The sequence below is a fragment of the Tinamus guttatus genome, unplaced genomic scaffold, assembly GCF_059628265.1.
Source record: "Tinamus guttatus ecotype Peru unplaced genomic scaffold, ASM5962826v1 Tinamus_guttatus_pri_ptg000226l, whole genome shotgun sequence".
Lineage (NCBI taxonomy): Eukaryota > Metazoa > Chordata > Aves > Tinamiformes > Tinamidae > Tinamus > Tinamus guttatus.
The window spans coordinates 3,254,791-3,395,021 of NW_028288760.1; the positions used below are offsets into that span (position 1 = coordinate 3,254,791).

Consider the following 140,231-nt stretch of genomic DNA (forward strand, 5'->3'; position numbering starts at 1 on the left):
GTGTCCCCTCGTAAGGGACCTTCCCCACTTTGGCCTGTCCTGACTACATAACCCATTGCACGTGCTATAAAACCAGGTTCAGCATGAGCATTAGCTGAGGGATTTTTGGTTTGCTTCTATTTTTTCCCCCCCATTTTGGTGCATATTTGTGGTGGTTCCTGCCTTAGCCAAGCAGAATCGAGGCCCAGACACTGCGCCCCGGACAGGCCCCCCAGACACCGCGGTCTTCAGGCCCATTATCAAAAATAAAATAGTATTTTTTTTTCTTTTTTTTTTATACATTAGTAGCATTGCTGAGTCTAAAGCATTAGAAAAATTAGACATTTGTTCTCAGATACCATTGACCACAGGTAAATATCTACAGTATTCAGCTTTTAAACATCCCGTTAAAATGTCGGCTATAAATTTACACCATAGAAATAACATGTGCAAAATGGGTACCATTTATACACGTAATTTTTTTTTAAATACATGTATTTATATATTAAACAGCAAACAAAAAAAAAGAAAAAAAAAAGCATTGTCAAAATACAATAGGAAGAAGGCTTTTTTCAGTATTATACATAGCTGTGTGTTTCCTCTGTTGGTTTGAGGGGCTCCTCTTACACCCCCGGTGCACTTGTTGCTTGGGCACTTGGTGCCTTTGGATTTGCTCGCCCGGACACAGCCCCTTGGCTCAGCTACAGGCCAGGCAGCACTTGGATTTGGATCTCTTTTTGGCCCCACAACTCTGCTCTGCTGCCCCTGAGGAGCAGCAAAACAATAAAAAGCAAAATCTGAAATACGGCCTTGATTCATTAAAGCTTTTCACCCTGGAGAGGCAATTTGGAAACCAGCTCTGAGCAGCTCCAGCCTTGGCAAGGCCGGACCTGTCCCGGAGCCGCTTTGTGTCCGTGTCCAGCCTGTCAGGACCTTTCCAGCCCCCATCGGGGCCGGGATTTTGGCACGAGAGTCACAAACGGGAGCAAAGAAAAGCAGCATCTGCAGTACCCAAAGAGATGAGCCCAGCTGCTCCGCCTGCAGGGAGGGAAAGGAGGAGGAAGGAAAGGGAAAAGAGAGATGAAAAAGGGAAAAGAGGGAAGGGGGAAAAGGGAAAAAGAGGGAAAGGAGAAAGAGGGAGAACAGAGAAGGAACAAAAAAAAAAGCAGGGGGGGGAAGGAAAAGGAAAAAGAGTTAAAAAAAAAAAAAAAAAAAAGGAAAAGGATATGGAAAAGGGAATACAACCCCAAACTCTGTCCCATTCCTTAGCCAGCCCATTGTGGCTGCTTGTGTATTTTCTCCTTGCCCAATGGCCTGTAGCAGAGACCTCAGGAATGGCCCGGGATCGCGCAGGGAGCCGGCATTCCTGCTGGCATTCCCGTCGGCATCGCTGTGTCCGGGATGTCCGGGGCCACCGCGCACCATCCCACTGCCTGGGGCCTCCAGGCGGCCGGGAAGGCCAGCTTAGTAATGGCTTAAAGCTGCGATTTTTAAAGAGTTTTTTGTAAACAAGTTTATTGGGGGCTGGCGAGGGGCTGGCCAGGCGGCAGCGCCCGGGCCGGGAGCCGGGTCGGACACCTTGTGCTTTACAGGCTTCTCTTAAAAAAAAAAAAAAAAAAAAAAATCACATTTAAGTTTTTATATATGAATGTAAAAGGATATAAAGTTAATCAGTCGGTTATTCACTTGGCAGTCAAATAAACCGCTTACACATCAACGTCTCGGAGTGTGCAAAAATAGATGAAAAATACATCTGCTGTTTCCACTGCAGAAACTCCCAGTGGGACCAACAACAGCGGAACCGGGATCCATGGTGGCGTCAGGACCCACTGCAGCCCGGGGACCCATGGTGCCACCAAGACCCATGGTGCCACCAAGACCCATGGTGCCACCGGGACCCACTGCATCCCTGGAACCCACGGTGCCACCAAGACCCACGGTGGCACCGGGACCCATTGCATTCCCAGGACCCGCTCCCGGGCACATCCCGAGGTGGCAGCTCTCCCGCTCCCACGATCCGGCCTCGTCTCCCGGTGCCGGCGCCGCGGGCGCGCTCAGAGCTGCGTCTCGTCGCGGGTGTCGGGGCTGCGGGGGCCGCGGCGGGCGCCGCTCTTGCCCTCGTTGGCCACGTGCGCCAGCGGGTCGGAGCGGATCAGGTACCTGCGGGGCAGAGCGGGCTGAGCGCGGGGCCGGCCGGGCGGCCCGCGGCGGCGCCCCCCGCGCCCGCGGCACCTACACGATGTCGTTGAGCTCCAGGCGCGTGTCGGGCGGCGGGTTGATGAGCACGTAGGACAGCGTGTTCTGGTGGTCGTTCATCTCGTCTGCAAGAGCGGGGCAGGCGCTGCACCGCGGGCCCCGGCGCCCCCCGCCCGCCCGCCCGCGCACCGGGAGCCGCTCACCTGGCTCGGCCGCGGGACGGGGACACGTTAATCCTGGGGAAACGCAGGGCACGGGCAGCCCCCCCACCCCGGAGCCGCATCCCCTCCGTGCGCGACTCCGTTTTAGCATCATCCTGCAGCCGCGTCGGGAGCCGGGGCTGCTTCCCCGCGGAAAAGCTCCCTGATGATGGATGCGGAGCCGCTGGGGCACCCAGAGGTGCTGGGGACCCCCCAAGGGGCGACTTGTCCCCGCGCTGCTGGTGGCACCCGCGCACAGCCCAGCCCAGCGAGCAGCTTGCGCCCCCACGGCCCAAACAAGATCATGTGGGGATGGATGCGGGGAGGTGCCGCGGGGATGGCGGGACGTGGGGACACGAGGATGACGGGGGGGTGGCGAAATGGCGCGGGGAGCGGGTGGCTGCAAGGCTGGACACGGGGCACCGCGCCGGCCTCCCCCCCGGTGCCAGCGAGCGCCCACGGGCACCCACAGAGCGGCGGCAGCTCCGGGATTTTCCTCCCCAGCTCCCTGGCTGCCGCCTCCGGAGCTCTGCAGGGTGCAGGGGGGGATGTGGGGCTGGGGTCCATTGGGGTGCAGGTGGGTGCATGGGGGTGCGGAACGCATGCTGCGCAGGGATGTGTGTGCACCTCGGTGCTGCACGTGGCTCTGGGGGGTGCAGAGGGGTCCCGGCCCCGGGGCTGGCCCTGCTCCTCCGCACCTGCCCCCGGAGCCGCTCCGGCCTCACCCCGGAGCCTTGTGAGGAGCCGGGGGGCCGGGTGGGCGCCCGCGCAGCTCCCTGCGCTCCCCCGGGCCCGGCCGCGGCTCCCGGGCACTCGCAGCGCCCCAGGCCCAGCCCTGCAGCCTGCGCGAGGGGCGCAGGGTTGGGGGGACATCGACCCCGGCCCCGCTGCGAGCGCCGCGGCTGCCCCCGCACGCTGCCCCACGGGGCAGAGCTGCGGCCGCGCGGCCCTGCCGGGACACCCGGCCCCGCTCACTCAGCCAAAACGCCCTTTGGGGAGGGGGCAGCACCAGGGCAGCCCCTGCCCCAGGGCCGCAAGGGCTCGCGGTGGCTGCAGCCATTCCCTGCCGGAGCCTCGGCCAGGGGAATCCCGGTTCTGCCCCTGCAGCGGGTCCAGCGCTGCCCGCCACAGGGCACGGCCACAGCAGCACACGGGGACCTGCCGCCACCCGGCTGCTCCTGCAGCGCCACCAAGGCCACCACCAAGGCCACCTGCGCCCCTGCTGCAAGCCCCGGGGCTGGTGTCACCAGCCCGCGGGGGCTCCCGAAGCGCCACCAGGACCTGGGCACCTCCATGGCGGCACCAACCAAAGCCCTGTCCTCTCCTGCCACCAGCGTCCCCAAGAGCCTGCGGAGCTGCGGGCAGGGGGAAGTGCCGAGGACGGCGGGGAGAGGCGACCACCAGCTCGCCCTGCATCCCGCATCCCGCATCCCGCCTGCCAGAGCCTTTCCTCGCCCCACATCCCGCTTGTGGAGCCTTTGCTCGCCCCACATCCTGCCCGTGGAGCCTTTGCTCGCCCCACATCCTGCCGTGCCGGACCCTTTCCTCACCCCACATCCTGCCCGTGGAGCCTTTCCTCGCCCCACATCCCGCCTGTGGAGCCTTTGCTCGCCCCACATCCCGCTGTGCCGGACCCTTTCCTCGCCCCACATCCTGCCCGTGGAGCCCTGGCCCTCCCGGCTGCCCCTCGCGGGCACCTCGGCCCTTCCTGCGCTGCTCTTGGTGCCTCTCGCGGCGGCGCCGCAGGGGGGGAGCGGGGAGCAGGGAGCGGAGCTGCCATGATCTTGTTGGGCGCTGCGCGCCCGGAGGCCCGCGGGACTCCCCGGGGAAGGGAATTACCTTGCAAATATCCCAGGTTTACCCGATTCATCACATCACTGGCTGTTAAATTTGCTACATCCTCTACAGAACATACAGGGAGAGGCACAGACATAAACAGAGAGAGAGAGAGAGGTCAGCAAGCGGCGGGGAGGGCAGCGAGCGGCTGCTGCGGCACGGCCGGCGGGCGCTGCTCCGGCGGGGAGCCCGTGCGCGGCCCGGAGCGGCCCCGGCACCGCGTCCCCGGCCGGCCGGGGACAGGGCCCCTCCTGCCCCTGCGCAGCCTCAGCTTCACTGGCAAAATTCAACGCCATCCCGGACAATTTTGGAGGGGAAGCAGCGCCCAGGTGCCCCGGCGGGGCGATTCTGCAGGGGGGTTTTGCCAAGTGACGCCGAGGACGCGGAGGTGGCGGCGCTGGAGGTGGCCGGAGCAGGAGCACGGGGCTGGCGACGCGGCGAGGACGGGGCCCGCACGGGCCCCCATGGCGGGTCTCAGCCGTGCGAGTTAAACGCGGCTGCCGGGACACGGTCCTGAAGCCAGGACACATGGCGGGGACCGGGTCTCCCAAATTTGGGAAGGTCCCCAGGGCAGGGGGGAAGCCCCTGGTTGTCCCGCAGCTCCACGTCCCCCTGCGCCGCTGGCAGCGCCGTCCTTCGCCCCCCGCCGCGTGTCGGGGCCCGCGTCCCCGGCGGGACCCCGCTCCCCGCAGCGATGCCAAGCGCGGGGCGTCCCCGCGGGGCCGGGGCGGCGCGGGCGAGCGGGCAGCGAACAGGCAGCGGCACAGGACGGCTCACACGAGAGAAGGACAGCAAGAAATAGAGAAACACGAACCAAGGAAGCTGCGGGCGAGAGACGTTGTCGGGACGGAGGGCAGCGACAGACTCCAGCAGCGACAGGGGACAAACCAAGCGCGGGGGGACGCGGCTGCGCGGCGGGGGCCGCCGCGCGCAGCGCCAGCCCGGTTTTGCACAGAATGAAGCAAACCACAGCCCTGGGGCTACGAAAACCTTCCCCCCTATGGAATTTGCTGGTGGATTAAAACCTCTAGGAGAAGGGAGGGGGGTGGCACCAGCTCCCACCAGTTCCTCTCCCCCTGCGGCATGGGAGTCTGGGGTAGATGAGGAGCGCGGGCGACCGCGCGGGGCCACCGCGATGCTCCCCGTCCCTCCGAGCGCTGCCGGTGCCACCGCTGAGCATCGCTGGCCATGGGGACCAAGGGGTGTCCAGCCGGCAGCTCCGGGAACAGCAACAGCAGCGGGAATGCGCCGGGGAACGAGGCCCCGCTTGGGAGCGCCAGCTCCGACATCCGCCCCGTTACCTGCTCCAGGGACGCAGCAGCCGCGAGCGCGACGCGCGTGGCACTCACCGTACCCCGTGGTGGGCAAGCCCAGGTGCTTCATGCGGTTTTTGACGAGCTCGGAGAGCTCCTGGCGCTCGGAGCGCCGGTAGAGGCTCAGGCGCTGCTGGCTGATCCACTCGGCCGTCTTGCTCGCGTGCTTGTTGCCCTTGCGGCTCAGGCGCCGGGCCCACTGCATGCTCTTGCGCCGCAGCAGCGGGTGCTCCGACTGGTCGCTGGAGCACGAGTTGCGGTGGTGGCCCGTCTTGATGCCCCAGTGCTCCTTCACGTCCTTGGTGTCCTCGCAGTCCTCCACGTTGATGGAGATCTGTGACTACAAGCCCAGCGGGTCATGGGTGGCCACCGCGCTCAGGGGGCTCCCGATGGACCCCATGGTGCTGCAGGCACCTTCCCCTCCTTGGGGATGGCCATTCCCTGCTCCATGCATGCACGCTCGCATAGCGCGGCGGCTCTGCGCTGCCAAAACTCCCTGGGCAGCCAATTTGGGACAAAAATATCCAATGCAAGACAACGTGGAGGCAGGCGACATCCATTCCAATAAATTGGGCCTGCGGTGGCGTAAGGACGGGCATTGGCATTGCCTCCCCCCATGCCATGGCATGGCAGAAACGCAAAGGAAACCCCCCCAACGCGCGCAAAGGCCGATGCAAACGCTACTCACCTGCGCCCTGATGTCATGAGGCTGCAATGGGGGGAAATAATAAAAAATGAAATAACGGTGTCACCGCAGGTTCGCAAAACCAGCCCTGCAACACCGTGCTGCTGCCGAGCCACTCACCTCGGAGGTGGCGAACATGTGCGACTCCGTCCTGTAAATCCCAATGGGAATCTCAGCGCTGGATGAGCAGAGCTTCTGGAAGAGGCGGCCGTACGTCCGGATCCACAGGTCGTCCTCGGTGATTTTCATCTGAGCAAAATAAGGACAGAAGTCGCACGGTTCTCCCTGTGCTCTTGGGCAGCAGTGGGGTGCGGAAAGCTGCTTCCACGCTTCCCCCAAACCCAGTGATTCCAGAGCCCAAAACAAGCTGGAGAAGAGCAGGGGCAAATCCTTGTCCAGCCATTGGAGAGGCCGTGAGGGCTCCTGGTGGCCCTGGGATCCTCACATGCAACACAGGGGATGATGGAGCGGCCTCTTCTGCCCAATTTTCCTCCTGCCCGGAGGCTCCAGGCAGGACGAGGGGACCCCGAGGCACAGGTTTCAACACGCGGGAACTTGGCACCCACCGCACAGAGGTAGCCCGAGCCCGGCGTGGTGTCGAGGCCCAGCAGCAGCCTGGTGATGGTGATCATGTAGTCCTTCACGAACGACTGGCGGGAGACATGGGCACAGAAAGGATGTGTCCAGTCAAGCCCTGGACGTGCTCTTAGCCATGGAAACAGCCCCGACACGTGGGGGACCTTCCCGCGTCTCCGTGTCCCGCGGAGAGCCCCTCGCTGCCGCCCCGGCCGTGGGCTCACCTGGTAGAGCAGCGTGTCCAACATGCTGATGCTGAAGACCCTGCCGGCGGCGAAGGGCAGCCGGAACATGAAGGCCAGGTTGGAGCCGTTCTCGCGCTCTTTCTGGAAGGGGCACAGAGCAGCAGTGGAAGCCCCCGCGCCGCTCACGTCCCTCCACCGTGTCAGCAAAACCACCCGGTGCACGGAGCGTCCCTGCTCTTGAGGCACTCGCTGCAATGCTCCCAAAATGGCCCAAAGCCCGGACACGGAATAAGCACAGAAGCAATGGAAGGATGCAGACAGCCCAAGGATCAGTTGGCCACACATTTGTTTGCTGCAGGTTGTGTGGGACAGAACACCTTAACTATGGCAGCTACAACATGCGGGAGAGCACAACACCACAAAGAGATCTGAATTAGTATTAACTCTCCAAACTTTCACACAAAGAAAGACTTTCTCTTACCTTCTCTAGCTTGGAAAGGGCTAAGGAGTAACTGTCCTTTGCTCGGAACTGCATGAACCTCATGTTGGAGGGGTGGGTCAGCTCCGTGATGATGCTGAGGCTGGGGAAGAGCCTGCAATGGGAGAGCGCCTTGTTTCTGTTCTGCTCAGAAATAGAAAGCCTCCAGCATCTAAAGCTTTAAGCATAGCCTGAGGAAGGCCAAAACCATCTGTGTGACTATCGGAGGGCTGGGAATGGGATTGCTGTTCCGTAGTGTAAGCCCAAATGCAGACAGGATGCACTTGCCATCCTCAGCACCTCCCACCTTCGCCCTTGCTTGTGCTGCTGCCAGGAAAGACAAGTGCCTGTGACATAATGACAGAGCCAGTGCCACAGTCACCTCGCACCTGAACATGGTCTGGACGTTGACAATCGTCTTTGCGTCCGCCATGTAGTCCTCTTCGGCGCTCATGGTGCTCTCCTTGTCCACGACCACCAGGTTGTCCGCATAGATGATCCCGCACTGCAGCAAGCTGTCCAGGCTGGTGGGTTCCCAAGGGAAGAGCAGAGTCACCCTCTCGGAAGAGCCCACGGGAGCAGGATGCAGAGACTGGGCTTGGGGACCCTGCTCAGGAACCCTCCAGGGAGAAAGCTTAGAACTAGCCTGGCCTATCCTCACCCCCAGCACCTGCCCTGCTCCCTCTCCCAGAGCCCGTTGGTCAACCCAAGCGCTCAACCCAACCCAAGGTGCCACAAGCTCTACACGGCAGCCAATGCTGGGGCGCCTCCTGGTTCAGGATGGCTCCCGTCTTCCCTGCTGCTACAGGCAGGCAGATGTGGAGCTTGGGACACCCACTGCACCATAAGGAACTGCAGAAACACCTACTTATCAATCGTGCCTTCCATGTAGTAAACCATCGGGAAACAGCAGATTGCCTCCAGGAAGTGGTGCTCTGGCCTGGAAGAAGGATGACAAAAAGCAGGGCAGTTCAGTAAACCCAAGAGAGGCAAAGTCATCCATGCACAGCATTCCCAGGCCCATGGGAGGAAGGGCTCCGTACTCCAGGCACAACCCCGGGGCCGCAGTGTCACCCCTCAAAGCCCAGGGGAATTAAGCCCAGGGCTTGGTGCAATGGGAAACCTCCAAGGGGAAGTACTTGCTTGTTGTCCAGAAGCAATACGATGGGGTTTAGCTCTTTTCGGGACCGATAGTACGCACGAAGCGGGACGATGAAGTTATACAGCCCATTCCCAGCAGTCTCTGCTGAAACTATAATCAGTTTGTTCTTAAACCCATAGGCCTTGGCATCTTCAAAGCTGTTGTGTTTGCAGCCCTGTGCGGAGAAACGGGAGTGCGAAGTTCAGCACCCAGCTCACAGCTGCCCGCTCTGACCCTAAACCCCAGCAATTCGGGACAAGGAGTCGCCCCATTCCAGGAGGAGCTGCCCTGCTCCAGCCCTGCTGCTTCACACCTTGTCCAGCCGCAGGCAGCAGAATGGAGCTTTCTCGGGTAAAAGGTGGCACAGGGTTGGCGAGCTGCCGATGTACGGGGAGTTTGGCGGGTAGCCTTTGACATACCTGCAACAGAGGGAAAACCCGACGGTAGAACGTCATGGGGAGCGTTTTCCATGTGTACAGAAATCAGAGGCTTGAGAAGCAGCAGCAGGAGCATAACAGCCCACCCCAGGTGATTGCTTTTCCCTGCTGTCCCATAGCAGTTGGGAATTCTCCAAAATACACACATATTTGTGATTGCAGGGGGCCCTGGAATAGCCTCCCTTGTGTTTCTCTACCCGTGGTGCCAGGCTCAGCCTCACCAAGGCCCAACGTGGGCAGTGGCGGCAGCTCTGCCCGGCCACGGCGACCGAGGGCAACTCACTCCACCACGGCCGAGCCCTCCTCGTCCGACTGCGTCATCTCGTCCTCCGACTGGTCGCTGAGCAGGTCGCAGGGCAGCAGCGAGGAGGTGTCGGCCAGCTCGAGCACGGGGGCGATGCTGGGCCGCCGCGTGCCCGCGCCGTTCTCGGCCGGCAGCGCCAGCTTGCTGCTGTTGATGGGGCGACACTCGGTGTTCTGCAGGTCCATGGCTACTGTACCTGGGACGGGGAAGGGAGCAGAGCGAGGGGCTCGATGAGGCGGCGAACGGCACCAGCAAACGCACAGGCGCAGCTGGAAACCGCAGCTGAGAGCCTCAGCTGGGGCTTCATCAAATATCCATTTTTAGGTGCTCACAAAAGCTGGGAATGTCACAGCAAGCTACACGCAGGAGCTGGGAACATTCCCCCCCTTGCACCAGCCACTGCCTGACCACAACAGACCCACTGGAGCCCACACAGTTTCTCCCTCTCAATGCACATTTGAGCAAGGTCCCTCCGCGCGCGAGCCTCACAACGAGAACCTTGACTAATGCCATTGAGCAGAGCACTCTGCATCTCATCGTGCCTTAATCTATGCAAATCCATGCTCCTGAGTACAAATGCATAAATGATTTGCCAGCAATACAGGCTGCTAGTGCAGCACAGCCTCTCCAGACGCCCCCAAATTTGGTCTCCCCAGGTACAAGCTGGAAGTAATGACTCATGATATTTCTCATCCGACAAAAGGCACCGCTTGCTGCAGCGCAAACGATGCTATTCATCACGGTGTGAATCAGGACCGTGATTTAGGAGGTGGCCAGCAGCATTTATTCTCCAGACGAGGCTTGGGGGATTTATGCAGATGAACACTATTAATGAAAATGGTCCTCGCGAGCTTTAATAAGGGCGTTTGGGCTTGCTGAGAGCATCCGAACTGCAAGCAGCAGAGATGCCCACGGCAGCTTTCCTCCCCGCAGCCAGAGCTGGTGCTGCTGACTCGTGCATCATCCCTTCGCAGCGCTCACCCATGCTGGCGATGATGCTGTGCACGGGCAGGCGCGAGGGGCCGTCGTAGACACCCCTGCCCGCAAAGCCCTTCTTCTTCTGCTTCTCCTCCTGCTTGAAGATGAAGGCCGAGTTCTCCTCCTTGGTGATGTTGATGTAGAAGCAGGTGTCAGACGCAGCCATGATGTGGCGCGGCCCCGGGTTCAGCAGGATGCTCTTGTTCTCCTCCCGCCGGATGCCAATCAAGCAGACCCCGTACCTGGGACACGAACAGGACGTGGGTGTTCAGAGAAAGCCCAGCCAGGACCCGGCTCTCCAAGGCAAAGCCAGAGAGGGGCAAACATGCTCTGATCCCCTCGCAAAGACCCTGTAGCCCCCAGGTCTTTCCCAAAGCTCCCTAGCTCTTGGATGAGAACGCTCAGCCCCTGCCACCACCCCGCCGTGACATGGACACGCAAGCGCTCACTTCTTGTGCGCGTGGAAGGCAGCGTAGGTGAAGCTCTTGCCCTCGTACTCCATGAAGAACTTGCTGTCGCCCATGCGGATGTGGTAGACCTCATTGCCCGAGCAGCGCCCGTACATCCTCTGCCACTGCTCTGGGGACTCCTGGCCCTCCCTGCAGGCAACACAGGGACATCACACTGTGTCCCCAGCTGTCCCTGGCACCAGGGACACTGTGCAGGAGGAGAAGATGGGGCTGGGGCCAGGATTCCCCCACCCTGGACCTTGCTGTCTGTGCTGCTCCTGGATGGAGACCCAGCCCACAGCAGTGCTAATAAGCGGCGTTTCAGACCAGCAGCGATAAGATTACAGCAATGTGTTTCAATAAGCTGTCAGTGTTTGCAGGCTAAGGATGATCTCATTTTAATTTCTGATTTTTAAGTGCCTTTTTATTTAATGAAAGCTCCCGCGGGGGGAGCCTCAGAAGCGGAGCCGAGAGCAGATGTTTGCAAACAGCTCCGCACGTGGGGCACAGGCTCTCCTAGCAGGGATAGCTCAGCACTCCGCTATTCCACATAACCCAAAATCCACCACATTGCACCCAGGACCCAAGGGCTGTGCCCCAGGCCCAGCTTTCCCGTGAGCTGTGCGTGGACCAGCCCAAAAGCAGGGGTCCGTTGGGGACCGCAGGGCACTCACTGTCCTCGCGAGGTGTGCACCAGCAGCGTGATGAGGGTGGAGGTGGCGGGGCACACACAGTTGAGGGCCAGCATGGCGTATTTGCACTCCTCCTCGCACACGACGTGATCTGGAAGGCAGTGGGCAGGACAAGGGGGAGCAACGTGTGGGGAACACCACACACCGGGTCAATGTAGAGAGGGGAAAGGAGGCCCAAGGACTGGAAATGTACTCAGTGAACGTGGTCCCATGCAGGTCCCCAGCACAGCCAATGCAGTGCCACCAGGATGCCACCCCACGGGGCTCTGCTCAACAGCCAATGAGTCTCTTTAAGGAGAGACCAGAGCCCCAAAAGGCCGTGGCAGCGGGTCTGGCTGGAGGCCGGTGCATGGAGCTGCTCTTTACCTCTCTGACCTGCCTTGGATCCCACCAGCAGCTCAAGCAACGCTGCTAATTTCTGCAATCTTCTCCCAAGGCGCCCGCTGAAAGGGGCTGAAGGGCCTGAAGTACCTCCCCTATGGCCCAAAGACACCGAGGACAAGCAGGAAAGAGAGTCCTGGACACACGAACAGCCCCGTCCCCATCCCGTCTGCCATCACCTGACCCCTGACCATGGCACCCACCAGCAAACTTGACGTGAAACTTGTTCTCAGGCTTCAGGATCTGCACATAGAGGGGGCAGTTTGGAGCAAAATCTTTCACAGCCCAAGCTCTCAAGATGGTCTGATGGTCCTAAGGAAAGAGAACAGTGAGAACTGCAACTCTCCAGGAGTGAGATTGGCTCTAAAGCATTGCTGATGTCGTGGAGACCCAAGCAAGGGCTTGTGAAATGCCCACATCCCTCTGGCAGCAGGGGACAGAACAGCCTCACTCACTGCCCAACCCTGGCCTTGGAAATGGGAATCTCTGCCCGCAGGTACCCCAGTGCTCCCTTACCGCTGCCGTGCGGTCCACCTCGTTCCGGCTGCTCAGGATGAAGCAGGCTTCTCCGTTGTCCATCCTGCAAACACAGCAGCCATGCCAGGAAGCACGCGGAGCCTCAGCCCCAGGCAGGGACTGCATGGGGGGCTCCCATTCCCTCCTCCTGCTGCTCCATGCACAATTAAAATTCTGCTTTCCCAACCAGCCTTGAGCAAGCAGAGCCCAGGCAAAGCACAGGGATCCGGGAGCAGCTTCTGAGACAGAGGAGAAAGACCCAGAAAGCCACAAGAAGCTGCCTGTGGCAGCAGGCAGGACAGGAGGACCCAGGGGACAGGGCAGCCTTATGGAATGAGGAATACATGTTCCAGACACCCAAATTTCAGGCCCAAACAGAGCTGGGAAAGGGCTGTGTCCCAAAGGCCAGGATCCCCTTCACACCAGGGAGAATATGTGGGGAATCAGATAGAAAAGGGATCCTGAACAGTCACTTATGACAGGGACATGGCAGGGGACCCGGTTTTGGCAGCATCCCGCGGGCGCCAGACCCCATCCCGGCAGGATCCCAGCACAGCGCCCCGCTCACTTGGCTCGCATGAGATCCTGGTCTTTCAGCGCCGAGCCCTGCAGGTAAATCACCCGCTGCGACCACAGGGGAATCTGGAGGACTCTCCGCACCTGGATATCCATCTCCGTTGGACACAGTATCACCACGTAGTAGTCCTGGGAGAGGGAGGTCGCGTCGGCTCGCAGAGCCCGGCACGCCAGCTCACACACGGCGTTTTGCTGCCTGAGCAAGCAAGTCCTCCAGGGCTTTTGGTGTTGGCTTTTGGTGCCATCATACACCATCTGCACCTGCTCTTGGCTCTCACCATCCCCATTTGCACAACGAGCCCTGTGCAGGCGCATCTGGCTCTGGAGGTACGAGCACGCTGCGCATGCACTAAGCAGAAACACTCGCAATTAGAGAAATTAACAGCATTATATAGATTGAATGTAATCAAGGTTGAGCAACATTAATAAAGCGTATGCTGATTTTGGAATGAAATGCAAATCTGAAATGCATCAGTGATGCTCTTCTCCTGGAGAGCATGAAAGGGAGAGGCACTTGCAGGGAGATCCCACGTTACGTGAGGATATTCCGGGCAGAGCTGGGTAAATCCCAGCGAGACTCAGCAATTACACCTGCTGTTTCTATGCTAGATACCGTGTTAAGGGAAATCCTTGCACTTAAGAGGCCTGCCTAGGCTCTCACGCGCTGGTGGCGGCCAGGCCCTACCTGCAGGCGCGGGTGGGCGTAGAACTCGTTGAGGAAGTCCATGAGCAGGTCGATCTTGAGCGAGCTGACACACAGCACCACGTGCTTCTCCGTCTGCGCGCGGTGGCGGCTGTAGTTGCCCCCCGACTTCTGCCGCTCCATCCACAGGTAGACCAGCTCCTCAAACTGCAAGTAAAGCAGAGAGATGATGGCCCCAGAGGCGAGCAGCACCTGGTGACATCCCACAGAGCTCTGTCTTTCAGCCAGATGACTTTCCAACACGGTCATCCCACCCCAACAACCCACCACCACCATTCCTGCTCCACCTGGCCACTGGTTGCTCTTGCAGGGGAGTGTGAACAAGATACAGAGCCTGATCAAACCACACGTGAACTGCTTTTGGCTTGTTCTTTTGAAGGATAGCAAGAAATAGGTTTTTGCTATCAAGTCCCATCAGAAGCCTTTCCCAAAGAGGCCTCCTCAGTCCTTCAACCAATGACCAGGTGGAAAGGAAACGTTCAGGGCTGCAGCCATGGTCAGGACTGCAAGGCTTTCTTTTTTAACAAATGCCCTACATTGACCACCAGAGCTTAACTGCACTGCGACAATTTTTTAACACACTGAAAACTACATCCCCTTAGTGCATGTCTCCCCTGCATTTCACCAACACCGGTGCTAAACTCAGTGTCGGGCAGCTGGAGAGCTCCCCTGACCGAAGCCACGTGTGTCACTGTGTCTCAGGCCAGTTCTGCACCCTCGGTCTCACCTGAAGCGGCAGCACAACCAGCGCGACGCAGATCATTATAACGACCAGGAGCTGGGAAGGCCAAATCTTCGGTGTCACATCGCCATAGCCCACAGTGGAGAAGGTGACAATGCAGAAATAGAAGGACTTGAAAAGGGAGAGCTTCTCTCCTGCTCTTTCTAAGTGCTGGATGCCACAAGTGCTGGAGGAGGAGAGCACATGTCACCCCCTGAGCAGCCCTCCTGGAAGCTCCCAGCCCTTGGGATGTGCAGCGTGCACTGCTGAAGTCAACAGGGGATTCTAGAAGGTGACTTGCACCTTCCTTGGAACAAAGTTGTCTGCAACATGTGCTCAGCATCAGCAGTGGATTTACATCACCAGCAAAAACTGATTCAAATGACAGCACTTGTAGATTAGAGTTAAACTCAACTGGTAACCAAGATCCTACCAGAGAATCTAGATCCTGGCTCCTTCACAATAAAGCCATGTCACAAACGGAAAACTACTTTAAAAAAAAAAAAGTAATAAAATGAAAGGACAGAAACAACCATCCCAATCAGCTTCTGGAGGGACTCAACCTGCAGAAAGGGCCCTCATGTCTAAGCCTGAGGCTCTGCAGCAAGCGGGAGGCAGGTGATGCCTCCAGCCCTGCCTGCTCCCTTCTCAGACAGGGCCTCTCCGATCAGGCACCGGGGCACCCGGCAGACTGGCACTTCCAGAGGCATCTGCTGAGCAGATACATCACGCAGGCAGCCTTGGAGCTGAATCTGGACCTGTCGCAGAGGATGAGAAAACAAGCGACAGCCCCACTGCGTAGAAGGCGCAAGGGACACAGGGTGCTGATGAGCTCAGACATCACATTAGCCTTTAACAAGGGAAAATCGTCCATATTGTCAGAGACCTGGGGCCTGAGAGCGCCGTTTCCCGTCCTTTCGGCTGCTTCTTTGGTTCCCTGTGCTCCAAGCCCAGAACATGAAGCTGAAGGAGAACTCAGGCAGCCTGGCTAGGAGCTGAGCACCCATTGCAGACAAGGCCGCCTTTCCAACCCCTATCCTTGTTGTTTGCAAGGGCCCAGTTAATTAGCAGGGACCCAGTGGCCAATTACACAAATGAATTTAGCAACCATGGTAACTTCTTCCCAAGAGCAGCAAGCTCAGAGCCAGGAGTGTGACGGGATGCAGCCATCGCAGCTGGACCAGTACCCAAACCTGCGTCCCCTTCAGAAATTACTGGCTTTGTCCTTGACTCTATGGCAATTACTGCCCCAAGACTCCTACTTTTATATAAGCTGTCTCCCACAGACAGCTCCTTCATCCTGACATGCTCCAATTTAGAAGTTTCTGCTAAAAATCATGTAATTAGACATGGCAATTAGCTCCTAAAATAGGAATTGATCTTCTTTGTGTCAAATGTTCTGGGAAACAAAGCAAGGTAAGGAGAAGCTCTGCGTCAGTGTCTGCGGTGCAGGAGTCAGACCTGCGGAGCTGGAGGCTGTTCCTGGTCACACAGCTCTGGCCTAGTCAAAGCCGAGTTAGAGGCTTGGATAGGCTGGAGCCTGGGTACAGTAGCCTCAGTAGGAGCTCTCCTGGTTTCAAAGCTCTCTCTTAGTCCAGTGGAACAGGGATTGGTTCCATTAGCGAAGGGGAGACATCAAAGACCTGCAAGTACACTCTGATCAACAGCCCTGAAGCTTTTCTTAAGGCATACAAACCACCAGGCTGAAGGCTCGGGCTAGAAAATAGTGCTCAGAGCCACAGGAAGAATCTCCTCTAGCTTCTCAAATCATCTGTGCATTTGGGGTCATCTCCCCAGGCTGGTGCAGGAGCTGCCCCTGGAGCTCCCACCAGCCTGGAGCCACCAGGTCCCTCTGATCACTGCTCCCTGTTCCACAACACGGAGTCCTGGAATGAACGCGTTGGGAAGACGATTCAGTGACACAAAGAGCAGCACTTACCCCGTGAAAACAAGACACAGCAGAGTGCAGATGAGAATGAGCACTTGGTTGAACATCGCAGACTGGGTCCTTTGTATGGCTCGGTGCAGGTCGTTCTGTGAGGAAGGAAGAGAAGTCTCACCAAGTTGCACCAGCTATGGGTAAAGCCCATGGTAAAGCATTCCCCGTAGGCGCGTTGGCTCCAGCCGTCCAGCTCAGAGGGACACAGGCCAGAATTTGGCTCTTTAAGGAGATGTTGGACTGACTGTATAAGGAGTAGCACCAGTTCATGCCAGCCCACGTGCAGGATGCTGCAGAGAGCTGCGATAGCTCAAGAGGTGAACGTGGGAATGGGGAAGGTATCTCTGGCCTCGTTGTGTTATCACAACCCAGAAAGCACCAGACTGGTCCCTACACAGAGCCCGTGGAGTCCTGAAGGTGGCAGAGCTGCGGCACCAAGGCAGGCACTGGTAGAGATTGCTGCAGTTTCATCACTATTGCAAAAAAAAGCGGGGGTGCAGCGGATGGGATATGTTTGGCTACTCACTATCATGTTCTCCAGGGCATACTTGGCAAGCCAGCAGTTCAGGAAAACGGGAATGAATAAATTCCGTAAAGGAGGCCAGAATATCTACAAAAGTAAGAGTCACTCTCAGGTTGACTTGAAAAATTCAGGATAAAGCAGTGTTCTTTACCAAAAATAAAGATATAAACAGTCAGTTCCAGCCCTGTCAGCAAGAGGTTCATTTCCAGCAAAATCCCTGCTCTCTGCAGAGGTCATCCCTGAAAACCAGCATCGCTCCTGCGACTGCAGTGGAGCAGCTGAAAATGGAAGACGTTTTTTGGGCTTATGTTCCAGAGAAAGTCATTATGTTGAAAAACACTGAAGCAACAATTCCTTGCCAGCTTTAAATACTTGGCTAGGCATTCTCTTTTCTTTATTTCACCATTAAAACGGCAGTACTTACTAAACTTATAACTGTTTTAAAACACCAACAGAAAATACTCACAGTGATAATAAAGGGCACTGTGTTGATCATTTCAAGGATGAAAGAAATGCGAAAAATCTGTTCCCAGATGTTCCCCTGGAATTAAATAAAAAGTGTTAATTGAATAAGCTTAAAATACACAGGACAGCTGAAAAGCTCCCACTGAGAGCAGCCAGGGAGACGCTGTCGTTGGCCTGGGGGAAGGCAGAGGTGACAGTGGTGACAGAGCGTGGGAATGGGAGGATTTCCCAAAACACCTCATTTCTGCCATGGAGAAGTCATGTTGAAGGTGGCTGTTCCTGGTGAAAGCAGGGGACAAAGCTGCTTCTTGCAAGAGCAAGAGATGCCATTCCTTAACGCAAAACCCCAATCCCTGCAAAAGGCAACTGATGCCCTCGAGAGCCCTGGGTAAGCGAATGAGACAACAGGTCGACCCAGGACTCAGTGCTGAGTTTGCATTCAGGCCTTGAACCTTTAGAAATTCAGAGCACTTCAACTAAGGGCCCATTTCTGGCCACTCTAAAACCCAGGGGGCCTTTGCAAAAGGTAGACCTGGTCTGAATTTCAAGCAAAGTGGAGAGAAGTGCTAGCTCAGCTCGGCTGAAGAGTCAAACGGTAACTCACTGGGATTAGAAAGCAAAGCAGGTCGTGGCTATATGTGTGACACCTCTAAGGCTGACATTCCCCAGGGTACCCGTCCCTCCGGAGTGCAGGATGCTTCCTGCAGCTGGAATGCAACGGCACGGATGCGACCCGCTCCCAACAGGGCCCTCACCTTGTAGCTGAGATAGATGAGCAGCATGGTCTCCAGGAAGCTGATGAGAGCGATGCTGACCTGCAGGAGAGACGGGCAAATGCTGCTTAGGGTCCAGTCGATGTCTCATCAGCCCTGCCAACGCCTTCCCCCTGCTTGCTGTTCTAAACAAAAAACCTGGCTCCTTTTCTACTCATCAAAAAAACTGTTTTTCCCCATCTGCTCTGGGACAAAACAAGCCCAGCGACATGCTGAGAGCAGAGCGCCAAGTTCCTGTGATATAAATACAGCACAGCTTCTGCCGGGCTTCTGCATGACACTGTCCTAGGCCAGGGCACTCACCTGAACAGCCCACAGGGGTGTTTTTCTATCCACCCAGAAGATGTGAGACCTGCAAAGAAGAGTCACGATGGCTGCTAGGGCTGTTAGACCACGCAGGAACCGCAAGGCTCCGGCCTCCGTGTGGAGAACCGGCTTCCCCAGGGACGCAGCCGCTTCCCGGCCGGAGCGCGGCCGCCACTCACCAGTTGATCTGGGTGGACTGGTTGAAGAGCGTGAGGTTCTGCTTGTCGCATTCCCAGCTGCGGCGGAGACACAAGGAGCAGTGAGGCAGGCGGAGGGGCCAAGGGGCCGCCCGAGGCCGCGCTCCCCCTGCCAACCCTCGCCCGGGCTCTCCAGCAACTCTGGGCCGCGCTGGGTCCTTCCCATGGAGAACTGCAAAATGCTAATGCCCATGGAGCGCCCCAGCTCATGCGGGGATAAAAAAAAATGCATGTGTGGGATAAAAAAGACAAGGGTATGGTAAAAATAGGCTCATACGCAGCCCCGGAGCAGAGTGATGCATGCGGCATCTGTCACCTCGGGGACCTAGATGGCAAAACGCGTTTCCATCCCTGGCGCTCGGAGGGGGTTTAGCCCGGGTGGCAGCAGCGCTGGGAGAGGCTGGCACGGGAAGCCGGGGCGCGGGGCCACGCGGCACCTACCAGCCCTCGCCCTCCTCGGGGTTGTCGAGCAGCACGCGCACGATGTAGAGCAGGCAGGTGAGCAGCTTCAGGGAGAAGTTGAAGAGCCGGATCCTCAGGCCTGCGGGAGGGAGAGCAGGGGCTGGCGGTGCCGCGTCCCCGCGGGCCGAGCCGCAGAGCCCCTTGCAGCTCGCGCGGGCTCCCGCTGCACTGCCCGCCGGCCCTGGGTTTGCAGCACCTCCTGCCTTGGAGAGGGCTCCGTTCTGCTCCGTTTCACCCCAAACCTTCCCTGGCTGCCAGGAGCTTCCTCACAGCAACCACAAAGCCATGCAGAGTGGCTCGGGGCAGGACATGGAGTGAATAAAAGCAGCTGCTTTCCCAGCTCTCCCTCTGAGCCGGGGCCTTGGGTTATTACTCAAGTTGCAAGTGAGAAAACCACTGCATTTTCATTAAAGCCTTTCCCGCGGGCAGGCGGGTGCGCTGAGCCCCGGCTTCTTACCAAGAAAAGAAAACAGGGATTTATAACGGAAAAAGTGGGTTCTTCCCAGAGAAAGAAAACAAATGCCAGCCCTATGCCATGGGGCTGATCCATCCCGGAGCCGGGCACTGGGCTTCCCCGTCCGCCTCCCCGCGGAGGAGCCGCACTTACTGGAGCGCTGGTTTTTGATGAAGAAGAGCTTGAGGCGCTCCTTGAAGGTGTTCTCGTTCACGTAGAACTCCACCTGCACCCTGCGGGCAGAGGCGAGCGTGAGCCCCGGCCACGGCCCCGCGCTCCGGAGGAGCAGCCCAGCGCCCCGGAGGAAAATTCCCCGTGTTGCTAAGAAACCGCAATTTGGCCACTGCGGGAAAACCCGGCTCTGCCAACCAGCCCGGAACTGTCACGCTCCGAGCCACCCATGCAGCCGGGAAGTAAAGGCAGGATGGAGAGGATGCTGCGAACCCGCGGGAAGGAGGCAGGAAAATTGCAAATTCGCAGCGCGCAGAGGCCCCGTGGCCTCCTCTGCTCCATCAGCCTCCCCACGGATCCCGCTCCTGCTTCCCCTGGGCTTCTCCTCCTGCCCCAGGCCTGGCTCAGCCCTGCAGACACGAGACCTTGCGGATCGCAGAGCCATTTTATAGCCCTTCCAGGCTCTGGAATTTTATAACCCCCCAGCCAGGGGTTACAAGCTGCGCTCACACACGCTAGGTGCAAACCGAGGGATGGTTTTCTAGTGCCTGCTTCGTGCTCTGAGCAGGATCCAGCCTCAGCATCACTAAGCCTGGAGTCAAGTGCCATGAGTTTGCAATTTCTCCCATTTCGCTGTGTTCAATATCAGAACCTGACATTAATGTCAGGAAATCTCTGCTGATCCTAACTGCCCACAAAATCACTGAGTTCTCGTTACCTGGGCCAAGGCAAACAACTCAGATGATTGACACGTGCTAAATGTACAGCCCCGTTTTCTCCACCAGTGCAACTCACTGGCACACGCAGTGCCAGCTCCTGTCACACATGTCCCTTGGCGTGCACGACACCGAGCCGGGATGGGTCACAGGAGGCTGCAACAGCTCTAACACAAGGGGCACCAGCAAATACTTGCTGAGCAGGAGTGCCGAGCACTTCCCGGGAAAGGCTTTGGCGAGGGGCGCTCCCTGTGTTTGGGAATCCAGGGGCGGTCCACGCCAAGGAGAGGGCAGTGACGCCGGTTTTCCCAATGCCCCGCGAGCCCCGCGCGCTCCGGCTGCTCCGCCGGCGCTGCCGCTGAAACCGGACACCGAGCGGCCACCGCCGCGCATGGACTCGCAGGGCTGAAAAACACTTTGGTGCTTTTGAAAGCAAACACACAATGACACTGTGAACCCCCGGGACCCCAGAGCACCCAGCCCTCCACTGCAGGGGCCGTCAGGGCCGGTTGGCACTTTACCAAGCCTGAGAAATTTTGTTTTCTCCGCTCAGTTACTTGTTGTGCTTTGTTAATCCAAGATTAGAGGCAGTTTACTCGGAGATGAGGAGCTTCTGCACCCCAAAAAGATGTGGTAATTAGTGCTGCAAAGTGCCAAATGAGCACGGCTCCGGTAAAATGAGACAGCAAGGAAACCAGGTGGCTGAACCGCTCGAGAACTGCGTCTGCTCCGGAGAGCCAGGATTGAACATGTTATAAATGCACTACCCAAAAAAGCTCAAACTCGCCCCAAAGCGCGGGGTTTGGACTGGTGGCAGAAGGCGACAACGCTGCCATTACAGCAAAGCACCGGCCCAAAGTGCTTCTTTGCCCCAGACTTACATGAGCAACGCGGAAGAGGCACAGCCGGGAATCCGAGAGGCGCCCGAGGCTCCTGGCCAGGGCGGCCGTGACGCCGGCCACCAAACCCTGCCAGCAGCTCCCGAAGGGCTCCCGCCTCCCCGGCGGGATTCGCCCTCTCCTCGGGGCCGAGCGCCTTCACTGCAAGAAGCACGCCAGGAAATAGGCATATATATATATACATATATATATATATATATATATATATATATATATATATATATGAAGCATTTTTCTGCATCCAAAAATCCCTGTTCTTGCACTACATCTGGACAAGTAAAGGTATTCTCAGCCAGGGAAACATCTCAAGAAACATTCCCTATCGTTATCAGATGCAAACGAGGCTTTTCAGAGATTTCTGAAATAAATAAATAAATGAAAGAACAGAAATCGCTGTGATCTGGTGGCTTCCAGCACCTCTGCAAGGCAGCGCCGGCTCGGAGGAGCCCCTGGCTTGGCCGCACACTCCAGCTCAGCCTTAAGCCCAGCTCTGCTTTGCTCCCTGCATTGCAGGAGGGGTCGGGTGGAGGAAAAAAAACGCAGCCTGGGGCTCTCTTTCATTATTTTTTTTTGGTGGAAATCAGGTTCCGAGCTGCCATTCCTGGAAATGCTCTGCCCGAGGGCCAGACCGGCATGAACTGTAGAGCCTCCACGGCAGCCTGTTTCTCCCCTCCTGCTTGCGCCGTGAGAGGAATGATGCCCCAAAAACCCAAGCACAAACATTGCAGTGAATCTGGGGCAAAACCAGGCAGGTTGGAAGCTCCCAGGCAGACGGTGCTGGGCAAAACTGCTCCCGGGAGTCTGGGCAGGACGATAGCTCAAGCACTGCATGCACTTCAGCAAAGACTAATCAAATTAGCAACGTTTAGTAAAGGCCAATTAAAAACTCTATAGCACCAAGAAGGAAACCTGCTGCTGCTGCCCTGGAGGTGCAGGCACTTTGCAACCCCAACAAGCCCTTAGCCCCCGTGTGGGACCCCCGGTGCCAGCCCTGCTCTGCTCGCTGCCCAGCAGCTCTCCATAATAGCAATAACAATAATAATGATAATATATTAATAAAATCAGAAAGGGAAGAAGCAGTAACAGACTGTGCTCTGTTTGTCTGCTCTGTTTTGCAACACCGGAGACTTGACGCTCTGCTCCTGTAATTGCTTCTGCTGATGAACCTGGATTGTTTAATTAGAGCTGCAGCCGGGGCTCGTAGCCAATGGGCAAGCACCGACACGGGGCGAAGGGTATCGCTCCTGACGTCCCGGCTCTCCTACGAGCTGCTCCGTCTGCCGCCCCGGGATGAGCGGGACGGCCCGCGAGGCGCCGCGCGGCACCGCGCGCTCCGCGGCCGGGAGCTCATGCACGGCACTTACTGCGAGAAGGAGGAATCCGCGCTGAAATCCTCGGCATGAGGCCTACAGGGCAAGAGCATCGCAAGGAGTGAGACAGGGAGCGAGCACGGGGGCCGCAGCGGAGCCTGGGAGCAGCAGCAGCCGGTGCCCGCGACGTCCCGGCGCTGCCGCTCTGCTCTCCTAAGAGCTCTGCTCTGCGGGTAAAAACACTTTTCCTTACGTCTTTTCTTTTCTTTTTAGTACGAGCCTTGCACGTTACATGTTTGTGCCTTTCCAAATCGGTTCCACACCTGCCGTGGAGAAATCGGGTTTGGCAGGTGCAGGTTGGCGTGTCTGCAAGATTGCTGACCCCCTTCGAAGAAATGCTTTCCATGCACGGAAGGAGATGGAAGGACTCGGGAGAACAGAGAGACAGAAAGGAGCAAACACAGGGTGGTGATGGGGGAAGCGAGTGCTGGGATGTCCCGACCTCCGTGCACCAAGGCCCTTCCCCACTTTCTCATTTTCTTTATCTTTGTGCTCCAGGAGACCCTAGTGTGCTGCTTCAAACACAAGGCAAGCAAGAAACCCCAAATTCAATTAAAATGCCCCCAGGGCCCCCACTCCACCTAGATGAGACATTCCCATGTGATCCTGCTCCCTCCAGCTCCCCTGGCTCTGCTGCTTGTTCCACATGTGCATCTCGGGTTTGACAGCTCCACAATAATAAAGCATCCTTCATTCGCCAAGCGACACGGACCCACTTCCCGAAGATGGATGGAAATACAAGAAGATGAGCATGTCCAGCAGAAGCAAAGTCATTAGAGGAAAGACAGAAGAGAAGCTCGACTGGAGCCGGCCGAGCAGGCGCGGGCTCTGCTCCGCGCTGCCGTTAGCCCTGGGCAAAGCACGCGGTGGTACCACAACAACCTCAAGATGCTCTTGGCTTCCACAGCCAAGCGAGCTCCTCCTGCAGGAGCCCTGGAGAAGAACTGAGGAACGCTGTGCTGAGGACCGAATTCACACAGGGCATCTAACGGCCAAGGAAGTGTGGAAAAAAAAATACATCTTCAAAGAAAACTAAAAAAGAAAGACGCTCCCATTCGCATCTCTTGATGGCTTTGCAACCATCCGCAAGAGTTTGTGAAAGTTTCACCTTGGAAACTCGGCTCGCACGAGCGGCTGGTGCTGCTCCTCGGGGCACGGCGGCACTTCCAGGCCCGGCCGGGGGCTCCTCTCCCTCTCCGAAGGGCCGAGCCCTCGCTCCAACCCCCGGCATTTCTCCCGCAGGATTGCTGGATTTCTGAGCAGGCTCCAGCACGTTGCTCGCGGTAACGCGACTGAAGCAAAGTCCCTTTTTTATTTTTTTTTCCTGCCAAAAATACCCGGAATCGACAGACAAGGGAGGTGGGTCTGTGCAGAAGGGGTGGGAAGGATCTAACGCTGCCTCCAGCGGCCTAATGGGAGGCTGTGGGGTGAGATGGAGCCAGCCCTTCTGTGCACGAAGGGCAGGAGGCTGCAGCACGGGAGATTTTGGGGTGCTCCGAGGGGCTGATTCACCCCATGAGCGGCCGGGCACCAAAAGGGGCACCCAAAGGGGCTGAGGAAGCCCCATCCTTGGGGGCTGCCAGGACTCAGCCTGACAGGTCTTCAACAACCTGATCCAGCCTTACATTTAGCCCAGCTTTGAGAAGGAGGCAGGACTGCAGATCTTCAGAGGTCCCTGCCAACCTAAACAAGTTTCATTTCAGTTTTTTTTTTTTAATGCGTGGTTTTATAGGGTTTCCCAGCATTTCCCCGCGCTGCAGCCTACGTGCACAACGCCTCCTGCTCCCACAGCTCCCCGAGGGCCTAACCCGAGTTAGGAAAACGGATCATCCTGCTGAGACCAAAGGTCCACATAGCTCCGTATCCACCGGAGACCAGGGCACGGGCTGGCAGAATGAGCCAAAGCCGGGACCAGAGCGCGACGTTTCCCCACGAAGCCCTCGCAGCTTCCAGCAACCCCCAGCTCAGCACAGCTAAAGTTTATGACATGTCCTGCAGCTTCTGGTATTCCCTGGAATACCAAACAGGGAGCAAGGGGAGGAACCAGGCACACGTGAACATCCCCAGCACCCATGGGCAGATGCGGTTCCAGCAGGGAAGGGATCCGCAGTGCTGCAGCCTTCGGCCCTCCCATGTTTTAGGGCAACTCTTCAAAAACAGATTCTTTCAAGATTGCTTACAATCCCCAAAGAGTATCTATTTGCCCTGATACGGCCAGTGGCCAGAACTTCTCCTATTTTCCAGCAGAGCTGCATAAACAGGACACTATTATCTTGTAAAAATGTTTTCTTTAAACCCACACGTCCGGAAGTAGAGAGGCATCAGTGCGCAGAATGAGATCCAAGCCCAGATACTTATATTTACATGTCTTTAAACCTGCAGCAGCCTCCTCTTCAGCCCTCAACCTGCCACCCTGCAGCACTGGGAGCCACCAGCGGTGCTGGAGCCACCACACGGGATGCCTGGGGCAGCCGGAGCCACTTGCTTTGCGGTCGGGTTGCACGGCGTGCGGATCCTTTCCAGGCAAATCCTGGCCCTCGTCTCCCTTTTTGACCTAGAACTCCTAAAAGCTTTGAGATGCCGTAACAACTAGGAGACGGAGCAAGAGGGAAATAAAGCAGGCGAGAATAGACTTGACTGGCTCCATCAAGAAGGGAACATCTCGCGAGCAAACATCTTTTCCTTCCACTATTCCCTCGCCTTTTCACTCCAAACTCCCAGGATCTGCTGCTGTTGCTTGGCTCGGCCCTGCCACTTGCACGAGGCTTTGGAGGAGCCTGGGCATCCGAACACGCCGATCATTCCCGCAGAAGTGATCCCACAGAAGCCGTCACTGCTTGCCAGGGCAGGGAAGGAGAAGGGCACAAGTTCCAGTTCTATTTGCCAGCTCGGTTACCAAGAAGCCGCGTGCCGAGGAGGCAGAAAGCCAAGCAGAGGAACTGGGGCAGCACCGTGAGCGGCAACGCGCAGCCCTTCACTCGGAGGCAGGGAAAGGTGACAAAAAACCTCGCCCTGAACTTCTCACCAGCAGCGTGCAAGTCACTGCCCCTTCTTGTCAACGGGAGTGCGGCAAAACCCTTGGCATTCCCGTGAAACCCAGGGAATTGGGAGTCAGAAAGCCCTGGGGTGCTCTGTGCAATTGGCCTCCTGGCAAGGATCCACTGGAGCTGTGTGATGTTTGGAGCTGCTCCCAGCCCGAATCCAGCACAATCTTCCCGCATCCCTCGGCAGGCGCTTGGCTGCCTGCGCTCCTCTCCACTCGCAGCCTGGGCTCAGCAACGGTGACTTCGGGCTGTCCCCAGGTGTATCCAGCCCCAGCACATCTGGGTCCGAGTGTCCCGGCACCGCTGTGAGCAGCGAACCAACAGGGTGTGGGAAGTGGGAAAATCAGGCAATTCCAGGGCTTTGTGAGACCACACACGCTCCACAGCGGTGCGTGACGCTGCCGTCGGCTCCGGAAAACGCGGCGTGCCCGGCACGGTGCCAGCGAGGTGCCCACGGCAGCCCGGCTCCTCCAGCACCCATCCACCCCTTGGCTATCCCAACAGCTCGGCTATCCCCTCGGCTATCCCACGGGCCTGTCCCTATGATGATACCAAACCTGGCACAGCTCCTTCCAAGCCAGGCGGGTAAAAGTCCCTGCAAACAGAAGCTTCCCTGCTGTGCTAACCTGCCTGGGAGGCTGAACTAGAAACAGCACCAAATCGCATTGGGGAAGACATATGGCACAGGCTCAGGTGAGGCAGATTTTGCAGAGAAATGGATGGGCTGAAGGGAAAAGGGTGGGTTAAAAAAACAAAAAGAGAACAGAAAATAAAATGAACAGAACGAAAACTGAATTACTGACATATGCATCTTTATCATAACAAGGGAACCTGTCTTATTCTGAAATAGTGTAATGAAAGTGCAGTGCAAAGCATTTTTATCCCTCTGAAAATCAGCTCGTTTCTCTCTGCACACAGGAGCCGTATGCTTGCAGAGAGAGGCTGCAGCATTTTGCATGCTAGCTGTCTTTTTATTTCCAGTTGTAAATAAATTATTCCATAAATGGGGTATCGAGCATCTCTGCTTCTCATCACAAACATGGTGCTTGTGTATGGTGCACATGGGGATGTTAGTAGGGGAAATAAGCCCAGTTTTACACTGCAGTGCCATGGAGCAGACCTGCCGTCTTAGGGCAGCCACTCAGCTATGCTTTGGGAATATAAGAAACAAGGAATCCTTATAAAAAATTCAAAGGAACTGGCTCACGCCTGCTCCCGCTGCCTATTTCATAATGCAACTTTGCAGCCAAGGCAGCCCCTGGACCCTAGAGAGAGGGTCCGACCCGCTGCCGCTCCAGCCGGGTGGGCACAAATCCTTCCCTTCTCTTAGATATAACCCCCACACGGTGTCCCCGCCGCCCTACCTCTGTCCGACGTCGCTCCCGAGGGATCCCATCCTGCGGGCCGGCAGCAAGGGGCTCACCCCGTGGCCATCGTCCGGCGCGGCCGGCGGCACCGTCTTGCCGCGCGCGCCGCTCTCCGAGGGCGAATTGCGGAGCTTGGCTCTGGCCATGGGGCGCGCGCCGGCTGCGAGCGCTCGGCGGCCGCCGGGCTCATCGCCGTCCTCGCGCGGAGCCGCGGCGCGTACCACCCCCCGCGCGGGCGGCCTCCCCGCGCGCCGCGCCGCGGTGGAACGATCCTGCCCGCCACGGTTATTTTGGTAGCGCTGGGAGTCAAGGCGAACTCGCCGGCCTTGCTGCTGCAGCGCTTTTGGTGCAAAGCGAAGGCGCTCGCAGCGCGGAACGCTCCAAAACGGCCCCGATCGGAGCCGCTGCCCAGGCTGCCTCCCTTGCAGAGCCCGTCATGCTGCGCTCATCGCCGGGCAGGGGCTGCAGGGTTATTTTTTCCCCATTCCTGCTCCTCAGCAGCACTGTGAGGGGGAGGAAGCTATTTTCTCCCATTGCTCTGCATGCAGCCAGGGAAGAGGCTGCGAGCGCCGGGCTGGCAGCCACCAAGACGCCGATCAAGGTCCCTTTGGCACTGCCCGCCCCGGCAGCCCCGCGGAGGGGAACCCGCTGCGGTGGCCCCCGAGCCGTCACCGTCCCTGACGGGTGTCACTCACCCACCCCAGGGGTGTCAGCCCTTACTCTCCAGGACACACGATGCGGTCCCCGCAAAGGTTCCTGTCCCCCAACGTCCCAGCCCTCGCTTCTCGGGTGGGAACAAGGGCTGCAGCTCCCTGGCTACCCTTGGGGGTGATTCCTGGGATGCCAAATGGAGAAGGGAATTCATAGCAGCCAGGCAGGGATACACGGAGCTTCACGAGTCACCCGTGCTCATGTGGGACACAGCGATGGGGGTCCTGCTGGCCACCCTCTTGCATAGGATGCCACCAGGCTGCAGCTGCTCCTGCTCATGTTTGATGGCAGCTCTTGGCAAATAGCATCTGGTTGCTCACCACGACCTTGCAGAGCGTGGCTGCCCTTCACGACCCACGTATAGTCCAAGCAGACCCCACTGGGCCACCCCACGTGGCCAGCGGGGTCATGGAGCCTCACCACAAAGGACAGCAGTGTCCCAGCACGTGCCATCACCGCACGCTGTCACCAGGTGCCAATGCGATGCACCGTGACCATGTGCCACCATCACACGCTGTCACCACCATGCACCATGGCCACATGCCAACACCACACATCACCACCGTGTGCCAATGCCATGGAATTTACCTGGGAAGAGACAGGAAAATCCTTCCCATCTCCTGCTCCAGCAGCGACACGTCAAGCACAATCTCTGCCTGCTCAAGTCCCTGCCCAACGGGGCCTCACCCCACGACACAAGCAGCCCAGGGCTGAGCTGGGAAGAGGAGACAAGTCTCCGTTTTCTGTTAAACGAGAACATATTTCTCTCCTCAGAGTTTTATCTCTTACTAGGATCTCACCGTAGGACATATTTTATTTCAACATTTTGAAATATAAAATGCACAAAAAACCCACAGCTCATTTACTAACGTGCCAGCTTTTAGCACCCATTTAATTTCTCCTTTTGACTCGACATGATTCATCAAACCCAGTCAGTGCCGTCGCTCCCTAAGAGCCTTTCCCTTCTGCTCCAGGGCCGGGCTGGAATCACCTCCTCTTCCTCTCCCTTCACTCCCGGAGGCTCCTGGCTCCAGATCCAGCTACTGATTCCTGACGAATCCACCCGGATTCCCCGTGTTACCCACCCTAGTGCACCCAGGTCTCTCTCTTAGGGGACTATCTGGGGCTCATGCTTTGCTCTGAGCTCCTAATTCAAGACGAACGTTAATTGCAGGATTGAGTGTTGACTTGGAAGGGCTTATGCTCAAATTACCACCTCAGCATTAATGCCTCCAAGCAGCAGCAGGGAGCAAAAGCGGTTTTATGGAACGGCATAGTGATTTTTAATAAAATAATGGTAGCTCTGCTGACATAAATTTATACTTCTATTGTAGGAGGTGGCAAAAGCACCTCAAGGAACCCCTTGAGAAGCTCCACAGGAAGACGCCTCTTCTCTTAGATACTTAAACACAAGGCAAGACACAACCCAGAATAGCCCAGAGGAAGCCCAAGGCTGCCATGGGGCCACTGCAGCAAGTGGCCATCTCCAGTGTGATGGAGAAAAGGAGCTGCTGACGCCAGGGAAAAACCTCCTCGGGGCAAAATAATGCAAAAACACCACTACTCTGGGATGGAAAGTGGGGATAAAGGACCCCAAGGAGCACACTGGGAAGACACGGCATCTTACCGGAGACTCCAGGAGCAAAGGAGGAGACCTTCAAGGGATGGCAAAGAGTGTGTGTGGGGGAAATAAATAAATAGACAAAACACTAATTCTGTTGCATCAAAGTCCAAAAGCGAATCCCTGGGAGCACTCGCACCACCCAGGCACCCGACACCTCTTGATCCTCACCGTTGTGCCCAGTGCTGATTCCTCACCACAGCGGTCGCGTTACGCTGAGGCATTGCTGCGCTGTGGGTAACAACATTTCTGAAAATGTGATGGAAAAAGAAACAGATCTTTCATTATTTCTAATGGAATCCACGGCAACTGCACCATTAAATATTTTCCTTTTATCTAGGTACCTTTCAATCCCCGCTGCCAAAACTCCTTTTATGCACTTATTCATAATTAATAAAGTGTGATTGAGCCTGTTATAACCAGCTAATGAAACAGGAAGGCTTTTTTTTATTATCATTTTTTACATTTTTCTGACAAATAAACCTGGTACACTGAGATATGACCCAAAAGTGTTAGCCTGCAAAGACTCGCTCCAGTAAAAGCAGACACAGCATCTTTAAAAACCTTTGGAAGTGTCTGTGAAAAGCACACACACACTGTACAGGTACCACAAGCAGCCTCAGAAGAGCTTGCTTGGAGCAGGAGCACACACTTTGCAGGAAAACTTATGAGTTTCCCTGTGACTTTGCCATCACTGCAGCCTCCTCGGTGGGCACACGGCTTGTTAGGCACCCAAAACACTACAAATTCCACACCAATATCAACCAACATCAATGGTTTAGTGAAGTGGGCCGCCCCGGGCAGTAATGCAGACCCAGGACTCCCACCTGCAGGGCCCTTTTCCCTTGTGGCAGATGGACCTGCTGTATCTGTGACCAACCCTGTGTCACAGGCGGGTGCAGAGTGACAGGCGTGGATGCAACGTAGCAGCAGAGAACACCGGTCCCTCGGTTCCTTCAGAACCGCGGAGGCAGCGGAGCTGCACTGGAGATGCTGGGAAGCCTCTCGGCACAGCGAGGATGGGTTATTAATAAAAATGCTTAGCGTGCGCTGCCGGAATCGATCCCAAGCACAAAGCAGCCGCTTACGGCTCGCGGGGCTCCGGGCAGCGCCTGCCCCAGAGAGCCCAACCCGCAGCCCCTGCGACAACCAAAACACGGCGCTTTGCAAGTTAAAACGCTCGCGAGCTCGTGCTTGTGTCCTCAAGCACGCGCAGGGCTTGTGCCAGCTCATCCCGACCCTCTCCTCTCCTGGGGGACTTCATTCCGCAGCTACAAGGAGGAGATCGCTGCGGATATTGGGAAGATGCTGCAGGACTCCCGCATCCTTTGAGTGAACCCCTGTGTTGGCATCACCATTCCTGCAGCCAGCAAGGAGCTGTGAGCACTGGGTGGCACCGGGAAGAGCCATTTTGGGGACCTCAGTTGCTGCACTCATGGCCTGTGGAGGATTATTATGGATTATTATTCTCCATCATCTGCATTGCCAGCACCCAGAGGGGTCCCTGCCAAAATAGAGCCTCTGCACACGTAGAAGGGGAGAACTCAGCCCTTTCCCTGCAGGCTGAGCAGGGTCACGATGCCCAAAAGCTGGAGAGGAGGCCAGAGGAGGAAAGGGGAAAGAGAACCTTAGTGACTAGGCAGAAGTTTGTTAAAGTTTACGGCCTCATTTCATCACAGTGAGGGGCTGGGGAGAGAAGGGAGCCTTTGAAGAGCGGGATGGAATAATTATGTAAAGAAACCAAACACTCATAGAGCTGCAAGCGAGACGTGAGCTGGGGAACAGCGCACGCGGCAGAGGAAGAGCCTTTGATTTCCCCACTATTCCCCGAGCTCTCCGCATTAATACGTCCATGGGAACCCCTCCAAATGCGAACGTTACAGTCAGGGCACGGGAGAGCATCTCCTGTCCAAAACCAGGGCTTTGCGGCCGCCCGTTCGCTCTCGTCCGGATCAGGGGGTTAGCAAGCACTTGATGCCATGGCCCAGGGGATCCAATCGTGACATCAAATCAGGGCATAATTCTAGGAATGCAGCACGTTCTGCCTTGCACCAGCCCCGGGAGGCAGCCCGTAGGCATCATCCGTGCACGCGGCGAGCGAGCGGAGCGGCTCCGCTCCTGCCCGCGGTGGCTCCGGCGGGAAGGGGTTACGTAACGGAGCTGCGCGCTGCGCCGAATCCCAGAACTGTCATCGCTGCCTTTGCAAGCCCCATTTTACCCTCAAAGTGCGGCGAAGGCGCGAGCTGCAAAACCAGCCCGTTAACTTGGGCTGAGACGTAGCGCCTTTCCGAAAAAGAAACGGAGCAGATGCCAAGCGGATGCTCCATGAATATCCCCACCAGCCGTGGTACCGCAGGCACCCGTCTCCTTCCCTTCAGCACGTTGTATGTCCTTGCAGCTAAAGCACCGAGACCTGGAGTTTTCAGTGACCTGCGATCCCCTCCAGCTGGAGCAGGTTAAAGAAGCTGGAGGGCAAAAGGGAACATACCTGGAGAGCTGTCACAGTGGCTCAAGTCAGCGAGGAAATTAAAAGCCCTTGGGCTTTTAGCTAAATATATTCCTGCAAGGGAAGCACGAGTGCAAAGCTGCCACAGTCTGAAGTGGGCAGGGAAGTCCCTGTTCTTGGGAAAACACCTCTATAGAGGAATTCTACGTGCAGCACAGTGATGAAATCCAGAGGATTATCCTCAAAAGACCCAGCCTGGAGACGCAAGCCTCTTCCAGGTCCCATTGACTTCTATGGAAGGGATTCTATTGCATTTGAGTCATCTCTGCAAAATGATGTTTGCAACCAGCTGCAGACTGGCCAAGCTGCCCCAGTTTCCTGGCGTGTCTCTGGGAACGCCTGGACGAGGCCCACGGGCTCCGGCACCGCTCGGCAGCCACCCCAGCAGCCATTAACTACCATTAGCCGCCTCTCGGCTGCACCGATCTTTGCCCTGTGGATGTTTATTTCTCCGAGCACTCGTGCAGCCCTTTTCCTCCGCAGATCCAGAGCCCTTGGCAAACAGCCCTTAGCAACCCACGCGACACCCCCGTGGAGGGTGGAGGGATGGGGACGCAGGCAGGACGAGCCTCAACATCGCCCCGAGCACTAAATTTACTCCTGGATGCAAGAAAACCACCTCTAGGGGGAAATGCAAAGATATTAGGGAAGAAAAAAATGGCTTCAGTCGGGATCATGGAGGCGGTTGCATTGGTGGCCGGTGCTCCTATGGCAGCACGAGGAAGTGATTTTGCAAAGACTTTGCTCCTGACAATGTCAAAATAGTCTTTAAAAAAATGCAAAACAATATTTAATATTTTCTAACTGTCTCTAAAAGTTTCTGTTTAGAACATAATTTCTACATGTAAAAAATCTTTTCCTTAAAACACCTTTTACGATTAATTTTCAAAGAGAAGAATTAGGCCTGGGGAGTTTCCATCCGCTCTGCTGCATCACACGGTAATAAAATCTCCTTCCCTACCTGGAGCCGATGCCTCATTCTCAGTGCCCTTTGCAATATATTTTGCATTTCTCTCCCCATTCGTTTTACATTACATTATATAAGACACAGGGATTGTCAGGTCCCTGTAAACAGTGTTTTCAAACCTCCCTTGGTTTTACAGCTCATCAGTCCTGCTGAAAGGTCCATGCCTGAACGGCACATTGGGCACAGGATGCCCCTTCCCAAGGCCAATCCAGCAGCAGGGGCTGCTTCCCGGGAGCTGCACCGGCTGCCTTGGCACATTTGAAGGAAAAAGCACATTTAAAAGAAAAAGTCTTGGCCTGCTCTCATGTTACATATTGATGCACACAAAAATAAAAAGTAATAGGCCCAAGTATCTTAAATTGCGTTTCCTTAAAGACTCTGCTGTAAACAGCTCTTTCATACCACCCTCTCCCTTTGGATTTGTTCTAGCCCCAGAGAAACCTCAAGGAAGGAAAATTGTTTAAAAACAGACAATTACAGATTAAACCCAGATCTTGCAGCCTTGCTGCCTGGGAAGGAGCTCGCTCTAAGTTGTGAGCAACTCCCTGGGCATTAATGTTGTTTAATGGGATCGAGGTTAAATTACACCCGGGTGGTGCTAATCCATGGCACAGCCCACGCGGTCGCGTTCCTGGCAGAGGGATCGGGGCAGAGAGGCTCTGGAAAGTGCAATAACTGCAACGCACAGGCAAAGCCATGGGCACGTGGTGCCCCCGCAGCGCCGGGAAGGGGAAGGGAGCTCCCGCAAACCTGCCTTTCATCCCACTCTTCCATGGTTTACAAGCTGGGCAGACCTACGCGTGGCACCGTGCCACTTGCTGCCATGCAGCTACATGACAAATAATGTTTGCCCCTCAAATATGGTGCTGGAACGGCTTCCTCCGGCAGAGCTGGAGACCAGTTTCCCTTGGAAAAGGAACGTCCATCACAGCCAGGAGCAGAAGCTCCATCACAGGGTTCAGCTCGGGTGTCGAGCGGTGCTCATGGCACCCAGTGGAGCTGGTGGCTCCCAGCGCTCGCCAGTGCCCGGCTGCCCATCTGCCCGGCCCATCTGTCACCGCAGGCCCGGGCAGGGGGTGACGTGGTGTGTGTCACCACCCCGGTTCAGCAGGCAGGTCCCAGTGGCAGCCAGCTGGCTCCATCCCAGCGACCATGGTGGCCAAGGGCTGGGAAGAGCACAGGAAGGAGAGCAGGCCCCTTCCTCCTCCTCCTCCACGTCCTTGAGGCAGCCAAGAGGGAGACGGGGAGCTCCACATGTCCTGGCACCCGCTTGCGAGAAGAGCGCGCCCAAAACAGACCCAACGTGGCCATGAGCAGCTCTCTGCGAAGGCTCCTGGAGGAGCATCCTGAGAAACTTGAGGGAATTTCTGGCTGTGTTTTTCTCATGGAGGTGTTAGCCACATCATGAAATAAAAATGAAAAACCCGATGCTTCACTTGTTTTGTTTTTTTTTCCTTCAGCTCACATCATCAGGAGGGCCTCGTCCGTTGGACATGTGCAGTGAGCTTTGCGCACGCTTGTCAAGTTGGGGAGAGCAGAGCCCTGGAAGGCAGCGCTGAGGCCTCCCAAGCCGCAGAGTGCCGCATCCATCACGGAAACACACTCACAAGCAAAGATCTTAGCAGGAATGAAGCACCTCCCACTAGAGACCTTAGAAGAGCCAACAAGAAATTGTTTTTCCTTTCAATATCAGCACAACAGCGGGTGGCAATAAACCCCTCCATCAGCCCTGGGCATCGCCAAGTGCAGATACTGAGGGGGACGCATTCAAACAAAGCGACATCACCGAGGTTTAAAAGTGCAGTGGAGAAGGAGGAAAAGGAGCAACCGCTGAATGTCAACCCCGAAAGAGTCCTCATGGCAGCCCGTCTCTGTCGTGTCGCACCTTCAGGGCCGCACGAAGCCCTTGGGCAGAGCTCCTCAGCTCGCGACAACACCCGTCCCCGAGGTGGCAACGCGGCAGATCGGCCAAGTCTGGAAGGAGACTGAATTCTCCCTCCCCACGGGAACCCGCCGCGTTGACACCAAAAGCTGACAGCAGCCTGGCAGCGTGGACGGGCGCGAGGAGGAGGAGCGGCGCCACGGCAAGATGAAGGTCGCCGCTCCCGCTCGCAGGAGGGTGGGCGGGCATCCATCGGGAGCGGATGTCACCGTGCCATCGAAGAGCGGGATCTGCTGGGGGTGACTGGAAAGACCAAGCTAAATCCAGGCGAAGTGGGAACCGAGGTGCCAGAGAAGGCCCCGCTCACAGCGCGTGGGTGTGATCGCATCGCGCTCTAAGTGAGCGCAACTCCTTCAAAATCCAACCTAAAGAGCAATGACTAAAGAGCTCCACTGAAAAAACATCTATCCGGAGACCAGCTCTAAGTTCTTGCTGGGAAATACGACCGCCACCTAACACACATTTCTCTTTCCTTGAGCAAGCCATCTGACTGTGCATTAGAAACAGCAAATTAAGCAATACATTAGTGTGAGTTGCAGTTATTTCAATTAACATCGCTTACAATAACCAATTACTACCCATTTCATTAGATTAGAAGTTTTTCAAGCAACACACCCCTGTAGAGCTATTACCCAAGATAAAAAAACATGTGTGCTTCACACTCGGACACATGGGTATTGGGCATGTGAGGGGGTTTTTAAGACATCTGCAGCTCTCCCTGTTCACAATCACACATCAGCTGTGGCCAGAGCACGATCCCACCAGCAGCGTTCATGCTCCCACGGCCTCTGGCTTCAAGCATCCCATGGGTGGAAACCCCTTCCTTTTGGCAAAGACCTGCCTTCCTCCTCTGCATTTGCCTGGTTGATTTTGGTGCCAGGGTAACGCATTTCTCAGCCGTGTTGCTCCTGCCTGCAGGATGCCAGGGCTCACACTCCAAGCCTGTTCCCTGCCCGCTCCCAGGAATGCCACTGCCTTCAGCATGGGGAGCTCTTCTCTGGGCTGCTCCCCTGGAGAAGGACTCGCCCCAACCATGGCCATGCACTGAGAGCTGGCGAGGAATCATAGAATCACAGAATGCTGAAGGTTGGAAGGGACCTCTAGAGATCATCTAGTCCAACCCCCTGCACACGCAGGGTCACCCAGAGCACGGGGCACAGGACTGTGTCCAAGCAGGTTTGGAAGATCTCAGAGAAGGAGACTCCACAACCTCTCTGGGCAGCCTGTTCCAGGGCTCTGGCACCCTCACTGGTAAGAAATTTTTCCTTAAGTTCATGTGGAACTTTTGATGCTTCAGTTTCCGGCCGTTTCCTCTAGTTCTGTCGGTGGCCACCAGTGAAAAGAGGCCGCCCCATCCTCCTCACGGCCTCCCTTGAGGTACTTCTAGACACTCAGGTCCCCTCTCAGCCTTCTCTTCTCCAGCTGAACAGGCCCAGCTCCCTCAGCCTCTCCTCATAGGGCAGATGTTCCAGGCCCCTGATCATCCTTGTGGCCCTGCGCTGGAGACCCCGATACCTCCATCTCTTCCCTCCTGTGTGCGGGAGGGCGCTCGGCATCCGCCAGCAGTGCACACAGCGGTGGCCAAAAGCCAGAACGTGGGTGCAAGAGCAACGAGCCCTGGAGAGAACAACGAGATCGGGGTTTATCACAGGCGTGGGGACATCAGCGCTCGGAGCCGTGTCTGTGCTGGCCTCAAGAGGGCTCTACCGCAGCACCGGGAAAGAGCAGCCACAAAAATCACCGGGGATAAGGAAAGAACAGACACAATCAGCGGCCAAGCGAACGGCCCGGGAGGAGACACGGGACCGGAGCATCCCACTCCGAACGGGCACCAAGCGGACACGGAGCTGCCCGCAGAAGGATGCCCTGGGCCCCAGCAGGCACCGGCGCTGCCCTCCAGCTCTCCCTATAGCTCCAGCTCTCCCTATAGCTCCTACCGCAGCCCACGGCAGCAAAGCGGCGGCGTGCAGGGGTGCAAAGGCTTTGCTGCCCAGGCACAGATGAGCAAGGGGTTGCAGGAACCCAGCTACACCCACACGTCTGCACAGCTGTAAAACACACACAGAAACCGCGATGAAGACTCCGATCTGCAGAGAGTGCAACGGAACGAGTTTCCGTCGCCCACTTTCAGGGAGAAAAACCTCTCCATTCCACGGAGAGGACAAAGAAAACATAGAAAAACACATGTGCAAATACACAAGCTTGCCAATACCCCTGCTGCAGAGAGCCTCATCAAATTGCAGAAATTTCAGTCAGAGCACCGGTATCCAACACCTTGGAACGAAGCACAGAGCGATTGCTTTGGAAAACCTCATTATCCTCAAGCATCTGTCTTGTCTGCGGGCTCCACTTTAAAGCTTCCCTTTGTAAAGCACTACTGTTATGGCTGGGCAGCAAACAGCATGGCCACAGATCGTCACTTAGAGAAAGATTATAATAATAATAATAATAATAATAATAAAAACAGATGCCCATACCTTGGATGATGGAGACATAATCACTGACCATTGCAAGGCCAAGGATGCAAGGCTGACTTGAAGTCCCTTGATTCCTCCAGAAAGTCACGGAGGGCCCTTGGGGAGCACTGCTGCCCTCTACAACAAATGGTCTGACATAATCTCTAGCACAGAAAATAGCTCTTTAAAATGCCTGCAAACTAACGTAAGTCTTGCAGAGCATTGCTTCACCCAGCGTTACAGGCTTTCTGCTTGAAGGGACAAGTGTTCAGGCATTAAAAGATGGGGATGGTCAAACCGGACAGCTGGGAATTTGCTCAAATGACAGCTCCCAGGAACAGAGGAACTAAGGTAACAACGGCACATGAAATTCAGCATTAACATTTTATATGAAGTATAATGCAGCAATGCACTGTTTATCTGAACTCTAGGACAGACAAGAAAGAAATAAGATTTTAAAGCCTGCTACTGCAGTCGTTCAGCAAATGAGCACAACACGAGCAGAAGACGCCGCCAGCCGCAGCGGCTCCGGAGCTGGCGCAGAGCAGCGTTTCCAGGCCTCCTGCACACTGCATCCAGCACGGGGCTGAGGCACCCGCTAACATACTCGTACAGTGCCTTTAAGGCCCATTAACTGAGCTGTCGGTCAGGAGGAATATGGTTTTTTTCCTTGCAAATTAATACCCATATCTTTGCTACAGATCCAACCTGGTGCCAACAGAGCAGAGGAAAATGCAGCATGGCAAGGAAATCTGCGCTAGCTGCAGGGGTTCAGCAGGCAACGTGTTCGCTTTGCTCTCAATAACCAGAGCTGAAAACAAGAGATAATGAAGAATTATTCTCCTTCTCATTAGTTGAACATCCCAGAAACAGAGATGTGTCTGAATCAAATTTCAGTCTTGCCTCTCTCCTAATGCACGCGCTGCCCAGTCTCGACCGCAGGACGAAGCCTCTGAAACACAAGACCTCACAAGAGGACATAGGTGGCCATTTATTAGTCAATTTGTTGTGGATCTGGTGGTGACCACGGACATGGTGACAGCAGAGCTCCGGGACTGCCTTCGGGCAGGTTTCGCACCTCCGAGCAGGGGCTGCGCATCCCATTCCCACACACACCAGCAGCAACACAGCGCATTGCACGGGGAGGGAAGGAGTCGGCATCGCCGTCGAGACTGCAATAAATTACCTCCCGGGGGAGCACGGAGGCAAGCGCGACCGTACGAAGTGATAGAAACAGAGCAGGAAAATCTAACGCGTTCCCACGACGGTGGCTGCGGAGGCGTCTCGCAGGCTGTCACTGCTGCCACCGTGACAGCTAAGCCCTCGGCCTGGCCCTCGAGCATTGCTGAGGCCAATGGCAAAACTGCCGTTAATTTCTGCAGGCACCAGACTTGGCAGGGATGACAAGAAACTTCATCATCTTCTCACCGGATCTGTGGGCATAGTCGTATGATTACACATACTGGCCTGGCAAAAAAAGCACCAGGTCCTCTGTGGATCTACGGGGAGGTTTTACATGCAACGAAGCCTCTCCATTATTGGAGACACAGACAGACACTCTCAGGTAATTAGAAACTCTAGATTTCCCCTTTCAAGCCTATCCTCCCAATAAATTGAATAGAAACCAAACTAAAAGTCAACAAACCTAGAAAATACACGAGAGAGATGGAAATCTGAGGCCACAGTCTTAGGTTGTGTTAAATAACTGAAAATCAATGTTCTTCTTTTCATCACAGCACAGCTGTATATACTATACCACTCCAGGGATGGTTCCTCTCATTCCACCAGAGCTTGTGCACTTTCCTTTATTGCTAGCAAGGGCCAGTTACTGACAGTAAAAGCAATACTCCTCAAAAGAAAAATGACATTTTATTTATAAAATAGTAGACATAATTACAAGAGAAGTGCACTTCTCTTTCTCTATTACTTTCATAACTCTACTAATATTCTTGCTGATGTCCAGGGGATCCTGCTTTAAGAGGGAGACTCAAAGGGAAATCAACAGGTACTGGGAAAATATCAAAAACAAAACAAAAGGAAACGAAAGAGCATTTCAATTAAAAGACCAAGATAAGTAATCATCACTAGGGCTTTTCAGAAGAAAACAAAAAGTAAAGAGGTTTTCTGCCCTCACATGGGACCCGGAGCCGGGATGAGGAAGCTAGTGGCAAGTGTTAGTGGAAAATGGCTAGTGTCAGTGGACAGGACCATGACTCCTGAGCACAAACCCCTTGGCTGTGCTTCCACCACAGGGTGATGGCCAGGACTGCCAGCAAGGTCTGTTTTCCTCCGTGGGAAGCTCATCCGGAGCGGGCTCTTGCTGGCGTACCATCACACTCGGGATTTTCTGACGAAAGGATGACTCGGGGAAACAGGCTAACTCAATTAAGAAATGTTTTAATTTTGCTTTGCCAGGTGGCAAATGCAGAGGAGGAGCAATTAAATTTGAGTGGTCACCCAGGCACTAAGTTTTCCTTTTGCATCTTGCTGTCCCCACCAGTGCTCTCAGTCCCTGGTCCACAGCAAGGTTCAGGCAGCACGAGTGGGACTGAGCACCCCTTGCAGGATGCTGCACATGCAATAGCTGAGACCTGCAGGAGGGACGGAGTCTTTGACAACAATAAATACCATTATCCTACTTTTGCAGTCAGGGAATCAATCTGCAGGGGAGGAAGAGTCCTTGCCAGAGGAAGGCTGTGGCAGACAGGGGCACCAGAGCTGGAGCTCCTGAATCCTGGAACGAAACCCCCACGAGTGCAGACAGTCCAGCCTGGACTCCTATTACAGGCCAGAAACTAAAACATTGCCCATTACATCAGCACCGCAGAAATGAATGTCTTTTATTTCTGGATACAAAACAGAACTTTTAAATTAGCATCTGCATTTTGCAAATAAAATGAGTGCAATGACCCAGTAAATCAAATGGTGCTGGAGCAGGTGCACAACTGAGGACATTTCCAAGGAACCTGGGAGAAGGACACAGACCTGTGCTCAGGCCCATTAACGCAATGATGCATCCAAAGAGGAAGTTACTTTGGGCATGAAAACTGCAAGGATAGGATCCCAGAAACCTGTTATTTCAGCAATACAGTTTTTTCCTGCTCTATATAATCCAACCTGTGATTTAGAGCCACCACCTAGCGACAAGTTTAAAAGGCAGAGCCCAGACGTCAGGAAAGTCATACAACAACTTCCAAAATCTATCCTCCCTGGAAGGATAAACTTAAAAGAATTGGCCCTGTTTGTCAAATCCTCTATTTTCTTGGTTATGCAACATCTGAAGAATCTCTGATCTGAAACAGGAGATCTTAAAAATTTTATAGCAATGTTGCTGAACCCTTCTGCAGCTATTCCAAACATCCTCACCCATCAAAATGATTCTTTGCTGATAATTAGTCTCAGAAAGATGCACTTAATCAAAGTGACATCCATTACTTCTTGCTACTGTAAATAGGACTGTGGCTTTTGATGCTGATTTTCTGGAAAGTATTCAGACTATTTAAATCAGGCAACAAATAAGCTCGTTAATGGGGTAGCTCTGAGATAAAGTTTAATTTTATTTATGGGCTGCCTTTTTTTTTTTTTTTTTAATACACTTTTTCCAACTCGGTTGTCAGCACTGCCCAAGAAAAGAGAATGCAGGAGATCAAAAACTGCCTTAGTCAGGACAGCAAGGATCAAAGGAATGACACAGCTTGTGGAATAAAACAATATTTATCAATTCAGCAGATGTGCTTTCTCAGATGCCTTTAATCAGCAAATACCAATAGCACTTCAGAACAGAAGCCTTCCTTGCAAATCCCAAACTCGTGCCACCAACGAGCCGCTGCGTTGGGCTCCCTTCACCTTCCATGGGCCCCTTGGCCTCGCTCCCGCACCCATGCGCTTCCCACGCTGCCGAGCGGAGGATTCCCATGATGGGACGAGTCGTGTGCCGCGTATGTGAAAGGGGGACACACAAAACCAACACTCATTCCCCTGGTTCTCCACCTCCTTGTTGTTCTTGGCTCAACATTATAAACTCTTACTGCTCTATTCCAGTGGGTCTGGATACTTTCATGGGAACAAAATGTCAGAGAGATAAGAAGCGCAATACTGCCAAAACAGAGAAAGCCACAACTCTCTTATTTCAGTATCCTAACACCAACAGACCCTCCAAAAGGAGGAGAGGAACTTCTAAACCAGACAAGACTTTTAACAGACAACTGAGGCAAATTCCAGCTTCCCAAAGGAGCCCAAAGAGAAATCTGCCCAAAGTAGAGATCACCTCCCCGGCTCTGCTGGTCAGATTGAAGCCCTGACACAGTCATCTGTATCCTCTGGATATTTAGAACTGGATGACAGTCCCACTGCAATAATCTAAATAACCTGCCTTTCAAAAATGTCAAGATAGACTCTTAGACACAGATAAGCACAGTCTTGTAGATGCCTCATGGCAGTGAGTTCCAAAGATGAATCAGAAGATCCTGGAACGAGCACTTCCCCTGGGTGACACGAGATCTGCTTGTCACTAGGCTCTTGCTCTGCTGCACCCACCTCTTTACCCTCTCCTTTCTCTACTAACAGGTCTTTTCCTATCTACTTCCTCTCTGATTTATTGCTATTTCCTACACGTATTTAAAATATTACTTTAATTCTCAAGTCAACCAGACTGTTTGCCAAAGAATAAGCCTTCCGTGGTTAGATTACCTCTCCTTACCTCTCTCAAGGACCATAAGTAAATGAGCTGCAGTGCTTTCCACCTGCCGTGATGGATCCTTGCGGTTCCCTCGCGTACCTGGACGCTTCCCTCCTCCTGCCACTCCGCAGCTCTAATTATTCACTGGTTGCAGCAAGCTCTGGCCTCCTCGGGCTCCAGCATTACCTCATTCCCTTGCCTCAGCCGTGCTGTGTCTCTCAGCATCCACCACACTGAGGATGGGTTAATAAATTTCCAGCAGAAGTGGTTCTAATGCCCCAGAAGTGAATTGTGGATTCCCATAACGCCTCTAATCCTTTCAGTCTTCTGCTGACCCCAGAAACCTCATCGCTTTCAGCAACACACTAACATGCTGGGGGAGTTTTTCAAAAGCTGATGTTAATGTTTTTAGCATTGCTTCTAGAAAGAAATGAGATACTTGGTTCTCTTGTTGTTTTCTTGCAGTGTTACATCCCTAAGTCAAGGAGCTCTGCTGGATCACCCACTGTTCCCCATACTGTTCAGGTAGGGAAATTTTCATGAGCAGTAAGAGACCACATTGCTGTCAGTGCTGAAATAAAGTGCTTCGAAGCAGAGCTCTGAGATGCTTAGTATTTATAAACGCAGCAAAGTCAAAAAGTCTTTTCCTTTTTCTTCTGCTAGACTAAATCAGCTACTTAATTGGTTCAGAGCAGACTAATAATCTACTAGTCGTGATTGCTCTGGAGAGTCTGCTTCAGCTATAAGGTCCCAGTATCGTTAATGCCTTGTACTGCAGCTGATGCCTAAAAGTAACATTTCCAAAGGCCTAGAGCAGTGATTCACCTCAATTCCCAGTTAGATCAACCAGACTACATGTGAATGAGACATGCGCTCATAGATTTGCATCCCCAAACACACTGAAATTTTCAGTATTTTCTAAATGAAAAGTAATACATATACATATAAATGTATGTATGCATATGTGTATGTGTATATATATATATATATATATATGTATATATAGAAACAGTGAAACAAAGCCATCTTGAGAAGCAAAGCTAATGGATTTGCCCCAGCCTAATCCAGAGTGTCTCCACACTAAAAATAAAGAGAGGTTCTGAGTAAGGACCACTCAAAGCCAGATGAAAATGGAGACTAACAGTTAATACCGGCAGTATCCTGAATAAACACAACCTGCAATCTCTGTCTTCAGCACTGCAGATCCTTCCCAAATATTTAAAGATGAAAAATTATCATAACTGTGACCTTCATACTTATCCAAAAGAATCCAGATCACAACCATTCTGAAATTCAGTTGTTTTTTTTTTTTTTTAAACAGAAGAAATTTCCAATATGACTCCCACCTAGTGCCATAAATCTATGCTAATTTTTAAGTATCTGTTCAGGAAATAAAAACATTGAAATCTTGAAGATCGGAGGTTTTGTTTTTGTTTTTTGGGGGGAGAAAGACCAATTCCTGTGCAGCATTAACAAACAGATTTGTTTATTTAGAACACTGGTAAATCCTACATTCTTGAACACGTATTCACATTTTGTGGGTCTGACATTTAAGGACATAGAAAATAATCCTGCCTTTTATACCTTTTAACATGAATGCATGAAAGCTTTTATACAGGTGTACCAGACACACAGCACCTATCCGAAAGATAACTCAGCAGAAGCTGAAGATTTATTTCAACAGGAGCTACAGCTCTCTGCTACTGATTACAATATGCAGTTAATTGGTGTGAAAAGCTGACAATCTTGTTGATACCCCCCTGCACTTTAGCTCCTTGGTTTTTATGATACGAACAGAGTTGAAAGGATGGCTGTTCCTGATCCTCTTTATTTAACTGCTTCCCCTCAAGCAGTTCTCTTGCCACGCATGACATTTCTCCTTTGGCTTTAGCTCAGTCAACCTGCTAGCAAATCCCTGCCTGCCAGAGAGCAATGGCACTTGGCACTCAGTCCACAAAGGCCATTTCCCTAGACAGCCCAAGAAATAGAGCTGTGCTGCATCCACAGCGGCTGTTGGGAATCTCTTTGCTCCCAGCAGGATCCAGTGCTGCAAAGGGAGCCTTGGCGTTAGGACTCAGCCAACCTGTCCTGTTAAATAAACGTGCACTCAACCCAAACTCTGCACATGGTTTAAGTTGCACCAGCCGCTCATCGTCTGTGCCCCAGGCACCTTCCAGTGCTCCGTATTCCTCCTCCTCATGCCTTGCGGGACCCCCGGACGGGGCAGCCCGCCCGGCACAGCCGCACACGTCGGCGCCCGCGTGGCGCGGAGCCCCGCAGGCCGGCGGCCTCGGCAGCCCACGCGTTCCCGGCGCTGGCTCGCCCACGCGCTCGCGCGCATCCGCACGCAGCCTGGCGCCTTCTGCCCGCAGCACGGGGGGGACCCGGCCGTCCCGGAGCCCGCCGGCCCCGGTGTCCCCGCGGCAAAGCCGGCCCGGCCGCGCCAGCACCGCGGAGAGCTCCGCGCCGCGCGGCCGCAGCACCGCGGAGAGCGCCGCGCCCGCGCGGGGATCAGCGCCGCGTCCCCCAGGTAGGTGCCCGTGTCCGTGTCCCTGTCCCTGTCCCTGTCCCCGTCCCCGCTGCGTGTGGCCGTGCCCGGTGTCCCAGCGCGCGTCCCCACGCGCGGTGCGCGCCTCCCCGGGTCCGCGTCCCGCAGCGCGTGTCCCCGTCCGCCCCGCGGCTCCCCCGTACCTGTCGTCGCTCTGGAAGGACTGGTCCCCCAGCAGCAGGTCGCGGAAGCGGTAGCGAGGCGGCAGCGGCAGCACCTCGGACTCCAGCTCCGTCATCTTCAGGGCGGCGATGTCCAGGATGACCCCGCTCTTGCAGCTCCCGCCGCCGTCCCCGCCGCCGCCGCCGCCGGGCGACGAGAGCCTGCGGGAGAGAAGGGGGCAGCGGCAATTGCGGGGGGTGCCCTGCCGTGCCCTGCCCGCCCCCGCCGCGGCGCCTCCCCCGGGGCCGGCCCCGCCGCCCGCAGCGCCCGAGCCGCGCAGCCCCCCGGCCGCAATTACATTGCGGGGCAGGCGGCCGTGCCCCCCCGGCAGAGCGCTCCCCCCGGGGGCATGGGTGGCACCGGGGCGGCCTCACGCGTGGGGCGGCCGGGGGGGCCCCGGCGAGCCGCCCGCCGCCCGCCGGCGCCCGGCACAGGACATTTGCTGCTCAGCAGGCAGACAAAGAGCGCAAGAGGAGCCAATGAGCGATGCCAGGCGCCGGGAGGAAATCAAAATCGCTTGCAATGAAGATCTAGAGCCGACAACAAAACCGGGATCCACCCCCAGCCTCCCGCCGCAAGGAAAAGTATGGATGGGAGGGAGATGAGGAGACGGCACGGTAACACGGCTGGAAGCGTAAGCACAACCTCCTCGCCAGGCAGCTGGCCCTTAAATCATCCCGACAGCACCAGTATTAAATGAGAGACCGCGAACACTGATGAGTCAGTCATCTGCCCAGCTGCCAAGTGGCATGGCCACAGGATACATCATGGTCATTCCTCAGCATGCCGACAGCTCTCTGAGCACAGGGAGCCTCACGAACGCCTGGGAGTGACCCAAGGCGCAGGGAGGGCTCCCTGCCATCACCTGCATAGAGCTTTCTGAGCACACCACCCTGCCACACAGAAAAGAGATGAAACCTGAATGGCTCTCAAGCCATTATTCGAGATGGTTAAGATCTTGCCTTTTCTCTCCTTTTTTTTCAAACCATAACTGAAAGTTCCCTTTACAAGACAATAAGGCCCTCGGGGACACGCAACCTGCATACAGACGCACGAAGCAAGATCGCCCGCCCTGACCCATTAGCACCTGGCTTCATTAGTGAAATTCATCTGTGCCACCAGCATCATTCCAGTTCCAGGAGCTGGAGATGAGAGTGGTTCCATGGCGTGGCTGCAGCTTTGTCCCTCACAGGTCACTCTGGAGGACAAGACCCCTGCACCTACAAGACCAAATCCTACCATTTCCCTCGGCTTTGCCTCCAGTACACAGCATCTAAGCTACCTAAAGACAAAAGAGCTTCCAGAGCTTAATACAAAATTGGCAGCAAGACAACACCTATTTTTTTTTTTTTGCTGTGTGCTGCAGAGATGCGACCTCAGGGTCTCGCGACTGTTCCACACCTTTAACAACTCAAGCCCATGTAAATAACTTCCCAGCTGACTGGGCTCTAAAGTCCTCCTCAGCTGCCGTTCCCGAGTTTCTGGAAGAGCAGCCAGCACACGGCATTTCTGCTGAACGCAGCCCCGAAGATAACTGCGCTCGCTCCCAGCGCTTTGGGCGATTTTCACTGCTGTTGTTTGCCACTTAATTCTATACCCCAGAGCTTTTCAATTCCTTTTATCTGCCATACGCACACACTGCAGTCGAGGCTCTGCACTGAGTCACACATCCATGCAGAGCCTTGGGCTTCAGGGAGGTTATTCTAGGATATAAATTGATCCAAAACTTGGTCTTTAAGAGAAATCAGGCCAAATTCCTGTCAACTCAAGGACTCCCTCTGGATATAGACTGATATAAGTATAGAAGTTAGCTGACCATTTCTAGCCCAGAGGGCAAAGGGGGTTGTAATATTGGCCTAATGACAAAGCCACAAGCAAGCCTTTCCTCTTAAAGCTTAACTGCCATATGCCAAAAAGCTAATTTCACCTGGTTACCTCTGGCAAAGTCGCTGGCTCTAATGTAATTTATTGAGGTCAAGATAACATCCTAAAACTGGAGTTTTTGGGGGGAAGGAGGAGTGAGAAATCATACCAAGCTCTAGCTATAACTCTTATTTTAAAGTGCAGGATCAGGTTCCTACCTCTGTTGATAAATCCATTTGGAGGAGACTTTCTCACGCAGCAAACTCCACTGACGATGAAGTGCCTGTTTCAAGGAGCAGATGCCGCCGTCCATGGGGCCACAGGCTGCCCCATGGAAAGGGCACATTCCCATAGAGCTGCCCACGGCTCCCGCTGCTCCATCACCAACAAAATCACCAGGAAATCACTCCGTGCTCCCCAAGAGCTGAGGCTGCTCCTGTCTATACACCAGTGTCCGCTTTAAGCATCAAACCTTGGGTTCTCTGTATCCCGTGCAATTCTTTAACTAAATTATTCACTCTTGGCCTCAGATCATATGTCAATTTTGTGAAGCAAAGCAAATATTTACAGCTGTCCTTTCTTAGTGTTAAGAAAATATAGTAAAAAAATCTAATAATATCAGTATCTCTGGAAACATAACTTCTGCTACGCATTTGCATCCAAGTTTGTTCTCAGATATGCACAGTAACAGCTAAATTTTGCATATATTATTCTTGCACATAAAATCATTCAGAAATTTAAGAATGTGGCACATTTGCTTATTCTGGCTTTGGATTAAGGTTCAGCAAATAGGTATGACATACATTATACACAGCTATTCGCTGACGACATCTTTACTAAACAGGAACTTTAAGATATGACCAATGTCCTGGGTCGAAGTGCTACTGCACTGCACAGGTTTCTTTACATTGGCATGAAGAATTTGCCACCCTCCTCTCTCCCTGCACACAGCAATTCTGAACTAGAAAGAGACCACAAAAATTCAGCTAGTTCTTCTAAGCACTGGTGGCATAAAAATAAAAAAATCATGAACAAGAATTTTTATTGCACAGTCTTCAGATATTATTGGGGGAAAAAAAACCCCAGAGTGGTTTATCTCTAAATACAGGACTGAAGCTTTATTTTTATCTCACCTCCCCTTCCTCTCTGCAGGACCACGCACCGCTAGACGCGCACGGTGCGATGGGCACACGGAAACGCGACGCTCTCCCGCATCCTCAGCACTGCTGCCTCCCTCGAGGGGACACTCTGCAGCTCCATGCCTCGGGAATACAGAAACGGGGATCCTAACGGCGTGTCTCTGTGGATCTCCTCTCCTGCTGACTTGGACACAACCACGTTAGCAAACCAGGGTGCTGCGGGCCCCTCTCGCCAGGTTTCTCCAACATGGACCAGCCAACGTCCCGCTCTCCCGTCTCCATGTTTTGGCACGGGGCGCACGCAGCAGCGGTGTTCCCAGGGAAGAGACCGCACACGGAGGAGCAGTGACCTCCTGCACACTGGTGGGTGCCAATGGGGGCTGCTCCATGGAGAGCTCCGGAGCCTGCCCGGATTCCCGCTGCCCAAGGGATGGCTTCGTCTCCGGGAAGCGCCAGGCAGGCAGCCTGCTGCAGCACACGTCAGGAATTTTGTTGCTGTCTTTAGGAAGGAAAACTCTACATGTTCCTCCTCTACATGAGGAATGAAATGACCCAAGTTCCTCCCGGGCTTCCCTGCCTGCCCCTTACAAGGCGCCAACACAGCATTGCCCTGCCTTGGGTGGAGAATGGAGCACACGCTGCCCACTCGGAATCACCCATTCCAGCGCCTGCAAGAGCCATGATCCAAAGGCTCCAACCTGCCAGGCCCTACAGGGAGCTCCAAAGCTCTCAATGATGTCTCAGGGAAACCACAAGGATTTTACAGAGCCACCCAGAATTGTCTTTCTCTCCTCCTTGGGGGAGGCCTGAAGGGAAGAAACAGCTGAACCTACCACTGGAGCAAACCCTCACATAACGGACAGCCCAGACCCTCCTCTCTATGAAGGGGACCAGAGGAAGGAGATCCTGCTGGCAGCTCCCTGCTCCATCATTCCCTGAGTATCCAGGGACTCTGGGTGCACATCCAGGAAAACGCGCTCCCCTTGCTGGGAGCGGAGGGAAGAGCCATAGGGCCTTCTGCACCCCCATCACAAGGCAACTCCATCCAGACTGTGCTCAGAGAGCGCCCAGGACAGCGAGTGCTCCGCTGTGGTGCCCCGCAGCGCCCAGCCCTGCACCACTGCTCCCAAACCCTCCTTCAACCTTGGACTGGAGATGCCCATAAGGAGGGCAGGGAGCCCGGCGCGTTCCCGGCTCCGAGCAGGACACCAGCCAGTCCTTAGGGCTAGGGCCCTTCCCGGGCTGCTTGGCATCCTCAGTCGCTGCGACGCGTGCCCTCGTCCTGCTGCGTGGCCAGCTCCGATGGCACGTGCGCTGCTGGCTCCGCTGCCGAGCTTCCCAGGCCCCCGCCAGTTGTTTCGAATGGGAAATCACTCAAGCAGCTCCCAGCAGAAGGGAAGTCCTGTCCCCTTGTCCTCCTCCGCACCTTGTCCCCAGCCCCGCTCCAAGGAGGACCAGGTCCCGTGGCCCACGCGTGGGCACCGCTGCTGGCCCCTGCCCAGCTCTGGTGCCACCAGTGAAGATGGGCCCGGTAGCCACCAGGCTCTCAAAGTCTTCCTGGCCACCAGCCTCCCTGAGAAGCCAAGCTGCTCGGGAAATGCTGCCCTTTCATTTTCTATATTTATTAAAATATATATAATCATCATTTATTTGCTTCTCCTCCCACAGCTCCCATGGTTACCAGGTTACAGGGCATTCCGAGCGACATCTCCACGGGGTCTCCCAAAGGCCAAGCGCACACGGGGAGCGCGTGCTCCTTCTCCAGAGCTGGACTGGGGACAGAACCGCCCCCCTGCAGTGACAGGGATGGCCGATGCCACCAGCACTTGATTACAAGAGACCTTGGAATAGGGAAAGACCCAGAGTTACAACTGCAGCGGGTAAAAGAACCCCACATATTGCCCAGCTCGAGCAACACGGTCATTCCTCACCGGCACCTGCCAAGCTATGGGAGCTCTTGTAGGGAAAGGAGCAGGGAGCAGACACCGTTGACCAAGGCACCTTGATATGGAAGAAAGGGAACAGGGCAAAAAACATGATGGGAAATTCTTTTTTAAAAGATTGTTTTCTCTATTTCATCAGCATTTCTCTGCACCCATAACCATCTGCTTTCCTTTCTATTTGACTCTTTATCAGCTTCTTGCTATTGTAAGATGGTCAAGGACTTCATCTTTGTTTCAAAGAATTTAAAGCACTCTAAAGAACCACCACATAATACCCAAGTCATTGCTCAGTCTCCCAGATTAGGCTCCTGAATCCAGGTTTGCCTCCGTGGGCAGTGGGAATGTTTGTGTCGGAGCTGCAGTTGCTCGAAGCTTCTACAGAACCGCTCAGACCGCCGGAAAAAGAAAAAAAAAAAATCCATCTGTTGCTTAGCTTTGTACATCCAGAGGCAATTTAGCACCACAGGCCTAGAGAAAAACTAGCATTTTGTGTATTTCGTGGTGAAAATTAACAGGAAGTATGAGTCAGTGCAAAACTCGGCAAACGTTCCCCCTGCTGGCAATGCTATTTGCTAGAATATAAAAGTATAAATTGTACCTTGCAGGTCCAGAGTCATTTTTCTTATTAGACAACCCTGTATTAACGATTCAGCGCTGCGTATCCTCGCTCCCTCCGGCCTCGCGCGCATTCGCAGTTTATACAACAGGGTAAAACTCGACGAAGGCCAAACCAGCCCCACCGAGGAGCCGTTTGGTGGTTTAATCCCCCTGGCAGAACAGAGCCCGTCCCGCGGACGAGCGATGGCCGTGCGGGGGCTGAAGGCCACGTTGAGGCTCTCCATGACCCAGGGGCCTGGCACAACCCGGACAGGAGCAGGGGACACCCGGCCGAAGTCCCAGGCAGCTGCAAGCAAGAGTTACAAGGAAGAACAGCTAGTTTGGGGGATGCTTGGCTGGAAAGAGCATCGTGTTCGGCACCCTTGTGCCCGCTGCATGGACACAGAGGCCTTGGAAAACTGCAATGGGATGCATGAGGCAGAGCCCCTTCCCAAGGCACTGCTGAATCCGAGCGCAGCTCCAGACTGCGCAGGGAAGCTCAGGACAACACCCAGCAAGTGCTCGCTGCCCTTGGTTAGCAGAATGGTCCGTCTGCAGCCATTTTAGTCTATTTTGAGAATATGCAAATTAGCATCTAAGCTAATTAGCTTAGATGATCACTTACAGCACAACCTACCAACCTGGCTTTCTTAGGACCACTGCATTGCTCCTCATCCCTCTCCTAGCTCCCGGAAAGGGAAACCCTGAGCTTGGGAAGGGCTGTCAGGGCAAAGCCCTGGGGGACCTGGGCCCACCGTGCTGTGACCTTGTGCTGAAATCTTCCCTGCAAAACTCGTTCTTTGCCCGAGGTGGGGACCGGAGGCCATGCTGAGCCCTCACACAGAGCCACCGGTACCACGTGCCTTTCCTGCAGGGGACACTCTGGGGAGCAGCCGCTCACACGGACACTTGCACACCGGCACACGCAGCCCGTCCCGTATCTCGGCTATGGGCAACCGCCGAAAGAGACGGAGATCTGAAAACCGTCTGCTGAGCCAAGGTCGCTAATCCAGCTGGGAAATTCCTGACCCAGCATCTCCGGGGCTATTTATGGATTTCGGCACTAAGCTACATCTTCCTCGTAGGAGCTCGATGCTGCAGCGCAGGTTCCCGGAGCTCCCAGCCCTTCCCCTGCGAGGACGCGACGCTCCGTCCTTATCGCAGCGGCGGCCCTGCGAGGCGGCCCAAGAATTCTCCTTTCCGAGCAGAAGAGTTGCGGGTTCGTTTCCAAACAGCAGGTTGTGAAGGCGGGCGCTGCCAAGCGCCACACGAGCCCTCCAAGCGCTCTTGGCCCTTATGAAGCCAATCAACACAACGGACATCATTCCCCTCAGTGTGCTCGCTTGCAGGCAAAGGCAGAAATCCTTCCTCCATCTCAGGAGATGGAAATTAAAAAAAAAGCCTAGCTCTAGTTGAACTGAGGCTTAAAGGTCCTTGGCCCTCTTCCTGCTGCCCAATCCGGTCTCTCCCAGCACTTCCCTCCCACATGAGGCTCACCTGGGGCCAATCCCACTCATCACACCTTGGGAACCAGCCAGAACCCTCTTCATCGATTACAGGTTGCAAGCAGGAATGTGCTCCCTGCTCCCAGCCTCGCTGGGATCAGAGTCCCTGAAAGCGGAGCTGGTGGCACAACCCTCACGAGCTGGGAGGGCATCCGCTACCCCGACACACACAATCCCTCCAGCCTCTCACACCCCTGCCCTGTCCAAAGCAAGGAGCTGTGATTTGCTCTGCCAAATGTGCCAATGCACAAGACTCTTCAGGCTCCCATTAAAAACAAAAGGGCAGAGAGATTAGGAAGATGCTAATTCTTCCTAATGATCTGCTCAGAAAATTCTCCCTTCTGTGCAATCCCGAATGTCTGGAAGCAGCTAGGGGCAAAGCGAGGACAAGAAACTTCTCTGAGCTTCAGACCCCTGTAGAACATTCCTCTCTATTGAAAGCAGAAAATAATAGAGGGACGTGGGCGGAGAAAGAGTCTTTTCATACTGCTGAGGGATACAAAGACTTACAGAAATAAATCCCCGGAGAGGCAGCTTTTCAACCTACCTGCCTGACCAGGGATGCAGGGGGACAAAAGGGAGATGTTTCCTCAGTTAAAAGACAGGAAACGAGCAAAGGGGAGCACTGGAGTCAACATTATCAGTGGGGTTGCACAAGGCTCTCTGCTGCTCCGTGGGTTCAGAAACGAGGATGATCATTCCAAATTACCCAGTACGGTCAAACCTGATGCTGTTTGTAAAAGGCTGCAGGAGGATCCTGCCCTACTGAGTGACCTGATGATAAAGCACCAAATGAAAATTATCATCAATTATCATCACTTACACAGGAGGAAAAAATCATCTTCCTCCACAGGCACCACGAGGTCAGCAAATTAGCTACTAGCACTCAGGAAAGAGGCAAAGTCATCGTGCAAAGTCAACAGCTGAACATCAGCAGAGGTCAGCTTAAAAAACAGTAATAATAATAATGAAAAAGACAGCCATTAGGAATGATTAGGCAAAGAACAGAGAATCAAACTGGACAGGCTGTTACACTACAGGCCGAATGCACGGGGGAGCCACACGCAGCTGCTTCCCCTCCGCAAAGGGGACACGGCACAAGGAAACCAACAGACACGGCAGTGACGCCTGGAGCTTCCCGTGCCAGGAGACACTGAGCAGCTCAGGAGCCGTTAGCCTGGAAAGAGACTTGATAAGGCAGATGAAATCAGGCCAAAGGACCAGGGGATGCGGTGCAAGAGCTGCAGGAACCCAGGCAAATCACAGGGCAGAAAATACTAAGGGGTTCAAGAGGGACTAGACAAATTCCAGGAGGAAGCACCCGTCCATGTCCTTCAATCACAACCGCCAGCTCGGGATCACCAGAAGCTGCAGCAGCCCAAGCAGGCAGGGACAGCTCTGTGCTCTGTGTCCACCAAGGCCGGCCGGCGGCTCCGTGGCCGCCCCGGCGCGGCCCTTGCCCGGTTTATTCACAAGAAGGATGAATGAGACGTTCCTCACTCCAGCACACCCTGGCACCGCTGCAAGAGCAACACAAAGGGTCTCCAAAACAAACCTCCTGCAGCACTTGGGAACCAGGCGTGGAGGCCGGGGAGAGGTCACGGTGGAGAACGGGAAGGATTCAAGCAGATGCAGTAAATATTATTGCAGAGCAAAAAGAGCCATGAACATCAGCAACGACCTACTTTGCTGTTCTCCAGCTAAGGGCGACACGCAGCCATGTTAGAACCCAACAGCTTTTTTCAAATGAGGACATTTAGTTTGCCTGGATGTCCTTCATTAAATGAAATACCAGGGGAAATGCCAGAAACCTTTTCCCAGTGACATATGTGCACCGGAGGGTGCTCTCCTGTGGCAGTTTCAGCAATACCGCCTATTGACAGGCTTGCTGAGCCCTGTATTGCCATCCCCTGCCAGGGCCACATGCTTCTCTTTCCTAATCAGCTGAGGAAAACAAGAGCAGAATTCCTTTTCATCTCTGCTACATAAACGCTCCAAATATACAGGACATTTACCCCTGTAGTTTTATGATTTTCTATTGCGATTACACCTGGAACACGGAGAGGCCAAGATCCCCACTGCAAACCAAAGCAACAGTTGTTGCAATCTGCAAGGTTGGCTTTTTGGAAGCCCATAAATGTCTAAACAGGTAATCTTGCCTAGGAGGACTGGTTACTCATTAGCTAAAGAGCCTGGTGCAGCACAAGCACTGCCCAAGGCATCTTACCACTAGGTTTTTGATTTTCTGGAAGTGAAGGGTAATAATGGTCTTTAACAAGAGGGACTGCTCTTGTGCTAAACAGAGAGGCTCCCTTGCTGCAACTCAAGAGTAGCAGAAGCCTTGAAGAACCATTTCAGCTCTGGTGGGAGTGTTTACACTGAGCATGAATCCAGTTTAACCAATGCTTTTCTTGCATTTGCATCCTTGGTGGATTGAGATCAGCCTCCCAAGCACCCCCCGCGAGGGATCCGAGCCAGCCCGATTAACCAGGACCCCTCTGGTCCCTCCCAGTCTAAACAGCAGCAATAAATCTAAGCAGTGCAGCACTGTCTACCAGGCAGGCAGATCTCCTGCAAGAGACGTTCATTAAAAACACAGGCATGAGAAAAAGCACGTGCAAAGACTCAGTCTCCCTAAGTACCTTCTCCGACCGTCATACGTGCGCGACTTCTCGTTTCACCCGTTTCCTCCTCAGACAAGCCATGGGTACAGCAGGCAGTGGATGCAGGAGCCAGCTCTCCTCCTGCCCGCTCCGCTGCTCTCGCAGGCCCCTCACTCACACAGGCTATTTTTGCCCAAGTCCTTCCATATGGCTGCTCATTCATCATTGCTCCTTCCCAGAGTGCCCTTACATGGGCAAGGCAGAGGAAGAGGAGTTTCTAGCACGGAGGAAATCCTATATTCCCCTATGTAACTGACTTGTACAAACATTTGGCCAGCTTTCCCATGAGGGAGAAAAGCAAAATTTAGCTTATGTGTACCCTCTGGGTGCCAGAAGGGTGTATTTGTTCTCCAAACATATTTTGAGTGCTCTCGCAGTTAACTCCTTGATTTCTGCCTGGAAGGGGCATTCTGGATAATTGTCCCTGTATAAAGAGGATCATGAGAAAGGACAGGGATGTTTATCACATGCATCCACCCTCGGGCAAGACTCCTGACCGGCTACAAGGAGGTGGGGAACAACACAGGCTCCGGGTGGTTTTCGCAGGGCCAGCCCAGCCAAAGGCTCCGAAGTCGCCTCGTTCAGCCGGAGGAAGGTACCGCTCCGTCTGCTCCTGCCCGTTTCCTTTGAGACTGATCACACTGATCGAATCACCTTTGAATACAGCATCGCTGCACAAGTGCATTAGAGCCCAAGCGCTGGAGCTTGGGCAAGCCGGCAGCTCCGGGAAGCCCTGCGAGGTTGGAGAGCTGGAACCAGCTGGTCCCGCTTCTCTGGAAGAGCCGCAAAAGGGCTGCGAGCGGAGGAGCACGAGCCGAGCGGCTGAAAGCAGCTGCATGTCAAGCCCTTCCAAGCCGGAGGGGCTCAGCAACATGCGGAGCTGCACAACAGAAATCAAAGCTCTTTTTTTCTGTTTGAAAAAGACAGAGGGGGAGACCTTTGGACAAGGATTTTGTTGTTGTTCTGAACTAGATGAGGATAAACGGCACTGAGCAGCACTGCAGCATAAATACCAAGGAGCAATAACTCCGGGGTCTGAGCCGAGCCGCTCCTAGTTCTCCTGTAACGTTCGAGTCTGAACCCTCCGCAAGCTGCTGTCTCCGGTCTTATCTCTCCCAAACACACCGAGACACGGCCAATAATTGAGTCAAGAGTGTAATTTCTGCAAACACACAAAGCAGAGGAGCAAGAAGAGGAACCAAGCTGGGGGAATGGATTTGGGGGCGTGCAGGACGCTGATGTGCCGAAGACCCTACGGAGGCAACAAGCGGCGGTCGCGGGAGTCAGGCGGTGCTGACTCCTGTAGCCTCTGTGGACTCCCTGTCTCCAGGGATAAAGAATGAAGAATTTGAGCACAAGACCCAATATTCAAGCATTTTATCATCTTCCCAGTCAGTGGCAATAATCCAAAAGTTAAAGATCTTGTTGACTAGGCTGATCCTTCTTTTTCTATGAGTCTTTTAGGATTAAAACGTGGTCTCCCTAAATCACTGCAAGCAGATGGAAAACAATAGAACAAACAAAACAAAAACCTCTCAGCAGGAACACGAGCACCAACCAGCCCAGGGCACAGACCCAGCCAAGCTCCCTATCTGCCAAGACCAAATTGATGCACACACTTCATTTACCCGTTTAAACTGACGATTGATGAGTGTGGCAGCCAGTAGAGCCACAACCTGCCAATGTAATCAGATCAATGACAAGACAACAGAGCTCTTGGTAGAAGCTGGGGATTCTCAGCAGTGAGTGCCCATCTCCTCCCAGGTGGCCCAAGGCAAAGCCTTGGAAAGCGAGTGGCATCGGCTCCTGGGACCCTGCAGCACCCCGATCCCAAACCATGGTCCCTCCTCTGCACCAGGCATCTTAACCTTGGTGTAAAAGCTGCTCAGAGCAGGAGCAGGGAACGGGCCACTGTTCCCCGGGTGGCTTTTCTGGCTTCGTTAGAGGGGCTGTTTCGGCTGAGCCCTGCATGCAGGGAGCTGCATGGCCTTACCCTGGCCATGAGCAGGGAAGGCTCGAGGCACTCGCCCATCGCCCACAGGCGAGAGCCCCTGGGGAGAGGGTCCCCTCCAAGCACCGCACGGACTGTGGGGCCGGGAAGGGCTGTGGCAGCCCCCGCAACTGCGACCCCGGCCCGGCGGCTCCTCCCGGGGGAACCCGCAGCCCCGGGCTGGGGGCACCGCCGCCCTCCGCGCCCCGGGGGTCCCTCCCGGCGCGGGGCCGTTACCTGCGGGAGCTGCCATCGTCGTAGACGAACGTGTGGTTGGTGTAGCCCTCGGGGCGCCCGGCGCCGCCGCCGCCCGCCGGTTTATAGATGCCCTGCAGGCTCCGCTCCTCGCCCGAGAAAGGCATGGGCGCCCCGCGCCGCCGCGGCCGCCGCGCCGGGGCTGCCGCCCGCGGGCGCCCTCCCGTCGCCGTGGCCGCGCCGCCGCCGCGCAGCCCATCACCGCCGCCTCATGCCGCCGCAACAGGTGGCGGAAAGTTGCGGCGGGAGGAGGCGGAGAGCGGCGGCGGCAGCGGCGGGGGGGAGGCGGGAGGAGGCGGCAGCGGCGGCCGCCCGGCTCGGCTGCCCCCGCGGCCCCGGCGCGGAGCCGCCGCGCGGGGAGCGGGACCGGCCCCGCGGCGCCACCTGCCGGACACGAGGGGGGAATCCAGGGATGCGGAGGGGACCTGGAGTGTGGGGGGGACCCGGAGCCGCGGGGCAGGACCCCGGGATGCGGTAGGGGACCAGGAGCTGCGGGAGGAATCCCAGGGATGCGGTGGGACCAGGAGCACGCTGGTCGCCAAGGCCACAGGAGAGATCTGGAGGCATGGGGGGAATGCGGGGATGCGGAGGGTGACCTGGGCCTGGGTGCCCAGGCAGGGACAGCAGGAGTACAGGGCCAAGCTGTCCCATGTGCAGCCCCCAGACCCTGCCTCTCTTCCTCCCCCTTCCTCCTCCTGGAGAATTTTCTTTTTTAATAATAGTCCTATAAATATTTGTGCTTCGCACAGCACCTCGAGTTGCGGCTGAAGGAAAACAGGCTGCAGGGCCAAGGGCGCGGGCGGTGGAGAATTCCTGCTCCGTGCTGCGCGGCGGGCGCCTTGATCTTCCAGAGAGGGGCCCTCCTGCAATAACACGGCCTCGGTGCAGCCGCATTCCTGCCCTGCAGGGGAGCGCCGGATAACGCCCGGCTTCCTCCCAGAAAGGGTTAAAGGGACTAAGGCAACAGCTCCTTCTGGCCCTGTGAAGCTCCAGGGGAAGCAGGGAGCGCAGGGGCAGGAGCAGCGACGCATCGTCACATGCTGCCACCGAGGCGGCCCCCGCCGTGCCCACTCAAACGCTCTTGGGCTTATGTGTCCCGCGGGGACCGAAGACTTCATCTCTCTCCTACCATCTCTTCCTCCTCCTCCTCCCTCTCCATATGGGCTCTCCTACATCAGGCATCGTTGGAGAGAAAGGCAACGAATACTCCTCCCGCACCGCGGTCTGGTGACGCTTCCCGACCCATCGTGCTTTTAAGCAGGAAAGTTATTCTTCATTCACTAATTGCCTCACATTATCAAGTGCAAAATGTTAACGTGCAGCTCTGCAAGGAAGGGGGTGGGCAGCACGGCAGCTTAGTGACATGCTGGGCGAGCACACAGAAGCGGAGGAGGAATTAGTTAAAGCAGCTCCTGTGGAGGCGGAGGATGTTTAGAGAAGATAACTGAGAAATGGAAGAGAAAAAGGCCCAAGAACAAAACATCCCCATTCAAACACGTGCCTCAAGAGGAGCGAGGCGCATCACAACTTGGGCTCAGTTCCTCCTTAAAGGGTCTCCAGGGACTTTGCTCCAGGATGGAGGAGAAAGCCCCAGGTGAGCTCTGCTCTGCAGTATGAGCAGTGGGGACACAGAGGCCCATGGACACAGGTGTCCTCTGCTCCGAGCTGTCCCTGAGAGCGCATTTGGCTTGCCTGGATGCTCTGGGAAAGATAGAGCTGGTGCTGGGGGCTGGTCCTGGAGTCTCTTTTTTTTTTTCCACCCAGGAAAAGGGGAGAGCTCTCCCTCCTCCCCAGCACCTTTGCTCCAGCTATTCTGTGAGTGCTGCAGCTCTGGTCACACTCACCACTTTTTACATGGTCACCTCACTAGTTCACTCTAAATATTCCCCCTGGAAAGGGATGCTGCCCTTTCCCCCCAGCAGAATTTTTCCAAGATTAAAAGCAGTGAATTCCACGTGTCTCTGGAAACTCCTTTGGGTCTTTTGGGTCTAGCAATACCTCGCAATAAAGAGCACAACTGCACAAGGCTGCATGTTCCTGGTGCTGGATGCTGCCCTTACGGTACACGGGGAGGCTCCAGCTCTTCACAGGGAGACACAGCGGGAGCAGCTGCCAAAGCTGTTGTTAAATACAAGGAATATTTCTCAAACACACGTGTACAGGATGATGGAGCTCTGTCACTGCAAGACTGATGTATGCAAAGAGAGAACCTACGCTACGACGGTGGCTATGGAAACATGCTTTAACTCAGCCAGCCAAGCCCTTTAATAGAAAAATAAAACCCTCATTTATATATTAGAAGAGACTAAGCTATTTGACTAGTAGATCAGTACTTTGGGCAGTGGTTCTACATTTGCTGCTTTCATTTAGCACCCTGAGGAATGCTGAACATCAAAGAGCAAATGAAACGGGTGCTGAGGAAGTTTTGCAGAGCCGTCTCCTCCCTGCTCCCCTGGCCTGGTGAGAGCTCTGCATGAAGAACAGCTCGCAAGAGCTGATTCACATTTTCAAGCAAAAATATTGCTGTTAGGTGACTAAGACTGATCCATTTGTCTTCCTTTGTTTACTGCAACTGACATTGTTATTAAAAACCAGACGTGGCCCTTTCCAGCCCATTGCTCTATTCTGTCTGCGCTGGCAGAGCCGGGCGGAGGGGATACACGGAGACCTCGCGCTGCTGCCGCACACCCGGGCGAGGGAGCGGGCCTGGCTTCGACACGGCAATAAATCAAAAAAGCAGATTAACAACCTGGGGTCAATAGTGAAGAGACTCACATCCAATTAATCCTATGAGTGTTTCGGCACGCAGCCACCTCGCCGGGAGCGTCGCGAGCAGCCTCAGGGTGATTCCGCATAGGACTCCTGACGAGTCTCAGCTCCCAAGCAGAGCATTTGCTAAAAATACACGGCCCAGATCACCAGCAGAAAGGAAAATGCTGCAACTTCTCTAAGGGCTCGGACTATCTCCCCGGTGCCAGATGTTTCTGAGGGTACACGTGCAGCGTGGCAGCCCCTCGGCCGCCCCCAGCGCCTCCTCGTGACGAGCAGCTGCCCCATCGCAGCCCCCTCACACGGTGGAATCAGCTCTACAGTTATCACTAGCAGCTGCTTTGCACCGCTGGGTCTCCGAGAGGCCCGTCTGAGCAGCAGCAGGGATGAAGGGAAGGGCCAGCTCCGCTCGCCCCTTCGACACGGCTGCAATTGGATCACCCTCGGGATCAGCTTTCCTCCCCGCAGGCAGGTGAGGGCACACGCAGGGTGTAACTCAAGCCTGCAGCCTCAGACACCCACGTCGCGTCCTCAGCTCCAGCCAGGGAAAAATTGCTTCCAACCTGAACATCCTGTCCCACCGGCTGCTGCCCACGTTCCCTGCCACCATGCAGGTAAGTGCTCTGCCCGATTAATCCCTCAGAGCAGGGAATATGACTATGCAAGGAGCGGGAGACCGAGCCAGAGGCTGCCCTTCCAAGGCCTGTTTCTGGAGTGAGATGAGTGCTGCAGGGAGCGATCCCAAACCAAGGGTGCAGGAGAGGCAGGAGGACAGTCCCCATGCAGAGACTTCAGTTCTGAATGACCTTCTCCAATGCTGCATGACACTGACTTTCCCTTCCTAGCCTGCCAAGTTTCCTGAGGCACTAGAAAAATCAACAGAGATTCACATTAACGGTAGTTAAATCCAGGTTAGTATGGGTCCTCTGACAACCCAGGTTAGCAGCAACAGCTTAAAAGACAGACAGAAGTTGTTCGAATCCTCAGTATTTCCACATAGGGATGCACGGCATCATCTTGGGATGTCCGCTTCTAGGGATCTCATGTGTATTGAAACCTCTAGGTTTCTAGAAGGAAAAACTGGCTGTCCAAAGCCTTCCATTAATATGGAGACTGACCTAGAAGCAGAGACCGTCTCGCCTGAATGTATTTTAAGCTAAGTGGAAACCTTTCTAGGGCAGTATCAAGAGAATTCAAGGTTCATCTCTTCTCTTCCGCAGCTGACGTTCTGCAGCCTCCGGACCCATCAGTGGTGCTTCATTCTGTTTAATGTCTTGCTTTTCCACGTGCTGCTTTTTGGCGCAGATTTACTGGAGGAATACTTCCTGCGGTCATTACCCCTTTCTTACACTGATGCAAAGGTTCTGGAAATCAGGGAGAGGGCTAGGAAGTTAGACACAGATCTGCTAAAGGCCAATCTCTCCACCTCTTACACCACCAGCAGTGCAGGGGCATGCTCAAATCAAGAGGTATTTTTGCTAGTTCTTGTGAGCAGCAGCCCAGAAAACAGGAGAAGGCGCAACGTGATCAGGCAGACATGGGGCAATGTGACTGACGCCAGAGGTTACGCCGTCCTTACCTTGTTTGCTTTAGGAAAGCCAGCTTCAGTAATCACCCAGCTGGAGATCAATGAAGAGGCTCAAAAGCACAGAGACATTATTGAAGGGAGCTTCATTGATTCGCCCGCCACTCAGACGCAGAAGGTTGTGATGAGCATGGAATGGACAGTCACTTTCTGTCCCCATGCGAGGTACATCCTTAAAACCGACGAAGAAACGTTTGTGAGTATCCCCAGCTTGGTTGGATACTTGCTTAGCTTAACGCAGCTAGAGGACGTTTATACAGGGAGAGTCATTCATCATGCAGTACCTGTCAGAGACCCTGCCAGCCCTGGCTTCGTTCCCCTCAGTCAATACCCGGAGGAGTTTTACCCGGATTACTGCAGCGGGGCGGCTTTCATCGTCTCCCAGGACGTCGCTCGCAAGGTCTACGTAGCCGCCAGGGAAGTGCCAGCTTCGGTGCCCCCGGATATCTTTGTAGGAATCTGTGCTAAAAAAGCTGGCATCACTCCTATTCACAGCTCTCGGTTTTCTGGGGAAAAGCACATCAGATATAACCGGTGCTGCTATAAATTCATTTTCACCTCTTCCAACATGAAAGAGGATGAGCTATTTAAAGACTGGAGGGAAATAAGAGATGGAAAAGATTGCTCATTACTGGAAACTTATTATGGTTTGGTGTCCTGCAAAGTTTTGACCTACTTTGATAAGTTCAAACAGTTTGACATGGATGCAATAAAAAATGGGGCTCTTCATTTTGCTGATTAAGACTTGAGCAAATGAGGGCCATCTTTAATTTCACTGAACACACGCAGTAAAATAGCTGGTAAAAAAGCCAGCACCTTCTCTCTTTTTCCTTTAAAAGCAAAGGGATTCTCACCACTCTAACCCATTTTCCAGATTAGTTTCTGATAGCAAAAGAACCAGATGTACTCAAGCTATATTAAATATGTACAACTGCATGTGTAGAAGTAAAGAGTATTCAAAGAAAGTCGGTCTGTACCCAGTGTTTTCCACCCATCTCAGTGCCTCTGGCTTGTGCCAGAGCTGTTCCTGCATTTTTGATCCAATTTGCACCTATTTCCATAGCATTTTGGGACAGGAGGCAAAACCCCCTTCTCCAGGGAGCAGCTGCAGAGCACACAAACCTACCCCTGCCTACAGCTGAGCTTCTCCAGACCAGCTTTTCCTGAGGGGGCGAAAATAAACAAAGATTGGCAGGACAAGTTCATTGTACATTTGTGATAGATACATGAAGAGGCTCAGGTACCTGTCATGGTCCCACTCTGACACAGATGATCAGATGTGAGCTCCAGGGAATCCACTCTTCCAAAAATACCAAGGCATACAGTTTGCTAGCCAGTGAAGCAGTGAGGTCGTTTTAAAAACCAAGCTCTCTTCCTCAAATCCCATTCTCCATCATTCATCTCCGTTTTTCCTCACTCACACCTGTCAACCTTATAGATAACAGAAGGATCTTCTCCTTTGAATACAAAATACACCAGTACCAACAAGCAAACCCTGCAGCTCTACAGAGGAGGGGTAGGGAACTATGTGAATAGCAGGGAATAAGAGTGATCAACTGATGCATGATTAAGCTTTAAATTCAACAGAATAATTAGGCATGTATAAAAAGAGCCTTTGGCATCATCTTCTGAAATATTTTAATCAGACAACTGTACCATGCACAGCAGATGTTTAAGTCTTGGCACACAGTAACTTTTACAAGGAACAGCTGAAAACACACAGGCAAGAGACTCATAAATTGAAAAAAGGTTTATATTGATTTCTTTTACAGAGATCTTTATACAGGGCTCATACAGAGCTATCAGCATACAATACCACCTAAAACAGCAAAGCTGAACAACCCAAAACAAGTGCAAAAGAAGCACCTCTGCATTCTTCCATGTTGTTGCTAAATAGTTTCATACTTTTCTGGATGCAGGATTCGTGAAGCTGCTGCTACTCTCTCTGTTTAGAGATGAGACACTTGGTCCTGCCTTCCTCACTAGCAGATGTTTACTAAGCACATTGAGGATGGAAGTGTGAGCAGTAGTAAAATTTCAGATGACAGATTTTTGTACATACCAGTAAAAAGGCAGTCAAACAGGGGAGCTCACCCACATTCAGATAGCTCATTGCACATTAACAGCCCTTTCCCACCCACTCTGCTTCTCTGTGCCCCTTTCCATTCCTCAACAGGACTTTTTTGACAGAAAAAAAAAAAAAAACCCTTGATTGCAGCCCAAAGCTTCTACAAGCTAAAAAAAAAAAAAAAAAAAAAAAAAAAAAGAGTTACTACATGCCTAGATTATCCCAAGTCACTTGGCAGAGTGAGGATAAAGACAAGTACTTTCCACAGAGGCATGTCTGACCTTGAGTAAAGCTGTAGTGTGTTATTTCTCTAACCTTGTGTTTTATTGTTTCCTCCAGCTTGTCTTTTTTTCTTTCCTTCTTTCATCTCAACAAAAATAAGAAGTTTTTGGTACAAAAACCATCATGGTCCTTGCTTACAGATTAAGGCATCACTTACTGACATGGCCAGTTATATGGGCTGTAAGGCCAGCTGTACATTAGCTGGGCATCTTCAGGAGATATAAAGCCTCATGAAGTACTACATTTGTTTCCTCCTCGACTCCATTTAAGCCTTTAAACATGAAAGCTTTTTGCTCTTCCCCTGTTTATTACAAATCAGGCAACTAAAACTCTTGTGTTTTTAAATAACACAAAACTAGAAAGTTTTTAATAAAAATAGTGTAAACAATTTAAGATTTGGTTCTGAATTAGAGTTACAGCACTACAGCTAGTAAGCTGAACTGCCATATAAAGTAGCAGCTAGCTAGAGAAATAAAGCTCCCATTTTGGTTTTATACATTAGGAGTCTGCAGTTTTTGTTTAAAAGGGCTAAAAGTTTCCTATTCTCAGCATAAAATGTAAACAATATATAGGATTATTTTATTCAAAGCAAGACTTACAACTAGCAAACTGATAACAAAAGAGAATCCAGTTTGTTCTTCACATGAGCACAAACCCTTTAAATGAGTCCTAGTTCACATTTAACAACCAGCTTTCTGATGGAACATGACTGACTAAACACAGTATTTTCCATGCAGATGTCACCTTAGGCAGATATAAGGACAAAAAAGAAGCAATGGCAGCATGTGAGGTCACGAACCTCAACGTGTTTTTGGTGTTGCTTTTAACTGAAATATAGTCTACTGAAAAAAAAAAAAAAAACATGATAGGAGCTCCAAGCCCAAGAGTTTGACTAAACACTGATAGTTTCTGCAAGATATCACAGAGCCTGCAGTTGACACAGTACTTGCCTGGACTACTTGTCTCAGGACAGAGCACAGAGGATCTGTGCCATGATACTCAAGTAACATTGCACTCTAAGTTACAATTTGCACTCATGACACTTGCTTCAAATCGAGTCAAATACTTCAAGATTCTTTGAAGAGGCAATCTAGAAACAACTCCAGTGTGCAAGAAGCTTAACGGCTATTTCAGGAACATCGTTTGCAAGGACTGAGACAGGCTGCTGCTGTGACACTACTCTGCTCCTTCCACAGCTGTAGTAGAAACTGCCTTAACATAATAAGGGCCTTCATTCAAGTAAGCCCTAAGCCTCAAGTAATACTGATTTCCAAAGATTTCTGCGATTGTTTTAGAGTTTACAAGGGCCTTAACCAGTTCATATTTGGCATCCTTTGAAGCTTTATCAGGTTCCACAGATCTGTCTACAATGTATTCCACGAAGCCAGGACTATTAAGCATCAACTTCTGGGCCCACGGTTGGTTTGCAATGGCCTAAATGTGAAAAGAAAACAAAAGCTCATTTTAAAAAACAAAAGTTAGCAATGCAGAAAAACAGAGTCATAATCAAGGAATCAATTAAAACTGAAGAGGGATATTCATGTCATCCAACAGTGACAGCTATGTCCTGTCCAAGCACAGAGCTCTTCACTGGAAATCAAGGAGACTTCAGTGCTTCTCTATTACATTGTAAATGAACTATTAAAGCACCATATCACACGGAGTAGCCTCTTCAAAATCCAGGTTTTGAGAGCTCTCCCTTCTCCCCCTCCCAATTTTACAAGAAAATAAACACTGTGTGCCTGACCCATTGGTCAAAGTATTCAATCAGCGAGTGCAACTGGGGCACAGAACCCTATTTCAGCCAGAAGTCTGTGACACTCACTGACCCAATCTCAGACTGTCAGAGACAACAGAATTCACTACACCAACTTTAAGTAGCAGTAAACTTACAGTAAACACTTTTAAAGCCCCGCAGTGGAGATCAGGAAAGGGCTGAGTACTGATACTCCTGAAGAGTTCCAATGGTTGGCTGGACAGGGATGCAAACCACGACTCGGTCATTCTCAAGAGGTCTTCTGTCTGCTGATCTGGCTACACATACAAGAGATGTGCACAGAAATAAAAGAATTCTGTTAGGATTATGACCAGTTCAAGTTTTGAGCATCTGTTCAGTGTTTAAGTCTAACTTCCTTAAGCCACCAACAGATTAAGTTGGTTTAAATTTTCAACTTATTTTCATGAATAAGTGGCTTTCTGTATTTTGTTAGGCCTGAAGGGCAGAATTAATCTGCTTTGGTAGACTACTGTGGAGTGCAGTCCTACAAGTTAAACTGACTCACAACTACACTATTAGAACTAGGTCACTAAAGTTAAAACAGTTTGCCCCAATCCCTTTAGAGCACATTATACTGTTCACTCTGCTTCTCTTGTCAGCATTATCTTGATTTAGGGTTTAGAAACAAAATCTGAGCATGTGGCTTCTTACAAGCACACTCAAATATTTACCTTCTACAAATAACGCAAAGCATTTCAAAACAGTAGAGTTAATTTGGGATATCTAAGAATGGGCACTTAACTGAAATACTGTAAAACGCCTTCAGACCATTATTTATCATAAAATCATTAAGGTTGGAAGGGACCTCTAGAGATCATCTAGTCCAACCCCCTGCACACACAGGGTCACCCAGAGCACGTGGCACAGGACTGCGTCCAAGCAGGTTTGAAGATCTCCAGAGAAGGAGACTCCACAGCCTGTCTGGGCAGCCTGTTCCAGGGCTCTGGCACCCTCACTGGTAAGAAATTTTTCCTTAAGTTCCTGTGGAACTTTTGGTGTTTCAGTTTCCAGCCGTTTCCTCTAGTTCTGTCGGTGGCCACCAGTGAAAAGAGGCCAGCACTGTCCTCCTCACTGCCTCCCTTGAGGTACTTCTAGACACTGCTCAGGTCCCCTCTCAGCCTTCTCTTCTCCAGGCTGAACAGGCCCAGCTCCCTCAGCCCCTCCTCATAGGGCAGATGTTCCAGGCCCCTGATCATCCATTTAGATGCAAGAATAAGTTTGTTTTTAAACCCGGGAACTAACAGCAACACAGACTTACAGGCAAGTAAAGCAGAGAGGAAATGGCATCCAAACATCGAAGTCTTAATTCTGTTGGGGCATTCTTTGCCTGATGTCCGATTCTGCTTAGAAGATTTTGAAACCTACTTCCTTTGAAAATAAAAACAAAGTGCTTCCATTTAGTTTGGACACATCTCAACAGCAGTAGAAAACTTATCAGCGGCATTATACTAAATAAGCTACTAGAAAGCAGTTTCTTAACCTCATTTAATTAAACCAGTACAAGATTTACTTTGCTTCATATGGTCCTAAATATGATATATGATATAAATATATATCCCTTTAGGTTCATTCATCTGTGGACTATGCAAAGGCTTCCAAGAAGAATGCTACACACAACAGATAATTGAGTTGGCTTGGGAACTGTGGACACAAATTAATTTGTGATTGGAAGTCTTCAATCACATTCTACAATGCTTCAATAGCTACCTGCTAACAGAAGCCTGACACCTCGGTTCAATACTTGGACCACTTAAAAGAAATAATGCAGTCCTCAACAGAAGTGTCATTACATGATCATCTGTATTTTCTCTGCCCCAGTGAGGAGAAGGCTATGATATCAGTAGGATCAGAAGAATCTAAAATTACAGTATCACTGAATACATATAATGCAACCCACTAGAAAACAAACAACAGAAATCAAGTAATGCTTGCAATATCAGAATTCTAGTTTCACAATGATATTTCACACTGCCATGCCTGGCAAGACAGTATAACAACCACCAGCAGCTATTCACACACCTGTGCATATGGGAATTAGGAGAAATTTAACCTTTTCAATTCCTTTCCCTATTATACCATATAAGGTCAATCTCATTATGAGATACAGACAGTTTTATTAATAAAAAGAGATTGATACGAACTAGTTTTCTGCAAAACCTGTTTGCCTTCCACGTTTGATCCCAGGATTCCTAGTGTGTCTACAGCCACTCCGATCATGGTTGGATCATGACTTTCTGCCATTTCAAAGACTTTCTCCACAAATACAGGGTATCGTTCACAGATCTGCTGGGGGCTGTCTACCACGGCCAGATTTCCAAAAAATTTAACGAATCCTGACAAGACAAAAAAAACATCAGGCTACAGAAACGATCATTTTGGCTATGTTAAAGATCCAATATTCTTTCCACCATTAAGCAAGTATTGTTAAATGCACATATCATTTTTAAATGTATCAAAGATAAGGCCTAGAAACATATTGGTATTCTGAAGAGGCTCTAATACAGAGGAAATGCAAGCTTCCCTTGGCTCTCAAGGGAAGCTTAAGAACATGAAGTGCAGCACCATAACACAGAAACATCCTCCACACAGGGAAAGCGTCATCACCGGAGCTACGATTACAAGATTAACTCATCCATCAGTCACTTAATTCTTGATTTAACAGATTTGGGGGAGTTTGAGTTCAAAAAAGCCTACAATGATACTTAAACTCTGCATTTACACAGTGGTCTGCTCTTTTCTACCACTTAGTGAAAAGCATTATTCACTTATTAGCTGCCTTTCAGCATTTTTGTATATGCCCAATACATGATGAGTTCTAAATATGCAAAAACCCCCAAGCTTTCAAAACTGAAGCTTAACTGTCCTCTCCATTTAACACATAACAAATACTAAATAACACTAGAAACAAGAAATGCATAATTTCACCTGGTAAATAGAAGCCAGAGAAAGGATCAGACTCTGCACCAATGATAATGTTGGAAATTTTATCAATAACTCCTTGTTGAGCAAGATACTGGCGTCCATGGGCAGTATAAGCCAGTGAGGTTACCATCTCTATACACGTAGCTCTGCAACAAACACCACATTTGTCCTGTTCAGACACATTTTGAGAGTACCTAGACACTAAGAAAGATAGTTTTTCTAACCTTGAAGTACAAAAACTCATACATCTATCCAACATTCCTCCAAGCCCACTCAGTTATCTTTAAGAAACACACAAATTGCTGATACTGCAGCCCAGCATGATAACTATTGTAGCATACCAGGAAACCTTCATTTTCATTCTCATTTTCAAGTAAAACAGTATTTTACATGCAAAAAAGTCTAGAGAGAGATAGAGAGAGAGAGAGAAGGGTGAAGATGTAGATACTTTCTCTCAGAATTCCTTCCAGGGAAGAGACACACAGGAGTTTAGTAGAAGGTTACTGAGAGCAAGGAACTGTTTTAACTGTGTTTTAACAATGTAGGATATCACATCAGCAAACTCGCTTACTACCAACATACCTGACTAGCACATCATCTCCGGTCAACTCTCCAATTAATTCTGATATTAATCCACTGTTTGCACAGTAATTTAGTGAGTCAGCTGACACTGAAGAAATCTCAACCACTAGCTAAATAAAAGCACAGGGAGGGGAAAGAAGTGGTTTGTTAAAATCACGTTAGCACTTCGGTTATATCATATAATGTAAATTAAGTTTAAATCTTATCTTTAAGATTTTTATAATGCTTCACAATACATCTAAATATCTACCAGACTTGCAGCAAATGCTTCATTTTCCACTTTTTTTTCCTCCAGAGAATAATCACATTTCTTTTAAGGTCCAGAACATGTAAATTATATTCTTTTTCCTTTACCATACTTAAGTGACACATACAGCACCTGCTTCCAGCATCTCAAGAGCTAACATTTATCTCGTTCTTACCTCGTACACTCTGTACCGCACAATATCATTTGTTGCCATAACATTCCTCAAGTCACTCAACAAGCTGCTCGCAAACAAGGCCTCCAAGCCATCCTGTGTCTGTGCGACCCGGGAAAGAGATTTGATGGCCTGCAAACAAAAACAAGTTGTTCATCATAAGACACAAACATAAGAAAACTCAAGCCAGAGTTAAACCATTCTTTACTAACATATTAATTTGTGACATAAACCACCTACTATGTTTTACGCTGCATAACTGATGCCAGTCTTTCAACCTACACAAACTCTCTTTTCCTCAGAAAAAGAGCTGTCCTATCACATGACAGACCACTTATTCAGTGCCCACTACACAAAATGCTTTTTCCAAGTCAAATAGTTTGTTAAAGAGAAAAAGAGAAAGCAATGCTTACCTCTTTAGCCACGGCTATTTTCTCTCCACCAATGCAGTAGATTATTTGCCGTAATAGTTCAGGACTGTCGATAATTTCTCTAATAGCATCTGGATTTTCAACAATCCTCCCAATCTAAAAACATTATTAAATACACTATTAGTTTAGTTACATTCCTTTATACTCATATTCTGTTAATGTGAGAAACAGTCTTTAAAATGAAGGTTTTAAACATAAGATCTTAAATCTACATGCCAGTCACTATATCAAGCACTATGTTACATCTTCTCAGTGCAAGAAATACCAAGTTACTACACCCTAATCCTCTACAACATTACTCAGAGTACCCCAAATTGCCAAACTGTTGCTGTATTTAATTCCTGTAGCACCAGTGCTGGCTGGGAACACGTTGCACAGAAGTGATGAGAGTCCCCATTACACAGAAGATTTGTTTACAGGTTACCTCTGGCAAGATTATAGCTTTATGTAGGATACTTAAGAGCCACATCATTAAGTATTATATACCCACGTATCGTACAGGAGACGTCCAAAGTAGGAGCTCCCCCAACAATCAACATTCAGCACGGTGCTTTTCCTCATAGTTTAGCACCAAAACAAAACACCAGACACACAGGAAAACCAAACACACAAACGAGACAAACACAGTGCATCAGAGTAGCCCAGCCTGGCCCTGGGCTGGGCCGTGGGTAAACCTGCGGCCAACCTGGCGGGGGAAAGCCCTACCTGAGAGATGGCGAGGATTTTCACGGAGTCGTCGGGGTGGACGAGGCCCTTCTGCAGCTCCTCCCGCAGGTGCCGGACGAGGTGCGGCGGCTCCAGGGCCTGCAGCAGCCGCTCCAGGACGGCGACGCAGGCGGACACCTGCTCCCTGCGCGGCACGGGGACACGCTGAGGAGCGGGGAAGCCGCCGGGGCCCTCAGCCGCGCCGGCCCCGCTCTCGGGGACCCAAAAGGGTGACTTGCGGGGACAGCAGAGAGCGGGGAAAGGAAGAGATGCGGTGCCGCACTCACCGGTCGCCGGTGCTCAGGAGGCCGAAGAGGGCGGCCAGGTGTGCGTCGCGCAGGCGGGGCCGGAGGGCGGCGAGCGGCACAGCCTGCACGGCGAGGCGCAGGGCCCGCAGCTCCTCGGGCGGCGCCGCGGGCCGGCACGTTCGCTCCAGCAGCGCTGCCGCCGCCTCAGCCGCCGCCTCAGCCGCCATCTTGGCGCCCCCGCCCCGCGCGGCCGTAACCAGGGGGCTCCTTTCGCGTCCGCAACGCCGCCAACAAAATGGCGACCGCGCCCCGCCCTGCCTCCCCCTGGAGCCGCTCTGATTGGACGAGCCGCGCGGAGGAGGCGGGACCCTGAGGCCACGCCCCCGTCTGGCGGGGGGGAGGGGGCGGGGGGAGCTCCCCCAAAACCGCCCTTTTTCACAGGAAAATGAAAGCGGTTTTGGGGGCGGATCGGCCCCCGCGGTCACACAGGCGGGCACCACCCAAGGCCCCACGCGACCACCCGCCTGCCAGCCGTCGGAAACTAATTCCAGGCGCCAGGAATGCCCCGTGCCGTGGGCAGTAACCCTTCCCGCTGAGGAGAACCGGAGCCTGGCTGCAAAGCTCGAAATCGGAGGAAAAAACAGGATTTTCTGGAGGGAATGATCAAAGCCAGGTACGGATGGCGCTCGCCCCGCGGCCCCGAACTCCCTGCTTGCCCTAGGAGCAGCCGGTCACCTGTTTCCCCAGCTGATCTGGGGAAAGAGCTGCGGTGCTATCGGGAATATTAGTTTGGATTTACAGCAGGGAAGAGCTGCGGTGCTATCGGGAATATTAGTTTGGATTTACAGCAGGGAAGAGCTGCGGTGCTGTCGGGAATATTAGTTTGGATTTACAGCAGGGAAGAGCTGCGGTGCTATCGGGAATATTTGGGTTTGCAGCGAGGAAGAGCTGCGGTGCTATGGGGAATATTCGGGTTTACAGCCGGGAAGGGCAGTGGTGCTATCGGGAATATTAGTTTGGATTTGCGGTTGGGAAGAGCTGCGGTGCTGTCGGGAATATTGGTTCGGATTTACAGCAGGGAAGAGCTGCGGTGCTGTCGGGAATATTAGTTTGGATTTACAGCCGGGAAGGGCTGCGGTGCTATCGGGAATATTAGTTTGGATTCGCAGCGAGGAAGAGCTGCGGTGCTATGGGGAATATTCGGATTTACAGCAGGGAAGAGCTGCGGTGCTGTCGGGAACATTAGTTTGGATTCGCGGTTGGGAAGAGCTGCGGTGCTGTCGGGAATATTCGGATTTACAGCAGGGAAGAGCTGCGGTGCTGTCGGGAATATTTGGGTTTGCAGCGAGGAAGAGCTGCGGTGCTATGGGGAATATTCGGATTTACAGCCGGGAAGAGCTGCGGTGCTGTCGGGAACATTAGTTCGGATTCGCGGAGGCTCTTCCAGACCCCGGCACCTGCTTCTCCCGGCCGTGCAGGGAGGAGATGGGGGGCCGGGCCGTGGCGGAGGCGGCCGTGCCGCCGGGGGCACCCCCGGTGCTGCCGGGGAGGAAGAGGAGGAGGAGGAGGAGTCAGCGCGGCCTTCCCGGCGGAGCAGGTGGCAGCAGCGGGACGCGGTGGCCCGGGGCCCGGCGCCATGAGCACGGAGTGGCTGGGCCAGCGCTGCCAGTCGCCCGCTGGCCCCGGCTGCGCGCGGACCGGCCGCCTCGGGCTGCTGCTGGTGAGTGCGGGACGCGCCGGCCCCGCCGCCGCCGCGCGGGGCCCCGCGGGCGCGGGCGGCTCCGCTTCGCTCCGCTTCGGCACTTTGGGCAGCGCCGGGTTAATCCGCGTTGCGATGCACGGGTTTCATGCACGGGTTTCAGCCCCTCGCTTCTGCACCACCCCTCGGCAAATACAATCTTTCTGGGAAAAAAAAAAACCCAAACCCATGGTTTCCTTCCTTTTATTTCTGAAAAAAAAATGCAAGAGGTGAGTCACTGTTATATTAATATTCACTTACAAACGTTCATGGGGATCTGCCTCATCATATGCACATACATTTTCCAGGAAGATTAACTGCCATGGCGAACAGGATATTATTATTATTATTATTATTGTTATTATTATTATTATTATTATTATTATTATTATTACTATTCCTCCTGAGCAGCAAACATAATAACATTCTAATCTGTAAAGACAGGTACACCAGCGCAGCCCTTTTTGGCTTATAAGTATCTGGGTAACTTCTGTGATTTGTTGCATAATACTTGTTAAACGGCTTAGTCGGGGAAAAAAGGGACACCAGAGAAGCTCTGAGGATTGTTCTGAGAAGCCTTATGACAACAAGGGACATTTGCTCAAATGGACTGAAAAGACAAAAAGGAGACAACCTGCATAAAACATCAGTCATTTTCCAAACAGAAGAGTTCCTGTGTTTGTGGTAGGAAAAGAGATACCAATATTCTTAAAAAAAAAAAAAAAAAAAAGTAATAGGAAGCCTTTTAGAGGATAAATGAGGATGGAAAAAGGGGGAAAAAGTAATTTTTTTGAGTCTTATAAGAATAATTTTGTCACTATAGATGGGTAAGGGCTAGATGTGGTGGCAGATCAGGACAAGGGACGGAGAGGAGCAGCCGCGCGGAGCCGGGTGCCGCGTGCGGAGGGCGCAGACACCCCCCCTTTGCTGTTGTGCAGCTCTCTGAATTACACTTTGCTCTCCTGGCATGGGCTGACATGCTTTAGGGGATAAATATTTAAAGTGACTGTGTTTATGGCATGTTCTACAACAGGAACCTAAGGGACTTGCCAGGAGCTGGGACCTGCTGTACAACAAAACCGACTTGTTGCTGCTGCAGAGTGTGATTGTTTTCTGCCCTGCACACTGGGGCTTTGTCCATGAGGATTTCTGTGCCCAAACAATCGCTTAGTAACTTGGCTTTGCTTTTCATATCAGGCAATGAGGAGTAAAAAAGACCCAAACTTGCATTTAGGTCTTATCCTCCCTTACCTGCTATGCAGTGTTTGTACCTTAGCCTGGACAGACTGCCAAACATTTGTCAGCAAGAGAGAATAATCATCCTGGGCCTTCAGGGCTGAATTAAAGCAGATCAGGCCCTTCTTTTCCTTATTTTTCTGATAAAACTGCAACTGTGGGGACAAAAACAATATATAGATCCGTGAAGCTTATTATTGCCTTTTTTTTAATGGAGGTAACCACTGACTTACCTCCTTATTCTTCTTTTGGAAGAACAGTTGTGGCTGCTGGGGCTTTGCCATGAGGTCTCTGTGCTCCATTAATTTGTAGTATGACCTCCTGGAGCTGGCCTGAAGTTCTGTGAGCTGGTGGAGGCTCTAAAACTGCCCCTTTCCTGCCCTGAGCATTCACCATGGTGTTAAACTGGCTCCGTTTCAGAAGAATGAATCCCCCTATGAGCATGTTTCCACTTCAATTACAACTGACATTACTGTAATGTCAAAAGAAAGAAGAATGGAGACTTCTCCTGAGTCATAAATAAAGCAAATGCTTCTTTTTACAAAATGCAGCGTTTTTCCTAACATCAGCGCTCGTGTGTTTTGTATTTTAGGCGATGGCTCTGTCATTTCTCATGTACCCGGTGCTGAGGAGTGTGGCTCTTCAAGTGCACTCAGCCGTCACTGGCAGCTACATCTCCGGGACCCACTCTGTTGCCTTCATCAATTGTCTCAACGAGCAAATTGCCAAGGATATTGCAAGGTACAGTGGCGCTTCCATGGCTTGTCCCAAAGCTGCTTTTCGTGGAACAAACAAAGCCTTTCCTTGCCATTCTCGGAGCAGTTGTGCTTCTCTGATGGCTCTGGGGTTTTGCACTTCTGTCCCAACAGGGCTCCTTTGCTCTGACGTTCTCTCTCTCTGTGTCACACATCCACATACCAAGAGCTCTGCTTTCTGCAGTTGTCTCCGAGGTCACTGCCATGTTATATATCAAGCCAATTCTCAATTTACTCCACTGGCTTCCGTTTTCAAGGCCCATTTTACAGTTATGGCCCTAAATCTCAGGAGCCTCAGGTGGATTAAGCCCCTGCACCACCCTCTCTGATCTGCCATCGTTGTTGTTCCTGGATAAACACAGATAAATTCCAGAAGTGTTTATGGAGAGGAAAGAAGCACGGTGACACTCACATAAAAATATTGCAAAGACAGAAGTGGTCCCCCGAAAAAATAAAGCGGCTGGTGCCACCTGAAAGCTTGCTCTCAGCTCACCAAACATACTTCAGGAAATGAGAGTTTTGCTTCTATTTATTTTTAGTCTATGAGACGCTTTGCATGCTGTTTTGCAAGCCTTTTTTTTCACATATCCCGTGGTCCCTGACTCAATAGGTGGTTTGTTCAAAGTGCTGGAACAGTGTTGACTGAGGAGATGTTTACGGTGGACCACTAAGCTTCCTGCAACACCTCCTGTGAGCTGTTTTCCCTGCTGTCTCGCCGTTTGCCAAAAACTCTCCCTGTCTTCTGCAATAGCAGAGCGTTCCCAAATATCCATTCAGGAACTGACAGCTTACTGAAAGGGGGTTTTGTCATCTTAAATACTGCAGCTGTAATAAGAAATTTTGGTAGAAAAGTATCTGCACTACTTGACACCTTCTTAAAAAGAAAAAAAGAAATAACTGTCCATTGTTGCTGAAAATATCATTCTGTTCCTGAAAATGCTTCAACTTAACAGCTTTGCAGGTGTTTTCTTCTCTCTGTTCCTTTCAGTGAAGAGTAAGGAAATAGATCCCTCCCTGCACCCCGTGCCCATTGCTGGGATATATGTGCCTTGATTGCATTTTACCGTGGACTAGTTACTCCTTTGTTCAGACATTTGGGTGAATGAACAAGGGTTGCAACAGCTGGCACAGGGCATCTGCATTTATTTTTCCTCCCACCTTTTCCTTGTGCCTTCATGTTTATCCTTCCTTTATGTCGCTCAGTGGAGCACCCGCTTCCAAGGCTCAGACTGCAAGGAATCTCTCTGTGAGCAAAGGGAGCTCAGGCTTTTTGGAAGCCAATTAGCTGCAGCTAAAATTCAGCAGCTGACTTGCTTGTTTCTGCCAGTTCTAACCCAATTTATCTGGAGTACTGTAAATCTAAAATCCTCAGGAGAAACCTCTAGTCCACAGAAATACAGTTTCTCCCCTCTGTTTGCTATGAGCAGTTGAGCCTTTTGGGCTGGATGCTGTGACCATTTGCATCTCTTAAAAATTAAATTAACCCCTGAACAGTCCTCAAGCCTTTGACTCTGCCTTATATTGGTACATACATTTTTTCTCTTTTTCTGCTTATTAATATTTCATGTCTCAATTCAGAGGCTATTTTTTAGTGATCCACGGACAAAGAAACACCCATTAAATGCCCAGCCCAAAGATATCATGTATTATTCAGATGTTTTCCACCAACCGTGTTCATTTTCTTGCAGTGTTTCCAGTTCCCCTGGTGGCCAGCTCTTTCTTCTCAGCTCCCGAGGACAAAGTGCAGGGTTAGGATCACAGTTTATTAGGACAGAACAAAAGCAGTTGGAAATACTCACCCAACTCTAAAAGGTTCCTGTGCTACAGGAGGACTTGGGAGTTGCACACAGCAATGGCAAAGTGATTTGTGCCACGTGTTTTACATGATAAACTCAGCGGGATATCTGCATTCCTGCTGCTGCAGTTTGTTGTTACAGAGATTAAGCCAAGATGCTTTACGAGCATTAAATGACTGGAACTGGCTACGCGTTACTGGAGCAAATGTCCCGGTGCCGCCTTGGGAAGTCATCCTCCCAGGCCCACATTCCGCCTGAGTCATTGGCCAAGATAAGGACAAATTCCCACCCTGGTGAGCTTAAACATTAAACCCAGGCCAGGGAGCGCGCTGGGGCCAGGCAGTGCTTGTCCCTTGTCCCCTCCCCGGGGCAGTGCTGGGTGCTGCAGATTCAGGAGGGCAAGTTTCACCCTCCCGGCCGCTTTACACGCTGCAGGGGCCCTTTTTGCTCATCTGCACTGACATCTCGGGCAGTGACCACATCTGTCATACTTTTACAGTTCCTAACTTTGTCTTTTTGAAAAGTAAGAGGTTTTTGCAGCTTGTTTTCTAATTACTTCCAGTCTGTATAATAACCTGGATATAAGGATGATTAACTTGCTTGGAGACAGAAGGATTCTGCTGACAGTTTTGGACTGGAGCAGTAGCTAACTGAGTACAAATATCACAACAGATTTGTTTCTTCAGCCTCCTAAGGGTTGATTTTAGCAGGCAGTTGCGCTGAACCTTTCAGTCACTAATGACAAGCTGCTCCTCTTCTGCAGTTCAAGGTCCTCATCTTCGACCAAGCGCAGTTGCTGCAGGTTAAGAGTTTGCACTGTCAAGGCACTCAGTGCACAGTCGTGCCCAGAGAGGCCAGGGTTAAAGAGGAACAAGGCTGAGGTTGCTAGTGCAGTGTCTTTAAAAGCACCGTCACCGCTGCCAGAGAGGCTGTCGCCTCTGCAAGCAGTGCCCAGACTTCGCTGTGGTCAGAAAACGCAACATTTGACCTAGTTCTTCTAAAAATCCACCCTGAAATTGCTTCAATACTCTTTAATCAGTTAAATATCACTTCTGCTGGCAGACACAAGCAGCTCTGCAGTAGCAAATGAGTCCCCAAGCAAAGGAGGAAGCCCGAGGGACAGAATTTATTCGGGTTTCAGATTTCTAAGATGTTTTATGTAGGAAAACCTTAATGCTGTTAATTTAAGAAGCTCTGTATGTAGTTTGCAGTGTGAGGAAGAGGCGCAGATCCTCGGTGCTCATCCCAGCGCCGGTGCTTGGTGACCCAGCAGCTCCACAGCTGCCCCATGCACACGGATGGAGCGGGGACAGCAGGGACCCTCACAGGGTCCCGTTGGAAGGGGGCTGCTCCTTGGAGCCGGAGGTGGCCCAGGGCCACGTCCCCGTGGGCAGAGCAGGGGACAGAGCCACCAGGGCAGGTACTAACCCCTCTCTCTCCATTCCTGCAGGGCCATCATGGATAAGAAGCTGGCTGCCTGCGTCAACATCCTGCCCAAGAGCTCGACCCTGTGAGTTGTGCTCAATATCCCCCCAAGGAGGAACAGGCCGGGCTGCCCACGCGCCCGGGCTCGGCCTTTCCAGGCAGCTGCTGGTGCTGCTGGGGATAACAGAGATGATCCTCAGCCTCACCAAGTGCCCTGAGCTCATTACAGGAGTGCAGGTGCTCTGTCTGCCGTCAGGACCGTTTGTTTATCGGTTCCTTATGGACGGAGATCTAGCAAAGAGCAAACTGATTTACAGCCCTGGGGATAAGGCTCCTGTTTTTAGAGGACTTAAACATAAGCTCAGATAGGGACCCAAAAAAGCATTTGCAATACTAAGGAGCACTGTTTGTAGCAAAGGGCAGTATCTTTGACCTTGAAATAAGAACAGCCACGACTTACCTTCGGCCATCCGTGCAAAGGGACTGGGTTAATTTAGGGGGAAGGAAGTTTCCAAACAGCTCTTAACATTACCCAGAAATATTTGGGCATCCTTCCCAGCACAGAAACGCACTTCAGCCTGGCCTTGTTGGGAGAACTGAGCGCTCCCAGGTCCCTGTGTGGCCGCTTCATAGTCCTGCTGAGGCTGCTGAGCCAGGGCTCCCTCCGCAGCATTCCCTCCACTGCCTCCTGCTTCCCAGGAGCATCCCGGCTGGAGCCGAGTGCCTGGAGCCCAGGCTGCTCCTGCTCCCGCTGTCCCTCAGGCTGCCGGCCCGGGGGACGCGGTGACGCCGCCACGCGACTCCTCGTGCCACCAACCAGCACCCACATGAAATCACCATGGCTTTGTGACAAAGACCAGTGTTTCAGACGGTCAGGGCTGGCTCGCAAGAAGTAAATCCCCGTGGCAGGGAAAGAGAGAAGGAAAAAGCGTGGTGCTGGGCTCAGCCTCCCGCCTGTGCCGAGCTGCTGTCCCTGCAGATGCCCAGCAGCTCCCCTTGCCTTCGTCCCTGTCATTCCCTGCAGGTCCCTCACGCCTGGCATGGCCAAGAAGGCTCTGGTCTGTAATGCATGCTGACGTTAGGCAAAATGTTGAATATTGTGATTATATTTGCTGCTATTGTTTTTTTCTTTCTTTTAAATCCAGGTATTTTTGGAAAGGTGAAATAGAAGAATCCACAGAGATATTGCTAGTAAGTGTCCAGCACTGCATTCCATCCCACCTGTGGTCAGTGCAGGGATGCTCTGGAGCCCAAGGGGATGTGACATGGGCCAGCTGGAGATTTGGGATGGTGCTCAGGGATCCCTCAGCACCCACCTGCGGGCGCTGCTGCCATGGCCCTGGGGGAGGCACCAGCGCTGGCACGATGGATGGTGGCATCGTGCACAAGATTGCTCCCTGCTCTTTGCTGCTCCTGTTTCATTTTTCCTCTCTCTCTCTTTTTTAATTATTATTTTTACTCTCTACAGTTAGTGAAAACAAGGACATCGAAGATAAGTGAATTGTCCAGTTACGTCAGGTGAGGTTCTCGCTTGGGTTTGCTCTCTCATGCTCAGGCAGTGTGAATGAGGTTCCTTATCACATTGCCCACCCATAGGGTTTTTAAGTGCATCTGGACATTCCCAGTAAGCCAAAAAACAGACCCTGCATCAGCTCAAAACAGGTTGGAAGGAATATCAGCTGCTGGGCTTCTAGGCTTAAAGGAGCTCGTGGTGTTGGGAACAATGAGGGATTCTCCTTCTGCTGATCTGGGTTATTCCCTAACAGCTTCCTGGCAGGATCTCCTGCATCTTCCCAAGCACTGAGGTTGAGCACAGCCGGCTTTGGGCCGCAGGCTCCTGGCAATCAGCTGCTGGCTCTAGTAAACCTCAAACTCAAAGCAAAATCCTCACATGGCAGAAAGATGATGCGAGTGCTTTGAAGTCAGCGGGGAGCTCGGGGCAAGGCTGATCCGCGCGGCTGGGAGCGGAGCCCTGCGCTTCCTGCGGCCCCTGCCGCGGGGACGAATCCGTGACACTCACTGTGCATCTGCTTCCACTTCAGATCCATCCATCCCTTTGAAATCCCGGAGGTCATCAGCCTGCCTATTGACCAGGGAAACCCGCTCTACTTCAAGTGGCTAGAAGAAAGCATGGCAGGAGACTGAGACGTGCAGAACCACGTTGCTTTTGGGGAGGCCCCGCGAGGCCTGCGGCGCTGCGCCCGTCCCTTCCCCGTGCAGGCAGAACACACACACCAGGAGGCAGCCTCCGGCTTCCCAGCTTTGTGGCGGCACAGACATTTGGGACCGGGAATTCCGGTTGTCCTTGAAGCCTCCCCTCCTCTGCAGGGAGCGCAGAGGGCTGATGCTCCCCGGAGCTTGTCCAGCGTCACGGGGAGCGCGGGGTGCCCGAGCGGAGCCCTCGGGCTGGGGACACCCCGGCGCACTGGAGCGCTGCTTCCAAGTGAGCCCTGCAAAACGATGCCCACGTTGTCGCTTAGCGGTGTAACTTGTGAAATGACCTCGAGTTATTTATGTGATGGGGAAGCCAATAAACGGGAGCTTTTCTTACCTCTGCAGCCCCTCGAGTTGTCACAGCCATTGCGGGCACAGTGTCAGCCGCGCACACGGTGCAGCGAGAGCCTCAGCACTGCTGCCCCAACCTGCAGAGAGAGGGGCTCGGGGGCAAATTTAGGGGTGAGAAGGGCAGAATCATGTGTCTCTACCAGCAACATTGCTCCCAAAGGGCAGCAAAATCGTTAGTGCTAAACGGGGACCAGCAGGACCCCGGCTGGGAGCAGCGAGCACACGAAGCCGCAGGCCAGGGCTGCATCACACCGAAACGCAGCTTTATTTATCCCCTGCCGGGGCTGCCTTGTGCCACGTGGAAGTTTCAAATTAGATGGGTGGGGAACAAGAGGGTTTTTTTTTCAGTGTGGTTGTTCTCCATTTAGCGCTGACTAAAATAGAACATTGAGGGCATAAGGACACGGTCGCTTTTCTGGAAAAGGCAGCAGCCTCCGCATGTGGGAACCGCCACGGAGCAGCCGGGAGAACAGGCTGGCCCTGGAGAGACCCAGTCCCACAGGGACTCAGCAAGAGAGCCCTCGACACAGCCCCGAGCACCAGCTTGGAGCAGAGGCTGCAGGGTCCCCACGTGGGACCGCACGGACCGGGGTCCCTTCTCGTGGCCACGTTGCCCCAGGCAAGGAGCGACCCCGCAGTGGCCACCGCTCGCACCGCCACCGCCGCCAGCTGGAAATAGAGCCAATTCCACCCCCGGCGGAGCCCCGCGCTCACACTCAGCACTACACATATACCTGGGTGCTATAAAGAGCTGGTGCTATTAAAAAAAAGACTTTTTAATTGTACGTCAGACATACTAATTACAACTTGGATATACCAAAAGTCGGTTATTACAAGCAGCAACTTGAAATCATCTTTAGAAGGTGCACAGGATCATTATAATATCTTATCAGGAGTAATGCAAAATATATTCTGGAACAAAAATATTTTTCAGGGCTGCACATGCAGCTCCGGGGGGAGCGCGGGGCCGCAAGCTGCTCTGCAGGGCTGGGGACGGTCCCCTTGGCCCTCCAACGGGAGGGAGGGCTCCATGGGCACTGGGAAAGGGTGAAACTTGAAGGGCCCCTTCGGAGACAAAGCAGAAGGACACAAAAGATCCTTGTAACCGTCCTGCTCCGAGCGCTCGGAACGTCCCGGCAGCGGCTTCAGCCACGCTGGGGAAGGACCCCGGAATGGAGAATGGGGAAGCCCCAGGGCAGCAAGGCCACTCGGCACGGGGGACATGAAAGGTGAATTAACACCCGTCCCGGCGGCTGCCCCACGGTGCCTCATCCCTGCGTTATCCCTCCCTGCCCCGTTCCAGTGCTCTACTCTACTGCAGAGCAAAAGAGTCAATTCTTTTTTCCAACAAAACACGTTTTCCAAGCTGTCCCCAGCTGCCAGAAAGCAGGTCCATGAAACCCTATGGAGACAACGGGCGGGAGGAGGCAGGAGAGCGGCCCCGCACGGGGCTTCCCTCGGCAGCCCCATCCCACGGGCAGCGCCCGGGCACAGACAAGGAGGACAATATTAAATATATATATATATATCTTAAAAGAAAATAATCTAACATGTGTGATGCTATTAGAGTTTGCAAACAGTCTTCGCTTGTTAAGACAAGGCCTTGTGCTTCACCCTGCCTTGCACCCGGGCACAAGGTCCATTGGCGCCGGAGCCGCGGGGGCCGGCGCTGCCGGTTCGGCCTCCGGGATGCAGCCTCCAGGAGGCTCCAGGAGGAAAGTGCCCGTGCCCAGCGCCCCGGCACAGCCACAGGGCAGCTCCGCGGGGAGAAGGCAGCGAGGCGATACTGTCCGGATGCCAGTAAAATAACACTCGTTAAAACAAAAATGCAGTAGAATAATAAAAACTAAAAGCCTGCAAAGTTCAACGCGGCCAGGGCCGGCAGCAGGAGCGCAGCGGGTGCTTCCTCGGGCTGCGTCCAGCGCCGGCGCCCCTTCCTCCTCCTCCTCCTCCTCCTGCTGCGGCTGCGCTTCACCCCACGGCTCCCGTGGCCGCGGGCTCAGAAGGGGGTCGTTCCTTCCCACTCCACCAGGTACTGCACCCTGCCCTCCGGCGTCACCCGCCGCGCCAGCACCTGGTACTTCTCGCCGCACACCAGCCGCCCGGCCGCCCCGAAGTAGCTGCTGATGGACGACTTGAGGTGGGAGAGCGAGGAGTCGTCCTCGCTGATGCTCTCGAACGTGTGGCTGTCGATGCCGCCGTCGGGGCCGCCCGTCGCCGCCTCGCCGCCCTCGCGGGCCGCCCCGGCAGGCGCGCGTCCCCCCTGCTCGCCGCCCGCTCTCCTGGCGCCCGGCACCGCGTGTCCCGTCGCGGCGTGTCCCGTCACCGCCAGCTTCCGCTTGCGGCTGCCCACGGTCCTGCAGCGCGAGAGACGGGGCTGACGACGGGCACGGGAGCCGCCGCGGCTCGGCCGCCGCTGCCGCCCTCCCTACCTGCACTCGTAGGAGAGGCTGGTGGAGGCCGAGCCCGAGGTGCTGCCGGCATCCGTGGAGTCCACGTCCGAGAGGAAGGTCTGTCCCGAGCCGGCGCTGCCGAGGACACAACGGGTCAACCCCGTCCAACCCCAAAGCCCTGCCCTTCGCCCCCGGCCGTGCCGCGAGCGCTACCTCCTGAGGCTCTGGATCTCATCCAGCGTGAAGTCGAAGATGCTGGCGAGGTGGTGGTTCGTGCTCCAGGCGGACGTGAAGTCGCTCTGCGCCGGGAGACACAGGCTGCAGAGCGGAGCCCCCGCGGCTGCCCCGGGCCCGCAGGGCGCCGCGCGGGGACTCACGCTGGGAATGGCGTCTTCCAGCAGGAACTTGGCCCGTCTCCTCCGCGCCGCCCGCTGCTTCTGCTGCTGCAGCTCGTGGGGCAGCTGCCTGCGGGCGCAGAGGGCGCTGAGGGCCAGGAGCCCGGCAGGCGATGCCCGCGGCACGGAGGGCAGCGCCAGCACCGCGGCGGCACGACGGCACAGGGGAGAGGGGGCCGCTTTGGCCGCTCACCCGCTTTTATGGACACATTGGCTCTTCCCTCTTTTCTTCAGCTCGCAGGAGCGGCTCTCAGCTGGGCCCGGCGCCCTCTCCGGCAGGACCTTGCTGGGGGGGTTCGGCGGGACGCGGATGCGCAGGCGGAAGATGCATTTCTTCTTCTTGATCTCTTTGCCGCACAGAAACCTGAGCAGCGGTGGCGGGAGGAGAGCGGCCCTGAGCTCTGGGGCTCCCCGGTCCCGCCGGCAGCATCCGGCCCCATCTCGGTCCCCAACTCACCGGCTCTTGTAGCTGTTGAGGGCGTTGAGGAGGTGCGGGCCGCGCTCGGACACCGGCGTGCCCGTGAGCTGCGCGGAGACACCGTGAGCGCCCGCGCTGTTCAGCGGCCCGACGCAGGGGGGAACCCCAGCACCGCCTTCCAGCTCCCGCTGCCGGCCACAAAGCCGGGAGAGCGACGCCGGGAACGCCGGGACGCGCCGGCAGCCCGCGCTCCCTGCAAGCACCGCGCTGCTCGGCCGGGAAGCGCCCCGGGCCGGAGCTCCCGAGCGCAGTGCCACGGCCGGAGCTCCGGCTGCAAAAATTATCAGCTCTAACAGCAGAGCAAAGGACAGATCCATGCGAGAGGGTGTCCAGAGTGTCCAGCGGGATTTCTCTGTGGAACACCTGGCTGCAGCGCCCCCCCCACCCTGCATTTACCTTTCCAAGCTGTAAAGGGTCCCAGTGGTGGTTGACAAAGGCCAGGATTTCCTCAAAGTCGAAGTACTTCTTCTTGCTCTGCACGCCCAGGTTGTAGAGGGCCAGGTGCACAACGTCGACCCTGCAGCGGCACACGGAGCCGCGGGTCGGCATCCTTCCTCCTGCCGGGAGGAGGCTGGGATGCGACCACCGCGACAGCCGGGACGCGCACACAAAATCCCCGTCCCGGGAAGCAGGTGCCGCCGGACACGTCTCAGACGGGAAGCGGGCGCCTGTCGGGAGCAGAGCGCTTTGGGTTTGCAAAGCCCATTTGCAGTTACCTTCCGGCCAACATGTACCTGGCTCTGGAGCAGCGCGGCAGCTTTGGAGCTTAGGAAGAAACAGCACCCGCGGCCGGGGGAGCCGCGGGCCGAGCGCGGGCACCCACCGCCATCGAGGGGCCCCTTCTTACCACCGCAGCGGCAGCCGCTTGATGTACTCGGGTCCCTGGTTGCACACGGAGCAGAAGAACACGTAGAACCTGGGAAGGGGCAGGGATGAGGAGGAGCGGGCGGGAAGGGCAACGGGACGGGGCCCGAGCCGCGCGCGGGCGACCACCCCTCTCCAGGACACCCGCTGGCACACGCCGAGGCGGGAAGCACGCACCGGTCCCCGAACATCATGGGGTCGCTGAGGCACTGGGTGCAGGCTTCGTGGAACCACTGCCGGCAGCGGTAGCACTGCAGCATCTTCAGGTACCACCTGGGAGGAGGAGGAGGAGGAGGCCGGGCTGAGCGCGCGGGGGCAGCGCGCGGAGGCTGCCGCGCGCCGGGGCCGCGGCGCGCCGGGGCCGTACTCGCCGGGGCCGCCGCAGTAGCAGTAGCACTGCTGCTGGTTGGTGCGGTGCGGGGAGTCCCACTCGAGCAGCTCGGGGTCGTAGGACAGCACCATCTTGACGGCCTGCAGCGTCCTGGCGATGGCTCCCTTCTTCAGGGCACCCCCCTTCTGCAGGAGCCGAACGCGCAGGGTGTCAGCAGGGCCCGTCCTGCCCCCACCGGGTCTCCCAAGAACATCCCTCCATGGGGACGCCCAAAGCGTCGTCCCTGTCCCAGCCCTCGCTCACCCGCACGGCCAGGGCGAATATGCAGCGGCGGCAGAACCACGGCGTCCCCAGCGGGCCCTGGCCACTGCTGGCCACGGGCACGTGGCACTGCTGGTGGTAACCTGGGAGAGCGGCCGCGTGAGGAGCCCCCGGGCGCGCTGCGGCCGCGGCGCCCGCGGGGCCCTGCTCACCTAGCCCGCACTTGCCGCAGATGAGGATGTCGTTGGCCGGCCCCGACGTCTTCCCCAGGCAGACGCTGCACTTGGGCTCCTCGCCGGGGACGCCGGCTGCGAGCAGAGGGAGATGCAGAGTCAGAGCCGTGCATGGACCAGCCTGCACATTCCCCGTGGATTCCAAGATTCCCAGCGCCATCCCCTTTCCCTGGCTCCTGCAGCTGGCATGAAGCCTCCAGGATGGAGGCGAGGGGAGACCCACGGGATGCAGCAGTGCTCACCATGCTGGATGTCCTTCCAGAGCACCCAGTACTTGGAGTTGTCCTCGAAGGTCACCAGGCAGCTCTGCTTGGAGCCGCTCACCTGCGGGACACGGCGCTGCAGCCAGTGCCAGGCGGCCGCGGCCGCGCGCCCTTTGCTGCCCATCCTGCCCGCGGCCGCTTCCAAGGATGCTCACGCGGGAGCTGCCCTTGGAGCGGCGCAGGGCACCCCACATCCTGCATCCCCGGACCACGCGAGGCCGGAGCGATGCCCAGCGCGGGCTCCCGGCCGCCCCACGCGCCGCTTTACCCGCTTGATCTTGCCGAGGTAGTAGAGGCCGTCGGTCCAGCGGCACAGCACGTACTGCCCCTCCGTGAGCCGCGGCGCCAGGTCGCGGCTGGCCCTGCGCGCTGCCATCGCGCTGCCCGCGCAGGGGCTCAGCTGCCTGCGCTCCATGGGCCTGGGCAGCCCTGGGGGGACAAGCGCGTGTCACCCGCTCCCACGTGCGCACAGCTGGGGACAGGCGCGCTCGAGGGCTCCCTGCGCTGTCACGATCCGAGCGGAGCAGAAAGGGCCCCGGCGCTGCCCCGCGTTCCCGCCGAGCGGGACGAAACAACCTCAAAGTCGCATCCCTCCCGCCCCGGTGCTGCTGGAGACCAGCGGGCGGCGGCACCGGTGCCCGGACTGAGCCCGGGGCCACGCGCAGCGCCTGGCGGGGGGCACCCGGGGGAGCCGCGGGAACGCGGGAGGAAAAGGGGAGGAAAAGGGGAGGAAAAGGGGAAAAGGGCAGGGGAAAAGGGCAAGGGCAGCGCGGCCGCCCCGCGCACATGGCCCCGCGCGGGCGGCGGCACCTGCCGGGCAGCGCCGCGGGGCAGCGCCGGGAGCGGCCGGAGCGGAGCCGCCGCCGCCGCCGCCATTGGCTCATTCAAAGGCGCCGCCGCCGGGAGCCGCCGCCGCCCGCGCCGCCCCTCGCGCCCCGCGGCGCCTCTTACCGCGGCTCCCGCTCCGCCGCCGCCGCCGCCGCCGGGTCAGGGCCCGCCCGCCCGGGGGCCGCCGGGGCCGCGGCGCGGCGGGGGGAGGGCGCGGGGCGCCATCTTCGCGCGCTTCCCGCCGCGCCCGCCCGCGGAGCCGGCCCCGCTCCGCGCCGCCCCCGGCACCGGCCCCGCTCCGCGCCCGGCCCGGCCCGCGCCGCCGACACGGGGGGGCCCGCGGGGGCCGCCACCCGCCCGGCTCTGCGCGGGGTGTCTGCGAGCTGCCCCGGGGGGTAACAGAGAATTGCCCTAGGGGGGTAACAGCGAACTGCCCCATGGGGTAACAGCGAGCTGCCCCGTGGAGTATCTGCAAACTGCCCCGTGGGGGTAACAGCAAACTGTCCCATGGGGTAACAGCGAGCTGCCCCATGGGGTGTCTGCAAACTGCCCCGTGGGGTAACAGCAAACTACCCTATAGGGTATCTGCAAACTGCCCCGTGGGGGTAATAGCGAACTGCCCCATGAGGTGTCTGCAAACTGCCCCATGGGGTAACAGCGAACTGCCCCGTGGAGTATCTGCAAACTGCCCCGTGGGGGTAACAGCAAACTGCCCCATGGGGTAACAGTGAGCTGCCCCATGGGGTGTCTGCAAACTGCCCCATGGGGTAACAGCAAACTGCCCGTGGGGGTAATAGCGAACTGCCCCCTGGGTATCTGCAAACTGCTACCTGTGGGTCACAGCAAACTGCCCCATGGGGTGACTGCCCTGCATGGGGTGTCTGCAAAATGCCCCCCGGGGTATCTGCACACTTCTCCATGGGGTGTGTGCTCTGCATGAGGTGCCCACAAACTGCCCTATGTGGGTGATTTCAGACTGCCCCTATGGGGTGACTGCAAACTGCCCCGTGGGATATCCACAAGCCTCCCCATGGGGTAACTGCAAAAGGCCGTGGGGCAGCTCATCCCACTTGCCCCCAGGGGCTCCCAGACCACCCGCGCGGGCACCTGCAGTTCCCCCGCTCCGGTCACTGCTGCCCATCCTGGCCCCGCGGGGACCCCGGCGCCTGCAGGAACGACCTGTGCTCCCGGCGATTCCCAGAACCAGGGGGGGATTCTCTGAATCGCCGCAGAGAGAATCAATCACGGCAAAAATGCCTCGCTCGGTGCCAAGAAGGAGCGAGGATTTGCTGTTTGTTCGAGAGCGCTGCCAGAAACCAAATGTTTTCCGTCCTGTTCAGGCAGCAGAGGCTGATCCGGACGTCCCTGGAGCCCTGGGCACCGCGGCCACTGCGTCCCCCCGACGTGCGGCTCGTCCCACCTGGGGAAATGGGGCTGCTGCTTCACAAATGAGTGGCCCCGAGGCAAAAAACACCATTTAAGCAATTTTGTGTAACGCCTCCACCTCAAAATGATTTTTTTTTCCCCTTGGGCTCTTGGCGCTGGTGCTGTCCCAGCCCACAGGGGTCTCCAGGCCGTGCAGACAGGCAGAGCGGCTGAATTACGTGTTGATCCAGCCACGCTCATTGCCGTCGCAGTGACTAAGGTGCCGTTGCCAGAGCTAAGGAGCCGAGCGGGGTCCCTGGGGCTGTGGGGTGGGTGCAGACCCTGGGGCAGGAAGGGGGTGAGGAAACCCGAGTGCCCTGGCGACTAATCCCACTTCCCCAACACAGGGAAGAAGGAGACAGACCTTTGTGGGCACCAGAGCAGCAACCGAGGGGACAGACCGGGCTGGATGCTGCGTATTTCCCTCTCCTCAATGCTGGGAGCAATAGGGCTCCTGAACAGGGACTCAGCAAGGCTGTTCTCCTCCCTTGCTCCACGTTTCTCCTGGGGGGTGAAGCTAAACCCCCACACCGTGCCCTGAGGTGCCCTGCCATGGTGTGTAGTGCCATGTCATGCCCCACCAAGCCACGCCACGCAGAAAAGCAGCCCAAACCCCGAGGCAGCTCCTTGCCTCTGCACGAAACGTTCATCCCCGCCTTCGCAGGGCACCTGACGCATCTTCCACGGACGGGGCGGGAGTCGCGCTCAGCGCGCCCTGACTCACAGCAGGTTAGAGCGGCCCTTGCACCTTCTGCCTGCCGCAGCCGGGCCCCGCGGCCGCTCTGCCCTTCCCGGTGCCCACGGGCGCTGGAGGTGCTCGTGCCGGCTGTGCCTTTAAAAGGAAGAGCCTTTAGGCATGGGGGTTCCAGTCTTTTTTATCGTCCCTTTTAGCTTAACTTTCTTTGCGTGCTTTGCTGCTATTGCATAAGGCACGCGGAGCCGGTGAGTGCTCGAGGTTTGTATCCACGCGGCGCTACGTAACCCCGACACACATACGTTGCGCACACGTCTCCAGGCCCCGCGCAAGGTGCAGGAAAGACATTTCCAAGAAGGAGAAAAATATAAGTAGAGGAGAAGCCCCTTCTGCTGCAGGGGAGGGATGCACTGCGGGGCGGCTGGCAGGGGGTTCCACCAGGTTGTTCTCTCCCACAGCGGTGCTGGGGGATGCCGTGTGTTCCCATCTCCTTTCCAGCCACCCTGGCTGGAGCCGGGCACTCCAGGGACCTCGCACGCTGCTTCGCAGGGCTCAATTCAGAAAGCTGAGGGGTCCTGTGCACGTGTGGGTGGAACGGTGACCGCTCTCCAGGTGCCTCTCCAATGCCCTTTCCTGCAGCTCTCCAGAGGCACAAAGCACAGCCAAAGGCAGCCCAAAGCCCTTCCAGCCTCTTCACGTTGCCTCGTAGCCATTTATTGCCTTTCCCAGCAAGGAGAAGCCCCGTTACGGGGCGATGCTTCCTCCGTACGAAGGCACCGACTTCCAGCAGCAACGGGAGGACGGGCCCATCCTTCCTGCCCCGCGGCTGCGAGTCCTGCAGCGGCGCCTGGGCTGTTCCTGCAGCAACCGGCTCCCATTGGGGCCTGTTATTTTACAGCCAAAATAACCCCCAAGCCCTTTTTTAAGTGAGTGAACTTTATTTAGGAAATAAATAAAATGGTAAGAGAACATGAATAGTTGTAATAAATACAGCTCTTGTCAAAAGTACACAGCCATGAAGAGCATAACGTTCCTAAGCATAAAACTTAAAAGGGTCTGGGGGTTCATTACTGGGAAAATAATGTGTTTTTCCCCCTAAAAGAAATTAAATATGGAAGAGAGAAAAAAAAAAAGAGAGAGAAAGGGAGAAGAGGAGGAGGGAGGGAGCCTCCATGCACATGCAACAGCCAGGTCGCATAGGTACATACTTCAGGATTTACTAATTTGTTTCTATAATGCATTTAAGGAAAAGTGTGTCTTCTTTCACATAGGCGTATTTAGGTGACTGTAATTTGGACAGAGGGAGGAACATGGGACAACCACTTGCAACGTTCATGTCGCTCACCGGTCTCTGAAATGAAGCAGACGTCAAGTCTGGGCGGAAGGCATCGATGATGTGTTCTCTGTTGTTCTGGTCAAGCAGCATGAACGTAACCTGGAATATATTTGCATACAAGAACTGAGCTTTTTCTTTTGATTCCAAACCTCACTAACAGCATGAATGTATTGACTGTAACCAAACTCGTGGTTTGTTTGAATTGTCAGAGGAAAGAGGGGAAAAAAGTCTTTGCACGGTGCAATTCTTTACCAAGAAATAATTCCTTACATTATTTTATGGGTGGCAGAATTTTAAATATTTCATCTGGGAGCAATTACAATCTCCCCTGTTCATGTTAGCTGACCTTGCAGGTTGTGAAACAGTCATTTTAGTTTGCATTTAATTATCATCTCTCCTGAATCCATCCAGCTGCTTGTGCAGCATGTTTGCATTTCTGTCTCTGATACTTTCTAGTTTATTTTTTAAAGTTCTTGTATGCAAATATATAGCAGATACAACCTAAATACCGGGCTAGAATTTCTCCATCTCATTATCACTTTTATTATCTTACTGTTGTTTAACTTGGAATGTGAAATATATATACAATACTTTTTTAATACAATGATGATTCCAAACTTTGATTTCTATTTTCCTTGGCTACTGAAAAGCAGTAAGGCTCTCTATAGGAGAGGCTCACAGAATATTACCACATAAAGGTAAATGCTATAATGGAGATCAGATCCTGATACATATTTTCTCTATTTTTGCCATTATTGGATTGAATTTATATAATGAGAAAAATAAGAACAGGGTAAGGGACTAGCTCAGAATCATGTAAGACATCTACGACATCTGTAAGGGCAATTTTAACCTCCCATTTCTGACACCTGTGCTCAAGGCAGCAAATCATAAATTGGTAACACTCATATATAGGAAGGGACAGGAAAAAATATGCCTGTGGCTTAATCCCAGGTGGACACAGGTTAGGCTATATCCACCTTGAATCTCCAGGGTTATTCCACTGTTCTGGTGTGTGAATATCCTTCAAAGCAAAGCGAGGAGTCTCGGAGGGAGCAGCTTCCCCTGTGTGTGGCATTTTCCATTCACACATAAGCTGTTATCCAAGATCAGAGCATGGCTTATAGCCACGGGGGAGAAAAGAGGGAAAACTCTTCAACTTCCACTACACTCGAGAGGAAAAGTCCTCTTGAGATGAGTGGGAGGAGTACTGGCCTGTCTGCTAGGACTGGACTTGAAAGGGTTGCCTGTCCATAGGATGCAAAAACTTTCAAGGGGACAGCAAGAGACTCCACAGGAAAGAAAGAATCATTAAGGACGTTTCATTTTAGGCACGGGAGCACAAAAAGCCCCTCTGCTCACCTTGTGTCTGAACGGCCAGGGAAGCAGAGCATCATAGTCCCCTTTCATGACAACGAAGAACAGAGACACGTGGGTCCCCTTCCCTGTCCCGTCCCCGTTCAGATAAATCCTCAGGCAGACTTTGTAGCCGTACTTTGCGGTGTAGAAAGCTGAAAATTAGAGCTCTGTTAGCAAAGATTGCTTTAAAAAGAGGCTAAAATAGTGTCTTGACACATGGGAGAAGAGTTGGAGTGTGACGTGTCCAGTATCACAGGGATAAAGGGACTAGACAGATCAGCCCACCCTGGAGATTTCAAGCTATAGGCAACCCAGGGCCATGGTTCCGATGCTTTATACCTTGGTTGAAGTGTCCAGTTCCTCTCCCCGCAGGCGGGAGCCAACGCGTTGGGCACAGGGGCCGCGGCGATGGCAGCGGGGCCGCGAGGGGACAGCCCAGTTCCAGCAATGTCACCGCAAGGAGCCGCGGTCCCGAAAGGCAACCGGCCCCGGAGCCGCTCCGGCCGGGAATAAGCCACGGCGGGCGGGAGAGGATGGTGTCTTTGCACACAGCATCCTTGAGGAGCTCTGTTAAAGGACCTTCCCTCCACACGAGCAGAAGGAAGCACCGTTCCGGGGGAGCCGGCGGGATTTCTAAGGTGTGAGTTTTGCTACCGCGCGGATGTGTCGGGCGCGTTACCTGGTGAATACAAACTGACTGTTCTTCCCGTCACCGAGTCCTGTAACTTCCTGCCAACGTCCGTGATTTTCCACAGAAAGACGCCGTCGTAGGAAGCTTGCTCCGAGAAGAGGAGGCTCTTGTGCAGACTGCTCAGACCCGCGTCCTTCTGCGTCAGGCACCGGTGCAGCTCTGCAATCTAGAAAAAGACCAGCTCAGAGACAACGCCGCTCTCCGGACCGCAGTGCTGCAGCTGCAGCAGCGCCATCCAGAGCCCTCATGTTCTGGGGCATCTCTCTTGATTTCATTTTGAGTGATGGTTGCATGTCAACACAAAAGGCACAGCTGGATGGACATTTTCAGGGGTTTCCAGGCACCCTGCTGCTTTAAGAGATCAGCCAGCTAAGCACCTATCTCGCTTGCTCAGCCCGATCATGCTAAATTCTAGACAATCAGAATTCCCAGGGGTTTCTAGTGCCTACACATGCATGTAGACACAATATTACAAATACTAGAGCTCTCCATTTAAAAATTCATACAAAACATGAGGATCCTGAAGATGTGCCCAGAACTTACTAGCTCACAGCCCCATCCCTGTTCCCAACCCTACACATACACCGTTTGTGCATGCACAAGCGCACCAATGTCTACCATACATATTTACCTTCAGTTCAAGGCCTCGGATTATATTTTGATCGAGCTCACTCTGTCTCCGAAAGGCCATGATTTCCAAGTTGGAGGTCTCCACCTCCTTATTGAGGACTGCCACGATGTTCTCAAACACATGCAGCTTGTTTTCTAGCTCAGAAATCACTTTCTCCCTCACGATTTGTTGCAGAATTGAATCATCTTCAGAAACAAAAGATACAGGAAAACAGTCTACTTCCAGGTCCCCGTTGACTTCCAGGCCTGCTGGCACGTGCAGGTCAGAGATGCTCTTTTCTGCCCCGTTCATGCTCAGCGCAGGCTGCGATACGAGGCTGCCTGCAGCCCTGGCAGCTGGGCACAACGTTGCCTTCAGCTCCTTTATGAGCTGCAGCAGAAGCAGCATGTGGGTTCCAACTGCATTTTTTTCATGCTCCTTCAACTTCTCTTTGCTTCCCTGTAAGAAGACACTGTCAATACACTGTCCATGCAACTAGCATACCTGGCCCAGAGCCAAATCAAGCAGCACTCCCTCTAATTTCTTGGGAGAAACAGAGATGGCAGAACTGCAAGATACAGGTCCATCTACACACCAGCAGACTCTCAGGGGAGACATGGAGAAAGGAAAACCAACCAGCTCCCTAATGGTCAGTTTAGGGGATATGTTCACATGTGGATATTTCTCTCTTTTCTTAAAAAATATATTTAAATCAAGCCCGATGACCTTGAACACATAGGCTGGTCTAAATCACAGGCACAGCACTGAATTGAGGGTTCCCCAAAGCCAGCAATGTAACTCACTCTAAATGAGCAGCCAACTTCTGAAAACCGACATCCATCCTTGTTGGTTAATGGTGCAGAGTGGTTCTGTTGCAGGGGGAAAAAAAAGCAAGAAAATAATCAAATACCACTTTTAAGACTTTTTTTTTTTTTTTTTTTTTAACCTATAAACAACTAGGCCACATCCCCAGCTGCTATAAGTCAAGCTAAATCAAGTCTGGACATTACGCTATCCAACCAGCGCTGAAACTAAAGCAGTTACGTGTGGTACGTTGCCATCCAAGAGTCTTGCATGCAACCTGGCAGGTAAGTGTCCTTCTAACGCACAGTCCACCACCTCATGACAGAACTTAACAAGCCACAACCCCCCATAAATAACAGGCCAGGATGCCAAGCGGCCCCGCACAGTGAAGGGCACCAGCCCAGGCCTCTCCCTGCGTCTTGCAGCTCCCTCTGCTAAAGGGATGGCCCCAGCAGGCTCCAACTCTTTGAAAGGGCCACCCGTGTCACAGCATATCCTTGTTTTGCTCATCTGAGCCTCCCTGATTACTTGAAAGGAAATAATCATTTCTCTGGTTTTATAAGGTGAGTGGAGAAAATGAATTTAATAAAGATTATTGCAGAGGCAGTGAGGAAAAGGTTTCTGGGCAGCCAGAAACCACTGCTATATGCAAAGATACTCTTAGATGTTCATTTAATCTAAATGAGCCAGTGACACTTCAATGAACTAATACAAAAGCTTCTGCATTCACTTGTGTTTTACCTACCTTTTCCTTTGACAGCGTTTCTGCTGGCATGCGTTTGTCTTCCTTATATAAACTGCCTTCACATGAATGTTTCTGTCATTAAAACAAGCAGCAAATATTGAGTACGCTGCTAAAAAAATGACCACCTTACACAGGACTTTTGAAACAAAGCTTGTATTTTCAGAGAATGCTACTCCCATTTCATAGAAAACTGAGGCTCATCAGGGCCTTTTGACAAGAAATGAATGAGAAGCCTTATTCTGTGCCGTGAAAGGAGGAGTTTGCAGTAACTTTCTTGCTCTTCTCCTGAGTGGTGTGGATTCAAGGGCCTCGCTACTCAACAGACTGCAGTCTCCTCTAGCTTTTTTTTACAGGAAATAATGTTTAGAAAATTGGGACTAAAGCACATCTGCTAAAAGTGATTGCTGCTGTTCCCTGCACAAGGGCTTGCAGACCCAGAGCTTTGGAAGGCTCTGAGCTGATCACTCGTCTTCCCAGCCTGGCAGGTATCTTCCATGCCGGAATACCTGTTAAATGCAATACCTGTTAAATGGAAGCACCAAGTGTGATCTTTCCCTTATGGGGCCCAGCTGGAAATTACTTACAGATGCTTTGCAAGATCACCCTGGGAAATCCGATACATGATTGGCAATGTACATGTCTCACCCAGCTCAACCTATAGCATGGGCACACCTATACACATCTATATGCACGCACACATATGTACACAATGACATGCAGTGGGTTATGGAAAAGAGCAAATGCACAGAGAACTCAAATATAAACTCTTCATATTTTGACTCTGTATAGTTTGCTTAATGTGCAGACCTTTCTCAGATCCTGCTTATTAACATTTTGAGGGCAGGAATCCAAATTTTCCATCATGATGTGCTAATGCAAAATGCATTAGTGCTAACATGAGACTTCCTGCCATTTTTGGCTCCAAGAAGAAGGGGAAAATAATCCTCCTGCCATTGGTTCATACTACAACTGTAATTTGTGTATTTAACACAGCAACTGTCAGCTTTCAATTCAGACCATTCAGGGGTTTTGCCTTTAATCTTTACAAACGCCCCTGCATGCCAGTACATTTCCTAAAGCAGCCTGGAATTTTTTTTTTTTGATAAAGCTATTGCAGCAGTCCTCAAGCCTCCTCGAGCAAAGAGTCCTGAGTTTCTGATTGAGATCCTCAGAAAGAGCCACATGTTTTTCTCCACTCCCTAACTCATTTCTGAATACTCTCTGTCTTAGGTATTGCACAAAGTGTACCTTTATTTTCTTCTTTTTTCTGCCTTTCCACTCCTACAGATCACTGATTGCTTGAGCTGGATTCAGGGAGGTTTCTTTAAAATAAGGGAATGCAAAAATTATGGGGCCAATAACGGATTGGTTGGGATGGAGAAAGGGAGAGCAGTGCCCCAGCTTTCCTATCTGCTCCCAGAGAATCACGGGTAAGTGAAATACACGTAAATAAGAAAATTTCTTTTGCCACATGTCAGCAAATTTAATAATAAAGTAGATCATATAACCAGCAAAATTTCTACTTCATAAACACTAAATAAGGAAGGCAGAGAAAAATCAACCTCTCAATGCCAGTCTCCTGCTTTGCTGCCAAGGCTTCCTAACCAAAAGTTAATCAGGTGATAGCTAACTGGAATGAGGCAAAGGGAAACAACCCTTCCACAGCATCAGGAGTTAGGGTGGGATGAGAAAACGTTCAGACCTTCCAAGTCAAAAAAAACCACATAGCAATGTTAGCAGGGCCCTTATTTAAAACAAAGAAATGTTCTTACTTGGTACTCGCTACTGGATAAACTCCGCTTGCACTTCGGACACATTGTCACATTATTAACACAGCTATTTTCCAAATGATCTGCAAGTTTCTTCCTCATCACCATGTGTCCACAGCCAGTGTGGCAGGGGATTAAAGCATATTCACATAGGCTCTGATGCTCCTGGAAGTTAAAATCATAAACCAAGCTGAAAGCTGCAGATACACATTTATCTATAAATAATCTTTATTCTGCCAGTAAATATCTTGGCTTTGCATTTCTTCTTAGATTGAGTAAAATCCCATTCTACAGTGTTGCAGTGAATACTACTGAAAAAAATCCCCTCCTTTACTGGGGCTGTTAACTCTAAAAACTCCCTGCTAGAAATGCAGCAGGGGCCTCTGCTATACCAGGAGAATTAGCAGCATATTCTCTTTTAATACTCTAATTTGCATGGCATGTTCCCAAATCTGACCCATCTAAATATTTTGCCTGGGACATTTCACATCAATCTGAAAAGAATTAGGTAACACATTCAATTAAGAGGAGATGTTTACACATGGGAAAATTACTTCTTAGGAAAACAGGCTACATATACTACTCATAACAAGTCTCTGATCAGAGTATTTTGGTCCAGGAAAAAAATGCTAGTGGTATCCTTGCATTTAACTAATAATTGAACCCTTTGGAAAAAAAGATATAGTTGATGCAAAGTTTTGCAACATTAAATTCTGGGTCTGGTCAAAGCCCTACTAAAATCAATGTTATGTTTTTAGACACTCTATTGGTTTAAACCATTGTCACTTTGCTGATTTTAATTAAGTTACATGAATCTTTGCTTCCAGAGAACCAAGTTTCACTCCCATTTTGTTCCTGTTCAAAGAGCAGCATGTTAACCTAAATAAACAGTCTTTAAACCTACTTCAAAATTCTTCATGATACCAGTCCAACTGCATCCCAGGGTCACGCAATGTACTTTGAGTTCAGAGATCTCTTTATTAATGGCAGCATCGCCGAAAGCCTGGAAAGTAAACACAAAAAGGAAAAAGCACTGGTTAGAAAGTACACCAAAATGCATCTTCAGGACAGGAATAAGGGGACTGTGTCAGGACTTCAGATCTTATTAAAGCTCTTTTTTTAAAAAAAAATCTTATTTATTTTCTTGCCATAAAATGCTTTAATCTAGCAACTAGTTTGTTAGATTAAAACCCAAATAATTACCAAATGATTTATATTTTATGATTCAAATATAAACTACTTGATATGACAAATTCATGGCAAAGTATGCCTGGCCAACAACAGCTATTATTCTGCATCCTTTTTCACAGAAGCCTGAAATCCACCTCGTGCAATGGATGTGCTGACAGCGTCCTCGCTACAGGGTGCTGCCAAGTGCCACTCTAACGAATGCGTTTCATTACTGGGGCCATTAACACATCCCAAACATGCTGCAGAGAGGACCCGAGACTGTTTTGTAGTGAGAATAAACTTCTCAGATCATGGCTGTTTCCATTTAGTGCAGCACCGGGTATTAAAGAAATGTAAACCACATGTGATTTTTTTTTTTTTTTTTTTGCACAACACAGGTTTCTTTTCTTGCATTAACCATGAAGAACTGTACAATTATTATGTAAATGATGAAACACTATACACTTTTAATATCACATCTTGCACAATCAAAATAGGCACATCGACAGGACAAGATGGTGTTGAGAACAAAATGCAGAGGTCTGCAGATTTCCCATATACTGCAACACAAGTCAAGAATTGCAAGTTGGGGGTGGTGGTGGGGTGAAGCGTTTACAAATCATGCCCACATTTCAGTAAGGTCACCCAAATTCTACACAACTACCTAAGGAAAGCACAATAACAAGATCACCATAATCAACATTCCTAAATGTGTTTTTTTTTTAATCTAGATACAAAATGCTACAGACTTATCTATGCTTGTCAAATTAAATCCCCTGAAGAAGCACAGCCAGTTTGATGGCTGGTAACAGTGAGATTCACCTGAACACAGTCTCAGAGAAACACCTTCAGCAAAGTCCAAGAGATGCTCTGCACACACATTGCAAATAACTTCATAAGCAGTTAAAAAAATAAAATGTCATTTAGGTTGTACAATAACATGTGTGGCTCCATCTGCATATATGGAAGATTTTGCGTAATTGGCTGGCAATGCACAGTGAGGGAGAGCATACCAGCCCCAGCCTCCAAAATAGCCCAGTCTGATTCATGAGCTAAATCAAAGAAAAGAAATTCAAGTTATCAGGCACATGGCGGCTTTTCCCTCCCGTGTCATAAGAGAAAAACTCAAAGAATTTCCTGACATTACCAAGCAAATCATTCGAAATTTGTTTAACTACAGGGACAGCCCCAGTAGTGTATGGGGCTGCCGTGTGCATTCCCTGTGCTTTTTGGTTCACACTTAAAATTGCTAAATGACTATGGACACGAGTCAGGTAAATGGCAAAGCTGGAAACTCTCCTCTCTGTGCTTTGGTCTGCACAGGTCACTGCCTCGGCTGGGTCATCCGAGCGTCCTATCTGGGGAGAAACGGCCCCGAGCACCGAGCCTGAGTCAGATCCTGGTACAGTAAATGCAGTGACTCACGTGGACAGGAAGGAGCTGAGGGTGACGTGGAAGGAAACTGAAAATGTTTCTCTCTCATTTCATACACACTAGGTGAAGCCTCCCCTTCTTCACCCTGCCCATTGCAGAGGGAGGTGTTGGTGCGGGGCTGTGGGGGTTCCTAACATGGGGCTGCTGCAGGACACGGACACGTGCCCTGTCCCAGAGCGGCCGTGTGACAACTGGAGGTCACTGCCACGTCCCGCCAGGGCCCCGCCAGCCCCGCTCTCCCGGGCACTCGGACCGGGGCGCATCCTGCGGCGCTCAGCGAAGGGGAGACTTGGCCCTGCGGCTCACACGGCCAGGCGGAGCGGCTGGCAACCTGACCGGGCTGTCCCCAGAGCTTTACAGGACAAATCTAGGCTGCGTTCCCCAAATCAGCATCTTCAGTTACCCTAAGCAGATGCAAGGGCTACTGCAAAAGCAGATCACAGGATAAGCTATGGCAAATACACATCTTGTGAGGGCTTTTCCACCGCAAACTGTGTTTATAAAACCATGTAAACAAACAGTACAGGGAGACGGCATAAAGCAAAGGTAAGTCAAAGTCCTCAGGAACAGAAATGGAGCAAAGAAGGGACCTGCTAGATGACCTGTGCTATTTGCCCTGCTTACCGAGCTGGGCTGCTCGTGTAAGCTGATCCATCCGGGAACATCCTCATGCCTTTGTGGTGACTGAGCTCATCTGGGCTCCCAACAGGCACAGAACTCTGCCCAGGCAGATCAGCTTGCAAGAGCAGTAACCCACCCACAGATTTGCAGAAAATCACGTGAGATTTAGTCAAAATCCAGCATCAGAGAAATCTCAAAGTTATAGGAGAATTGCCAGTGCATGATTTTTTTTTTTAATTATTTTCGGCTCAAAGTTTTCCACTGTTTTCTCCGTGCGTCTTGGCTCCCAAAGCATTCTGTAGGCAATTCAGCCAACTACGCTGTACCCTGGCTGCTGCTTTTCCAGAAACTTTTGTAGTGTGCTCAGAGAATGGCACAGAGAACCACGCTGCCTGAGTCTGAGGAATCCACCAGGACACTTGCTAAGAAGACACAGCAATGATTAAAGCAGATTTTGACAGATAGGAAAACAGTAACCCAGGTCACAGAGAGACAATAAAAATTAATTATATAGAAGATTGTGGAACTGTTTACGTTCTAGAACCTTATGGTCTTTGAAGGTCCTAACCCTATACTTTTTTTTATTAAAAACTGTGAAAGATTCAAAAATAAGCAAAAATGTGCAACTGGAATGCTTGTGCAGAAAATGGTTAATGACAAATGCATGACCTGTGAGCTACAGCTTACCCTTTCTTCTGCCAATAGGCTTCCTTCACTTAGTGTGCTGGGATCCTCCTCTTTACATTTCTGGCAGATTGGATTTTTATTGTTTCTGACCAAAAGAAAGAACAAGGAAGCAACAATCAATCAGTAAAATGCAGGTTGCAAAAACTGTACGGTTATTAACACAAATAAAAAATCCGGAGGTAATAATTTCTATTCAGAATCTACAGTCTTTCTCATTAAAGGGCCAATTCTTGAATTCAAAGGAAAAACAGCTAATGTCTTCCCCAAGACCAGGCTCAGCCCCATAAATCTGATCTGAATTTCAGCAAAACAAAAGTGGAGAAAAATAGGAGATAATTTTATGAATTATACAAAAACACCATATAGGAAAAGTAATGTGAAAAATGAAGTTTTTTTTTTTCTTTCTTCAAACAGTTGGGAAATGCCCGCTTTTCTGTGACAGATGTTGAATTGCAAAACAGAAAATACTAGCGCAAAAATAAGTTCTAGAGGATTAACATCCTACTGCAGATAACAAAACATTTTTTACTCTCAAAATATTTTATGTAGAGTTTCATATAAGAAAAGTGCATTTCATTGCCTGCAGACTATCATCCAGATGAATCATGCACTAACACAGGAGGCCCAACAGAAAAGCACTCAGCTGACCAGAGGAACAGCGTGACATAATTTTGATGTCACCGCATCTTGACAGCTGCAGTTTTCCAAAACATCAGAATTAAATATCCTAAGGCAATAAAGTGGCTACTGACCAGGGGGCCAGGTAACCATGACCTCTTATCTAGTGAGTATCGTGGTAGAATATGATGCTGGGCACAACGCGAGCACAGAGCCCATCCCAGCTGCGTGACCCCCGCGGAAAGGACCTACCGCACGATCCAGGCCAGGCACGCGGAGCAGTAGCGATGCCCGCACAGCGTCTGCAGGGCTTTCTTCAGAATGTTATTGCAGTTGCTGCACAGGTACTTCTGGTCGGGCACGTCTTCACAAATGCTGGTGGGGTAGCCGAAAGGAAACTCGTTTTCATCGGGAGAAGAGCCGGGGAGCTCCTCTGCTCCTTCGGTTGCTTTCTCAGCCATCTGAAGCAAACTACTGCCAAAGAGGAGGTACAAAATAGGTGCTCAAACAAGCAGACACCAGCTCACTTTGATGTGTAAGAATACATCAAGCATCAAAGTCCCAAGGCAGCTCCAACCCTGCGCAGCAGTCTGCTGATGTTTAATTGAATCTGCAGCTAAAGAGTGGCTAAATGTCACACGGGGGTTTGACTAGGTACCAGCAGGAAATTACTGTACACATTTAAAATTCCCCTAAAACACAACATGAAAATGGACAGTGTATCAAAAATCAAGGGTTGGGGTTTTCTTCCCACATAATTTCCTCATAGAAAGATGAAGTGAATAGTGCCATCATCTTTCAGTACAATTCCAGTGGTCAACACCAAATATTTCCTGTAAAGGCCCAGTAGCCTTCAAGTCCTAATAGCCAGAATTTGTGATTAGAGATGCAACTGGGCAACTGATGTGTTTACACTGTATTTCCCCAAATCACAGAACTAGAGGCAAAATGAAAATGAAATCCCGAGGCTGGGAGAAACCACCTTCACAAGCTCAGCCACGCACTAAGCAGAGCCACCCATGCAAATGTGCCAGGCATGGCCCATATCAGTCTGAGCTGGGGAGGGCGGCACAGTCAGATATGTTTGGAACTGTAACCAGACCTGATTCCAGCGGTGCCCACCGTGCCTGGAAAGCTCAAGACATGTTTTAGCAAAGGGACCTGGCAGCCTGATCATCGGAATGCCCCGATGAAGCTGCTTGGTCCCGTGACACTACTGACGCACAACAGCACCAACTGTGGCTTTAGCAAAATCAGCTTGGACCAGCAAGTGCCTGTAACAGACAGAAGCCATGAGAAATAATAATAAAAGCCACCACGGAAGCAGGACGATGTTCTCGCAGTGCTTTAGGCCAGGCCTAGAGACATCTAGAGGAGGACTCGGGGTCCTTGTCTGTGCCAAAGGCGCCGGGGGCCTCCAGTCAGGTTCCCTAGGGATTGGCAGCTGGGGATGTGACGGAGAACGGGTGACAACACGCAGCCAAAGGCGGGGAGGGAGCGAGCACCGCGGCTGCCCCTTGCACATGCAGACATAACGCCAAGCTCGCGCCCTGCCCACGCTGCCGCGGGTGCTGCCAACAGGGAGCTGCGGCGGGAGCGCGAGCAGCCCCGCTGCATCCGTGCCGGCACGCGTGCGGCCCCGGGGCACCCACCCGCAGCCCCCTGCGCGCGCGGCCCCGGCCCTACCTGCGCCGCTGCCGCCTCTTCCCGCCCGCGCTTCCGCAGCGCCGGCTGCGGGGGCGGCCGCGCGGCAGCCGGAGGATGCGCCGGAGCGGCGGCTCTGCGGGCAGAGCGGGGCCGCGCGAGCACCGCGAGGCCTCCCCGGCAGCCCGGGGCTCGGCGTGGGCACAGCCGGCTCCGCACAGCGCTCGGCCGGGCTCTGGCAGGGCGCAGGAGCACGCGGTGACTTTGCCAGCAGGGAGGTCCAGCCAGGAGCTGGGAGCTGCGCTGGGATGCTGCAATGGACCAACCCCTAGGAACCAGCAATGAAAACATACTAGGAAAGACCCAAGGGAACAAACTCCTTCAAGAGAGCAGAAACAGGGAATCCACTTTCATGGTTAGTTCCTGAAAGTGGTTGGAGGATGATTCAACGTGTGACCGGGGCTGCACGACACGGTGACCTGGCCCTGCAACTCACACAGAGACCTCTCTGCAGCCAGAGGGGGAGCGTGGAGGAAATGCCCTGCACCCCTCTGCTGCCTGGGGCTCGCACGGAGGAGCCAGGACACTTGAACCTCCCCCAGCCCTACGAGGATTTCCTGAGCAGCTCAAGTCTCTCATCATTATCAAGTGCAGACCACACTTAGAACCAGATGCTGTTAGGAGATGAGTTACTAATGAATGCAAATCCTTTTAAGATGCTCACAGTAAAGGAGCAGAGAGGTTTCTACTCAGGGCAGCTTCTCTATCAGAAGACTGGGCCAAATACTAGTTTTAGTTCTACCCCCCATCACTCACGAATCACGATGCAAGGCTGTTTTCAATATAAAAATTTGATCCTCCACTTTGTCAGAAAATCCTTTGCATACTTCCCATTGAATTAGACTGGCTTTAGACAAGTGGCAAGTTTTTTAATGCATGCTTTAACAGTTTAAAATGGATGATGAAAGGAAATTGGCACTAGAAATGAACAGCATAGGCACGATGAAGCCAATTGCCAAGAGTTAGCTTTGGGGTATCCACGTGGCTTAGTGCCACATTCATTGGAGTGTTATTGGATAAACCATTAGGTCAAGTAAATGCTTCCATCCTCCTCTCTGTAAAGAGGAAATAATATTTGCTGCCTTTTGCAAAAGCCTTTGGTGTCTCCAGATTAAAAGTACCACGTGCAGCACAAGAAAAATGCTAATTTAGCAATGCGGGTGTGCAATTATCTGGTTTGTGCATGCAGCCAGGGTACCTGCATGCATAACCTTTTTCAAAGCCAGGATGTTACTAGGATACTTGATGATTTGAAAGAGGAACATAATGTCAGTCTTAGCAAAGTTATTTTATAAGGCTTCCATTTTAAATACCAAGGTTCGCCTAAAGGAGCGAGAAGACTTGCACTACTAATACTTGCAGAATCACATCTGATTTCTCATCATTCCCACTTCCTTCTCCCTCCATTGGAAAGATGAATGTTACCCTGATGGGTCGGCTCCTGCTTCGGAATGAAGGGACACATCCTATTAATCCACAGGTCTCCTTTCCGTGCTGTTAGTTGATTCCTTGTCTTTTACCTTGACAGTTCTCAAAAATGACACCTCTATCTTAAAAGGTGCTGAATTACACAAGGAAAGTAAAGATAAGTTTTTGGTACTTTCCAAACTTGAGATATTTCCTCTGGTAAATTTCCCCCATATGAGATCAGCTAACCGAAAACAGGATGTGGCTCAGAGAGAGATTAAAATTTGAAGCTAAAGTCACATTAGGTGACTTGATTGTAGAACCATTCCCCCAGTGCAGGCAGTGCCAGGCACTGTGTTACTATTTAAGGTGAACAATCACAGCTACATCCAAGAAAAAAATGTGATAGGATATTTTAAATTTAACTGTTGTCTTTTTAAAAGCATCTAAGACTAAGATTTTTAATGAAATATAGGCTGCTTAGTACATTTAAAAATGGAACTTAAGCTCAGAAGCTAAGCATTTTTAAAATTTTAGTTGAGGTGCAAACAGTATTTTCAGGGCTGAGAATCTCATTTCAGAGACAGAAAAAAAAATGAGATGAGGATGTCTCATCCTATGAAAAGATAGTTATCAGGAAGTATATCTTGAAATGTGCAATTGTTCTGGAAAAATTGGTAAAACACAGGAAGGAAAGCTTGCTAATGAAAGCAGATCCAGTCCTCCTAAGATGTACTAGTACTAGGAACTGCAGCAGAGTGCTCCAAGCCAAGATTCCTGCTTGGTCTGAGCTCCGATACCAAGATGTTCTTTAATTCCTGGTCTGTTACTTCTTCTCCAACTTATCTTACCCGCAAAATAGAAGCTACAGCACAGTCGTGAGATTTCATCAATTCATGTTCCACTATTTTAAATAAAAGCACAAAGAACTCTGAAATTTGAATTACTATTATCCTCAGCAAATTTGACATCTTTGCCACAATCTACAGTAATCTCCCATCTATAGTATAATCCTTTAAACCATTTTTATTAGATCTGCCTGTGCTTACTACCAGTTTTAGTTGTATTTTGTTATGGCGATATTCTGATGACCCAACCTAACTCATATTACAGGAGATGGAAAATTTCCAGCTAACTTCCATGAGAGTTGGATTGTACCCTCAGAGAGACATCCGGAATCAATTCTTTTTTTATCCCCACCCTGCCTCAATATTTTTCCAGATCATATTCTCTATAACATAACATGATCCTCAGCTTCCTAGGCCTATTTTTTTTTTCCTCCCCTTATGCAAAGAATAGATGTTCTGGAGCACTGCTTCTGCCTTGACAGAGAAAACTCCATCCCTAAAATAGACACTACATACCATTTATCTTATTTCAGTCACTCACAAAAGCACTTACTACAATAGAAGCCAAGAAGCCAAGGAATCACTTGAATAGAAGAGACTAAAGAAAAATAAAGTGTTTCTTTCTGTCATCGTGCCCTTGATCTTTTCCTACAAGCAATACTACTTGGTGGCAGACCTGTCTCAGTCATGGAATCTCTGTATCATGACAAACACTGGGTATAGACACGTCAAGCTGAGACAGGACAGTTGTAACAGTCTGCCAGATTTTGCTCTGCTTTCTGTTGCAGCTTACGCTGGTACTCACGGTTACGCTGCTGTTTCTCTTAACGTACACAGAGCCAGATCTAAACTGGAAAGTTCTTAGTTGTTCGTTTCCATTCTTATGGCTTTGGAGAGAGCTCTAGGAATGTGATCCATGCCTATTGGGAAGCCTGTCAAAAGACTCTTTCATGTAACATGGAAAAACAAGTTAAGATTTATCATCTTTTGCAAGAAAATTGATGGGAAGGTGTGGATATTCTATGGATAATTCAGTTCCTTTGTACAGTGCTATAGAAAGCTACTAGATTATCAGTAGACTCAGTGTATTCAAGTGGGACTGATTAGCAGAAGCAGAGAAAAAGAAAACAGCAGATTACATTAATCTGTCCTCATTAGTTCTCATTAATTACAAGAATTGAGGGGAGTGTGGAGGTTTTTGTAAATCACCAAGAATGCTAAAAGAAACTATAATTTTTTACTGATAAAAGCATTTTTATCCTAAAAGAAATGTTTAGGGCATGATGCTATTGCATGCGATAGAAATAGAAAAAGACTGACTACACATATACTACCTTGCATCTCTTCCACTGAGACCAAAATTTACTTTTTTATTGTACAGTGGTCAATTACATTGAGTTTATCTTTCAACACCACTTTTCAGCAATGTTCATAAAGCTGGCTGAATAACCTCCACAGTCCCACTGTCTATGTTTTATGGGCAGGAACATAGAAGTTATAAACAAGGTTTCACAAGAGGAAAATGATATTAGAAACAACCAAAATCCTCAGCAAAACACGCTAAAGCAAGCAAACTCCTGAATCTTGACAAATCAAGGTGTTTTTAAAGAGGAATCCTAATGAGAAATAAAACATATTTTTAACACAGGTGAAGCATGAATGAAGGAGTAGAGTTGGAAGTGGGAGAATGCAGATATAGAGGAAGTCTTACATATATAATGAATATAGAGAGGCAAAGAGTCCTGTCCTAGCATAAAATACCAGAATAGAAAGAGTTCTTTCATGAGGCCGATAACCTTGGCAGTTTTGCAAGTGATGGGACTCCACAAGCAAGGCACATACAAGCTCCTAGCAGCATCCTTGGAATTCAGCCAAGAAAACAAACCTTGAAACTCCATGTCGATCATCTGCATCACAAACTGGACGTTGAAACCCCAAAGCAAGTGAATGGGGCACAAAGATCTTTGAAAATGAATGCTCCTGTTTGTTCAGGTTCAGCAGCAATGGGTCAGTCTGGAAGAAATCACAAGACAGGCTTCACAATGCAGTAGTTCAGAGTTGTGGCAAGTTTTCACATGCTAAGATTGTATTTTCCTTGTGGCAAGATGTATGCACGACGAAACTCCATATGCACTGTTTTCCCTTATCACTAATTTTTCCCTCAAAGGCCAGGACGGGAAGGCCGGGCCTTGGGGTGAGTTTCTGGGCTGCAGTGCCCTCTGACTGGACTTGCTCCACAGCCGCCTCAGAAACCAGCCGTGCCAGCCATGCACATGTGGCAATAAACAAAATGAGGTGACACCACAGCATGGGCTTCTAAGAACCTGATTTAAACCCATAGAGGTTCAGATTCCTTCCCTCAGGATAACTTATGCTACAAATCCACTGAATCCCGTTGAATTACATCACAGACTAATTTGACCCCTCAACTTTCCACAGGATTTTTTTGTTTGTTTTTGATCCTAACTCATTTTGAGATTCCTGACTGAAATAGAAGCGTAGCTGATCCTGCCAGGCTTCTTCATTCAGTATCACACAGAAGCTGTGAAATGGTGAAGCCATTTAGTTTTGATAGGAAGCCACAAATGACACCAGGGACATCAAGAAGATTCCCCCATTAGCCTGGGTTGAGTAATTTTCCATAACCACAAGCTGGGCAAGCTTCAGAGTTTGAAGTTTTAGGATGAAAAAACTCACAGCTCCGACCATGTGCGAGAGCATCATGCAGGAGAAAACATGCTCTGGCTTTTTAGTCGCTGCATACCGAGAAATTCATCCCAGAAACTGGAATCTCTGCCACAAATACTTCTCTTGGCAAAGAGTATACGCCTGTACAAAGAATACACCCTGGCCCCTCAAAGAGGATCATCCCTAGATAATTAGGGCCAGAATAGACCTCTTGATTTCCAGTTCTGCTTTATAACTGTATCTTCAGAGGCCACTTCCCCACTTGCACTGAAGGCAGCTACAAAGCTTATTTAAAACAGTTACTGAGGACATGCATAAAAATATATTCTGAATGACAAAACACCTTCTAATATTGTGAACGCAGGTGAATCCAAAATTTTGAATTTACCCTCCTGGTAGTAATTAATACCTACTTCAATCAAGCTGTCAGAGCCTGGAGCTGAACATTCCCTAGGACCTACCAAGATCCCACAGCAGTGGGTTGATATGGAAAACATTCTCTTTTTTTTTTTTAATGACATTTTTATAGCATATTGCTTTTCATAAATCATCAAGGCAAACTGGCTAATCAGACCCTGGCACAGGCAGTTCACATGAGCAAGCCTGCAGACCGCTGCCGATTACGTCCAGCCTGTCACCAACACTAGTTCGTATGTCTGTTAATTTTAAATTACATTTCGGCTGGTATAAATTGCCATAGCGAAACTTGAATCTCCTTTCGTCTATGGATGTGTGAAATGTTTATACAAATATTTTCTTTTTTAAAAGAGATTTCCACCTTTGTTTTTTGTAAAAAATATATACACACACACACACACTGTATTCATAGATCTAGACATGCAGTACAAAATGTATAGCCCCTCTAAAGTAATTGTAAGAGCACGGATTTGCATTATAGCTGAGGATGTGCTCCATGGCCTCAGTATAAGCTGCTGAGAACATATAATAGACGGTGGAAAGAATGCACTGTTGAGGTTACTGTTGTAAAGCCAATTTAGACAATGCAAGCCCGTGACAGGGCTCTTTGAAAGCAGCTCACAGAGTGCTAAATCCAGACACCGCGACTCTCTGTTTCTTTTGGAGGCCTTTTACGGGTGGCAGGGTGACTGCTGTCATTAAGAAAAAAATAGATTTTCCATTGTAAATCCCCATTTTTGTGGTTTAATACCTCAGATGATTCAAAGCGCATCAAATGCGGCTCTTTTGTTTGCTTAACCAACAAAATAAATTGGCATTTTAGTTGTTGAGAAGCAAACAAATATAATCTGAACCACAGCACTCTGGGGATATTCTGCAATTTACCACTTCTAGCTACAAACAGGGTAAATATAAATAATTTGTAGTCACCTGTGTATAAATAATACACACTGGAATAGAAAAAAAGAGGGCTGAATAGAGAAACCTTTACTTAATATTTCTTTGCTATTGTTCTCTAAACTTGAATGTTGTTTTTATGACAGTTAGTTTAGTGTTTTCCAGGAAATCAGTTACTGTTTAAACATGTAGCCAAATTCCAAGTTCATTCAAAACTTGAAAAGCAAAATTTAATACAAGGAATGGAATTTTGTAATGACCCAGCAACTGGCAAAACCAAACTTTTAGTTTCCAGGAGAATGAAAGAGCCAAAACCAGATATTTCTCCTAATTAGAGGTAAAAACATTATTAAATATCTTAAAAATTGAAAGCATATGCAACTCCTATAAGGTGGTTTCTTACTGGAAAATAACTGAAGTCCATGCCAAATTTCAGTGTGTTCTGATGTAAGAATTCAGCAGGAGATTAAGAGCACATTTTGCTAGGATACATACATAAACATTAACATTTACATAGACTGAAAATAAGCCTTTGTAGGTACAGTCAAATGGGACAAGTCATGATACATGAACACCAAAGCAGCAACCCTCAAAAACCAGCGATTTCTTAAATTACGAAGTAGTATTCCGTTAAATCAAAAAATGAGTTTGCTCAGCCTGTGTTTACTCATCTCTTCATTTCTACATCCATACTATAAATTAATGTATTGGTAGGGATGTAAAAATGATAGTCTGAGACTACTTATGAAAAGAAATTTCTGAACTTGTGAAATACCTTCCTCAGAATTAGATTCTGGCATTTGTACTTCTCTACCCAAAGCAAGGTCCCAGCCACGGACTCAGAAAACAGGCTGTGCTTATTTTGAACATTTTTGTTGTTATACCAAGATAGAAAAGTGCATGTTTTAACTTTTTCAAATGACTTCAGATTCTATCATTGTAACAAAACAAGCAAAACAAAAAAAGTGGTAATTCGAACTTGCATTCCACTGTCTCTAATACAATATATTGTCTGAAATCTTCTCTTTCAGCTGGTGTTCAGTATGATATGTTTTCAAGTCAGCCGAAAAGGAATAACAGTCATTTAAAGATACTGAGGTACTAAAAAGCAAGAATATTAATTTGCCACAGGTTAATTTCTCTTCTAAAACTATCAAATATTCCAAATTAAAAAAAATAATAATAAAAAAGTTGACACAGCACTAGTCTGCTAAGGCTACTTAAAGCTCATGGCATTTTCAGGAAGATTATATACACAAATCATTTCTGCACTGCTAGAAAAGCAAAGGCCAGAGAGTGGGAGAATGTCTGGCTTCTCTTCCTGAATTAGTCACAGTACTTGGATGCAGAACAACAACTTTCATGACTAGATCATAAAAGCGTGAGTTTAATGTGTCACTGTGCATGATACGGTAGAACCTGGCAAAATCTAATTACTAGGTTGGATCAATTAGATGAATTTCTGGTTGCAATAAATGAAGAGGAAAACCAGTTCATTTTGTGATTCTTAGCTATCAAAAAAATCAGTAAAATATAAATGGAAACTTAAGAAAAGATATAAAAAAAGAACTAAGAGGCTTACATGTTATTAACCAGGAATTCAACCACTTCAGGTCTTACATATCTGCCAGGAGAATTCAGGGAGAAGCAAGTTAGAATGCAACTGGTGAAGTTTCTTAGTCAGAGGCTGATTTGGGAATACAGAAATACAGAAAAAAAAGGATTACAAATACAATGGCCAAGGTCTTTTCATTTACTTCAGTGGGTCTTACATTCAGAGATGATCTGCACACATCCCTAAAAGCAACTGTGAGGCTACCTTTGGAGACTAGCTTGACTATAATGTGCTATTATGGCAATAAATGAGTTTCAGAAAAATCCTGTTTACACATGGTCCTTGGCTTCTTGCCAGAACCTACAGGCTCAAGGCCAGTCATCTCTATTCTGGGGAAGTGAGAATAAATTTTGACTAAAGCATACCATGCTCTGGGCAAGTGCATTAATATGTAAGCAGAGCAGTAATCTCACATACAGAGGCTGGCCCTTGGATAGAGCACAAAAGTGCAGCAGTTAAACTCGCACTTCTTTGGAACTACTAAAGCTACTGTGCTTCAAAGCGGGAACATTTGGAGGCCCGTACATAAATAACCAAGGAATAGAAAACACTATGTGCAACCCAGATATAAAAGAGGCTTTCTGATGTCCAGAGTCCTAGTTAAGTACATAAACACAGAACGTGTTTTGAAATAATTTCCATTTCATAATATCTATGAGTCATGGACACCGATTTTTCGAAGAACTTCATTTTCTGTGGGCTCTGTCCAGTGAATTGCTGGGCACCTCACAGCTCGCTGACCACGGGTCACCAGCAGGAGATTCTCAGCTCATTCCCATGTCGTTCAGCCCTATTCCCCCCTCTTACCCACTGGAACCTATGGAAAACTGCCAGATAATTTTCATGTCAGGAAGGGAGGGAAGGGATGAAGACATGGGCATTTCTTTCCCATATGTGGCTTTGAAAGGGAAGTCAAGCTATGCCACATTTGGAAGGTAAATCTTCCTACATTGGTGTATGTATACATATACACACACCTCCACTCCACACTTCTAAATATACATAAAGGACATAATGATTTACTGAACAGAATTCTGGATAGAAGCAGAGTAATTACAGAACAAACAAGATTTTAATTAGTGATCACAATTTGACACTGAAGTGCAACATATTAATATGCAATTTTCAAATAAGGTTTGCTGGTCTCCAGGAGCAATACAGGCTCTTTGTAGCCTGTCTCATCAAATATCAATGAGACTTAAATTTCAGAAGTGAGAGGTGAAAATGGGATGGGCTCCTATGTCATTTAAAACTTTAAGTGCAATTTACATTTCAAAAATCACAGTTCTGAATAAGCTAACAGGAACCACAGTTCCAGCTTCACACAACTCCAAGACAGTATCTGCCATTATGATTTTATCTATTTTAAGGCTGCTTGATAAAGTCAACATTCTTTACGCATTTTTTTTTTTCGTTTTTCCATTAGCAATTACTAGGAAAATGTATTTGGGTGCCTGTTCTTAAAATACTGTCTGACATTTGTTCAAATCGCTTTGAAAGAGAGAGGAGATAGCAGAACATGTTTGCTTTGCTTTATGCAGCCTTCTCTCTTGTTGTTTTCCTTTTTTTTTCTCTCTCTGGAAACATTGTGGTCTGATAAATCCACACTGAGTGCCAGGATACCTCAGTTAATTTTCCAGTTCTGCCACTGACCTTATCCCTAGCCTTGCAAAAGTCATTTAACTGCTCAGTACTACAGTTTGTTCCTCTAATTCGCTGCTTTGGGTCCATAAAATGCATCCTCTATGAATAAACTCTTTTCAGTATTTTCTTTGCTCTACCATTGTTTTGCAAGTATTGTGTGCATCACTGGGCTAATAATTCTTTTTAGTCTTTGTGAAGCTATTTGAGATCTAGGGATGTTAATAAAGGCATACTCCAACTTTGGAATAACTTACATTCCAGGTCAAATGCTATGTATCCCAAAAACAAACAAAAAAACCACCACCACCCGACTCCTGACTTTGATTGAATTCAGTTTTTCTTACCTGATATGACATTCACAGTCATTGATTGTTAACACTTATAATGTTTTAAATATACTTTAAATATACTGAACATATTTTTCCTGTACAAGAGGACAGGCTTATATAAATAAAACAGAGCATATCTTCTAAGGTTTTTTTTTTAAAAAAAGATGTTATTTATAATTGCATAAATTCTTTAGAATATATCTTAAATTAACGAAACCATTGCATTATCTTGGCTGCAGGGAACAATCCCAAGGATTAACTCCATTATCCCCTTTTACAGACTGGGAAATAGGAAATCATTTCACAAAACTGAAAATAGAACTAAATAGATAAGGAGATTTTAATTCATCTTTCTCGACTTCAGAAGAACAGTCCGTGGCAGAGCCATGGATACAATAAACCAGAGTGCCTCACACTTAATTTTGATCATGGGATGATTCAACATTGCTTTATAATTTAACTTTATCAAAAGATCTTAATATTTATTATACAAGGTCTAAGTGATCTGCCTGTCCAATGCATCACATTTATATAAATGGTGTTCCTAATAATTAATACTTACATTCCTACAGTCCTGCGTTGATAATACACATATGTACAGATACACCTATAAAGTGTTGCAACTTGCTTCACCACTCCTAAAGTGCATCTTAGCTACTGCATACAAGAACACCACAAATTGGTTTTATTAACTGATCTCTCAGTAGTGTGACCCATGGCTACAATGACATTTGAACACAATTTGATCTTTTTCATGCAATGACATCACTGCACTTCAAAGAAATCCTCGGGCTCCGTGTTAGCAGAGGCGGTTGAGTCAGTGTGGCCGAGTTCACAACAGCAGATGGACTTACCAGAACATGTATCACTGAGTAGAAGTTACATCTTGCAACACACAGTAACTCTCATACAAAAATATTGAATAGTTCAGAGGAAGGAAAGAAGTATTTATAGTTAGATTGCCTACACAACCTCCCCCGGTATTTAAGTGTGCTTCTCACTATGATTTAAGATTTTATGTAGTTATTATCAGATAGTATTATCTTCTCATGCTGCTTTGAAAAGTTTGGAAAATTAAAAGGAAAATTACTCACAGAGCCAAAATTAAAAATTGCATCATCTGTGACTATCTTCTTTCCACAAATTAAACACTCTGGATCAAGGATATTCCTAAGAGAGGGGGAAAACAGTAATTTTAAAGTTTTTGGATGTACTGCTCTTGGGCAACTAGTCAATAAAAATAAAAACGTGTGCAACTTTGTACTTTGGACCAAATTCTCTTCTCAGTTTTACTGAGAACTAAGCAGATTTATGCCAGCAGCTGTGAAAGGAAAATTTGGCCCTTCATGTGCCACTTTCCTGGAGGCAAGGCAAACTTTTAACTGTTGAATTCAGTCATCAAGTGCCAAGTTAACACTCGTTATAAAACTACCTAAGTTACAGTAAGCATGGATTTAGTTTACTATGTCTTAAAACACAAGAATTGGCATATAAATAGTTTTTGAATTATTATTTTTTTAAACAAGCAAAGCAAAGCATAAAAATAGCATCAGTTAGTGTAATGAAAATGCGATGGAATATCTGCAGGAATAATAATAATAATAAGATACAAGAAGAAAAACCTGAGGAATAAAATCCTTGCTGCATTTATTTACAAAACTCAAACATAAGTATATGCCAGCATACGAAGGTTAGCTGCAGTGGCAGAATGGCAAGACTTTCTTCACTTCTCTTTAATCCCTGCCTCCTTCACTGGGATGAGATAAGGTGACCACCGCAGGGCAGAACAGCCACTAGCCATAAAGTTAGAGCCATTTCAGCAAAGCCAATTTTGCAAATACTGTGTGAACATCACATCTAGGCACAGTTCAGATTTGTCTGCAAGGACAGTAAGCAATCAACACTGAGAGTATCTACTATTGCTCTTTCGTATCCCAGGATTACCTTAATAACCAGGCAACACAGGCCGTGCAGTAACTGTGCCCACACAGCACCTGAGCTGGATGCTGCAGAAACATTTTACAGAGGGGACAAGTGTCTATGGAAGAAGCATTAGCCATACACTTTTCCTGAGCTTCCCCAGAAGCATGTGAGCTGCTCATGACTCCTCAACAACTGCTTGAGGCCAGGTCTCCCAAACACAGAGGTAATCCTGGAAAAAAAAAGCAGAAACAAAATACTTCAGCACGGGAGGCAGTTCCCTTAGCATTAAAAATGTACAAGCATAAACTACCAGTCAACCAACATGCACTAACAGCACATTCAAGTGCTGATCAAGAGCTTGAGGACTGCAGAAATGGTCCAAACTAATGTGAGGAAGGTTGGAAAATGAGGAGGACTTCTTCACTCCCAAACCACGCAAATTCAAGTTGTGAAAACATGAACCACATTAAAAGAGAAGAGATTGACCTTCTCTAATAAGCATCTTTTCATATATTGTCCCCTAAGATACAGTTCCAGGGCAGCTGCCTTAGAATTCTTGATCCGTGCCAATCCCCCAGCAATACAGGTTTAGAGGAAAAAAGAGAAATTTCAAGATAGAAAATACAGGGTGAAAGTAGTAAAAGGGAAATGACAGCATCGTAAACCAAAGGTTACTGTGATGCAGCTCTATTGGATTTAGAAACGAGTGGTCCCTCCTCTGCAGCTCTAGGATCTTGGTCACCCAGGTCTGACTGTTGCATCATCTCTGGTCAGTCTAGAGTCCGACAGGAATTTCAGTGCTCATGGCAGTTTATGGGAGAATTTTATCGACTAAAATGGAATCTGAGTGGGACAGAGAAAAAAATTACCAGCAGAAGTGAAATTAAAATTGGAGCACTACATACCACAGTACATTTCTTTTTATTTTTTCAATTAATTGGAAGAGAGAACAGCATGTTCAGTAGCTGAACATAGAAAAATGTCTTTGAAAAATACTTTTGTTAAAAATACTAATTTGTACTTGAACAGGACCTATGAAAATGATGTTCTTGTGCTCCCTCTACTGTTTCTATCATAGTGGCAAATTGGCAGCCTAGGAGACTTTGAAGAACCATGTATATCCCTTCATATTCTTTGAACAATACTGATACCTAAACAAAAAAGTGATCATTCCTGCTAACAAAAGGATCTTCAAAAGCAAAGAAATGTGCTTTAAAGATTAAGAACAAACAGCACTATCTCTCTGGAAGGGAACCTTTCATACAAAATTCAATGACACAAACGTATTTGGGCATTCTTTAGATTAGTCTATTCAACTAAGATTATAAAGATAACAGTACACAAGTTGTGAGCAGTGTTGTGATTTAAGATATATTATTCTTATTTATTCTAACTCACAATTGTTTAAATTATTTAGCTAGACTACAGCACTAACAACCCAAATATGGTCTTTTTAAAATACAAGCTGTAAGAAACATATTACTACTTTTATGTCTTTCTTACTCTACATCGACAGAGGAAATACCAATGCTATCTATCAGAAGAAACATCAACAACAACAAACTCCGAAACATTTAAATTTTGCAAAATATTTCATCTATTAAAAATTAATAGCATATGGACATGAGACTTACCAAAGTGGTAATGACTGAAATTCTTAACTCATTATCAGCAAAAGGAAACACCAAATTTCATATTTCTCAAAGTGGGATTCTCCTCTATCACATGCTTGTGCTTTCTCTGTAGTAGAGGACTGTTTTTGTTTTTTTTTATTATTATTATTTATTTATTAATATTATTATTATTTTGCCTTGGTTTCACACTACCTTATTTTAATCCTTAGAGTAATAATATTTACAATTTTTAAGAGGATTTTCTTATAATAATGATTGTATCATAGGTTTTGCAGAAAAATCATCATAATTTACGCTTTTGTATATATGCAAAGTGCACAATAACTACTACTGTACTTGGAATATTACTAAAGAAAACATACCTCTTATAAAATGGGAACATACTTATTTTCTCAGCATATCAAGTCTGATGTGAAAGTGACCTATATAAGCATAAAAATCTATGCATTTCTAGCTAACATGAGCAAGAAAGTTGTAGGTTTTGCTGTAAACATTAAGCAAATAAGTCTGTAAGAAATATTGTTTCATTCCAATTGTAAAATAGACACATCACTCACTAATTAATTTACCTGGCAACGACAGTTATTCAATAAACAATTTTATTGTATTATTTTGCTGAAGAAAGAGTTATGTTTTTATAATACATTGGATTTCAATGTTTAAGTGTTACTCTGGCACAATACATTACTGCCCATGTTTGTTTTTATAGTCATTTAATTTCAAACCATCTGACTTCAAATATCTTTGCAGTATTCTGCAGTACTGTGTTATTTTCCTACCCAAGTTTAAAAAAAATCATAATTTGAATATTATTACTGTATAAAAAGGGACTAAAAATATAAGAAAAGAGCATTTTCCAAGATGAACCATCCAAAAATGTTAAATTCTAGAAAGAATTACTAAAAAGCTAACTTCCCCCACCAAATGAGATTAGATCTATACTTGTTATTTAAAATATCTGTAAGTAAATCAACAGCCATTGATGATGAGATCTTCAGCAAAATTTTCCATTGTATTTAAAAACTCCTGACAAGATGTACAGACTATATTTGAAGGCCACCATTCAATCCAAGTGCTGGAGTCCAAAGGGTACTGGAATCTAAAAAGACAACAGAAGATATACATTTGCCTATAAAATCTGGGGATGAAAATAGCAAACAAAAAAATTACAGTAGGAAATAGATTGCTTTGAGTTTATCATCTTGTTTTCAGCTTACATAGCTGAAAACTCACACTGGATAACAAATCCTGGTCAAAACAAAAGAATTATCTATTGTATAATATATCAGAACTAGCACATCAAGATTAGGATTAAAATTGAGCATATGCTGATGATAATCTGCTTACTTGAAACTATAACCAATGTTTATCTTTAAGGCTTCTTTTCCCATGATCAAATACTGCATTCCAGGGCTCAGCTCAACATCAGCACAGGTCTTCTTTTTAACAAAGGTTACTTCATTATTTTTTTGAGCAAAAGCCTTCCCTGCAGTAAAGTAGAACATCAAGAATTGGAAGATTCCACAAAGAAAACATCCAGTCACTCATATCTATTATACACAAAAAACACGTTCAACAATACAGTAGAGCCAATGATCTATTTGCTACAAATAAATAACAGGTAAACTTGATAAGATGAAACATATGCTTCCAGCAGTCTGAAATTAATATTCAAGAATTTTTGAATGAAATCTGAATGGCAAATAAGACTTATACACACTAGGTTATTATAAGGCCATATGCAGTGATCACCTTCAGAGTGAAAATGGGTAAATATCAGCTTTGGTTCTGCATGGCCTGTGAGAAGCTCATTTTCCTAGGAATAAAATATTGAGTGCTCAAGAGCATTCCAAATTAAGTCCTCTCTCATTGGGCAGAGGTATATCCAACAGACAAAAAACTGAGAAGAACCAAGGCAAGTCATAGCCCTACATCTCTCCCACTTCAATCACAGTGAATATATTAAGAGAGGGCCTACAGGAAATGAATAGGATAGATTTAAGCAATAACTCACATCTGATTCAGTTATGGAACATGTTCACCTTGTTTACAAATAGCTATCATGTAGAAAAGCAGCTCAAAAATACACTAAGATTGCCTTTTTTAAACTACTTTCCAAACAAATTCTCAAACTTAAAGCTTTCTACTTGCATGAAATGACCAGGTTTGACTGTTGGTTTCTGTCAGCTACCTCAGTGTTCTCAAGCAGGCAGGTCCTACTCTAAATAAAGTAATTACATGGACTAAAATTAGGACACTGACCTCTCTTATAGACGTCTAGAAGAACTGCAGCATACTTAACAAAAGAACCTTCTTCAGTGCGAGATAAGATGTCCACTTTATAAACTGCAAAATAACAGAAAACAAACTTTTTCAGAGAGTACAGGGAGCATTTATGCTTCTCTACCCCAATATGTCACATTCATACACTTCGTGTCAAGGCTAATCAATTTCAAATCGCTAAAAGTGTGATTGGAGCAAAATGTTTTACGGCAGAAAAAAAGCAAGCATTTTAGTGCAAACATGACAAACAGGAATGTCAATTCAAATATTACCATATGCAATGTCATCCTGGCATGCAGCTTCTCGCCGGGTATCAGCACTTATCGACTGATCTAGTCTCTCTTGCATCCTGCTACACTCAGCTACATTGAGAAGAAAAGAGAATATTAAGAGAATGTAAGCAGATGTCCTCATATTATCATGAATCTCTACTTGCCTGGGATACTCTGCTCTGAGAAACACAGGAATTATGGAATTGCATGTTGGAACAGTAAATCTTTAAAATTTTAGCCAAAAAAATCTCCCCTAGTTGTCTGAAGTTAATCTAGTCAGACATGCATGGTTCAACTGCACACATCTTTCCTTAAATTTTCAAATGTAAAGATTTTTTTTTCTGTTTTTAAATAGGATAACAGCTGTGTTCTTATGAGCATTATTCCTTGTGATTAGCATACTTTTTTTCCCCCCTCAAAGCATTAAAATGCATTCTTACCAAATTGAATGGGAAAACACTTTAAAAAAGAAAGTTTACCTTCCATGCATTTACATTCATTCCCTTCACATAATCTCACAAGTTTTTCATCTCCATATGGGTTGTATAACATAGTGCACTGTTTATCTAGAAGACCAAATAATAAATATTAAATTTCTATTAAAACAAGCAAATTCCTGGAAGACAGCGCTAAAATGTAGTCAATCAGAAATTCCTTTAGATTAAAATAATAAGGATTAAAAAGCTGTGGAAGAAGGAGCAAAAATAATCATGACTTTGAATACCCGGTACACATACCTGGTGCATGATATTCATAGACAGTGAATGTGGCAGGATTTATCATCCCAGCATGGAAAAGCTCACTTATTCTGAATTCAACACAGAGGAAATTATTAGCTGGCACCTGTTGAACAGATACGTGAATGAAGGAGCCCAAAAGGGAACATGGTCATTCCTAAGACATCAAGTAATGCTTACAGTTATGGAAAGGATAACATACAGAGTCTATCTGCAGAATAACATGCCCATCTTTAACCTCATAATCTGCAATCAGTTGATCAACTCCACTTGCAAGCTGTAGGGGAAGAAAGAAAAAAATACTTTTATGTGACAGGATATCTTACATATCTGTTTTAAGCAAGAGGAAGAACAGGAAATGCAGCAGTCTTACAGTAGTCAGGTCTTCTGTATTAGCATCCAGTCCACTAACTAAACCTATATCCATCACAGCATGTGCAGACCCTGACTGTGGCTCTCTCATGCTGGGCTTGTACCTAAAATAAATTAAAAGAAAAAAAAATTAGCTGTACTTTAAAAGCAATTATAGGTAAACAGATCTGAAATTTAAAAGAAGTCTTTGGAAACAATCCCAGAAAACCTTGAGGAAAATTTTACAAACATCTAGATCCCTGTAAATCCATAATTAAACTAAATATTTCAGACGAGTTATTTCAGATTTATAACATTCTAAAGTGTAAAGGAGGCAGTGTCAATACTTATGTTCCAGAAGTATCCAGGCATAAGTTAAAGAAACTCTCTCCCTCAAGCCATGACCTTTGGTCCTACATTTATTCATACGTATATATAAAAGGGAAGAAAAAGGGAAAAGAAACAACAGTAAATGCAATAACAAATGAGAAATAGCAAATAAAAACATTTTAATAATTTAAAAATTAGAGAAATTCATTACAAAAGTGCTAGTCGATATAATATTAAGACAATAAATTAAGAAAAATCAGAAGACCAGAACGCATTTGTAATATTCTTACAGGAATTTCATTATGCACACATAAGGCATTAATTCCTTCCCCTGGCACTGCTCCAATTCCTTAGCAGGTCAGCTGGGAATTCCACCTTTGTATGAAGGAATGTGGAAGTGGTTAGGAAAATCAGGACACTTAGAACTAGCATCTGATGTAAATGAAATCTTCACATGCAAAACATAGGCACTGGAAGAAAACAAAAACAAAACAAACAAACAAACCAAAAAGAAACCACAAAAAGCTGTACTTACTTTGCACAAGCCTCTAAGCGCCCAAGGGGCTCCCCGTCTTCTCTTCTGTAACCTTTTCATACCAAGAAGAAAAAAATAAATGATCTTAACTCTTCGAAGCTTATCAGAATCCTGATTAGCACTGTCATTATTGAAAGATTCTTTTTCCCTGTTTTTGATAGCTGCTTTTCACAGGAACTCACTATGTAGCCACAAAAAAGCAGCACACAGTTCCTGTGTAATTCAGGTGAACTGTCAGCTTTAATGTTTAATGTGTTTAATATTAGTGTTATTGAAACTCCATGGGAAATATGCCTTTTCTGTTTATTTATTTTTATTTATTTCTTCTTAATAAGACATATTTTGTTAAACAAAGTGATCTTTTTTCCTGACCTAAGTAACAGTATTTAAAATCATTTTACCTTTACCATCATCACTCTTTGGAACAATCTTCAGTTCAAAATTACATGTTTCTTCCGAAGTACCAATTATATTATATACGGTCCTCACCTATATACATGCATATAAAAACAGACCAAAATAATAAAAACACTGAGTGTACAATCCTCAAGACTGGCATGAATTTAAAATTGAGAATATGAAATTAGGAAAATATGATAGAAGTAAAAACAAGTCTGTACAGCTGGATTATTTTAATTGGTGCAAAGCCCAATAAATGATCAGCACAGACACAAATGTAAAGCCCAGCACTCTTGCTGATTTTACTAAAAGACTGAAAATATTATCCAATAGGATCCTTATGAGCAGGAATACTAGTACTCAAAAAATAAGTCTTAGATGTTAAGTTCAATGCTAGAAGAAGCTGTGAAAGATTAGAAAAAACCACCATGGTAACAGACACACTATAATTGTTTCTTTCAACAATGCAAACGAACAATACCTTAATGACACTGCTTAATGAGCAAAACATAAATAGTAGAAAAATCAGAATTAAGCGATTTCAAACTGGTCATTAAGTGGGGATTTCCTCATTTGGCTGCCTAAGCAGGGGCACTCAATATTGCCTCTGCACACTTACATTTACTGTAGCTAAGCCAGTGCTGCTGCCAGTGCTTACATATATGTCATCATCCAAGGGTGCCTAAAGGAACAATGTTAAATAAAAATAGATTTAAGTTGATAATAAGGGTAGGACTATTAGCAATAATAATTCAAGTCAGATAATCCACCTTATGTTACCCCTCCCCCCTCTCTCCCCCCCCCTTTTTTTTTTCTATTTTTAATACAAATTAAGGTCTCATGCTATAAACGGCTTCTACAAAACATTCAGGGGAAACAAGCAGAGAGATACTAGATTTAAATGAGCATGCAAATTAGCAGAATGGGATTTTTAAAGAACAAAGTCCTCCAATGTCTGCTGTACCAAATCAATGCCCGTATCCTAAAACAAAAGAGCAGACATAGTAGCAAGTTTAACAAGTCACTAAGAATGCTGCTTTCGCTTTACAAAAGCGATGTTATTCACTCACTGTCACAGTTTTTCCCACAAAATTGTCTTCTGTCAATTTAAATGCATTGAGATCTCCATTGTGTTTGTATGCGATCTTAATATTCATGTCCAAATTAAGGCGTTTGACAAGAAGTGAATATTCAGTCAAGGCCTCAAGTGCATTAATTGTATCCTGTCAGAAATCAGATATAAAGAGTTACTTCCAGGAATTAAAAATAATAATTTATTTTCTGCCATTTAATCAGGAGTACACACAGCAATAAACATTACTATCTAACCAGCTTAGCTGTTACTCAGTGGTACACTTAAAACCCCAGTAAGGTATTTAACACCCTACTCTTAGGCATGCTTGGACAATTTTAAAATATGTCAACGTGTACTAAAAAAGATGTAAGCAAAGATTAATAAAGTATTTATCACTTTCTCTTTAATAGATTTATTCCTATCATTTGAAAAAAAATGGAATATTGCATGAATTAGTGTTTTATATGGTACAACTGAAATCAGTGAGGTCATCTTGCAGATTTCTATTTATAATGGACTTCATGCAAAGAAGTGATTTTTCCCACAGAAAGAAAATCATGTTAACAGTGTCATCTGTTACCAGTCCTATGTGTAGGACACCGAAGTTACCAGATTGGTCAACTGAAGATATTACACCTTTAAGCCTTCTCAGAATTTGGTATTTGAAGAATGGGAACAAAATACCTAAAAGCTCACCTGAGTTGAGTAGAATCCTCCGCCATACCTTTGTTCTTCAGACAACCATTTGACAATTGGATTCGCATAGTTTTTGTCCCCTCTCAGCAGGGCAGTAAGCAAGGCATACGCAGTAGTTTCAACCATTTGGGCAGTAACTGCGTGTGGAGTGTCCTGGCCTAGTGTTTTGAAAGCATCTTTCCAAAATCGATAAATCGGTGGGTCACCTACAAAAATATAAAAGAAGGGTTTCATATTGAAAGACAACACTAACTTCTAACCAGGCTTGACAAGATGAATTGTTGTCTACACATGTCAAAGGGAAAGGAGAAACTATTTTCTGCTCTTATCAGGAGATGAAGATGTGCTTTCCTTACAGTCCTTACAGTTTTAAGTCAGACATTTATTCTAGAAATGTTTGATAAACAGACCTGATACGTATGCAGGTAGCTGCTGGTCTTAAAAATCAGAGGCCAAAGCAACAAAATAATCTTTTTTTTCTAAGCCACTTTTCACAGAGACAGAACAAAGACATTCTATTCCAAAAGAAAAAGTTACTTTGAAGAGAACACCACGAGGTTCTTGCTTAAGAGAAAAAGCGCTAAAAAGGAAGAACATTCACAAGAAGCTATGAAGACATTCAGCAACCAGTGAGAAATTAGTATCCCTGTGGTACTATTTGGCTGCAAATCCTATAGATCAGGTTAACTTTCAGCTGGCAAACCAAACATTTTCCTAAAAAAACACAGAGCGATATCATCCCTGAAATCAGATCTCTTGGTGGTGAAGATGACCTGTTCTGAAAAGCTCTTTCTTGCCTTCTCCTGTTCCAGACAAACACCCCTTCTATCATGTGTATAAAAATGATTAAAATATTTCAGTCACACTATTAGCCTAGTGTGGCCTAGTGTGGCTATATAGCCACACTATATAGCTTTATAAATACTCTTAAAGAGTAAAAATAAATAAATAAATAAATAAAATAAAAATCTGAATATAGATTGGAATCAGCTGTACCTATGACAAACGCTTCCTTCTTCAGTGCAGAGAACGCTGACTGTGCAGAGGGATGGCTCAAGTCCACGAGAGATAAAGCGTAGGCACTTATGGCCATCGTAAAGGGGCTTTCAGCAGATTGCACATTTCTCATCAAATAATCTCCTGCTCTGTTTTTAGCATCATGGATTCTCTGAGAAGATAAACAATCTACAGTTTACACGTTACATGTATTTAAAGAAACACATCTATGAAGACAAAATAGACACACACAATATCTTCTACAACCTTATGTCCTACTTACCTGAGTAGGACATATTTTAATGGTCTTCTCAATTCCAATAAGAGAAAATGCTGTGAGATATAAAGATTTTTCTTTAGCTTCTGTAGGTAATGTTCCCTACAAAATCAAATACATAAAAATAATTAAATAGAAAAAAACAGGTCACTCAAGCAACTTTTTAACAGTTTAAATGAGTAAAGGAACACAAATCTCTGTAGTGAGTGTCAAATGTGCTGGGAATATGTATATTTTATATGTATATATATCAACCTATATATTCTTTTTCCCTAAATTCTAAGAAATGGCAAGTAGCTGCTAGTACTGGGAAAACAGAGAAGTATGTAGGAATGTGCTGAGCTTCACTTAATTTACAGGACATTAGCAAAGTTATTTTGTCTAGATGATCCGGTCAAATCAAGCCTAAAATATCTCGCATTCCTAAGACATAATACATTCACTTTAGCTTTTCATGTAGACACAAAAATAAATAAATTCATTTTCATACCTGTAGTTTCACTGGTTGATAACTTGAAAATTCACTGAATGACCCATCTGGCATTTGACAATTATCAATAAGCCACAGAAGTGAATTACAGACAGAAATGTGATCAAGACTTATATATTTATTAACTTGTCCAAAAATCCTTAAAGCAAAAGCTGACAACCTGGCAAGGAAATCAAGCAGAATATAGTTGTTTTGATTAGTAGATTTTTTTTTACTTGTACCATTAAAAAAAAAAAAAATGTTCCTGGCTATTTGATATTTCCTAATCTTAAGTCAGATAGAAAAGTAAAGAATTAAATCAAAATTTTTCAAACCATCTTTCTAAGGAAAAGATCTCTTTAACTCACCATGTGCTAGCTTGTCCGTTCTTCCACATGCTATATGAGAAGTCAGGTTTTCTGAATGACAAGATGCTTACAATTCCTAAGGAATATATTAGGCAGATTTAGTGGTTATGGAAAAAAAGTTATATTAAAATAATATTTGCTCACTCAGATATATTATCTTAATCAAAGCCTACGCATCTCTACAACTCTAAAATAAGAGAAGATATATTTTTTTATACCTTCTTTCATCTTTCTCCTCATTTCAGTTCTTGAAGATAAGGTTCTAGGACCCAACAAATGCCAATTATTTGATTGCTCCAGGTAGTGAAACACGTAAAATACTGGGACAATACTCATAAGCTCTGCCTCCGCACTGCCCTTTGGCAGGTTAGTGAGAGACTTGAAACCATCAGGACTGAGGACTGTGGCAATCACTTCACCCATAAGATTCCCTGTGGGGGGAAGAAAAAAAAAACAAACTGATTTTAAGGGGTAACCCAAGGTGAACTGTAGGGCAGAATCAGGCTCATATTAGAGAACAGTAATTTCATATTAGTTATTCAAACTTCTGAAGTCATCTCTAGATCCTTTCCACAAAGAGAACCTAGAAATAAATTCATACAAATTTAAACAGAGGAGTAATAAGAAATAGAAGCCAAAGTATAGCAAAAGTAAACATGCAGTAGGCTAAAAGTTTCCATTCAAATTACCTTTTACACTGATACTTCTATCAATTTTCGTTTTAGGCACCAGATCCAATGGAATTTTATATCGAAATTCTTGTCGTCTCTTGATTAAGCCTACAATTGAAAATGTGGCTATAGCATATGGCAGGATCTATCAATCAATCAATGGAGGATTCAGATGCAATTGCAGGATTTAAAGACTAGAACTTAATAACAGAAACACACCTGAATGCACATGTAAGCCGTATCAACTATTAAAAAAGCAAAGCAAAAACAAACAAAAAAAAACAGATTCAAACACTTATTAATCTTTCTTTGATGTTAAGAGAATATATGGTTTTGACACAGTTTATTACTACAGATTTGCTTTTGATTAAATGGAAACATATTCTATTTAAAATCGTCTTGCTAGTTGGTATTAAGGCTCACTGAGAAAGCTAGGTCTTCATACTGTGTTAAAAGATGCATACGAAGTTTCCTTTAAGAATTTAATCGAACTAGTCTTGAAAGACTAGCTCTTTTGATGGATTTGTTGGTGTATTAAAGGACAAGAAAACCATGGAAAGGACACAGGAAAGGACATACATCAGGAAGCAGAACCGTTCCTTTTTGTTATTACTCAAAAGTTGACTGTCATAACTGCATGAAATAACAATATGAAAATATAAACAAAAACAGATGAGATACACATATAATCAATTCTCATACCATAAACACCATTCGGATCCAAAGTAAAGCCTGCATGAAGTTCTCTCTTAATTCCTTCTGGCTGAAATTAAGAAAGAAGAAATAAGCAGAAAATGGAAATACTTTTGCTTAATCATACATACTAGCTGAAGCAATAGTTTAAAACTATAGTATCCTAGCCTTCATGCTTTTCTACGAATTTCTTATATTCTTTAATAAGATTTAATAAAAAATAAAAATAAAAGCTTAGGAAAATATTAAGTTACAAAAATAAAAAGCAATTAAAATACAAAATTAAAAAATATAGATTTTTATTAAGTAGGTTTAGACAGTTGGAAACTCAGAATAACTTAGAATACATTTTATTTGTTTATTAAGATACAGATTGATAGATATGGAGATATACAAGTTTCTGAAAATTCTTATATGCAAGGGTTAAAAACATAAGCAGTTAAATATTCAGTCATGCATTTTTTCACTGCATATCTCCTAATTAATTCAATGATATCATGTGAGATCTGGGAATCAGATAATATTAAGATATAGCAACATAAATATTGCTATATATTTGATTTCATATACTTCTTGTGAATGTATCAATACAAAATTGGAAAATATTTAAACCCTTTTTTTTTCCCCTTACCATTACACGTAATGTTTTAACTACAATTTCACTATTCTGGGCAGCCAACAGTGTAAAGTTGATAGTATGAAGACCTAATTCCAAAGGAAGTATTCTGAATGTTATTGGTAATGATGAACCACCATTTAGATACTTGAAGTTACAAGTGCGTGTCCTCATTCCAGTAGTTGCAGTATCTCCAAAAGTACAGATTCCATCGCCTGCTGCTATTTTAACACAGAACTGAAATGGAGAGATTAAAAATCTTCACTTTATGACACGTACAACAGCAGAGAAAAGTGAAGTCCATTGAACTATTATAATGAACATTCCATTGCTGTAATTCTTTTTCTGTTTGCAAGGGGCAAGTGTCACTAACTTTGGAATTACTATTGCTTGTGCCAGAAAGACACTAAGAAATGGTCACTACCAAGACCAAGAAGTCACTCTAATACTCATCATACAAACACCTTAGCATATTTTTTTTTGAAAACTTTCCAAGATTATTTTTCACTCTTCTGTTTTAATGCATTTCTTTAGGAATGCTGCTTTCCTACTAAAACCATAGACAACAATCTGCTAGTTCTGGAGCAGGTAATTTCCCAAATTCTATCATTTATTTGACATGTTGTCCTAACATCTGAAATAGAAAAATTGATCTTAGCTTTTCATGAATACAATTACACCACGTTCAAAGTTGTTGGCAAGAACACGACAACTTTGTCATCAGAAGCATGGCTGGAGATGAAGCTTTTAATGAGTGCTTTTCAATGTTACACAGTTAAGTAAACTTTTAAAATACTTTTACAGCTCCCCCCCCTTTTTTTTTTTTTTTAAACAGAACTCACAAATTACCTTAACTACTGAATCTCCATAGTTATAGACTGATCCTTTTAACTCAATTTGTTCTCCTCGCACCACAGAATAAGGAACATAAACACTCAAGAAGATATCTTTTAAAACCTGCACTTCCAGGGGCTCAGCAACACATATACCTGAGAAAATGAAAAACATAAAAATCATTATCTTGTCCATACTTACAATAAACAAGTTTGAAGGGCTCTTCATAGCCCTGCTGCCTTTATTGATGGCTTATTGGTTTTTCAAAAGCTGCTTTGAGATTCTTCGGCTTCTTTAAAAGTGACCAGGCTCTTGTGTTCTCTTCCAAGCTGCTATCTGCTACTCTTCTAATGTACTCACACACACGCCAGTCCATTAGGCTTCTGCTTCCTCCTAATCCTAGCAGCACCTCTTCTGTTTGGATTATCGTATGTATCAGACTGTTTCTTTAGTTCTCCCAGTCCCTAAGCTATTGACAGCAGGACACTGCAAAGCAGTGCCAAGGACCAGTCGTCAAGTATCTGTGCTCTTCCTCCTCCTAGTCAGCTATTATGGGTCACTATCAAAGACAAAATATTAGGCTAGACACACATTTGTTTTGATCAGTGTGGCCAAATCTTACACTCGTAACAACAAATGAAGTAATTTTCTTTAAATAAAGGTATATTCTGATGTTTTCTTTTCCTGACTAACCACCAAAAAAAAAAAATAAAGTTATATCTTAGAACAACATGGCAACGGACAAAAGAAGATCTGCAAAATCCAAACAAAAATTCCCTAGTTCTTTATCTACAATCTGATTTGTTTATGGTACCTACCTTTATCAGATATGCCAACACCTTGTATTTCCCAGGTAGTCAGTGAATCAGGCAGAGTAATAGAAAGAGTCTTTGACCTGTGTTTAGAAGTGTTTTACAGTTAGCACATTTATGTATCAAAGTTATTTGTTAACACCACCAACAAATCAACAGGAAGGTAGTCTGTGCCCAGAGCAACTCCTGTACCTAATATAGACCCAGACAAGAAAAGCGCTAACGCAGAACAGGACCTCTGGATTTCTGTTTGCAAAGGTTTCGTTTTGGCTGACCTTACAGAAATTTGTGTTTAGCAAGGTCAAAAGTGAATGGAAAATTGCCTTAGAGGCAGCAGACATCTTCTCCCGCACACAGGAAAACATGGCATAAATAATGTGCTGTACAAAACTGCATTTTAGCACATTTCACAAGCAGTACAGTTGAGGCTACCCTGGTTACCTTAATTTTAGCATTTACTTTCTAAAAAAACTGATGACTTAGCCCAATGTCAGTAACTGATTGAGAAAGCAGTACCTTGAGGAAACTTGATGAACTTCCCATAACCAGCTTTCAGGGAAATAACTTCGCACATCTGCTTTTTCCAATTCCAATGCAGACTCAAAATCTGAACATAAATAAAGCAAGTAGAAAAAAAACTGCCAAAAGGCAGCCAAAGGCTTCAAAATCATCATCCTTTCCTTCTGTAATACTATATCATGCCTATTTCTTAATTAAAGAAAGAGCTAAATACTCTTATCAAAAATCTTGTGTTTTCCGATCTCACATGTAAATACTCATCCATTAGCCATACACCATAACTTGTGGACTAGCAATTGCAAGGAGACTGGGAGATGAGAAAATCTGTGGTCCCACTGATTTTTTTTTTCCAAAAAAGCACATTGGGTTGCTTTAGGCCTGGGAACAGGATCCAAAATTTAGCCCCTGCACAGTACTGAAGTTTGGCATTGCCTTCAGAGATAGTGATGCTCCCTTATTGCTCATCTCCTTGTTTTAAACATGGATGAAACACAGCTCTCCAGTGCAGCCCTTGTTGACCAGGGAATCAGACAAGATCTTTGGATTCTGGCAAAATTTCTTCTATAACAACCCTGACATAATAAAGAGAGCTTAAGGAACAAGGCAATCAGCTGTATGCCTTTCAGTATTCTACATGAGGTATTTCATCACAAGTCCAGTCGAGTTAAACTCCAGTACTTACACATTCTGGCCAGTATCAGGAGCTTATTCCGCTCTTCCTGCCGCAGTTTGTTGGCAAATTCACAGCACTCCCTGAACGCCGAAACGCACCTTTCGCCACGCCGAATTCGTCGAGCTCTGTCACTGCAAGTCTCACTGACTGGATACGCTTTTACTCCAGACATGCAACAATTTTGAATTTGTCGACCATAACTAGATACTGAAATAATAAAATAAATTACCCAATCCCTTCCTTGAGATGGAGTTTTTACTTTAAAATATATTTTTAACTAGTTATAGCAAAGCTATTTTTAAAACTTGCAGAATTTCAATGAAGACATAGATTTGAGGATGAACATAGACTTGTCAATTTTAAATATTGGTGACACATTGACTAAGTCACTACTATTCTCAATTAAAAATATAAAATAGATAATGTAGGAGTTTATTTTACTTGAAGACTTAAAAGTTCTTCTGACAGGCCTTGGTCCTTGGTAGATTGTTACTGAAAACACTGCCACATGGTAGCACTGTAAGTTTTGAGGCTATATCTCTTCAGAAGCAGAAAAGAATGTGAAATTATGCTAAATTTTAAGAATATACTCAAGTCTCAGCAACTTCAAACTATGCATATTGCTAAGGGGCTTTATAAATGTGGTCCTCTACAGTGTTATCATCAATATTTGTCAATCTCTCTATACCCCCTATACAAGCAAATGCAGTAATAAAAGTGCAAATCAAGATTCTAGTTACTTCTAAGGGACATGATCTTTTTAAATAATTATATATTTAAATGGAATTTTTAAGCACCTTTCTTGAGTATCTGTTCCTCAAAATCAGACCTTTTGGTTCTTAAAGTTTCCCTGCAAGTTTCATCTGTTAAAAACAAAAATACAAAATTGGTAATGTCTTTGTAATAGCATAGCTTTAAAGTAATTACATAAAATTACATTCGCTTTTAATTATTAAAAGTTATGCTCATTTCAGTTACAATAACATTGCATAAGCCCAAATGTTTTCCTTCTTCAAATCATATTTCTTGCCATATATGTTCTCTCATAATTTTATTAAGCTCCAATACTACAACTATGTGCCACAACATAAGACTTCAAAAGAGAAAAACCACAATTTCATGGTTAAAAAGTACATAATATACCTGCTTCATTTGAATCATCAGCATTTGCATTAGTTAAAAATGTAAGCCCAGCCATTCGAAACACATCAACGTTGTTCCGTCCTCCTCCAGCACCACATCCTAGGTCACTCTTTTCCAAATGTAGCATTACCTGAGGAAAAAGTAAATCAGCAGCTAATTAAAATGTGGATCATTATATGATATTGTATGACAAATGGGGATATTACAGCTTTGCGAAAAAGGCCATTTCTATCTGGAAGATATTTTCACAACACATCAAAATGTGCCATTTACTAATTCTCTTATGTAATCCAAGCACCAGAACCAACTTGAACACTTTGCTGTGGCACAAAGCTCACAAGTCATGTTGTTGAATCACGCAATAATGCGGCCACAACACATGCCATACATCAGCTTGTTGAAAACCGGGTATTTTTACAGAATGGTGCTACAAAACAGGCTCAAACAATACAAGGTTGGTGCAAAAGCCCTTCCGTTCCTAGCCTATATACATTGCATCTGACTGCTCAGAATTGTTGCAGAACTGTAACATTTTATCACAGTAACAAAAAGCTTTCAGTGACCATGATATTCATACCTTGCACACTTACGTGTTAAATTCCGCAAAGACTGAAAAACTCTATAACCCACTGAATAGATTTTGCCATTCCTTTTCCCATCAGTATGCCTTAAAAACATATTTTGATTATAGGAAGTACTAAGAAACACAATGCTTTAAACAAGGAGCTCTCTAGTATGGTAAACTATTACTGGGCAAGTTTGAATGGTTCTGGTGAGTCATCTCAGATCTCTCTAAAACCACAATTTACTTTTACTGGAAATTAAAACATCAAAAAATAATTCTTTTTATTGTTTCTTAACTGATAGTTCTTAACCAGCAACTTTTATTCTGATTTTATTTGCTCTTTTTCCTATTTTCATGCTTATTGAATGCATGAACCATAATAACAACTAAAATATGAGCATAACATCTAGCAATTTCTTTTTCTTTCATGGCTACTACTTAACTTTTTCCGCAGCTCTCTTTCCTCTTCCTGTGACTCCATACACTGCTTTGTCAATAGATGACAAAGCAACGAAGGAACTGAACTGGGTTTTCATGTTAAGTGATGTGGTTTCTCCTGGCTTCAGCGTCTGTTTGCTTGACAGCAGATTAATCTATAAATTGAAAACAAATATTGGTCATTTTAAAAGCATACTGTTCAAAAACAGCATCCAAAGGCAAGCACCTTTAATGCGTGGGGAAGTGTTAAGGAACTTGAGTAATTCAAAGTAAAATCTCATCATAAAATGAGTGCACGCCTACAAGTTTTAGTGTCCAATTTACTACTCACATCAAGCCTATTCCCACAGTTCTGTTCCACATTCAGCCAAACTGAATCAGCTACTAACTCAGCAGTTTCTTCTCCCATGACAATATAGTAAACAACAAGGCGGGCTGAAGGAACCATTTCTTGAGTTATCTGAAGATGTAGGTGCTCATAATCCAAATCCTTATTCCTCTCTTGAGTTCCAAAGCTTATGATCTTCCCTTTTGATATTAACTATGATAGAAAGACAAAGAATAAAGAAAGTCAAATTTTATATTGAGTATACTATACTCAATGCAATAACTTACATGCAATAACTATTTTGTGTTTAAATATAATTCAATATACACAAAAATGCATCTGGAATGAGTGTGTCTAGTTCAAGGGAAAGGGACTCTCCTCTTCATCCTCTAAAAAAGAAGCACTGGTAAAAATTAATTAATACAGGGCTGAAATTTTTTCACTGAGACCAATTTCTCTTAATTCCTTCCCCTCCCTGCCTCACTGAAGTAATTGCTCATGTCAGCATTCTATATGACAAAAGCAGTAGAAAATCTGAATAGTTGTCTGAACTGCATACACTTATTGCTGCAGATAGCTCTTGATAGTGGAGGTTCTTCATTCTAGACCATTTATTTAATCACAATACAGTATTTCATATGGAAACATCTGTTACTTACCAAATAGCTGTAGTGATGTATTTTATGAATATAGTGACTGCGTGGGTATACATTAATATTTATGAAATCGCCTACTTGCACGATTTTGTGGTTTGAAGCCCAGTCGACATAAAGATAACTCTGGCTTAATGATGAATAAGCCTTTGCTTCATATGTTTTAGTTGCTTGGTTTTCATCTGAAAGATTTGGATCTGCAGTTCTAACCTAAGTGGTATGAATAGCAGAAAAAGCTTTGTAGTAAAGGAAGAAACAAAAACTGGATGTCCTGACATCTGAAAAGTTTAGGTACAAAACGATATTTAAGAAAAACAAATAAGCACAATATTAGAAATGTTCTGTAATATATTGTTCAGGGGGGTTAATAAAATAAAGGCCAACTAAAGGCTTTCATGTTTTCTTTAATAAAAAGATCATCAAATCCAACTAAAATGTTAGTATAGAAATTCAACCTATAAATAGAGCAGACAAGGCCAATAATACACCTCTCTACAGGGATGGACAAGCACTTTCAGAGATTTCATTCTTATGTGATTGATTTAGACCCTGTTTTTTTATAATATTAAGAAATTATGTGACAAATTAGGATATACACTTTTTTCTTATTCTCAGAAAAAATAGTTTTAGTACAATTTAATATACAAATGATGTGTTGTTATAGTATTTACATTTCATAACTTTAGCAATTTCCAAACTTGAGATTGTGACCAACTTTTGAGTGCAAAATCTTTCCATCTTTGTTATTCATTGGCAAAAGTACACAATTGAATCATTTAAGAAATAAATTAACGACAGAATTTAAACTCACTTGAAATTCTAATATTTTGTTATTAGATGGAATATTGACAGCAAATACAGCCGTTCCATCATTCACACTTGTTGTTCTTCTACCAGCCTCTGAGCCCTCAGGTAACACCTCGGTCTCATCCATTTGCTCGCTCAGTGATTTTGCAGTCACAATTATGGGGACGTTTCCAACAAAGTTATCTACCGTGTTTTTCACCTGCACCTGTTCAGTGAAATACAGAAAATGAGAATGAGAGCATTTTCAAGTAAAAATATACTAAAAGATGCCATTGTTAGTAATATTTTCTGTGGTTTCTAAATTTCTTCAACAGTAGTAAATGAAAAAATTGATCACTGAAATTAAAAGCATTTTAAGTGTAGACGGACAGACCCATGACAACACATGCAAAGAAAAGAATCTTCTGCATTATAGGCTACATGTTATAACATGCAAAAATATTACTTATGTTAATTAACCTTAATGAAGAATGGAAGTCCAGGCTTCACAAAGAGAGGAGTGGCAACCAAGTTCAGTTTGTAAGGAGATACAGCATATATGACTCCATCAAACTCTGCTTCTCCACTAAGGCCACCTAAGGAAATATTATGTCCCCTTTAAGAATTACATCCTAGGGCCTGTATTTTCTCCACTTCAAAGGGTAAGTTGAAAAAAATAATAAAATGATGAATTACACATTTTATTACTATTTATTTTATATATAGCAAACATTATACACAACATAAGATTAATACAGTAGTAAGAATAACCTCTTTGCTACAATGAAGTCTTTGCACCTAAGGATTCAACTCAGTGTGAAAACATAGGGCAAAGAAGTTCATCCCTTAAAAATGTTAACACTGAATGGGCTCTTCTTCCCTGTAAACTTTTGAAGAAGGATTTCTGAATACTAAAGGAAGTCTGATACCAAGAACATTATCTGTATAGATTTGTTTTCCAACAAAAATTGTGGACAAATTCAAAAAATCAGCTAAAAAGCAACTTACCTGAAGACTCTAGCACTGATGCTACAATATATAAGCGTAACCCATCCAATTCTTCTAGACTTTGAAACCCTATAAAACTAACTGCTTTTTTGCTGTTAAAATTGATTTCAGCAACTCCATTTACAATCTGGAAATGAAATAAAAATACTTTATAATCAATAATTTAGAAATATCCTATAGATATAGTGTAAATAAATTCTACTTTAAATATGTTTCTGTTCAATATCTATTTTCAGAGGAACCCAAAGGCAGGAATGTTGTAATGAAGAATTTGTTCCCGGGAACTGTTGATAATCAGCCAAATAATGCCACACGCTGCATGTTCTGTACGCAGGCCCAACAGAAGGCAGGAACAACACATATCTCTGTGGTTTTGGGAAGGTAAGGCCTTTTCTCATTCTTGAATGACTAAATCAAAGAGGGCAGACTAAACGAGAGAAAAAGAATTGGCGAAGAACAAACTCCCCATAACACATCCACCTAATTTCAAACTGTCTGTCTACTACCATGATGCTGTATTATAACATTTACCCTCTGCTTGATTTCTTTTGCTTATATTACAAGCTCGTGTAACAGAATAAAATCAATTGCTGGCAATGTAAACTAGAAATTGGAACGCATTTTCATCAAATTTGATGGGAAAACTTCAGTGGGGTTAGATCAATTCTGAACCGAGTACCCAAAGCCTAAAGAAATTGGGCTTGTTTATTCTTACCTTAGTTACATGTAAAGCACGAGGCATCATTTTTTTCCCAGTTTCTTCAATTATTCCAAAACGAAGGAAAACATCAGCACTTGGAACTCTTTTATTATAAAAATAGCTGGGAACAAAAGAACAATAGAAATGCTTTTAACATGACCATTCTAATGGATACAGCAAAGTGTTCATTTCCAGAGCAGAGTCATTTCCTAGGCAAGGAATAGAAAGCAAAGCTTCAAAGACTCCTATTTTCCTCCTCTCTATTAAAAACAACAACAACAAAAAAAATCCTTAGTTCTCTTCCAAAGCAAAAAAGATTCGATGACCAGGCTTCTTGCCAAAAGAGAAGAGGAAGATCTCTGGACACAAGAGAATTACTTTTGAGATAAAAGATATACATAGCTAGAAATGTATCCAAATTTCCTTACCTGGCTTTCACAGTAATCCTGAAGTTCTCAAATTTGTCAGAGCTAATAAAGCTGTTTTCTGGCTCTATGATAATGGAAAAGCTTGGCATTGCTAAAAGTTGAGCAGAAAATAAAGCAACTTAGATATATTTTTGGATGTTCAGCTACAGCTACTCAGAAGGAGGCTGCTGTATATGCTTCAAAGAATAATCAGTCAGTTTCAAGTGACTGAAATTACATTATAGCCCAAAAATAAAACCATCTGTTTGTCCACAGAGAAGCACAAGTCATAAAAGCCCCGAGTTATCTGCAGCTAACCTGGTTCCAGATTTTATAAACTGTGGCCACATCAAGATGACCTAGCAGACAGAAGAACAACTCTTATCTAGAGAAGCTGTGTTAATACAGTCTCATACTGATATGACAATTTAGCTTAAAGCGACATTGCTACACAGCACTACACTGCACAAAGCCACTGCCTGGTTTAATCAAAAGGCCATGTGCTAGTTCAGGCACTTCTGAGTATATTACCACATTTCCACAGAATAACCATCCTGTATTGTGGGCACACATTACCGTATTCCTTAATTTCAAATTTTGCAACAGCTGAGGTTATGAAATTCTTCTTGTACTTGGCTTCAATCTTCCAAATTCCATACCTGCAAAAAGTCAACAACCAATCACTATATTAATTCTGAAGATGAAAATTAAGCTGCTTAAGATATTTTATGTTAACAACTATTTAGAATGAACATGTATGTTCACATCCATTTTTAGAAGATTCTGTTTGTTATTTTTTGTTATTTTAAATGGACTAAGAAATATTTTAAAGGGTTGATACAAATTTGAAAATATTATGTCATTGTTTATATCGTGTCCATCATCAATGTCTGTTGTTTAAGGACTGCAAATGCAAGTGAGATTAATAGAGAGTTATTTGCTATAATCTTTCACCTGCCTGCTCTAACCCTAAGAGGAGACAAATGCCCATTTGGCTTTCCAGGATTGTTTCAATGCTGTCAGCAGGGATATTACGCATCACCTACACTATTTAACACAATTTGAATGATTTTTCTCTGCAAGCAGAAGCAGTCAAAAGGCATTTATTTAATTTCAAATTGCCTCACAAACTTATACAAGTTACAGTTGCAAAGCTTCTCTAAATGTTACTATCTTATATCTCAAAGAAGAATTATTCAGCTTGCTTTAATTCACATTTTATATCCATCTCATCTTTGCCAGTTTAATATAGTAACATTTATGCAACGTTAATGAAAAGTATATTCTTTATCCCGGGTCCCAGGATATGAGTAATTGCCAATTTATCTGATGCAGTTAGCACATTTAAAAATAATTCAGAAATTCTACAAAAAATAACAAAGTAAACACCTTTGTGATAAAGAAATATTTAGAGTTCAAGCTGGATCAAAGAAGATACAGAAACATACCTGTACCATGAAAAAAGAATATTTTCAGCATGCTAGTTCTTATTTCTCACTTAACAGACAATTAAAGTTCTTGTTCTCACATGCAGTATCTTGTGCTTACAAAGGGAGTCCTCAGTGTGCCACCATCTCAAATGGTGTAAAACAAACCAGCAAGGTTCTACTAACAAAACTTTGTACTGTGGCCTAAACCAACTGTTTTACAGTAACAAAATCAACGAAAAAGGTCATGCTGAGTGCAGACCATGTAACCCACAAGCAGTCAGACCTCGACTGAGAGTGCAGCTATGCACATCTGCACTGACAGCGCAGCAGTAACATGTACTGGTCAAGACAAGGCTCCTAAGGACTCATTCAGGCTTCCATCAGGGCCCTTCTCTCTAGCTGGAACACTAAGGCATGACTGAAAATCACAGAATTTATTAAAAAAACAGTTCCCACAATCTTTGGTTTTATGGCACTACTATTAAAATTAAGTACATTTACTGCTAAAAGATACTCAGGTTCAATATGGACACAAAACAAATTCTTACAGGGATCAAATTATTCTCAGTTTCCTAATGGAAATGATATCGCTCAAAAAGTATTTTAAGTGCCTGCTGCTCTCCTTCTGACCCGCCAGTGACTCTTCAGCACCCTCTCAAGGCAAAAAGGAGAGCTGAAGACATATTTAATTTGTACACTGCTGCTGGTAGTGATTTGTATGAATACAGAAGTTTTTATCCTTTATAATCAATACATTTTATACAATGCTTCCATCTCTATAGTAGTGTCTTTCTTTAAATTTTCCTCTTCAGTTGAAGATTATAAACTCATCACTAACTGTTCTCTAATTTCAGTTTTATCACTTCCTACATCTCCTCACTTTCTCTCATTATTTTAGAAAACTGAACTGAATTACAGGGAGTAAAATTTCTGTTTGGCTCTAGGAAACAAACAATGGTTTAGAAGTTAAGTGAAAGAAGAGCATCTGATCCTAAGTTCCTTATTTGTACTAGGTTGCACATGAAATTCAGGAGTTCTAGCATTTGGCATCGTTATGCATATTTTGTGTATCAGCAAAAGACTCTGATGGCCTTTAAGAAAAGGTAGCATTATTTTAACTATTCATAAAAAGCACTAAATAAATCTACTTAGGATTAGAAGGAATCTTGAAGTCAGGAAAAGAAACTATTCCAGTAAAATCTTCTTCTTCTATAATATCCACTTTTACTCCATCAGGATCCTTTAAATCATAACAGAAAAGAACCAGAAGTTACAGATCATTCTTACTAGAAGTAAAATCTTCATTTAGTAATTTTAATTACAGCCTGGACAATTGAGAATATTAGATTCAACTATAACATACCACAAAAGTTAGGACGGTTTCGCGCCGAGCTGGCTGCAGTTCTTCATTCAAAGAATAGACTCTGACTTTCACTGTAAGAATCATTACAATAAATTATTATAGAGACCAAAAACCAAACAAATGTTTTTATCCATACTAATTTCTTAAATATTCATTATCTACAAAATGCTCTTGACCTTTTGTCAGCATGATGCTCAAACAAAAGACATCTATTGATGCTGGGAACAAAAAAAATCCTGCACCAACTCTTTCAGATTGAATCATCCCAGTGCAAAGTGAATCTTTGCCACCACAATTCCAGCACACCACCTTCATGGTAAGGAAATTCAGTATATGTGAAACCAACAACTCAATCATGATTATTTCTTCAATAATGTTTTTTAGCATATTCCCATCAAAATCTTTCACCCTTTATACCTCAGATTAATGATTTATGCTGTAGATAACAGGAGCTGAGTTGAAGGATATTGGGAGAAGCAATTAATTTCTACAAAATGATAAGACCATTAAAATATTATTCTAATTAAAAATTAAATGGTAACCAATGACAACATAACATGACTAAACCCTGAAGTACATCTAAATCCTAATCCCTCAGCAGGTTTTAAAGATTAATTATAGCAAATAAATTAAGTATGATTTTACCTGATTGATCAGGAGTATAAACAGGTTTGTCTGTCTGAATAAAGAGAAATCCATTCTCATAGGAAACTGGAATTTTTTTTAACCTTGTAAAGTGTGGGGAAACCGCTTCCAAATACACATATTGGACTGAATTTGCTGTTCTTGATAAATCTGCTGGTTGAAGCTGGGGAAGATGAAATATGTAGAATTTTAAGGAATATTAAAGTATTTTTCAAGTAGTATTTCTTCTATTTTCCTCTAGTATTTCTTGCTGAGCATCTGAATGGGAATTACTATCCTGATACTAATTCATATCAAATTACAGCATCTTCCATAACTTCATTACACTAATTTTATCCAGTTGGTTCAATTTCAGACAAACTGCAGTGAAATAAAGAGCACGGGGAAGACTGAGGAACCAGGGCCTTCGGCTTCCCTTGCCTGTTTAAATAACGGGGGTCTCATTGTTGTGGATTTTTTTGATACTTACAACCCAGTGGCAACAATAAATACACAAGGAGGAAAGTCTGAAATCATTACCGTTAATGTTACAGCATCCTGGAATTTTTTGGCTGGAGTTAAAGACATGTAGCCAGAAGAATAAGTAACGAGCTTATCTGGAAAACTTTTTAAGGCAACATTGACAGAAAATTCCTTCTCATAGCCAAAAGCTTGAACTACAACTTTTTCAGATGCTCCAATTCGGAAGATCTTTGGTGCTGTAAGGACATATCTGTTTGCAAAATATAAAACAGTGAATGGGCAACAGGGCTTTACTTCTTCTTTTGTATTTATTACTTTCATTTAGAATTGACTTATGTACACACTGCTAAAGCAAACAAGATGGAAATTTGGTTTGGTTATATTAGCACACCAGTTAAGGACAATATAGTCTAAGTGGAGAATTTTTTATGAAAACTGTAATATAATATCACAAAATAACAGCTTAGGTAGGTTAATGTTGATGGATTTGATCCTGCAGACACATAGAGGCACACATAATATGACAGACTATTCACATGGAAATAATTATTCCTTTTGTCATCTTAAGCCCGAAATGCTAATCCTCCAAATAGTCGCACACTTGTGTAATATTCCCACCATCAAACCTCTCACTGAAACCAATGAAGCTACTCACAATAAAGGCAATTGTGAATAAAGTTTTGCAGGATTATTCTGATTTCATCAGTACCTTATAGTTAAAGCACAAATTACTCCAACAAAGCCATAGACTTTAGTATCTGAATGCTTAATAGACCTAAACACCTGGAAGAGTAGCTGACAGTCAAGCAACACTTCCAGTAAATACTATATTTATTTTACTTACGTTTTCTCTTGACTGAAACTTGTTCCAGAAAACAGCAGCACAAAGAAGAAAATTAATATAGCCATAGTGTCACAAATAACAAGCCATAAATGCCAGCAAATACGGATTAAATTGCATTTGGTTTTTACAGATGAACAGAAATACCACCAACAGGTTTCATTAATAGTTAATAATTAATCACAGATCTTGTTTTATTACAACGTGACTTCACCCTCCAATCCCCAAGACTTCACTCTCCCATTAACTTCCAAGTAAGCCATAAGAGGTAAATTCAGGAATTAGGTTTAGAATTTAGGTTTTTTTAAAATATGTATAACACAATCCTAACTATATCTTTCCAAACGTTCTGTTTTACAACTACACAGAAACCCCCATTCAGAGGTAGCTTAAAAAAAAAATAGATCTACATTTTCTTTCAGAAAATATTTTATAAAAGCTTTTGTTTTTAAATTTATTTCTGAAGGGAAAAAAAAGAATTTTATCAAATACAGTATGTTTCTTGGTTTGGAAGTTTCCTTTCTTCCTTTTGAAATAACTCCTCTCCTGCAAATACCACTGACTCATTTACATTCTTAATTAGGCCACCTTCCTGAGTGTTTAAATAACAAATAAAAGCGTAATACAAAAGTTAGAGACCTATAATATGTACTATTTTAAATAGCATTTGCCAAAGAAACATTGGCAGAAGAACCTTTGCATACCTGAGATCTAAGTACGGTACCTCAACAAATTCATAAATAGTTAAACTAAAGTTGTGCAAGACTCTTCAAGTTTAAACAAATACTGCAGTCAACCTTTACGGGAAGAGACATTTACAAAACATTTCTGATCAATATAACATTAAATTATAAAAAGGT

At 48.3% G+C, this 140,231-nt stretch overlaps 7 protein-coding genes across 9 annotated transcripts; 2 read left to right on the forward strand and 5 right to left on the reverse strand.

Annotated features, from left to right (window-relative positions):
* Positions 1-2,033: 2,033 nt before the first annotated feature.
* On the reverse strand, positions 2,034-56,685 carry KCNT1 (potassium sodium-activated channel subfamily T member 1). 3 transcript variants are annotated; one of them, XM_088525355.1, is made up of 32 exons: positions 56,561-56,685; positions 44,605-44,784; positions 19,619-19,698; positions 18,991-19,090; positions 18,532-18,588; positions 18,350-18,398; positions 18,029-18,088; positions 17,275-17,349; positions 16,812-16,895; positions 16,286-16,380; positions 14,353-14,533; positions 13,608-13,772; positions 12,915-13,051; positions 12,347-12,410; positions 12,034-12,142; positions 11,432-11,540; positions 10,758-10,907; positions 10,312-10,550; positions 9,310-9,526; positions 8,903-9,008; positions 8,592-8,764; positions 8,317-8,388; positions 7,838-7,972; positions 7,452-7,563; positions 7,010-7,111; positions 6,776-6,859; positions 6,330-6,458; positions 6,213-6,233; positions 5,561-5,864; positions 4,215-4,277; positions 2,216-2,300; positions 2,034-2,139 (listed from the first exon to the last, which is right to left on the reverse strand). In XM_088525355.1, the coding sequence occupies exons 1-32, from the start codon at positions 56,683-56,685 to the stop codon at positions 2,034-2,036; spliced, it is 3,768 nt and encodes a 1,255-aa protein (XP_088381481.1). The 3 variants fall into 3 exon arrangements, with proteins under 3 accessions (XP_088381481.1, XP_088381482.1, XP_088381483.1); XM_088525356.1 differs by lacking the exon at positions 56,561-56,685 and adding an exon at positions 44,922-44,936; XM_088525357.1 differs by lacking the exons at positions 4,215-4,277; positions 44,605-44,784; positions 56,561-56,685 and adding exons at positions 22,616-22,657; positions 27,030-27,178.
* Positions 56,686-59,955: 3,270 nt separating this feature from the next.
* On the forward strand, positions 59,956-61,686 carry B3GALT9 (beta-1,3-galactosyltransferase 9). The gene is made up of 2 exons (XM_010223190.2): positions 59,956-59,961; positions 60,568-61,686. The coding sequence occupies exons 1-2, from the start codon at positions 59,956-59,958 to the stop codon at positions 61,672-61,674; spliced, it is 1,113 nt and encodes a 370-aa protein (XP_010221492.2). The 3' UTR covers positions 61,675-61,686.
* Positions 61,687-64,328: 2,642 nt separating this feature from the next.
* On the reverse strand, positions 64,329-70,593 carry PSMD5 (proteasome 26S subunit, non-ATPase 5). Its single transcript, XM_010223194.2, has 10 exons — positions 70,406-70,593; positions 70,119-70,263; positions 69,396-69,509; positions 68,986-69,114; positions 68,564-68,673; positions 67,985-68,127; positions 67,201-67,392; positions 66,318-66,427; positions 65,176-65,316; positions 64,329-64,716 (listed from the first exon to the last, which is right to left on the reverse strand). The coding sequence occupies exons 1-10, from the start codon at positions 70,591-70,593 to the stop codon at positions 64,459-64,461; spliced, it is 1,530 nt and encodes a 509-aa protein (XP_010221496.2). The 3' UTR covers positions 64,329-64,458.
* Positions 70,594-73,694: 3,101 nt separating this feature from the next.
* On the forward strand, positions 73,695-79,509 carry LOC104575836 (protein CutA homolog). The gene is made up of 5 exons (XM_010223189.2): positions 73,695-74,081; positions 77,342-77,401; positions 78,462-78,507; positions 78,785-78,834; positions 79,359-79,509. Exons 1-5 carry the CDS (start codon positions 73,936-73,938, stop codon positions 79,459-79,461), a joined length of 405 nt encoding a protein of 134 aa, XP_010221491.2. The 5' UTR covers positions 73,695-73,935; the 3' UTR covers positions 79,462-79,509.
* Positions 79,510-81,880: 2,371 nt separating this feature from the next.
* On the reverse strand, positions 81,881-85,514 carry PHF19 (PHD finger protein 19). Its single transcript, XM_088525447.1, has 14 exons — positions 85,368-85,514; positions 85,079-85,160; positions 84,816-84,911; positions 84,646-84,746; positions 84,379-84,527; positions 84,189-84,284; positions 83,995-84,063; positions 83,544-83,664; positions 83,127-83,194; positions 82,863-83,033; positions 82,652-82,739; positions 82,488-82,573; positions 82,314-82,409; positions 81,881-82,238 (listed from the first exon to the last, which is right to left on the reverse strand). Exons 1-14 carry the CDS (start codon positions 85,512-85,514, stop codon positions 81,881-81,883), a joined length of 1,728 nt encoding a protein of 575 aa, XP_088381573.1.
* Positions 85,515-89,265: 3,751 nt separating this feature from the next.
* TRAF1 (TNF receptor associated factor 1) lies at positions 89,266-100,364 on the reverse strand. The gene is made up of 10 exons (XM_010223193.2): positions 100,143-100,364; positions 99,273-99,357; positions 96,265-96,363; positions 95,364-95,525; positions 93,592-93,663; positions 92,846-92,911; positions 92,064-92,501; positions 91,421-91,598; positions 90,745-90,893; positions 89,266-89,481 (listed from the first exon to the last, which is right to left on the reverse strand). The coding sequence occupies exons 1-10, from the start codon at positions 100,349-100,351 to the stop codon at positions 89,266-89,268; spliced, it is 1,674 nt and encodes a 557-aa protein (XP_010221495.2). The 5' UTR covers positions 100,352-100,364.
* Positions 100,365-115,959: 15,595 nt separating this feature from the next.
* Positions 115,960-139,517, reverse strand: C5 (complement C5). Its single transcript, XM_088525358.1, has 41 exons — positions 139,375-139,517; positions 138,588-138,780; positions 138,069-138,231; positions 137,424-137,494; positions 137,209-137,300; positions 135,207-135,289; positions 134,652-134,742; positions 134,239-134,344; positions 133,524-133,650; positions 132,996-133,111; positions 132,541-132,741; positions 131,736-131,939; positions 131,080-131,289; positions 130,754-130,903; positions 129,746-129,875; positions 129,400-129,465; positions 128,612-128,809; positions 127,927-128,017; positions 127,417-127,493; positions 126,614-126,753; positions 125,780-126,001; positions 125,158-125,218; positions 124,474-124,563; positions 124,003-124,215; positions 123,785-123,860; positions 123,438-123,597; positions 122,954-123,049; positions 122,671-122,842; positions 121,675-121,880; positions 120,974-121,126; positions 120,523-120,585; positions 119,912-119,993; positions 119,505-119,556; positions 118,662-118,764; positions 118,491-118,565; positions 118,289-118,394; positions 118,031-118,117; positions 117,552-117,641; positions 117,259-117,342; positions 116,344-116,482; positions 115,960-116,095 (listed from the first exon to the last, which is right to left on the reverse strand). The coding sequence occupies exons 1-41, from the start codon at positions 139,437-139,439 to the stop codon at positions 115,966-115,968; spliced, it is 5,034 nt and encodes a 1,677-aa protein (XP_088381484.1). The 5' UTR covers positions 139,440-139,517; the 3' UTR covers positions 115,960-115,965.
* Positions 139,518-140,231: the final 714 nt, after the last annotated feature.

Excerpts from the sequence above, each read along its gene's own strand:
- LOC104575836 (XM_010223189.2), top strand. The coding sequence starts at position 73,936 with ATGGCTCTGTCATTTCTCATGTACCCGGTGCTGAGGAGTGTGGCTCTT. Across the intron at positions 77,402-78,461 it reads CTGCCCAAGAGCTCGACCCT|GTATTTTTGGAAAGGTGAAA; the intron begins GTGAGTTGTGCT and ends TTTTAAATCCAG. Across the intron at positions 78,508-78,784 it reads AATCCACAGAGATATTGCTA|TTAGTGAAAACAAGGACATC; the intron begins GTAAGTGTCCAG and ends TACTCTCTACAG.
- PSMD5 (XM_010223194.2), bottom strand. The coding sequence starts at position 70,593 with ATGGCGGCTGAGGCGGCGGCTGAGGCGGCGGCAGCGCTGCTGGAGCGA. Across the intron at positions 68,674-68,985 it reads TGCGGTACAGAGTGTACGAG|CTAGTGGTTGAGATTTCTTC; the intron begins GTAAGAACGAGA and ends GCTTTTATTTAG. Across the intron at positions 65,317-66,317 it reads CCTCTCTGCTTTACTTGCCT|CCAGATCAGCAGACAGAAGA; the intron begins GTAAGTCTGTGT and ends TTGTATGTGTAG.
- KCNT1 (XM_088525355.1), bottom strand. The coding sequence starts at position 56,685 with ATGCCTTTCTCGGGCGAGGAGCGGAGCCTGCAGGGCATCTATAAACCG. Across the intron at positions 9,527-10,311 it reads CAGCATCATCGCCAGCATGG|GTACAGTAGCCATGGACCTG; the intron begins GTGAGCGCTGCG and ends TCCCCGTCCCAG. Across the intron at positions 6,234-6,329 it reads ACATGTTCGCCACCTCCGAG|CCTCATGACATCAGGGCGCA; the intron begins GTGAGTGGCTCG and ends CCCCCATTGCAG.
- TRAF1 (XM_010223193.2), bottom strand. The coding sequence starts at position 100,351 with ATGGCTGAGAAAGCAACCGAAGGAGCAGAGGAGCTCCCCGGCTCTTCT. Across the intron at positions 92,502-92,845 it reads AAGTTGGCTGCTCATTTAGA|GGAAGCAAAGAGAAGTTGAA; the intron begins GTGAGTTACATT and ends GTCTTCTTACAG. Across the intron at positions 89,482-90,744 it reads CCTGGCCGTTCAGACACAAG|GTTACGTTCATGCTGCTTGA; the intron begins GTGAGCAGAGGG and ends AATATATTCCAG.
- PHF19 (XM_088525447.1), bottom strand. The coding sequence starts at position 85,514 with ATGGAGCGCAGGCAGCTGAGCCCCTGCGCGGGCAGCGCGATGGCAGCG. Across the intron at positions 85,161-85,367 it reads ACCTCGGCAAGATCAAGCGG|GTGAGCGGCTCCAAGCAGAG; the intron begins GTAAAGCGGCGC and ends CGTGTCCCGCAG. Across the intron at positions 84,528-84,645 it reads TATTCGCCCTGGCCGTGCGG|AAGGGGGGTGCCCTGAAGAA; the intron begins GTGAGCGAGGGC and ends CGGCTCCTGCAG.
- C5 (XM_088525358.1), bottom strand. The coding sequence starts at position 139,439 with ATGGCTATATTAATTTTCTTCTTTGTGCTGCTGTTTTCTGGAACAAGT. Across the intron at positions 124,216-124,473 it reads TAGAAGTATCAGTGTAAAAG|GGAATCTTATGGGTGAAGTG; the intron begins GTAATTTGAATG and ends TTCCCCCCACAG. Across the intron at positions 119,557-119,911 it reads TGTTCCAAAGAGTGATGATG|GTTACAGAAGAGAAGACGGG; the intron begins GTAAAGGTAAAA and ends TGGTATGAAAAG.